The sequence below is a fragment of the Sceloporus undulatus genome, chromosome 1 (assembly GCF_019175285.1).
Source record: "Sceloporus undulatus isolate JIND9_A2432 ecotype Alabama chromosome 1, SceUnd_v1.1, whole genome shotgun sequence".
NCBI lineage: Eukaryota > Metazoa > Chordata > Lepidosauria > Squamata > Phrynosomatidae > Sceloporus > Sceloporus undulatus.
The window spans coordinates 146,955,418-147,086,202 of NC_056522.1; the positions used below are offsets into that span (position 1 = coordinate 146,955,418).

At 40.1% G+C, this 130,785-nt stretch overlaps 1 protein-coding gene across 3 annotated transcripts; it reads left to right on the forward strand.

The window, feature by feature from the left end:
• The first annotated feature begins 24,213 nt into the window (after positions 1-24,213).
• Positions 24,214-120,759, forward strand: HPCAL1 (hippocalcin like 1). 3 transcript variants are annotated; one of them, XM_042445994.1, is made up of 4 exons: positions 24,214-24,558; positions 113,463-113,865; positions 115,783-115,888; positions 119,585-120,759. In XM_042445994.1, the coding sequence occupies exons 2-4, from the start codon at positions 113,488-113,490 to the stop codon at positions 119,680-119,682; spliced, it is 582 nt and encodes a 193-aa protein (XP_042301928.1). In that variant the 5' UTR covers positions 24,214-24,558; positions 113,463-113,487; the 3' UTR covers positions 119,683-120,759. The 3 variants fall into 3 exon arrangements, with proteins under 3 accessions (XP_042301928.1, XP_042301927.1, XP_042301926.1); XM_042445993.1 differs by having other exon boundaries at positions 24,392-24,521; XM_042445992.1 differs by lacking the exon at positions 24,214-24,558 and adding an exon at positions 39,775-39,843.
• The last annotated feature ends 10,026 nt before the right edge of the window (positions 120,760-130,785 follow it).

Here is a 130,785-nt window from a genome sequence, read left to right on the forward strand (position 1 = left end):
CCGATCGACATGTGGTCGGCACCACCCAAAGGCGGATGCTCCACCTACAGGCGGGATATGGCATCCCTACTACAGGACGCTCAACGTATAGCACCCACTTTGAAGAAGTTAGGCAATACAAATCCCTTTTGTACTGTTTATAGAACCACACATTTCTATATCCGCAACAGCTGCAAACAAGATAGAACTGCTTACTACCTTTGTCCTCATCAATTGCATTTTAATAAATCAAAAATTTCTTCTAGTAGTTTTTTCTCCAGGCACGAAGCCGCATTTCTTCAAGTTCTGAGCCTGAGCCATCAAACTGCAAGTGAAGCAATATTTACCTCTGATGACCAATCAAAACAAAAAACCAGGCTAATCAACATGCAGAGTGGACAAATTTGTACTAAGATAAACGATGTCTTATGTCTCTTCAGGTAACTCTGATTCTAATGAGGTGCCATCTGTATCATGAAGTTTCGGCTCACTTACTTCATAAATACTCTAGCTTTATTGCAGGATCTATGTAAGCAGTGGACTCAAACTTTTTACCCTTGGGACCCTCCCCCCCCCCTTTAAAACTACATGTGGATGTCGGACCTCCACACCATAGTTTATGAATACAATATTTTGCCTTCTCCATCTTATATTAATTTAACATTTATAAGGAAATATATCATTCAACTAAACAGTTGTAGTTATTGACTCTTTGTGCCCTCTTGGGTCCCACCCCCACGTTTGAGACCACTGAGTAAAGCAATGCCTATGTATGGTGTAGCAGTATCAGGCAAAAACAGTCCACAGTTGGCATAACTATGACTGAAAAATAGCTTCAGATGTTATTTCAGATCCTGGTATGTCAGCATCAAACAAACCAAATCTCAGATATTGTTTAGGCCACAACACACAACTATGGTTAAGCTGAATAACACCATGTTGTGAGCTACTTTACTTAAAATGTTAGCTTCAGTGCTTGGGATTCCTTAAAATGTCTAATTCCCAAGCTATGGAGAAAATACAAAAGCATGGTGTCAGAAGAAGTTGCTAATATAGCTTCTTGCTGTCACCGCTAGTCTTGGAACGTATATATAAACAATTATTACTATTATGATAGAGTAACAGAAGGAATGTAAGACATTCCAAAGAAATGGGAGCAGAGATGCAAGAAACACAAAGAAGCCGTAACTAAGTTGGTCAATACTACAGCAACACAGAACAGCAGCTTTATGGCTATTATGAGCATGGTGGATATATTTTTAGAGCTAAAATGAAGCTACCCTCCTGAGCAAGTGAGAAATGGTGAGACCAGAAGAATGTATAATTATTTTGGCACTGATGGCTTATTCACCAACTTTTCTTTCCTTTCTTTCTTTTCTTTCTTCTCTTTCTTTCTTTCCAGCTCCTAAAGAACTGAAGCTTGGATATAAAGCACTGTGTATCCTCACTCATATTAAAATGATGCAACATCGAATCAGTCAGCCCGCACCAAAAGATCTGTTTGAAAACAAGCAAAGATACTCTTCCTGCCAGATGTTTGCTTCATGGACTCTTATCTCTTTTGACTCTCTCTCTCTCTCTCTTCTCTGTGTAAGTTTTGATAATAAATAGGAAATTAATTTTGCTATCAGGAAAGGGGATCAGTTCAGCAGAGCTCTATGGCAACTAGAAATTGATTGAATATGGACACTGGCCTACAGAGCTTAATGGAATCTGATCATGTCAAAATATTACAGGGCGGATAAAGGTTACAGTTATGGCTGGAATAAAACGCAAAAACAACAACAACCAGTAATTGCAACATGTAGCTTTCTATTTAGGCTCTCTTGCCACAGAATAGCAAATATTTGGGACTGATTTCCTAGAATGTCTTGAGTCAGCTTTTATTTTGTAATGTCCTACATTTTCTTTATTTTGTATGTCCTACATTTTTGAATGTCCACATTTTGCAGTGTCTTGTCCGCCTTTGCAGTTATGACATCTATCACCTGTTTTGCTCACAAAATATTTTACCAGAACAAAGTGAAAATGCCATCCATAATTTTTCATTTCCCCCCCACTTCTGTCCCTGAGCTTGAGAGAGAAGGAAACACGCATTGCTTTTGTGTTACCATTTTTCATCCAAAACCACCCAAAACACTGAACTTGATTTTCCTTTCTTCCTCCGTAATCTATTTCTTTATCTTCCAACTTTCTTTTTTTACTGATTCCCATGTGAATTCAGTAGGAACGGATGTGGAACATATATGGACCACCTGGATATGAAGAAGACAAACTATCACTTCAAGCTGCCCTTACTTGGTTTAAAAACTTTTAACATTGGAATTAACAAGATATCTATTGGGTCAAGAACAAAAATAAAGATGTTTTCTAGCTATTTGAGTGCATTAAAATGTCAGATAGGGATTAATAATTAGACAACATGCTTATGTGATTTCTTAACGGATTATATATTTTAATTAACAACACATAGTATTTTTAATCCCCTTTGGACAGAATAGGCTAGTTTTACAATATGATCTGGTAAAACTCTCCATAAATGGATGTGTGTAGAAAAATTCTTCCTTGAAGAAAATACTTATTTACATATTTCTTCTTCTTTTACCACAGTTTTTCTCTGTGAGTTCAGGTGGCATTCATGGCTCCCTCCTTTCCACTTTATCTGAATTGTTGAGTAGATCAAACTGACAATATGGTCACATCAGTGATATTGTGACTATGAGACTTCAAACTGGATTCCTAAATTTCATAGGATCATAGATTTGAAGGGACAGCAGGGCCATTTAATCCCCACCCTCTTCCCGCCATGCAGGAATTTACAACTCAGTACACTATTCTGCAATAATAAATAAATAAATAATATTTAATTAACACATTTCAAATCAATTAGTAGTAACCAATTTCTATTTTCTATTCATAACCACTGTCTTATAGTTTAATGAGTCAGATTCACATTGACTCGTCATTGAATTTTGCTGGATAAGTAAAATTAATCAGACCTTACTATGTTGATACCATAGTATATGAATATTTCCAAGGTTTTGGGAAACGATCAACATGGTGATGGTACCAATGGTACAATGTGTATATTTGTAGAAACTGATGTTAATGGCTTAGGTGTTGGATAGTGCATATTTGAGTCAAAAATTGTTGTAACGTAAAGGGATTTTTTAAATATTCCTCTTAGGTATTACTTAAGGTGACCAGTGTGGTGAATTGGTTTGTGTGTTGGACTACAATTTTGGGGGACCAGGGTTCAGTTCCCAGCTCAGCCATTAAACCCACTGGGTGACCTTGGGAAGTCACACTCCTCAGCCTCAGGAAAGGCCTGGCAAACCTCTTCTGAACAAATCTTGCCAAGTATCCCCCAGATAGGTTCACCTAGAGTTGCCAAACTTGAAAGCATCTTGAAGGCATATCACCACCAACATTTACTTTAGCTACTTATTCTTTACTTTGATCTTTAAATACTGGCCTTACTTACTTTACTTTATCTAAACTGTGACCAGCTCAAAGTCTTCTCCCAGAAAAGAGTGGTTCAGATTTCAGCCTGAGGATCTGTTATCCTAGTGTCACCACTACTAATGGTCAAGAAAGCTGGTAGTCTGAAAGGAAAGACAGACTGAAGCAGTATCCATTTCTTACAAAAACTAATTTTTATTTTCCATTTTAATTTTTATAATTGGTTTTCTCTCTTGCTTTGGCTGATTCTTGCCAAATGCAGCAAATGGTTTTCTGCGATTATTACTTGCAGTGGAAAGATACAAGCCCTTCCCTTATTTGGGACTTTGGCATAATATCAAAGGAACTAAAATGTATAAATGGACCAGAACAAGAGTCACCCAGTGCTTGAATGAAGAAGTAATACATCTGGGATTTGGGAGATACACTCTAGTCACTTTTATTATCTTTATCCATCCCTATCAGCCAACACAAACAGAGAGATCTATTATGTACCCAAAGGAGCTTATTCTGCATCAGACTGATAATATGTACTGGAGAGAGGTGAGCTGGGGAGAATCTGGTTTGTGAATGTTATTTGTAAATTGTTTAGTTAATAGATAGCTTAGCAGACTGTTGACATGATGGGATCTATTAGCAGATTTGCATTTCGCAAGGAGCAGCTATAAGACCTGCTCTTAAATTGCTGATTGTTTTTAATATTGCATGATACACTGTAGCAAGTCAGCCATGAATATAGCTGTCAGCTGACTGCCTGATCTCCTGTGAGGAAGCCAGCTTGAGAGAGGATGCAACAACATTTGGCAAGGATTATATTAATTTGGGATGTCTAAGGTGGTATTCTTAAGTTATCTAAACAGTTTATCAAAACATGAAATATTTCTTGCTATAGAGAAAAAGAGCCACCCAGGGATGAGGAAACTAGCTTATGTATTGAAAAATAAGACAATTAATTCACTTTGCAAACAGAACAATATAATATGCTCCGTCCACCACAATATAGGGAATTCTAGAGTGGTTTATTTTTTGAAGCTTAATCAGTACTTCCAATAGACTGTCTGCAAGCAAGCTCCAAGGACCCACAAGACATGCAGAACAAGATACGTAATTGAGGCCATTTGGACATTATGTTGTGTATGTTTACTTTAGTTACACTATATGTTTGTTACCTGTATGTTATAATATCATTAAAAGAGGAAAAAACCTCTCTCTCCTTGTCAAACACTAGCAGCTTATGACATGCACTCTTAAACCACAATTAAAGTGAAAATTGTGCCTTTGGTGAGACTTACATGTCATGTCTGACTTGTTCCTGTTGCGCCGTTGAAGCATGGTTGGACACAGAAACCCATCAATAAGCTCCAGTCGCACTATTGTTGTTGTGTTATTGTTGTGTGCCTTCAAGTCATTTCTGACTTATGGTGAGCCTAAGGTGAACATTCATGGGGTTTCTTGGCAGGATTTGTTTAGGGAGATTTGCCATTGCCTTTCCCTGAGACTGAGAGCATGGACTTGCCTAAGGTCACCTAGGGGTTTTATGGCTGAGCTGGGAATCGAATCCTAATCTCCAGGTTTGTAGTCCAACTCTCAAACTACATGCCACACTGCCCCAATTGCGCTGCTGAGCCATTAGTTCTCAGGCATGATAATTCTTCTCACTTTTGAAAGTGATAAGAGACATGAAACAGCATTTTGAACTTCTCACATGCTGCCGATGTGTTGGTTTTAGACAGGACCAGGTCACATGTTGTCCATGGGCAGCTTACAACCTCTAGCCCATTTTTGTGCACAGACATATAGATACACTCATTTTTTACTGCTTCCAGGTCCAAACTGGGGGGTCCTCGTGATTTAAGAAATACAACATTGAGAAAATACTATCTTTCATTATTCATCTGTATGGGGGAAAGCAAACACAGAATTTCCCAATCTTCTGCACAATGAAGGAGTGCCAAAATTGTTGAATTTCAGTCTCTTGCTGACTGTCTCCAGAAGATACTGCCTTACATACATTTTCCTAAGTCATCTGACTTGGTGAGCCCAGGTTTTCCTAAATTATGTCACTCCTCGGAGTTTGTTTTATCCAGCTGGCTTTGAGTGATTTACTAACATGAATAAAAATGACTATCTACGTATATGAGCTATGACTAGTTGTGTATTAAAGAGAACAATAACTTTTGTAAAAGAAGGCCCTAGAGTGAGAGCAACTGAACAAATGGGAACTATAAAGACAATGCAAGTTCTAAGACTTTGTTATGAAAAACTGTGGTACTGTTAAAACAAGTGTCGAGAGATCTGCAGGAATGTAAAGCTATTTCTGGTAAACATACTTGTCAAAGTTCATTTTGGAGAGATCCCCTTTCTTTTAACCATTTTGGAAAATTAAGGTATCAGGGATGAAGTATCTCCAAGAAATCCCAGGTAGGTTTAGGTCAAACTGAAATTATTTCACTTGTCCCATGTTCCTCCCATTTTTATTCGTTTTCACCATCTATACAAATATATTCTATTTTTCAGCATCATTTTCCTGATTTTCTATTCTTCTTGTGTTATTGACTTTACGGCACCATTTCAGTCTGTTGATTTTGCTAACAGTGTCACAATGCCTGGCCTGATGTGATGATATCATGGATATGGAAAGTGGTAAACAAAAATACATGGATCACAATGGCCTCAACAGCATGTGCAGGTGAGGCTGGTGACAACATGGGCAAAGAAGTAAAACAACCCAGAGCTGGAATATATATATTCAGGTAAACTAAAGGATAACTCAGCCACTGATAAGTCAGAAACAATGCTAATGGCTGGGGCTTCAGTCTTTTTTTTAGAAATTGTTTATATGTCACTACTGAAGTTAGTAGTCCAAATAATATTGGTGCAGTTTACGCCAAACAGCTCTTAAAAGCTATCCGATTCCATTTCCTGATCTTTGACTATTTGTCTATTTTCTTATATATTGTATTCTTCACATATTCAGCCTTTTATGTTAGTCAACACACCACTGTAAAGATAAGGGGTCAAGTAAATCTTGGCAGTCTATAGACACACGACCGAGGAACTAGGCTGGAAAATCTCCAACCTTGACCACTTAGCATCTTAAAAACCAATGCTAGCAGGTAAGAATGTTGCCCTCCCTCCCCATCCTCACATGATTTTTAGAAAATTTAGTAATTCTTGCCTTCCAGTTTTTGAGTTCTTGTTTGTCTGGTTTAACAGAACTCCTGCTAATGCCAGTATATGTGTATTGTGTGTGTGTGTGTGTGTGTGTGTGTGGTGTCCTTTTTTTCTTTTTTATTTCATTGGTGTCAAATTTTCGAAGCGTTCAAAGAGAAGAAATAGGACATCTCTGCCACTATTGGTCCAGTAAGAGCCTCTCCAACCTGCTCAGCCCCTACCATGAAAAGAAAATGGCTGCTGTCACCTCTTTGTCACCAGTTTTGTCACCTATTTAGGGGCGTTGAAATGGAGCAGCGTTTCAGATGACCTACAAAGTGGCACTTGGAATGTCACTTTGTGTTCCTCAGCTCAGCTAATGAGTGAACTGGCACAGCAACATTGACTCCACACTTACTTAACACTGATGGTTTTATCAGAATGTGTTTGTCGTGTTATCCTACCAAAGCCCTAGGATTACCTAGCTTCTTCTAGATAATGTTATTGCACCCTTCACTGGTTTGAAAAGCATGCATCCATTGTGTGAGCAGCTTTATAGGTCTGATTTGTGAGTATGCATACTTGTGCGTGACAGTGTCATTCTACGCTACGATCCTCAGCAAGGCACTCTCACGCAAAAGTCAGGGATGAAATGCAGCCTATTTTCTTCTCAAGCTGTGCAGCTTTGTTCTTGTGTTTTTCACACTGTCTTCAAGAAAACACACGCTACTGTGTGGCTCTGCAAACTCTGGGAGGGAGAAAAGGCAGGCAAGCAGACATTCCCAGGCCTAGGAAGGCATTCCTATCCTGAAAGGGGATGCTGTTAATATATCATAAAATAATGCCCTGTGGCTATCTAGAAGTTATCCAAATAGTAGTGTTAACTAAAAAAAAAAAAAACCACTCATCTTAACACTGATTTTTTTAATAATTGGTGATTCCCAGGTGATCTGTTAACTGAAGTTTGAAGAGATGTGCTTCAGTTCTGATCCAATAATAAGAAACATGGAAGTTCTACTACTAACTAATTCACTTATATACAAATATAACTTACTGTGAGAATCAACAGACCTTTGGGGAGAAAGGTAGAAATACCATATATACGTGACTATAAGTCGACCTCATGTATAAGTCACGGGCCAGTTTTGGGGCCAAAATTATGGATTTTGCCATGGCCCTAGATAATCATGGGTAAACTTGGAGGCTGCTTCATTGTGTTTATGTGAGCACACAGCAAGGGGGACTCTAAGGCGGGATACAAACCGCCGCTTTGCGGCACTTCCCGCCGCCACCGTTTGCTCCGCGCGGGAGCCGCAGCAGCCAAACGCGCGACTCCCGCGCGGAGCAAAAAAGAAGCTCCATTTCGAGCTTCTTCTTGCGGCACACTGATGATGTCGCGAAGCACCGCGGCGCATTCGCGACTCTAGGCGCCTGAACGTCTGGACCTATGCGTCCAGTACGTAAAGATGACGGCGCCCATGTAGAAGGGGCACCGCCATCTTGTACGTATAGGATACGTACTAGGGTAGGGGGGTGCGGAAGCACCGCCCCTTCCTAACCCTAGTACGTATCCTATACTACTATATGCGTTGGTTATTCCCGCCACACTGAGGCTTTTTGTTTTGCGTTTAACTTTGGTTTCATCCTTGACTCCCCAGACAGCAGCAGCCAACTTGGGCAGGAGGGGACTCTGCTTTTTAACATCAATCAATCAATCACCCAGGACTCTTTCTGCTGGCTCAAGAGGAAGAAAACTCTATCCTGAACCACATGGGAAATCTGAAGAGCTCTATCACATTACCTACTCACTTGTAAATAAGTTGACCTGGGATCTTGAGGTCAATTTTTGGGCTTAAATTCTTAGATATAGATGAGGTATGGGTTAAACAAGGCATGTCCTCTGCTGACATATACTTATTAAGTAACTGGCAGCATGGAGTAGTCATTTGAGCATTGCACTATGGCTGGAGACCAGAGTTTGAATCCCTGCTCAGCAATGGAAACCCACTGAGTGGCCTTGGGCAAGTCATACTCTCTCAGCCTCAGGGAAAGGCAAAGGCAAAATCCCCTCTGATCAAATCTTGCCAAGAAAACCATGTGATAGATTCATCTTAGGGTTGCCATAAGTCAGAAATGAGTTGAAGACACACAACAACTATCATTAATTTAAGTGAATTTTACTTTCACAAAACATACTAAAAAGAGCGTTGTAAGGAAAAGAGTAATAACAGTCTCAGTACCAGTTTTTCTCATATGAATAACTGGCAAAAATTAATCCCAGGTTCTTTTAACCAGTAGTCTATAGGTTAACATGAATTCTTTTGCTCTGATTCTTTTTATTGCACCCAAAATTCTATTAGTCTCCCTAGATTCTTGAACATCATTTAATCATATCTTTCTGCCCGTGTTAGCAATCCAGAGGGATAAGAAAGAGTTGAACTGAAATGAGCAAAAGCTCAAACGTCAGTGTCTGTTTAGAACAAATGCCAATCCTCATTGCAATTTACGGTGAATAGTCAATTATGCTTATTTCATGGAACAAAACAACAGTTTTAGGTGAGGCTTTCTTGAGATTTCCCAAAACACCAGTATTAAAGATGACTTCATTATCCCAAACTGAATTGGTTGCCTCCTTTGGTGATGAATAGTATGCACTTGAAATCCCTTGATGTCTCTTTCTGTGAGGAGTTTACATGAGGAATCTGAAACTAGGTAGAAGGATAACTGCAGGATTTGACTGACTCCATTAGTAAAAATGTAGTTAAAAAGAGACATTTCCACATAGACTTAAGGGCCAGTTCACACTTTATAGAACTTATTCAGGGTTGCTGCTGGCAGAAAGATTAAAAGAAAACCACAGATGTCAAATATATTTACAATATACAGCTTGCAACATGTGCATTTTTTAAAGATATATTCTTTTCTTTTAAAAACCCAAATACAAATAGATGAATAACTTATAACAAACTAAATGAAGCACATATATTACAACCTCAATTTTGATGAACATTTCAATCAACATAGAATCAATCTGTTCACATGCCTTGGACTAGTTCACATAAGTTTACAGACTCGATGAAAACACATAGACACCTCCAGCTCAACACATAGCATAACCAATGAAGATCAGTGGGAACCTATTTATTTATTTATGGGATTTGAAGTAAAGCTCCCATACACATTATGCTGGTGTCTTGCACAATAGCAGTGATGTCATCTGGAAGTGCTTAAATGAAATCTGGGCTCTTGCTCTTCTGTTCTTCATGTCTGATGTCTCTCTGTGAACTCTAACAGAACAATCTCATCCAGGTTAAGGAAATACACATTTCCAGGTGTGCATTCCAGTATGTACAATGAGACCTAATTCTAAGTAAGTGTCTATAGAATTTATGGAGTATAAAGTTAGCCTGTAAATAAATGAGAATATCCACTTTCCCTTCATACATACATACATACATACATACTGTTTATTATAGAAAACTATTACTCATTTGGCATGTTATCCAGACAAGGTGCTTCCAAACAACATGCTTCCCTGTAGGAGATGTTTTCACAAAATACCCATATTGTGCCATATCCTTCCCTCATTCATGGAATTTTCCATGGGTTTCATCCGTATGATGTCAGTATCCATTTGTAATACTTTTGTCTTCTCCCACCTCTTTTGCCATCTTTCTTTCTTTCTTTCTTTCTTTCTTTCTTTCCTTTCTTTTCTCTCATAGAAAACCTATTAAGGAGGAAAAGACAGAATAGCTACTGTATATAAAGTCTTAGGATTGATAGTGCTAGGAGTTATGACCTGAAAGTACCCATAACATCAAGGAGCAACCATCACAGCCTGAAAGTAATAACTTTCAAGTAATGAGGCAAATCTCTGGTGCATTACTTCTGGGTCCTGAGGACATAACAATATTATTTAAAACAGCAGCAATGTAATGACTAATAATGTTTTTAAAATGTGTATGTGTATAACAGTTAATGTTTGTTGTTGCAGAAAGGTTGTTTTGGAGATGGGACCTTTTTAAAGGGGAAGGCAGGGGACAATTCTCCCAGGCCTCCACATATGGAGAGGGTCACATCTAAAAAGGCATTGCTATATTGTTGTCCACTTTCAAACTCCTATTAACTTGAGCTTCATGAGCCTAATTGGAAAAAAAAATAACCACACAAATTCTGCTTGGTGGAAATGTCCTTTTATTATGAGAGCATGAGCAAGACAGTTGCAGCCACAGGCAGTGCTAATAGTAACAACCCAGCCCAAACTGTACTTAGACATGTATTTATAGTTATCCCTTTCCCCTCCAAAAAGCCCCAGGCAGCTTACAGGGGTTCATTGCCATAATGTCATCACATGAACACTGTGATGAAGGTTAAGTTCAGAATCAGTGCCTGGCCCCAAAGTCACATAGGACTGATACAGACAGGCCAAAATAAAGCTGCTTCAGGTCACTTTGGAGGTATGCTGTTTAAATGATACATGCGTCCTAAGAGTCCAGAAGCCACAGCAAAGCCATGCTCCATTCCTAAGCACTGGAGTGCAGCTTTTAGTGCGACTTCTGGACTCTTAGGACGCATGCATCATTGAAACACCATACCTCCAAAGAGACCCGAAGCAGCTTTATTTTGGCAGTCTGTAACAGGCCTTAGTGAGCTTCATGGCTGAGTGGGGACTGGAACCACTACACAAATTATAGTGCCGTGATTCCACTTTAACTGCCATGGCTGCATCCTATGGGATCCTGGGGTTTGTAGTTTGCTCAGAGCTCTCATGTCTGTGTGTGTGTGTGTGTGTGTGTGCCTTCAATTTACCTGTCAACTTGTGGTGACCCCAAGAATTTCATAGGGTGTTCCTAAGAAAGGAATACTCAGAGGTGGTTTTGCCAGTTCCTTTGCCAGCTAGTAGTCATTGGCGATCTCTCATCCAGTACTAAGTACCCATCCCCAAACTGCCAATCCCAGAATTCCACAGGACAGAACCACAGCAGTTAAAGCAGAATCATAGCACTGTAACTATGTAGTGTGAATGGTCCCCTGGATCTCCTTGATCTCAGTCCAGCACTCTGACCACTGTACTACGCTGACCCTTGGGACGAGACCTCAAATAAACATTCTGTCCCTGGCCTCTCAGTGTCTTTAAAAGGCTGTACTTTGGGTGAGTGGGGCATTGAGGGGATTGTTTGCTGTTTTAATATTAATTCATCCTTGCATTCATTCACTTCATTCATATATTAATTCACCCCATTTTCCCCTTCAGAACTGGAATGGAAGATAGCTTAATATTTTAAGTGCATTTTTAATAAAAGTAACATGATAGTAACACGTTACTCTTTAAATAATAAATAGCATTATCAAGCCACTTTCTAGAAAGAAGAGCGATGACTAATGAAACGCTCTTTAAAAAACAATAGCAATGTTCCAGGCTCTGCCTGTCCTGTGCTAAAGAAGCTCTGTTTGAGAAAGAAAGTGCAGGACTGAATGGTTCCATTAAGAAAGGGGGGGGGGAATCATAAGGTTTTATTTATTGGAATGTTTTATCTTTCTGTTCCAACTTTGCACAATTTTAAAATAATTGTATATATGTATATTGTGTTATGTGTTTAATTTTTTTTATTTTTTTATTATTTTTTTTAGTGACTCTTGGGTCCCACTTTGGGAGAAAGGTGACATGCTTTTTGGATCACTGATGACAGAAAGTCGTAGCAAGGAGAGTACCAGCAGGCATAAGTTTTTAGAGTCTAAATCTTCCATTGCTTATGCAAGAAAAGGCTTATACCAATATGTTATTTGTGAACCTGGAAAACACCAGAGCAAACAGACATTCCTAAAGAGGTCCCCTGCTGGTTAATTTATCAGATGATGTCCTGGATTGCAGCAGGTTTGGCTCACTGATTCACTTCACCCCACCACACCTCACCTCAGTTCATCCACCCATCTCACACAAGTATACCAAGGCTTCAAAGAACACTATGTAGAGGAAGGGTGCCCAGTGGTATGTATACAGCTGTTTTCTTCTTTTTGACAAAAGGGCTACTTAAACCTTTCATTTGGAAAGAAGGGTGACTAGCACAGATCAAAACTGCAGCTACCAATTCAAAAATTACTGCAGGGAAAATTCCCTTAGGGTGGGTGGATGGGTAGGGCATGTGCGGCAAGTGCTATAATAGCCATTAACCAGAAGCCTTAATATTAACAGATGCATCTATTATTAACAGATCATAATGGATCTAACTGAAATGAATGACTATAATAGATATTCTGTTCCTATTTAGAGTTATGTTCAGATTCCCAGGTTTGTAGCAGAAGTTCATTCCAAGAAAAGGCTCTGTAGTTAGGTAGAAATATACCTGAACTCCAAACCCATGCACAAAACATCTGTCGTGAATAATACTCTCTCATTAGGAGTTGCTTTCGATTTTCGAATAAACAGTAGAAAGAGAATGGATATGTCCAAATATTAGGACAGTGGGGTTCTAACGTTTTCTCATTTCATTGTGGTGTATCTCATTTACTTCTATCATTTTAGCTATTGCTTCCTATCTTCTAGATTAACTCCCATAAATGCAACATAGGTGCAGATCTTTCTGTGGACCAAGTGACCCATCCTTGTTTTGTCTTTGATATTAACATTGGTACATTGTAAGAGAGACCGTATGTTTAAATAGCCAGATGCCACTCATAACGGATGTATTAATTAATGTATTATATTTATACCCTGATATTTAGAAATGCTCTCAGAGTGGCTTACAAATTGTTAATTAGACAGTTCCCTGCCCTCAGTCTAAAAAGACATGACACAAAAGGAGAAGGAAATGGCAGTGAGGAAAGAGATGAAGTCCAGCAGTTCTTCTCTCCCCCTGAGGCCAGGGCGATTGCAGATGGAATGGAGAGAAGGCCTTTCTTCTGACTCTGGGCTAAATGAACCACTAGGGTTGCCATTTCAGGATCATCCCAGGATCGGACTTTTAAGAGCCAAAACCTAAGTCCCAAATGATGTCATTACTGTATATATTCATGTAGAAGTCTAGAAATTTTAGTCAAAAAATTGACCCCCAAAAAACTGAATCAACTTATCTACAGGTCAATGTAAGTACTGTACTTTAACTCTTATCAAAAATGAAACTATCCCCTGGTGAAAGGCAAAAATATAATCTGTCCTGGAAGCACTGACCTCTACTCTCTCTCATCCATCCAGCCTTTAGTATGCCCACAAACAATTATAACTGCTGAAGTTTTGTAAGTTCTTTGACTTTGGGGTGAAGCAAATCACCCCGAAGGGGTGGCTGCAAGCCACCCCTGACAAAGCTGGATTGGGGCCACAGCACCTGCATGTTGCAGCCTCTATCTCACCAGAATCTGGCCAAAATAGGAGTGGCAAAGAGCTGCTCCTATCTGATGTGGATTGAAGCTGCCCCATTGCAGCTTCAGCTGGCTTACAGCCAGCTTGGGGATGTGTGGCATCTAAACACCATGCCCCCAAGTCACCCCAAAGCTGCCCAGCATGTAATTGCGGGTGCGACTTCTGCACGACCTGGGGGTATGGTATGTGTAAACACCATGCCCCCAAGCCGGCTTGAAGCCAGCTGAAGCTGCCAGTCTGTTGCGGCCCATTGTTTCTCTTTGTTTCATCCTCTACATCTTTTGTTAGATGACCCTAATTTTTACCCTCAATTTATCCACAGGTCATATCAAAATTATGATTTTGGCCCCAAAATCTGCCCTCGACTTATATATGAGGTCAACTTGTAGTAGAGTATATACAGTAAATGCTATGCATTAAGTACCAACTACAGTTGGTCATCTGCCTAGAGAGATGGGATAAGGAACATTTCATCTAGCCTACTTGTTTCTGGCAACAGTTGGGCGTAGAGCAGAAAGTGAGCCCTGGCATCACAACAATGGAGAGAAGAAGGAAGCTAAGTAAATATGTAGATCTCCTGTAGACTCTTGGCAAGTTGCTCTCAAAAATCAATTAAGTTTTGTAAACTGTAAAAAGTTGCTGCCCTACTTGCTGAGCTGGAAATTTGTGCACAGCCCTTTCCTCTTTCCTGGAGCTAAGCCCACCAAAACTGGAGAATCTGCAACCTTGGGGCCATTCAGACTACGATATACCCCGGTTTGTGAACCGGGTTAAAAGTGGGGAGTTCATACTGGCGCTGATTTATTCACAATCGAATCCGTGTTTTGTACACCCAGTCTGGCACAAATCCCCCTCAGCCCGGGTTTTCAAAAAGTGGGGTATTTACTGCTTCTTTTCAGAAAACCTGGTGCAATTGAATCTGAACTTGGCTGTGATCATGATCGGGTCAAGTTCAGGGGAGGGGTAAAGGCCAGCGGGCAGAACATGCCTCCCCTCCCCGCAAAAACGTCTTTGATCCGATGCTTTGGGTTTTTACAGCTCCTTTCCCTCCTCCTCCATATAAGGAAGCTAACTATTCATATATGGACTGGGGTTCCCTCTCTCTTCATTTAAAGAGCCCCATCCATATTGAGCATTTAAACAGAGGGAGAAGGAACTCCAGTCCATATATGGAAGTCAACTATCCATATTTGGACTGGGGGTTCCCTCTCCTGTTTAAAGAGCCCCATGTAGCATGCACATAAGCTGTCAAATTGTAAAAATATAATAAAAAATTCTGAAGTGCCCAATGAAGCACTCCTGCTACTGAAAAAAACTAATGGAGGAAGAGGAGGAGGATGGAAAAGGAGCCCCACAAGCTGCTCCACTCCCAACCCCATGCTCCATGTGCATAAGCTGTCAAATGTAAAAAATAATTTTAAAAAAGCCAAAGCTCTGGATGAAGCACTCGCTCTGTTAATGGCGGCATTCGACGTCACCATTGACATCATTTGATTGAAAGAAGAGGCTCCATTTTAACCTAGTAATTTGGTGAGTATGAACTTTAGCAGGGCAAATTGCCCGATTGGAGCAAAGGGTAGTAGGCACTTCTGACTGGGCAGATTCGGTACCAGCTCAATGAGTCCGGACCGGATCTACCCAGGGCAAATGAGCTAGTGGGAATGGGGTCTTAGTCTCCTGCCTAGCGATAAGCGGGAAACTCAGGGTCAGGCCCTGAGATCTGGCAACCTTGGAACCACACATATATTTTGAGCATGACTATTCAGAAAACAGAATGTTTAGCCTAACATATACTACCTTTCATTGGGTCAGGCTACTGATCCAGCTAATTTGTCTGTGTTGTTATTGTTGTATCAGCGTAGACAATTCTTTTAATGGAAAATGCCATAAACAGAAAAGTGGGATTTTTTAATGCAAAATATATGTTCTTCAACTGAGCTATAAATTGCTAACATACACAGCCCTTCCTGGTTCTCTGATTGTAGACATTCTGTCAGCAGAATCAGCATGAGGCATGTCCCCGAGATCATATCTGTTCCACTAATACTGGGATAATAACAGGTTTAGCCTCTTTGTTTTGTTACAAGCCATTACTAAAACACCCTATTAACATAATTAAATGCCATGTATTTAATACAATGATATCATTTAAATTATATATAAAATAGTCTGAGCAAATTAAAAGGGTCCATCCCTGCTAGGCTACTATAATTGTTCATTAGAATCCTCTGATTGGCTTTCTAGATAATGAAAGTGAAAATTTATTAAATAATAATATACCTTTCTTTGAAAGACATGATTTTAATATTCATTAGCATGATGTTGTGCATGTTTTCTCAAAAACAAGTGACGCCATGTTCAATATGTTCAGTGTTCACATAGCTGTCCACACAATCGTGTTGCATATGTGGCACTGTTTTTCCTCTAATAGACAACCACACATTTTGAAACATTTTTCTAATGCTTGAATTTGTAAAGAAGCCAAAAAACTCATAATAATCAAACCATGCTTCATGGTCTCAATTTGCTCTTTCTGTCCTAAGTTTCCTGATGGTTCAAAAACTAATAAATATTTCCATCTTTCAGGCATAATACCTTCCATTAGCCCTTATTCATGGATGCTTGTGCCAAATAAACAAAATATTAGTACTGAGAACTCTTGATTATCTTTACTGTACACGCCAGCCTCATGATTTGTTTAGATCACCTCTATTTTCAGAAAACAAGGAATGGTAGAGATGTCTCAACTGAGTACTTTTCTTTCTCATTATTATTTAAATAATCACATAACAGTCACTTTTAGTATACGTTCTTGACTGATAATTAATTGGGTAGCCAGTTCTCTAATGAAACACTGGCAAAGAAAAATTATGTTTTTTAAAAAATTAATGAGTCTATTCAGATCCTCTGCAACTGTTCTGAAGATGTGTGTATGTGAAGGGCAATCACCATCAGCCAGCTAGTTATTATTTTGCCTACTTGAAAGCAGTGGCGTCGCTAAGATTGGTGTCAGCCGGTGTGGTAACTCATGGTGCACCCCACCTTGATCTCCTCCCATTTCACACCATATAGAATCCTTAGTAATGCTTTTTTGCACTAATGTTACTCGTCAATCATCATTCCCATATACCACTGAAAACAATGCTAATAGTTCTGACATAAACAACTAGCAACGTTAAAATTATACCTTCAAATTACAGTATCATACACACAACCTAAATGTATTTACATATACACAGTGAAGATTTGGTTAAAATGTTATGTTGTTAAAAAAAATTTAAAAATTAAAATTTTGAAATTTGAATTTTAAAAAATTCTGGGGACGCTCCTTTCTCCTCCCACTGAGCTCCCCCCCAGTCCCACCATCTCCTAAAGCATTTTAAAGGGAAGCAGATGAATGCCACAGCCTGTTTTTGCCCAAATGTAGGTGTTTGAGAAGAAGTGGTGTCACCCCCTTTTAGGGTGTCACCTGGTGTGGTCTGCACCCTCCGCACCCTCGCAGTGACGCCACTGCTTGAATGAGGAAGGCCAATTACTTTGTTTATCCATTATCACTGAAAGATTGCTAAAGGTAAAGATGTTTACATGCACAGTGTATGCATAGAAGTACCCCCCCCCCAATATATTGCAAAGCATGCATAGGACAGAACACAGGTAGCCTTTATTTTTCCTGGGATGACTCCACATCAGTTCCTGTCTTAATATTTGATAGTGATTGACCATTTAATAAATCATTCCAGAGGAAGCTCAACTACATGAGGACCTCAGTGGTTTGATTTTGACAGATCATGTCAGGAAGCCCTCTGAGGGTGAGCTCAAGTCCATTGTTCTGGGGTCCATGAGTCCGGTGCAGGGTGCTTTCTCAGGTGGAGGACACTGAGTTGTGTGTATATTTCTGGAGGCAAGCATCCCCTCTTAAGAAATGCTGCTAGGTTTAATATAAAAATGGGATGGGGGGGGACCCATCCCATTTCCATGGTTTCTGACAGCTATTTCACAGAGTGCTTAGCAATATGAAAATCTATCAGCTTCTTGTTCCTTTTGCACTTCTCAGATTCTCATCAATATCCTTGCTTTGTCTTGGTTCTCTGTCAAATTGTAAGATTTCTTCCTTCCTCAGTGTGTCTTTTTACTGTTAACACATTTGATACACATTTTTCTAATGCATTTTTAGATGTTTGCTCCCCCCTCCATGTATGCCTGGTTTTGTTGGCATTCCTCCCCCCAAGATGTGCCTCAAGCCTCAGATATGTATGGGTTTTTTGAGACAGCAGAGCAAAGCTGCTGTTATAAAGGTACTGAAACAAGATTCCCCACCCCCTTTGAGTTGGTAAGTATAGGGTTTGTATGCTGAGATCTGGCCTCAGGGTCTCAGCCTGTGGGTGAACTATTCTTAATCACTGGTTACCTACATGTTACATAATCCCTCTGGAGGCCTTGCAGCAATCTTTTCCCACTAAAGTTGCTGCATTTTCTTCATGATTAGGCTCCTGTGCCTTTTACAACTCAGGGCAGGAATAAATTCAACAGGTGAAACTTTTCACATCACCTCCTGTTTTCAATTCCTAGACATGTATGACTGCTCTTAGTTTAAGAGTGTAGGAGAGAGAAATAGACTGCATTTTGGAATCTTACCATCATGATAGCTTTCTCTGTGGTTGGAAATACCTCCAGTTAGAGGGAGTCCAATGTGTTTTCTTTGGCCAGAGCATGCTAATTTTATCTTAAGTGAAATTGTTCATGTAGCTTGATTTCATATGCCTACTGATTCCATCCAGTGAGAATTCAGTAAGAGATATTTACGAGTAAGTGTGCACAGGACTGAAACTATTGGATCACTGTTAGGGAATTTAAAGAGAAAACAGTTTGTTCCACTAGAAAAATGCTCAGACATACATTTAGCTGAAATCCTCCCTTCTTTAAGCATTTATTTATTTACTAAATTACCCCCTGCCTTTATGCTAAAAAGACACTTAAGGTACACAGCAATATTTTAAAAACAGAACTAATAAACAGTCTTGGATTGAAACATAAAATTTAAAAGACAATAATAAAACTGAGAGCTAATACTCAAGCAGTTAAGTCTCTTTTTCCTCCTCTTCGTATCACAATAGTGTCTCCATCTAGCAGAAAACTCATGTACTATACCTTATAAATTTGTAATTTTTGTCACATCACATCCCATAATCATAAATTATATTCGTAATGTCAAGAGACAGACTTAACATCATGGGCAAGTTCTGCTAGCTGGAAGCAAGCCTGCATCAGTCTAAAGAAGAACAGCTGAAAAATTCCATGAAGCAAAAAGCAATCGGCACAGCACAGGTCTGGAGCATGCAGCCACACTGTTGTAAGTAAATATGGCAGAGCAAATGTTTAAAACTAGTTATCTCACTTTAACCTTGCAATTTTATGCAGACTTAATTGGGAGAAAGTCCTGTTAAATTCTACAGAATTTATATCTGAGTAAATAGTAATACAGTCAGGATACAAAAGGGAGAATGCCCACCTAAATAATTAATTTTGGAGTGACAATGTTCAAGGCTCACTTCTGGAAAAGGTTCATTGTTCATGATTTAGCAAATCTTGTATTGGCTGAACTACACAGCTGCAAGATGACAAGACAGATTTTAAAAGAGATACCCAAGGTGCTGCATCCTGTCACCAAAATAACTCCAGCATCTTGGATAGGTCCTTATATGGTTTTTTTAAAAATTCATACTAAACCCCAGTGAAAAATTCCCCCAGAACAGATTCATGGGCATTACCAGCTCTCACTGCTTAATTCTAAGTTAGACATATGCAGGACTGTATTGCTGGAGCCAATTCTTGTGATAATTTTGCAATAACTTCCCAAGATTATTCCAAGTCAAAATCACAGTGAGAATTGTGATGCATTTTACATATCCACAAGCAGTGCCTTATACATGAAACTAATGCAAGGCTGCTGCTGCTGCTTATGATGATAATGATGGTGCTGCCTTATTTTGTTTTCCATTTAAAGAACTTAAAATAATATTTTGGATATTTACATTTTTCTCTTTTATTTTCCATGCAGCTGACATGGGCTCTCACTTGCTCAGCACTGCCATCTTCATCTTTACTTAGAATTTGAAGACTTGTTTTCAGTGGTATTTTCCACATAGTAAGCAATAAGACTGTATAGCAGGACTGTTCTGATAACATCCGGAGCAAGCCTGGGAAAGAAGCAGGGCTGAGAACATGATGCTGCAGTGCCAAACAATCAGCTTGGCTAAGCAAATACCTGACCCTACATAATCATATGGAAAGGGATCTTGTAGCACCTTTGAGGCTAAGGGGGGATACAGATGGGCAGAAAAGGGCGGCCAGACGCCGCCCCTTTCTGCCCCAGATGGAGACCATGCCAACCAAATGGCGTGGCCTCTCTGAAGCTTAAAAAGAACCCGCTCCTGGTAGGTTCTTTTTCCACCACACGCAGGGTGCCATTAGCGCGCTCACGTGCAAGTATGACATCTTGCAGCACAGTGCGTTTGAGTACTGCACCGTGAAGCCGTCATCACTGCACGCCCCGTGTGGACAGGCGCTTGCAACCATAGCGCCCCGTGCGGTGATTGTAGGGCTGGGCGTATGCAGACACACAGCCCTACAAAACCCTAAAATCAGCAAACGCCGGTATGTACTGGGCCTTACTGAAAGAAAGAAGCTAGTAGCATGAGCTTTCAAAAACTTGTGCTTACTTCCTCATCCTTTACAAACATGCATCCGAGGAAGTAAGCTGAAGTCTCTGAAAGCTCATGTTGCCAACTTCTTTCTTTCAGTTAGATTCAAAGATGCTACAAGATCTCTTTCTATACTGATTTTACAGACTAATACAGCAATATCTTTGAAATCTATCTACATAATCACAGTCCTTCTTAATCATGACAGTTGAGACCAGGGAGATATCTATGCTGAAGAATTAAAGCATTTTTACCACTTTAAGTGCCATGATTTTATCCTGAGGAATCCTGGTATTTATAGCTTGGTAAGGCATTCAGCCTGGTCTGTCAGAGAGCTGTAGTGCCCCACCAAACTACAAATCCTAAAATTCTGTAAAATAAAGTCATGACAGTTAATGTCAAACTGCTTTAATCCTGCATTCCAGAACACTCTATGCTTTCTAGTACTGTATACACTTTAAGGGGATGTCTCAATACCTTTTTTGCATCTGTGGTGTCACCATTATTTTCTTGTTTGGGATATTTAACATATTGAGAAAGTTGGAGACAAACAAAGTGAAATACAATTGACAGGAAAGAAGAGAGAAGGAGGAAAAGAGTGAAGGGGAGACTAGGAAAAGGAAACAAATGTAAGAAGTAAAGGTGTAAGGGTGTTAGATATAGAAAAAGATAATTTTGGGCCTGAACAGACAAGCCAAAATAAGGCTGCTTTGGGTCACTTTGGAGGTATGCTGTTTAAATGATGCATGCGTCCTAAGAGGCCAGAAGCTGCACCAAAGCTGTACTCCACTGCTTAGGACTGGAGTGTGGCTTTGGCATGGCTTCCAGCCTCTTAGGACGTATGCAGCATTTAAATAGCATACCTCCAAAGTGACCCAAAGCAACCTTAATTTGGCCTGTCTGTTTGGGCCCTTAGATATGTTTTGAATGTGTAGATTTTTCAAACAGAAGTGACTGCTTAATGTTAAATGGATGTATTATTGTGCAGAAAATGAATAAAATTTCTATTAAAAAAGTGAAACACTGTTGACTGTAACTAATTTTCAGTGTGTCCGCTCCAACATTAAACTGAGTGAGGCAGCTGCCTCAGGCTCTACATCTGTGTGTCATTAAAGGGCACTAAATTATTCATTATTCATGTACTTTAAATATATATATACATTTCTTGGGATGGAAAGAGCTGCTTGTGGGATTTTCTCCCTCCTGGGCCAAAATAAGGTGGCTAGCTTGGGGCACGATCCACCATGATTTGGAAGGCACACACCCTTGCCCTCTCTGCTTCAGGCAGCATGATGTCTTGCGCTTTCCCTGTGGATTTTGTTTTGGAGATTATAGGTGCGTATTAAGAGCCAGTATGGTGTAGTGGTTTGGGTGTTTGACTCCGGAGACCAGGGTTCCATTCCCTATGCTTGAGCATAAAAACCAATGGATGACCTTGGGCAAGTCACACTCTCTCTGCTTCAGAGAATGGCAATGGCAAACCTCCTCTGAATAAATCTTGCCAAGAAATCCCTATGATAGTTTTGCTTAGGGTTGCCATAAATCAAAAGTGACTTGGAGGCACACAACAACCAGCAACAAAAAGGTGGGTATTGGGTTTTAAAAGGTGATGCCTATTGCCAGTGTGATGTAGTGGTTTGAGTGTTGGACTATGACTCTGGAGACCAGGGTTCAGTTCCCCAATGGAACATGAAAACCCACTGGGTGACCTTGGGCAGGTTACACTCTCTCAGCCTCAGATAATGGCAATGGGAAAGTTGCCAAGAAAACCTTAAGGTCGTCATAAGTCAAACATGACTTGGAGGCACACAACAACAACAACCCTATGGCTCTGTGCACCCCCGTGTGGGAAAGGCTACATGCCAATGGTTGTTGTGTGTATGGAAGAGGGGAAAAAGGAGTGGAACAGATATTCATCAAAGTATCATGAAAACAGGCAGACATTTTGAAACCAAAGATAGCATAGGTGGTGATGGTGGTAGGACACCGCAAGAGTACCACTGGTGGCTGGGAGAAAGTACCCAGGGCATGTACAGAGTGCCTTTCTCTGTCATCAACAAGGAATGAGCAGGTGTCCTCACTGCAAAGGAAAACAAGGAGGTCCTTCAAGAAAAATGGGGCCATTTATTTATTTATTTAATTTATAGTATGTATACCCCACTCACTCTTCAGCCACAAAGGCTCTCAGAGCGGCTTACAAATAATTTTTTGTGGGTTTTTCAGGCTATGTGGCCATGTTCTATCAGAGTTTCTTCCTGACGTTTCGCCAGCATCTGTGGCTGGCATCTTCAGAGAATGTTTGCTTGGAAAGGACTTGGCTATATATATTGTGTGACCTGGAAAGGCAGGAGAGATTTGCATGTATATTGCTTGTTGCTAATGGCAGTCCTCAGGGTCAAGCAGACATTAGTCCTCTTGTGCAGACCCTCACACCCTGAGGACTGCCATTAGCAACAAGCAATATACATGCAAATCACTTCGGCCTTTCCAGGTCACACAATATATATAGCCAAGTCCTTTCCAGGCAAACATTCTCTGAAGATGCCAGCCACAGATGCTGGTGAAACATCAGGAAGAAACTCTGATAGAACATGGCCACATAGCCCCAAAAACCCACAAAAAACTATGGATGCTGGCCATGAAAGCCTTCAACTTCACACGGCTTACAAATGGTTACCGTCTATACTCGACCAAAAGTCGACCTTAACTTGAGAGCAGGTTTTGGGCCAAAGTTATGGATGTTTATGTAGCCCGTGTATAAGTTGGGAGTAAAACCTGGGAGCATGTAGCAAAGGATGAAGGAAAGGAAAATGATGCCAAAGCACATCCAGACATTCAAAAAGACCAGGAGTGACACTGCAATGGAGAAAATAGACAAGGGTGGTGCTTCTTTTAGTTTCTTCCAGGATGGACTAAGCTCTTGCCTTCCTGGAGGGAAGGTGGGGATGGAGGGCAGGCTCTGGGAAAAGAGGACATTTGGTCCCCTGCTGCTCTTTCTTTCTTTTTTTCTTTCTTTTTCTTTTTCCTTCCTTCCTTCCTGAGGCAGCCTCTCAGCCAGAGTTTGCTGAGGAGGACTTCCTCCTAGCTCCCTGCCTGGCTGCCTCAGGCCAGCTGAGGGAAAGTGTGTGTGAGTGTGAGGAGGAGAGCAGCACCCAGTGTGACCCTGTGGCTGTGGGTGTGTTTGTGGGTGTGGAGGGCCATACCAAGAGCCCCAGGAAGGCGGGAGGCGCCCTGCGCAAAGGCGCACGAAGGCTCCCTTTCCGTGCGTAAAAAGGCGCCCAAAAGGTGCCCAAAGCGCAAAAGGAGGAGAGAGGGGCGCAAAGGGAGGGAAAGGGGGGAAAAGGGGAGCTTTAGGGGGGCCTTCTTCTTCTTGGGACTCATCTCCTCCTGCTGCTCCTGCTCCTCCTCCCCCCAGACTCCCGCCCCTTGGCCCAGCTGGGTCCTCCCCTTCGAATCCCCTCTGCGCTGCTGCTGGGCTTCTATCTTCTTCTTCTTCTTCCTGGCAAAGGGCAGGAGGAGTTGGTTGCTGAGCAGGAGGAGTTTGGGGATGGGGCGCTGAGGGGAGCCCTCTTCTCGCCTTGGCCAGCTGCAGGAGAGAGACCTCGCTTCCTTTTCCTCCCTTTCTCTCTCTCTCTCTAGTCTTTTCTGCCTCCCCTTCCTCTGCTTTGGGTGCTGCTTGCCTGCCTGCCAGCCCTTGGGGGGAAGTGGAGCTCCTGCTGCTGCTGCTGCTTCTGGCCCAGGAGGAGAGAGGGTGAGTGGGGCGGAGCTGAGGGTTGCCTTGGCCGGCCCTGAGCAGCCCCCGAGAAAGCGGGAAGAAGGAGAAGAGCAGCTGCCAAGCAAGCAAAGAAAGAAGGAAAGAAAGAAGCCTGGTAAGGGGACTTCAGGGCAAGCCCCAAAGTGTGTGGGGTGAGTTTCTGGGAGGAGGAGGACGAGGAGGAAGAAGAAGAGGAAGGGATGTTGGGGTTTCTTTTTCGTCCCTTTCCCTTTCCTTTCCCCCTTTTGCCCTCCCTACGCTTTCTCTTCCTAATTTGGTTCCTTCCCTTCCTTCCTTCCTTCCTTTCCCTTTTTGTGATTTATTGGTTATTGTTTTATATCTATGTAAGCCGCCTCGATCCTCGATGGGAGAGGCGGAGTAAAAATATTTTTATTATTATAAATTTATTATTATTATTATTAGCATTCTTTTTCTCCTTCCACTCCCAGACTGGAGGGACGATTCGCTGCCACCCCGCTTTCACCGCTGTGGCTCCATGCTGTGGAATTCTGGGAACGGTAGTCGGTCATGGCACCTTGGCATGGAGCCGTGGCAGGGAAAGTGGGGTCCGCACCGGGTTGTTTCTGCTGTGTGGACGCAGCCCAAGCGTGGCTCTGCAACTTGCCACAGTGTCCCTCGTAACCTCGAGCCAGGAGCTTTTTTAAAAGAAGGGGCTGGGAGAAAATACCTAACTTTATATATATATATATATATATAGAGAGAGAGAGAGAGAGAGAGAGAGAGAGAGAGAGATCTTGTAGCACCTTTGAGACTAACCAAAAGAAAGAAATTGGCAGCAGGAGCTTTCCTAAACTTCAGCCTCAGATACATCTGAGGAAGTAGACTGGAGTCTAGGAAAGCGCATGTTGCCAACTTCTTTCAGTGCTACAAGATCTCTCTGTGTACTGATTCTACAGGCTAACATGGCTATAATCTTTGAATACACACAGACACAAGGAACCAGCTGGTGTAGTGTTTTGAGCCTTGGGCTATGACTCTGGAGACCAGGGTTCAAATACCCACTCCAGCATAAAAACCCACTGGGTGACTTTAGGCAAGTTACACTCTCTCAGCCTCTGGGGAAGGCAATGGCAAACCCCCTCTGAAGAAACTTGCCAAGAAAAGCCCATGACAGGGTTGCCATAGATAGGCAAACATGGAAGCACCCAACAAGGGCTGGCACAGATACACACATGTATCCGTATGTATGTATTTTGTTGTGGCGGTGTGCCTTCAAGTCGTTTCTGACTTATGGCGATCCTATCATGGGGCTACCTTGGCAATTTTCTTCAGAAAGGGTTTTTCCATTGCCATCCTCTGAGGCTGAGAGAGTGTAACTTGCCCAAGGTCACCAAGTGGGTTTCATGGCTGAGTTGGAGTTCGAACCCAGCTCTCCCTAATCATACTCCAATGCTCAAACCACTACACCACACTGGCTCCCTATGTATATATTCAGTTAGGTCACACTCTTTCAGCCTCAGAGGATTTTTTCTCTAACTACAGTCTTTAAAAAAGCTCCTAGCCTGAGTGATGAGTTGTGACAGACCGCTGTTGTGAGAGTTTTGTCCCTTTCACTGTATTTATGTGGCAGGTTCCTATAGGGAAGGGCTGACCCACATCAGGCTGCCTTTCCAACAGAGTCATCTTATTTAAAAACAAAGACACTCAAAAACCTTTCCCTCTCAACTTGGGACAATGCTGTTCTGTGTCTTCCTGGTGTGTTCAGTTGCTACTTGTCATTTGTGGTGGTTATGCACAAGCTGTGGCTGACTGGCTTGTTGGAGAGACTGGTCTAGCTAGAGGCAAACATATCTTCCCACGACCCTTTTCTGTCTAAATCCCCTCCCTCTTCCTCCCCACACTTTATATATGAAAGCAGACCCTCCTTTGCAAATAAGGGTTCTCAGTACCACAACCACCTAAATCTAAGCCTGGCTGTTGGCTGTTTTATTCAGACAGTCTAGTGCAATGCAAGAATGTCATGGTGAAAGTTCCTCAGAGTTCACAAGGTTGGTCTTAAGGGTAGTTAATATTTGACTGGCCAGATGTACAAATCTATTATTAAGCTGCTACCAGCTTTAAAAGGAAAGTTCCCAGTGGCTTTACTCCAAAGTTAAAACTCTACTTTTTTCATTCTAGTTCCTGCATCTCTCCTTAATGCAGGAGAGCATGTTTTCTAGGTATAGATAAACTAATAAAAAGGAAACACTCTTAGAAATATACAAATTGCTGGGAAAATGTGATTTGGAGAATTTTGCTAGACGGTTGAGTTTCTTCATATCGTACTTGGGTTTCTTCAAGGATCTCTGACATTTGGAGTTTCTTGGGCAATGCCTTGTAAGATAATCCACTTGTCCTTTTCAAATACCTTTCTGTACAAACAAATTTAACTACAGCATAAGCAGCAGAACTTAACCCTGTCAGCTTTTGATATAGCACACATTGGGTGTTTCCACACAAAGCTTTTGTTGTGCAATCTCTTGGCCTCTTCCACAGAGTTTTAAAGGGTCCAGATGTTGTGTGTCACCAACACATTTGTACTTTTTTGTCTTTGTTTTTAAAAAAAGATCACAGAAAACCTGTTAAGGAGGAAAAATGGAATAGCCACACAATGGTTTTTGTGTGGGAACAGTAGGAGCTACACTGTCTTGTTTTCCTTACCACTAGATAATTTGATATGTCTTCTTCATGGCTGCATTAGGCAGTTTACACCTTCATCTTGGCCCCATTTATTACATGCAAGTAATTTGATTTTAGCGTAATTTGTTGTTGTGTGCTTTCTAGTAGTTTCTGACTTACAATGACCCTAAGGCAAAGCTATCCTGGGATCTTCTTGGCAAGATTTGTTCAGAGGGGGTTTTGCCTGTGGCTTCCTCTGAGGCTATTAGAGTGTGATTTGCACAAGTAAGTTTTCATGGTTGCACTGGGATTTGAAGCCTGGTCATAGTCCAATGCTCAGACCAACAGAGTCTACATTTGAGTAGTTGTACTTAAGATCACAGCCCGGAAACTTGTTTGTGCTCTGATCAGATGGAGTTTGCTCCCAAATAAGGGGTGGATATGACAGTAACATTAATGAGTGATTTGATCAAGATTTCTTAGCCAAATAAAATTAAGGAAAGCCTTAGAGGAAGACCTCCTGAATAAATCTTGCCAAGAAAACCCCATGATATGTTTGCCTTAGGGATGCCATAAGTCACACATGACTTGAAGGCACACAGCAGCAACAAAAACAATGGTTATGTGAGACATGGCAATTGCTTCTTGAAATTAAGAAGACTGGTGAAAAGCTATATTTCTCTCACCTCAAGGCTAACCCTTTCTTCAAGTGTAGTAGCCATCTTGGGTGGAAACCCTATATAGTATATCAAGCTGTAGTGAGAGCGCAGAGAAATGTTCTGTCAGCCATCATTGCAAGGAAGCTTGTCTGGTGTGGATTCCTGCCAATGTCTCTTCAGTACTTCCTGCTGTCGCTAAAGAGAAAAGCTGTGGCAACTGATAATCTGCTATGACTTTGAAGTAGCCTGCCCAGTTTTTCTCTGAGAACTGCTTCCTCCAGTAGATGTGGCCCTGCATGACTAGCCTGTGCTTTTTTTTTTTTGCTTTTCTGTGTTGTTTGTGCACATTCCAATCTGCCTAGGTAAATGCCAATCAGAAAAAAAGTAGCCAATTTCTTTCTTGCCCAAGAAATACCACCATCAGCTCCCAGAATCCTAAGGATACCTGCTGCTCCCTTGCCATGATGCTTCCTTCCTTTGTCCCTCCTTTGCTTCATACATTCTTAGTCTTTGACCAGTTTTGGTTTTCATGGGCCAGTATGGAATGTAAAGCCTTCTAGGAAGGGGCTCTGAGACATGTAAATTCTGTACACCATCATTGCTGCTAGAATGGCAAAGCGTTTTGTGGCACCATGAAGACTAACAGCTTTGTACAGTATTAGGGTAGAAACTTCTATGGGCTGCAGGGCGGCTTGCATGACTTGTTGCTTTGGTTGGCAGATGATGATATCCATACAGCGTGGGTGGGACGGGGAGGCAGTTGGAACTAAAGTACAAAACAAAAAGCAAGCAATGGGAATTGCCTTAACAGTGGCCGTGAAAGCTTCTAGCATGTAATTGTGCATTTTGCTTGGCACGATAAAGGTATCATTGTTGGGATGTTATTGGACTTAACAGTGGTGATTAGCTTTAACAGTAGTTGTTCCTGGGACTGATGATCTGAAATAAGTCATTCAGTGTGATTAGTCCATGCAGCCACAACAGATTGAGTTGAACCTCCTGGCAGAGTCCTTCTTCAGGCATTTCCTGTTGGAATCTCCCCTTTTCAGCCGTTTCCTGTTTGAATTTGTCTTTGCTGCTGTTTTGTTCAAGAATGGCCCCTTTGAGGTCAGGGGAAGAGTGTTGTGAGAGCCTGTTTTCCTACCATTACTATTTCAGGTGGCATATTTGTGTCCATTTATTCTTTTGTTTAGTGCAGGGGGGAGTGAGCATTGTGGTGCCAGGGACCACTTTTCATGTTCACCAAGTGCTCATGGGTCAGGTGTGTGTGTGTGTGTGTTGTTTTATGTAACATGGATTCAAAAGTGGATGAAATGAATTATTAAATATTTTTAAATTCATTAAAATTCCCTCCATCTTTATTAACAAATTCCTCCCGCTCATACTTAATTGATTATTTAAATTAAATTAATCTTAAATGTACTTAAATTCACTACATTTAATATGTGAAGTAGAATACTAACAATTGCTTCTGGACCAAATGAAAGTAATTTGGCTACGATATCAAATATGACATGTACAATCCTGTCAATTATTTATTGTGTTTCCCATTGTTTCCAATTCATTTAGCAGTCCCCTGGCAAATTAGGTGGCACACTCTGTTGTCAATTTGAATTTAAAATAAAAATTCTGGGGAAATTTGATGGGTGAGGCTCAGAAAAGTACTTGGAGCTACATGTGGGTCATGAGCCGTGTTTTGCTCACTTGTGGTTTAGAACCTGTCATGTTTTTGCTATGTACAGAACAGTGGGACTTTGTTGGCAAATGTTAGCATAGATCACATTTTATGCTAAGCATGTCTATGAACCACTGATGCGTCAGATGATATTATTGTCCTGTTGTCATAGTGCCAGAGTAGACATGGGAGTGGAGTTGTCTTGTGGCTCAGCCATGGAACTTGATTCCTACACTTTCTCACTGTTGCAAGTTTTGTTGCTGTCACTGAGGTCCAAAACACTGCAGAAATAATCCAATTTGAGACAGCTTTAACTGCCCTGGCTCAATACTAGGGAATTCTCATAACTATAATTTTGTGAGACATTTAGCCTTCTCTGTCAGAGAGCTCTGGTGCCACAATAAACTACAATTCCCAGGATTCCCTAGCACTGAGCCAGGGCAGTCAAAGCAGTCTCAAACTGGATTATTTCTGCAGTGAGTTGCCTTTAAAAGCTGTTGTTTGTCTGTTGACAAGTGCAAGTTACCATTTTTGGCTTCAGAGAAAATATGTTAGTGTCCAGTATAGTGTTGTCAGGATTTCAAAACAGCAGTAAGGGACCAATGAAATTCATGATATGCAGGGCTGAAAATCAGGGAACAGCTGTTGATAAGGTTGTGTTCTACCTAGATACCAAATGAAAGCATTGTTTTAAATTCACCATGGCATCTGTTGCTTTGTAAAGTTAACATGTTGTCCACACTCATAAATTCCACAATGAGCACAATTCTCTTTTTATGAAGGGCCGAAAACTCCAAAACCAGGATCCCCCCACTTTCCAACGCTCAAACAGGGAAAAGCTGTCATAATAACGGACATCTGCCAGTCTGATAAGAGATATGCTTTCCAGGCCTCAAATAGGGGACATCCCTTATAACAAGGGACACCTGGAAACCCTAGTCCAGAATGGGTTATAGATCACTGAAGCTATGTTTGAGAGGTTTTAACAGGGAGTTTTATATGGGGTTCTGTTGTTTTCTCTTCTGGATTTGTAATGTAGAAGATTGTTCCTAGGTACCAGTCTGGCCACATTGGTCTCTTTTTACTTCACTGGATGGTTATTGCCAGAGGAAACCCTGATTTAACCACCAAATTCCTGAAGCTGGAAGGATGTGTTACTACTCAACAAATGTTTAGATAATGGCCACTGTTAGGATTGTGGTTATAGATCATAAAAGCTTATGACATAATGATTTTTCTTATGGTATATCTACATTATAAAAATAATGTAGTTTGACATCAGTTTAAGTGCTGCAGTTCCATCCTATGCGATCCTGGAATTTATAGTAATAAATAAATAATAAAAGCTTTATTTATATACCGCCCTTCTACAACATTTCACAAATACAACACAATACAATAATATACACTTATAAAATATACATTCAATTAAAATAACAATAAAATAACTCCAGCCAGCTTGCCATGCTGACGAAGAGAAGAGGGTGAGGTTGTTCGGGGCGCACATCAGGGGTGTGCCTGCTTGAATAAAAAAGTCTTCAGCCCCTTTTTAAACTGGGCCAGGGAGGTGGCTGAGCGGAGCTCAATGGGCAGAGAGTTCCAGAGGTTGGGGGCCAAGGTAGTAAAGGCCCTCCTAGAGGTGGAGACTAATCTGGCCCCTGGAACCCTTAACAGTTGCTGCCCAGATGTTCTGAGTGTGCGGGGCGGATTGTATGGAGAGAGGCGGTCCTCAAGGTACCCTGGTTTCACAAGGTTTTAGCCTTCCCTGCCATAGAGAGCTAGTACCTCACAAAACTATAAATCCCAGGATTCTGTAGGATGGAGTCTTGGCAGTTAAAGTGATATCAGACTGCATTTATTTTTACAGTGTAGATGTACCCATAGTCCTCATAGTTTTCGTTGCAACAGACTTAAATACAGCCCCCTCCCCGTTAAATTTGTGGTGAATAAATCTTTAAAAGAAATATAAAGAGGGATTTAAAAGGCCCTGACCTGCCCTGGTTTAGAATATTAACGTTGATTTTTTCCTATTTTTAATTTTCGAGGCAAACATGCTGGTAGAAATATTTGTGACCTGGGCTTCAGTCTAGTAGCAATGTGATATTTTGCAATATTTTTATTTTCCAAATGTAACAAAAATCTTTGGCATTTAATGAAACAGAAGATACTGACTGTTACTCATAGATTTGTGATTTGCTGACATAAAATATTATTGGTTACTAAGGCACTTTAAAAGTTTTGATCATTAAAAAAGATGGTAATGCATTGTCTGTATGTTTATCAGGGGAAACATTTGCTGATTGCAGTACAACAAAGAGCAGTTTTCAAGAACTGTGGTTGCTTTGCCTCATTTCTTTTTATTAACTTAATTTCAAGTTACCTAGATTCAGGGTACTTTGAAAACCTCATCTTGGACCGCATTCTGTAGTCAATAGTTTTAAAAGTAGTAGCCATGTTAGTCTCTGGCAGCATAAAAAGGAGAAAGGGATGGGACGGAAGGAACGTGGCAGCATCTTTAAGATGAACTGGCTTTTATTTTAGCATGAGGCTTTTGTGCCGATAAACCCACTTCCTTAGATGCAGTACAGAGTGATATTAAAGCCTCAGGTATAAAGCATATTTATAAAGTTGAGGAAGTGGGATAGAATGTAATAGTTTCCATAAAGGCTCAAACCATGTCCCTTGCCCTAAATTTTCAAAGGGCTGGACCAATAACATCACACACAACATAAAAGATCCATTTACTTGTTCTTCTTCCAATATGTTATGTGTCATTCTGTGCCAGCAATGCCCCTCTACAGTCTACATTGGACAAACAGAATAGTCTCTATGCAAGAGGACTAATGGACAAAAATCTAACATTAGAAATGACAATACACAAAAAACCAGTTGCAGAACATTTCAACGTTTCTGGTCATACAGTAAGGGATTTACAGGTCGTGGTCCTTGAACAAGACTATTACAAAGGAAGACTGGAAGGAGAAACAGCTGAATTGAATTATATTCACAAATTCCAGTCCATGAGCAGCGTATGATGACTAAAGATAATGGCTTTATGGCACACTACATATATTAATTCAAGAATCCTTGCTACTGCACGTATAATAAAAAGCATCTTCTCAGAGGGAATTTTAAACCCAAGGAAACTGACTTTTGGTAAGCAGATTTATTCCTTTCACACATCAACAGTAACTGACCCACTGTAAAGATCTGAATGACCTGTAACATCTTGCCCAGCCCTTTGAAAATTAAAGCCAAGGGACATTCCAGCAGGCCTTTCGAGACTAGGTCCACCTCTATTTTCCTGCCCCCTCCCCCTTCACTTCTCTCCTCTTTTCTCCATCCTTTTTTCTATCTGGTCCACGCTATACATTTCTTTTTTTACAAATCTTCCATTGATTTTAACTGTGATTTTATAGTACAGTCGGTCCTTGGTTTACGCGGGGGATCCGTTCCGGACCCCCCCCCCACGTATACCAAAATCCGCGTATGCTCAAGTCTCGTTGTCCCCAATGCGCGCCGCCATTGAGGACAATTTCCCTCCCTCCCCTCTCCTCTCCCCAACTCTTTCCTTCCCTCCCTCCCTCCCTCCCTCCCTCCTCCTTACTTACCTTTTCTCCCCGGTGCTGTGTTGCTGCTGCCGCCGCCGCCCCCGCCGCCACTGCCTCAGCTGTAGCGGGGGGAAGGCCGGGTGGGGGTTTTGGAGGCAAAGAAGCCCCAGCTTGCCACCCGGCCCTTCTGTGGCGGCGGCGGCGGCAGCGGAGGACCAGAGCCAGAGGCCTCTTCGGCCTCCTCTCCGCCGCCGCTGCCGCCAGCACCTCTGTGCAAGGGCCGGAGGCCTTTGGCCTCCAGTCACCACTCGGCCCCTGCATCAAGGTGCTGGCGCCGGCGGCGGAGAGGAGGCCGAAGAGGCCCCAGGCGCTCAGCCTCCTCCTCCTCCTCTCCACCGCATTGCCGGGGGAAAGGCCGGGTGCTGCTCCTGAGGCCAGGAGTAGCGCCCGGCCTCCCTGGAGGAGCTGCTGAGAGAGCCTCTGCGCTGGAGGACTACGCCAGAGGCCCTCCGCACCACGCTGCCGGGGAAAGCGGTGCTGCTCCGGAGGCTCAGGAGCAGCACCCGGCCTTTCCCTGGCAATGGCGGGGAGAGGAGGAGGAGGCCGAGTGCCTGGGGCCTCTCGCCTCCTCTCCACCGCCGGCGCCAGCACCTTGATGCAGGGACCGAGTAGCGGACTGGAGGCCAAGAGGCCTCCAGCCCACCACCCGGCCCTTGCACAGAGGTGCTGGCGGCAGCGGCGGAGAGGAGGCCGAAGAGGCCTCTGGCGCTGGTCCTCCGCTGCCGCCGCAGCCACCACAGAAGGGCCGGTGGCAAGCTGGAGGCTCTTTGCCTCCAAACCCCAACCTGGCCTTCCCCCTGCTTGCCTGAGCGGCGGCGGCGGCAGCAGCGACGCGGCACCGAGGAGGAAAAGGTAAGTAAGAGGGAGGGAGGGGAGGAAGGGAGGGAGGGGAAGGAAAGAGTTGGGGGGAGAGGGGGAGGGAGGGAAGTTGTCCCCAATGGCGGCGCGCGTGCACATGCACCGCCATTGGGGACAAAATCCCCGGATTTGCCATGCGCGTATGCTCAAATCCGCGCATGGCAAATCCGCGTATAAGGAGGGCCAACTGTACTGTTTTAATATCTGTCTGGTTTAACTCTTTTTAGTATTACTATGTTTTTATACTGGAGGGGGGGAAGGGATAGGTTTTTTTTAGAATTTTAACTGTATTCTCTTTATTGTTGTAATCCGCTCGGATTCCAAGTGATAAGTGGAATATAATTTATTATTATTATTATTATTATTATTATTATAGTATTATTAGTATTCTGGATCCTATTAGATACTAACCCACTCCTGCACCTGTATACATATGCTTTATAACCTGAAGCTTTAATATTACTCCGCACTTCATCTGAATTTACAGCGCTTTATAAATAAAGGTTAATAATAATAATAATAAGAAGAAGTGGAGTTATGTCTTTGAAAGCTCATAATAAAATGAAAATCATTTAGTGCTGCCACATTTCTTTCCCCCCTTCCTTCCTCCTATTTACTCTATATTTATTTACATCTGTATACCTTCATTAAATCCAGTTGGATTTACATTTGCGTAGGTGTTCATAGAATTTAGTCCATGAAAGTTTATGCTAGAATGAATTTGTTAGTCTTCAAGGTATCAAAGTATTCTTTTACTATTTTACTATTAATGTGCTTTTTATTACTTTTCTATTTTAAATGTTACTATTGACATGCTTTTATATTCCTTTGATCTTTTACTGATCTCTGTGCACTTGTGTGTGTCTATGTGTCATCAAGTTGCCTGTCGACTTCTGACAACCCCATGAATTTCATAGGGTTTTCTAGTGCAAGGAGAATCGTGGTGTCCATGGTTTTGCCGGTTCTATCCTCTGAAATATAGTCTACTAGGTATTCATTGGCGGTCCCCCATCCAATTTCTAAGCAGGGCTGATGCTGCTTAGTTTCCAAGATTACACAGGATCTGGTGCCTTACTCCCACAGAAGCTAACATGTTTTATAGGATATAATTGAAAATGAAATTCCCTCTACAATCTAGCTTGTAGAATCTATTTATAGATTACAGCATTTTAAAAGAAATGTTTGGAGAAGTTGTCACTCTTTCTGTATTCTGCACCAAAAGTGGAACCTGGGAGTAGTACTTGGTTTTGCAGTGGATGGGGCTGAGAAAAAAAATTGTTTTGTTGTTAGCTTTATAATACATGTTAGAAAATATATACTGTTTTAGGGCACATGAGGCAATGAGACATGAGGGAGCTTAACTTGCAGCGGAGTTAATTTCTGCTGGCAAGGAGTCATTTATCTCTTGCTCAGGTTGACCGTATTAGTAAGGTAATGCTGGCTACCCTTGGTGTCTGTGCTATAAATTCTTTGAGTCTAACTGATGCTTCATGCAGTTCACTGCTTACCCGGTTTGTTTATCTTTGCGTGGGTTTCTGAATGCTGAAGTCTTTTTTTAAAAGAAGAGTTTACTAAGCGTTATATATTTTAAATAAGTTTAACTACCTCTGTATTTTGCTTTTCTGAAACTGTATGATGATGAATTAGTCGAGCATTTATTGCTAAAGAAAAATGCATGCTCATGTTGATTTCCCTGTATGCCCCAGTTGTTTTCCATTATTCTGTAGAGCAAAAGAAAGAAAGAAAGAAATTTTAAAAATATAAAAGAAGATTATAGTGTAAAATGCTGTCCCTCTCACCATCACTTAAAAAGCACACTCTAAAATTCTTTGTTTTTGGAATTGATACACTTTCAGTATATGTGTTGCCTAAGTGTTTTTGGAAGTGATATGCTTTCATGTACAGTTGGCCCTTCTTATACACTGATTTTTTATACATTGATTCAAGCATCCACGATCTTCAAAAAAGTATAAATTTCAAATATCAAACCTTGATCTTCCATTTTTGTATAAGGGACACCATTTTGCTATGTCATTATATTTAATGGGACTTGAGCATACATGGTTTTTGTTATCCACGGGGGATCTTGGAACCAAACCCTAGTGTATAACAAGGGTCCACTGTATTATAAATTGTGATAGAGAGCCAGTGTGGTATAGTGGTTTGAGCATTGGACTATGACTCTGGAGATCAGAATTTAATGCCTGAGAAACCCATTGGATGACCTTGGATGAGTCTCACACTCTCAGCCCAAGAAACATGCTGTGATTGGGTCACTGGAAACTACTTTTGTGTTGTGACAAGTATTTGAAATCATTATTTGTTATCTAAGTATTTAATGGCAGTCAGGATTTAATTTCACACTTATCAAAAACCCTATATATAGCTACTCAGAAGAGCATACCATTGATTACAGAGGGCTTACTCTCAGATAAGTGGGTATTCATTTGAAAGCTGATCCCTTTTTGTTTCCACTTGAAATTTTCTTTCAGAGTAATCATACTGAGAAAAATATCACCACTATTAACCATAAATAAATTTCACATCATTAGAAACAATTCTAGATAATAAAGGAAGTTATCAGTTATAGAAACTCACTTGATAACTTCCAAACACACACACACACACACACACACACACACACACCAATGTAAGATAGCCAGACCTAAGGCTCCTCTACACTGGCTACTTAATCCAGAGCCAGTCTGGAACATTATGTCTCAGAATAACCACACATATGACCAAATCTGGTGTGGCATTGCATTGTTGTGCACATGGGCCAGCTGGGCCAACACTGCATCAGTCCCACTGGTTCATGCCTTTGCTCCCAGTGCTGCTGCTGCAACCTTGCCAGCTAACTACCCCCTACAAGAAGCTAGCTGTTACCATCACATTCACATCTGAAATCATAAAGGGAAACCCCACCATGTAATCAACAAGATATTGATCTCACAGGCACCCAGTTTTGACCTCAGCAGAAGGCCTCAGTGATAGGCTATATCTTTCTGTGAGCTAAAGTCCTCTCCTTCATCACATGTGTAATCAGTATGTACTGTTTTTTCATGATGTCATGTGCTGCATGGCTACATACATAAATAATGAGAGCACAATACATGGCCAAGGCCAACTGCATGTGTCTTTTTCTTTCCCGGCAGTCACCACAGTCACTCCACTGCAGGAAAGGAGTGGTCCAACTGGGTGGGAAAGACCTATGTGATAGTCAGTGCTCAGTGGCATGCTGTTTGTGTTTTCAGCCTTACAGTGTGGAATCACAACATGCAGAAGCAGATCCTGTTGGCTCCACAGGCAAAGCAGGGATGTAAATCTTGACATATTTCAACATAATGTGCAAGAGTAAACAATTTCTATAGTTTCTTCCTCCATCACACAAGAACATAAAAATGTCTGTGTGGTTCCTGATCATTATTGACAAATGATGTGATCTTTCAGAGATTCTGGGTTGGGAGTTGCATAGGAAAACATGGATCCCCACCCCCACAAAGCCAAATATTTTTTGCTTAGTAAACACCATTCAGGAACTAGTATTTTTTTTGTACAAAATGCAGAAATTATGTTTTCTATGCCAAAATGTGTTTATCCACAAAACTCATGTGCATTTCAGTGTACATTATCACACACATACCCCCACACACAAGCTTTATATTGTATGTAAAATCTCACAGTTTTTCTGTAATGTTGGAAAACCTTTTTTTCCAAAGTGGAAATAAAAATAAAATAAAATATTCTTTCCATTTTTTCTTTGAAGTGGACCTGAAAGTCTGACATTTTCCCTGAGGGAGGTTTGTTATGACTCATAAGAGTTTAGTATTTTGTGTCTCAGTACGTACAAATGATTGGTCAACATACAACACTGTAAACATTATATGGAGAGAATGGCAGACTAGAGAAATCTTTGAGTTGTAGGTAGCAAACTGAGAGTATGGACTAAGAACAAAGGAAAATTCTTTTGTGTATATGTGCTTAATGAGGGAAAGTCAGAGGCGATGAACCTGCATGATTTATAGCACATATTAGAGTCTAAATTTGTTTTTAGTTCTTATCTAAATGATAAACATCCCGGGGAAGCCATGTTGGCCATTTAGCAAATCCAATCAAAAATCCACCAAACAGTGATACCTTTATTGGCCAACCAAAGTGCATTGTGCATTTTGTGCGTTATGTAGTTTGGTGGATTTTTAATAGGATTTTCTAAATCGTAGTTCTTCATTTGTGTTGAATTGTTTACTCCTCCTGTATAAACATGATGGAACTTGACAGTGGGAGATTTCTTGCACTTCCAGTGTTGTATGTGTGAGTGAGCGTATGTGTGCACACACATTTAAATTGCCTGTCAATTAATGGAAATACCATGAATTTCATAGGGATACTCAGAAGTGGTTTTACCAGTTCCTACCTCTGAAATATAGCCTACAGCACCTGGTATTCATTGGTAGTCTGCCATCCAAGTACTAACCAGGGTTGACTGTGCTTAGCTTCCTAGATCAGATGGAACCTAGTGCCTTTAGGGTATTTAGACATTTCCATTATGATTCCTTGGTGCTAAATTTGAGCTATTGAAAAAAATAATATTGAAGATTGGAAGCATGTTTTGAACTATACAAGATATATTTTCCTGCTTCGATCCACTGGGAGAAGCGGGAAAATATAAATAAAACGTATTATTATTATTATTATTATTATTAACAAATTTACTGAGAGTTTGGCCACCTGAGCTATCCTTCTATTCCTTTAGGCTTTTGTATGGACTAGAAAAGGCAGATTTTGTAAGATACACACAATCCATATCTCAGAAGTCTTGCTGAATGCTGTGCTACATGAGGAGTAGTTTGTAGCCCCTGCTTCTAGTAAACAAAAATCCTTTGTAGCGAGTCATCTCTACGTGTTGTTAAGTTACCACATAGACAGCTATAATTCTTTCAAAAAATTTCCTTAAAGAAACACAACTAGAGATTAATGGAATAGCTGGGATAAAGAAATGCATTTTGCTAATGCCTTAGATGTTTGGCTTGTGTGCAGTGTGAACTCAATTGAGAATTGTTAGTAGGGAATGGAGAGAGAGCAGGAGGAGAATATCATTTTGAGCCAAAAATCAGGTATGTGTGTGGGTGTAAAGCAAGCTGTCTTTTGGATGGTTTTTATTTTTGTTCACTTCAGGGATGAATATACTGCTTTACTTCCAGATGCCATTCTCTTGCAGTTCTATGCTTGTTCCCACCCTGATTTTGCAAACATTTGTAACATAGAACTCCTCTACATATGGTAGAGGTCCCATGTGCATTTGGGAAAGAACATGGATAGTTTCCAGTACAATTGGTCTTAATTTTGCTTAGCTGTCCATTATTTATTTTCTGTTCTTTATCTTTTCAGTAAGTAATTAACAGCATTTTCTAAAAGAAACTTCCATCACTTGCTGGTAACTTTGAACTTTATAGTAGCATACTGAGGGAAAAATCAGTTCTCATTCTTCTGCTTTGCCATGCCCTACTTGGAAAGAGGTTCAGCTCATGAACTTATGCTTATACAGTTTGCCCCCACCACACGCAGGCGTGCCATGCACAGCTTTAACTTTACGCGGAAGGTTAAGCCGCGGCAGATATAATGGCGCGTATGCTGCACCGCACACAAGAGTGCTCCCCCATTTAAAAAATGGGGTTTGAGTGTACGGGTTTTTCCTTAAACGCGGGGTGTGTATGTCTGGACCAGATCCTCTGCACATGGGGAGGGATCACTGTATGTTAGAAACCCATAATCTCACTCTGCTATGCTCTTTATTAATCTTCTGTCACATTTTGCCACGGCTGCATTGTGGCTGAAGAAGAACCAAAGAAAAGCCCATGTGAAGTGCCTATGATGCTTTCCTAAGACTAGCATTGTTCAAAATATGAGGCTGTTCCCTTAATAAATCTGTGGTTGTTTTCTTCATAGATTTGAGGGAATAATAGACCCTCAAGAAGATATTTGCTGAAACACATTGGACTTAATAAAATACTACAGGTATTTGAGATTGTTCTTTCTGTGGTTTCTCTTCTGTTATTTGTGCCTTTCTTTTTTGTGCTATATTGTGACTGCGTCTCTTACACTCTTGGGAGTAATGTATATTAATGTATTGTAAATGCACGCTAGAATACATACTGAATTGGTCTAAGCATGTTATAGTATATATGTGTGGGGAAAGCTGAAGTATGTTAAATATAGTAATTCAAGTTACTTTCTCATTTAGAATTCCTTAGTATTAGGAAACCTTGGCACGTATGAATGCAGAATAGAAGGGATAGGATGAGATTTGTTTGTGGATGTATCAGGGAGGCGGGAACAGACTGCAGCTACCACACAGGACTATCTGTATTTGTTGATGATGGTTCTATTTACATTTGCTCAGAAATATGTATCCCGTTGTGTTCAGTGTTGCTTTCTCCTAGAGCAGTATGCATAGGATTGCAGCTTTAACAGATGAAAGTTTGAGTGTTGGACAACAACTCTGGAGACATGTTCTCAGTCTCAGATGAAGGCAATGGTAAACCACCTCTGTACAAATCTTGCCAAGAAAACCCTGTGATAGGGTCACCATAAATTGGAAACAACTTGAAGGCACACAACACACACAACAAGCAAAAGTATTTTGCATTTTAATTTTAGCTCTTTCCACAGTTAGTTGTAAATGTGTGTACTTCTTAAACAGGAAGATGTTGACACATGATTTTCTTTAAATATGGAAACATTTTTTTAGAAGGTATACAGAATGCAGATTTGATGGTGAAATGAAGATAACAGTAATTCCTCATTCTAAACCATTCCTCTCTTCTGTCCACCCCTCCTCCAAACATGTAGTGGTAAAAACCCTCCATGAATGGGGTGAAAACCACTTCCAATCAGTTGCACATCAGTTTTTGTTGTTCCATTGAAAATGCACAGGTTGAAAGCTCTGAAGTTTGTATACTGCAACTTCAACAGCATAATCATGTCTCACTCATATAATATTCTGGGTCCCCTCCCCCCTTCTAAAATGTGTAAGCATGTAAAGTCTTGCTAATCTTTGCACTAGATTGCTTGCTTATTGAAGCAATATTTTCTGAAGGAAATGGGCCAAGAACAGGCAGACTGGTTGGCTGTGTCCCAAATGTTACATAGAGCATCTCCCAATTTAGCTAGTTGTCTCTACTACTTAGAATGCATATGACTACTACTGAAGGTGCCTATGACAAATAATGGTTTTACGTTTATCTACCACTACAATCTTCCATGGCCCACTGGAAGGCCATAATTGAGAACTAAGGTTGGCCTTATTCACTTGTCTTGTCTGCCCTCTCATTTGCCACAGATCCTCCAGATGGAAAAAGACTTAACTGTTGCTCACCACCATGCTTGTACATGAACACACTTTTTACACCAGAAACAATGGCGGGGTACAGACCGCCGCTTTGCAGCGGTCTGGCGCTGCCGCCAGAAGGTCCGCGGGGGAGCCGGAGCCTTCAAACGGCCCGACTCCCGCGCGGACCGAAAAAAGAAGCTCCAAAATGGAGCTTCTTTTTGCGTCGCGTTTGCGACGTAGCGAGGCGCCAGGGGCGCGCTCGCTACGTCAGCAGCGGCGCGACGCGTCTGGACGCTGTGCGTCCGATACGTAAAGATGGCGCCGGCCATGTAGAAAGGCCGGCGCCATCTTGTACGGACGGAGTCCGTACGAGGCCCAGGGGCGTCTAAAAGAGACGCCCCTTTTTTAAAATGGGACGTCCTCCGGACGTCCCAAAGGGCCGTCTAGAAAGCCCCAATGACTCTGGTTCTGGTTAGCTGCTGCAAAATATTTGTCCATGAACAGGACTCTGTCTCCTAACCCTGCTTGTTTTTCTCCTCTCCTGTAATATTATGCCTTTCTCTTTCTATGTGATTTCATGCACAGTACAGAAAATAATAGTTTCCTTTACTCCCTCTAACATTTGAAGGGGAGATATTTGCATGCAGCTATGCAGTATTTACATGTTGTCTGGCTGAGGGGCAGTAAAAATCCATCTGGGAATCTAAGCCAGTTGCAACCAGTGGGTCAGTGGTAGGTACAAACCTTGTTTATTGGCACTGCTTGCCCAATGTTTAGTTTACCCTAGGAAAAAAAGACCAGTTTCAAAATTAGTTTCAGATATTTTTTAATGTGTCATTTTAAGATGAGAAGGATCTCCTTAACTAAGGGCTTAAATGACATTGTGCAGTTCTGAATGGAAGAGAAGATTGTACCACGTTCTTACTGATTAAACTGAAAACATACTAACAAATTGTTTAATCTTGCTCCAGTGTTAAGGAAAAGGTAAATAAGGGTGAAAGTTACTTTTTGCACATGGTTCACTTTCAAGAAGAAACTATCTTGGTGGCCTGGAACATTTTGCAGCAGCTGACCAGAGTGAGTTACGTGATGTGTAAATATTTCAGCATGAGAAAAGCTGGAAAACAACTTGACCCAGTTCATGGCTGTTTTGGGAAAGTTTGGAAGTTGTCAGAATCTCAGTGTCTAATCTTATGTGTTTTGGAAAGAGACTTGTTATAAATGGGAGTTTCGCCTGAGCAAGAAAGTGTGCTCTGGATTACAGCCTTAGCACAAATGCTACAGGGGGGAAATGCAAGGCACATGGAAGCTTTTACACAAAGAACAGTGCCAGAGTCATTGTTTCTGGTGTCAAAAGTGTGGTCATGTACTGTACAGTATTTCAACTGTGCTGCCAGATAATAGTAAATCACCAGAGCTTGGGAAATAATAAGAACAGTTGTTCTAACCAAAGATAATTTATGGTATTTGTATCTTAAACTGGGACTGATTATTTCCTGCCTCCCTCCAACTTGGAATGATTTTTTACTAGCTTTTAAGAAAAAAATCTTGCAAATTTTGTAACAGGCCTGCTTCTTCATTTTATATCAGTTGGCATATAGCTCTGTAGACAGGGCACTACATGTTAAAAGTAGTCTTGTCTCATTTTGTGAGTTTGGGGTGTGGCATCCCTGTGTATTGTGCTTCTCTTGTTCTTGTGCCTCTTACTTTGCTTTATATATTAATCACGTTAAGGGTGAAATATAATCCCTGTAACAAACATAACTCAGGGGCTCGACAGATGGGCAGCATTGAGCTGCCCCTTTAATGGCTGGATTGGTGCCGCAGCAACTTCATGCTGTGGCACTGATCTGGCCTCTAGGGAGCACAAAAAAGAGCTGGAAAAAATGGTTCCTTTTTGTGCCCTCTAAAGGGCATCACAACTTTGTGATGCCCTTTTCACGCTGCATCATCTAGATGCAGTGCCAGGGCCACACCATGAAGCTGCGCACCATCTAGAAGCGTACAGGGTGTCATGGCACGAAGGGGCAGAGTCATGGCGTTGAGCATGTGGACGCTCCACTATGACTCTGCACATAGGCTAGCACTTTGTGCCAGTCCATACCCAACACTGAATGTCTGTTTCTCTAGCCCTTGTTTACCATCATGCCAATTCCAGTGCTGCTCCTAGGCCCAGGAGAGGCCTTCTTTCAACCCAGGAAGCAACCAGAAGCCACTTATGGTTTACCTCTGGTATTTTGTTGTTGTTGTTGTTGTTTTTGTTTTAAAAAAGGCCTTTCCTGGGCCTAAAATGCCTGGCAAGGTGGAGGGGATGTTGAGAGAATGCCCTCTGCACCCACTTTGGGGCAAGTTTTTTTTAAAAAATGTAAATCCCTGTGGGGCCCTGAAGGCCACAAAAACGGCCCTGCAGTTGCATGCAATCTCCAAACCACACTTTGCTCAGCCTTGCCCCAGAGTTTAGTTGGTATTGGGAGTAATTTATGTCCACTACAGGAAAAAAATCCAATTTTCGACCACTTTAACTGTCCTGGTTGAGTGCTAGGGAATCTCTTCATTATCTCAAGAAGTAAATTTTAATGTATCACGCGATGAGTGAAACTCATATAAACGACTTGACAATGAAAATATAGTTCGGTTAAGTGCAAATATTTGCCAAGAAGCTTAGTTTTATTTAAAGCAAGTCACACTCTCCCAGCCTCATTGTTTTAGTTTTAGTTTTTTGGTGGTAGCAGCTTAGATGTTGAAATGATATCTAGTGGATGGCCAAACTTTGCAAGCTGCATAAAATGTTATATCCCTGCAGACAACTGGGAACAGTATTTCACCAAACTATATGACCAAGATCAGGGTTGTCTTGGGCCCTCTTACATTAATGCCGAAAAGCTTCTGGAATGGCCACCAGCTTAGATGTTAGCATGAAATACTGTTGGAAGCCCAAATCACATTGCTCTGTGTCTGGGCCTTTTAGAGATCAGCAGTTAGAAGGCATATTCTATGCCTTCTAACTGCTGGTGAGATGAATTAAGTTGCAGGTGCAAGGGGTAGAATCTTCTTGGCAGTGACCCAGACCTGTGCAATTCTCTTTCACTTAAAGTACATATGGCTCCACTGACTGAAAGCCTTTAAACCTCCATTTGTTTAGAACTTTTGAACTTCTAAAAGGGATGCTATCAAGTTACCGATTTGTTTCAGTCTCAACTGTTGATATTATTCCTTTGTGTTACATTGGTTTTGTTGATACTGCTGACTTTATTGCTATTGTTTTATCACTGCTGTTTGTCTTGTGGTTAAATATTGGCTATTCATTGCTGCTTTTTAAATATGTTAGAAGATACCTTGTCAGGGACTGGCCACAAAAGATAAATTACGCAGCATCTCTAGCAACCCAAAGTCATAGTTGGCTTAATTATCAAAATGTGGAATAGCCTGGTGGTGTTGGCAGGGCTGGATAAAATCTTCCTGCTTTGTCCAACAGCTCTTTACATAATTATTTGTTGTTGTTGTGTCTTCTAGTGGTTCCTGATGTATGGTGACCCAAAGGTAAACTATTCAGGGGGGTTTCTTGGCAAGATTTATTCAGAGGAGGTTTGCCTTTGCCTTACTCTGAAGCTGAGAGAGTGTGACTTGCTCAAGATCACTAATCAGTTTCTATGAACCCTTATCTCCCAGTCTCCTAGCCCAGCACTCAAACCACTACACCACGCTGGCTCTTGTAGATACTTATATACACAAGAATATAGTAGGAAACTCTGCTGTGGGTCTTAACAGTGAGTGCAGATATATTGAGGTCAGGGGATTGGAAGCAGCTGGGGCTATTCTGCTGCTACTCTGTGTGTTCAAATTAGTGAGGAAAAAGAACAATGTGAGAACAGGACTCTTAGTTCACTCGTATGCATGGACAAACTATTTAAAAACATATCCACAATAACCTAGAAGGCAATGATACAAGAAAGAGGGAGGAATACTTAGTGACTGTGTCTTAAAATTGTTCTGTGTGCTAAATTCTTCAAACAATTTCTCACCACTGGCAGCAGATCTAATGTGGTTCAACCTAATAGGATAGAGACATGACAAGGCAGCTCAGCCAAATAAATGTCTCAAAGCAAGTGATATGAATCATAGATGTTTATCACACTATACTCTTATAGTGCTACTATTCCACTTTGACTGCTCTAGCTGCCTCCTGTTGCATTCTGGGATTTGCAGTTTTAAGGAGGGGTATTTAGAATTCTCAAACTGCAAATCCCAGAATGCAACAGGAGGCAGCTAGAGCAGTCAAAGTGGAATAGTAGCACTATAAGAGTATAGTGTGATAAACATCTATAGAATTATAGAGTTGGAAGAAATCGCAAGGGCCATCCCGTCCAACCCCCTGCCATGCAGAAACTCTCAATCAAAGCATACCAAACAGATGGCCATCCAACCTCTGTTTAAAGACCTCTAAGGAGGGAGACTCCAATACACTCCGAGGGAGTTTGTTCCACTGTTGAACAGCCCTTACTGTCAGGAAATTCCTCCTAATGTTGAGGTGGAATCTCTTTCCTGTAGTTTGAATCCATTGCTCTGAGGTCCTGTTCTCAGTAGCAGCACAAGACAAGGTTGCACCATCCTCAATATGACATCCTAGCACATCTCTTGTCAAGGGACAGTAGCTGTTTGTCGCAGGAACAGACCTGTCTAAGCAGGTTGTGTGTGAGAAAGGCAATAGAAATAGTATAATGTGTGTGTGTGTCTGTCTGTCTATCTATATACAAGAAGGCAAGAGAAGCAGGGTTGAGGCCTTTCTTTTTGGGAGAAATGTGGGACAGAAATCCATGAAGGGGAGCAAAATGAGGAATCAAAGAAAGAAAGAAAATATCTGAGTAGTAATGTTATATATATTGAACATAAAGAAAACAAAAATAATGACCACAGAGAATCTACACCATTTCAACCTAAATGATGAATAAATAGAAATAGTAAAAGTTTTGTCTCTTTCATATCTATGCTGAACAAGAAGGGAGATGCAATGTGAGATTACAAATGTTGAATGAGAATGCTCTGGAAAGGTCAAGCCCCAAACAGGAGAAATTATGGAAACCTCCTTTGACAGAGACTGACCTTTCCTTCCCTTCCTTGTGTTCTTAGATTTAACTCCCCCACAGAATAGGCGAGGACCCTGGTTCTGAAGATGTTTCACAGGAGCCAAGGGAGAGGCTGGATCAGCGGAGCCACCCCATTCTCTTATGTACTGAGTAATTTTGATGTCCTCTTACTATGGGTCTGTCAGAATTCAAAGACATAGCTATGTTAGTTGGAAAAATCAGTGTGCAAAAGGATCTTGTAGTACCTTTGAGACTAACTGAAAGAAAGAAGCTGGTAGCATGAGCTTTCACAAACTGCAGTCTATGTCTTCAGATGCATGGAGTGGAGGGTCCAGCAACAGACCTGTCTAAGCAGGTTGTGTGTGAGAAAGGCAATAGAAATGCTCTTGGAAATGCTTTTTTTTTTTTTTAGAGAAGTCAAGATCAAGATAAAATCAATGGGCATGTCTGCACAGGCCAAATGAACCAGTTTCCCCTTGCCCTCATGGCACCCTGTCTTCACAACACAGGGCAAAACATGACTGTGGACTTGAGGCCATTTCCACGTCGTATTTGGACCATCCCTCCCTTAAGCTGATTAAAAAGACTTACTGTATCTTTTGCTCTGAATTTTCCAGGAAAATCTGGCACACTCCACAGGGATGCCAGGTAGCTGTTTTCGCGTGCATCTTGCAGTGCTGCTTGGTGCTGCATCAAGTTGCCCCCTCTGAGGTCACAATAAGGTGCCCAGAGATTTGATCTACACAGAGCACCACATCTTCTGCCTCAGAGGGAGCGGCTCATGCCAGCAGTGCTGGTGCTGGGTGGCACAGTCGGATGTGTATGTATACAACCACTTGGCATTGCTTCAGAAAGTAGAGGCCAGAATACTCCAGGAGCAAACTAGAATATTTGTAAAGAACAAATACTCTGCAGAATTATGATAGCAGAGCTGAGAAATGGACTAAAATTGGTTCACAAATGTGCACATATACAGTTGTGTGGTTATTTTCTTAAAACTTGCTTCTGTTCATCTCTCATTTCTCTGGTAATTTTTTTAATCTTCTTTCCAGATGTTTGCGGCTATGAAATTACTTGCTTTTATGAGTTTCCTACTTATGTTAATAGAGATTAACATATATATTCCAATCTAATTTTACAAATGTTGTTTTTAATTGAGAGCCTACTTGGAAAAAAATTTACAGTGGAAGATTAATTTCCTCCTTGCCTTGTTTTCCCTCTCCCTCCCTTCTTCACTCCCCATGAAGCTGTTATTACATTTTCTGTACAGAAAAAAAGAACTGTAGCAACTAGCTTCCTGGACTATTGGGAAGTGCGGTTGGTGGGGAATTATAAACTTCCTGAGCAATTAATGTGTATAACTATAATTGTGTTAAGCTTACTGGAAACAGTTTAGCATTAAAGAGGGAAATGAACTCAAGTAATGGGCACAATTCTGCCTGGTGCAATCTGTACACTTATTACTTTCAGTCTTCCTTGGTGGACATGGCAAATCACAATATGTTGTAGGCAAAATTGCCACCAACAAATACAGTATGTTATAATCTTGCTAGGGAAAGAAGGAAAAAAGCTCATTTATTTTATGTGTGACCTAAAAATGACAATATTTGACTAAATAACTAAATGAGTTATTTTGTTTCATGCCGAAAATTATTAAAAATATGTATAATATTACCTTTAAGTTATATTTACATATGAGGGGTGTGTGCGCGCACACAATATGCCTTCAAGTCATTTTGGACTTATGGACAACCCTATCATGGGTTTTTCTTGGCAAGATGTTTTCAAAGGAGGTTAGCCTTTGCCTTCCCCTGAGGCTGAGAGCATGTGACTAATAATAATAATAATAATAATAATAATAATAATAATAAATAATTTATTTATAGCTTGCCCAATCACAGGGAATCCGGGCAGGTTACAACAGTAAAAATACATTAGAACTACAGTAAAATTCAAAATTAATCCCTTCCCACCCACCATCCCAGATCTAAAACTACAGTTAAATAATCACAATTTAAAACAATAAGATACGATGGACTAAAATTGGGGGAAGATTTGAGCGGACAGAGAGACGTGAATCACCGTTGAAATGTATTCATATTCGGGGAGAGGAAGCTAGGTTGGGAAGGCCTGCTAGATTTGGGTCCCATTGGAAACCGCTTTGATTGTCCACGGAAAAGCGGTATACAAATAAAGCTTATTATTATTATTATTATTATTATTATTATTATTATTATTATCTCCAAGATAAATCCTTATGTTTATGAAAATATTCCAAAATCCCCCCCAAAAAATCTTCAAATCCAAAGCACTTCTGGTCCCAAGCATTTTAGATAAGGGAGATTAAACCTATATATGCAAATACAGGCGTTCTAGAATCGAAAAATATCCAAAACACTTCTGGTCCCATGGATTTTGTACCATTGTGTTTAGCAATTTCAGCCGCTGGAATGTATAGTGCAGCTTTACAAAGCTTGTATGTAATGCATTTTGCTGGCTCAAAGTGCCAATCCTGATGCTAGTGCAACATCATTACAACAACTTTGTTACAAATTATTGCTATTTTAAAATACTGTGCCTATTTAGAGTATATGGCAGTTGAGAGTAACACTGGTCTCCACCCTGGAGGTGCTAACAGACAATTAGCAAACAGCAGGGGAAGAGAGACAGACAAGGACAGGGAGGAGGGAAAGTGAGCGGATTCCATTACAGGTACTTAGAGCTTGTATACAGTTGAATCAGGCATTGAGATTAAAGGGATAAGCCAAAAAGGCACACAGAAAAGGTGGCTCTGAAGAAAGGCAGGTGGTAACTAGTTCATCTCTCTGTGCAGGGGCCAGCAAGAGAGCAGTGGGTAGAGTTGCTTAATTCTGGATCTCCTGTATATTTTGTCTTTCAGTTCAGATGAACAGAGCAGTGTAGAGTCTTACTTACTTCATGATACAGTAATCTGACAACTAGACTGCTTTCCCAAGGCACAAACAATTAAAACCTCATGGCTGCTGTCCTGGTATGCCCATTAATAATAATATCTGTGTATTTGCCTTTCTGTCACAAAGGCATGTGTTATGTTGTAGTTTTTATTTATGCTTTCCTAAATTCACAAGGTTATTGTTTATGCTTTCCTAAATCCACATGGAGAGAAAGGCTACTGTTTCTTTTACTATAATTTATTGCAGTTGTAAACCTATGTATGCATTCAAAAGAAAGACTATTGAAACCATGAGGGAGAGATCCAGATAAATGTATTTGATCATGCAGTTTTTATTTTCAGTAAAAAAAAGAAAATAATGTAGTTTGATTCTTTTTAAAGATGCAGATCTGTCCCTTTTGTTTATACTGTGTTTCTTAGAAATACCACGAATATTTTCATCATGTCCAAGCTCCATACTGAGTTATAACCTTTTTTCCCCCTTTCACACAGAAATGAGTGTACATTTTGGTATGCTTCCTTAAATGTACACATTTTCCTTATTATGTACATGTTTAGGTATTTTCCCCATAGGCTAAGGCATGTTTTTTAATCACAGATATTTTTAGTCATGTTGTGTTTAACTGCATATAATTTTTTTTAAAAAAAAATAAGCAAGGGAAAGAATTTCTAGTATGCAGTTTCCTCCTGCAGTTTCCTTTAGTTCTGGAAACTAAATCATGCACTCTCATTAACAGTCTGGATCATAATGCAAGTCTGTAAGACTTTATGTGTGTGTAGGGACACACAAACATGTACCATATTTGATAACATGAAACCTGACATACATAGAGTTTATTTTAGGTTTTGATTTACTTCACTGTTTATCTTTAATTAATTAAAAACTGACATACTTGCAAATTCTCCTGGTGCCATTGAGCCACTGAATGGCATACACCAGGCTCTTCAGACTAGAGGATGCCTTTGAAATAAGTGGCCTACACATGAGTAAGTGGTTCCTGCAAAATTAGGAAGCTCTGAGGATTGTTCAAATGGTGGCAGCTGGTTTGGGGTGAGGCCCGAACTTTCATTTCTGGTCCTTGTAGTGTTGAAACAATGGATGCATAACCAACCCTCTGTGTCTCAACTATATCTATATATATTATGCTTGCATGTATCTGAAGAAGAATGCCAGTCTCCTTGTACAATATGACACACACACACACACACACACACACACCTACCTGTTGGAATTTCACTTTCTTGAGCATTGCTAGAAACTCAGGAAAGTGGGAGAGATTGTTTAATCTCACTAGCAGAGCAAACACAGCGGAATATGGGTGAGCAGGAAAACTAGGTCCACTATATCTCCCAGCACCATGTGTCACCAATCAAAGAACAAAGTTTTGGTTAAAGTGAAAAATAAACAAGTTTACTTACAAAATCATGTGTATGAAGATACACATGGCTAGCTTCATGTTGCAAAAGATGAGGTAGAAAAAAGTAGACTACATGCATTTTAGGAAAGTTTCCCTCAGCATACCTGTAGCTGCAGAACTGGTAACTGTGGTTTCAAGTACCCAGATCTGGGGAAAAAAGGTTTCTCTATGTCTTCCATCGTGACTCTATAGTCAACCTCCAGTGGAAATACAGGTATAGGGTTTGCAATCATCTGCAGTTTTTGCTATCCATGTTCAGGCAGGGAACATATCCCCCACAGATACAAGGAGTGTACTGTACATGCTTCAGTCAGCTTTTCCATGGCTGGATGGCACCTGTTAGTTCATTTATCATAATCACTTCAAAGTCCTGGATTGGTAGATGTATCATAAAGTTCTACACAGGTAGAACTGTGACATGTCTGTCCCTCATCCCTCAAGCCTACCTTTTAAAAGGCTGCATCCTCCAGGTCCTCCCAGAAGTCCTGGAGAATAATGTAATTGCTAATGTCTAGCTATAGGAGGACAGGTGGATGCTTCTTCCTGAGCATTATCGCATGAGCCCTGTTCTCACCATGATTAATGAAAGGAACCAGAGAAATACCAGGGAAGTGCTTATTGCAAGTATCTTAAATCATGGGGCTGAGGTTGTGAACTTGTCAAAAATGATGGCAGTTCTTAGAACATTTTCCTCATCTAATATTATTTAGGAAGCACAATTAAAAATTGAACCCTATATATTATAATACTGCTAATGTTCAGAACAACGTTTGGTTTAAAATAGGCTGATGTTTAAACTCCAGATATAGTACAGCTCTCTTTTGTGGTTTTCCTTAGCCATGCCACACATAAACATATCACGTTGAAGGCATCCTAGCCTGACTTCTTGCACATGAATACTAAAGATGTGGTGGTTATCTGAAGAAGCCCTATGGACAGTTCACTAATGTTTTTCAGATGCTTTGGCTTTAGTGGGCAATTTCAAGAGCATGAATAGTCAATGCAGGCCATATGGACTATAATATAATACACAATATATTTTGGAAAGATTTTATTTTAATGGTTGTGGGACTGAAATACCATACGAACCATATTGTTGACAGTTCTTTTTTTAGTGTACATAAAATAATAGGACATGCTTTCCCATTCAGATCAGGTTAAGCTGAGCAAACACAAACAAACTGGAAAGAATTGTGACTGAAATTGCAGCTGGGAAAGTGGAAGCTTCATTACTTTGTCTGTGCATAACATTTCCTCCTGTCAGCTGCAGAGTCATTGGTTTAGATTTATGGGAGGGAAGGACTGATATGTCTTGTTTCCAGGGCCAAGTAATCCATGCACTGTTAGAGATGATGGGGAAGGGAAAGGAGGAAAAAAGAGGAAGCAGAAATTTTTGAACTTCAGATCTGCAGCTTGGCTTGTTAAACTTGGGAAAGCCCTCAGACTTCCTCCCTTCCCATTGTTCCTTTAGTTTACAAAAAGCGCTTTGAGAGTTCTTTTTGTTGTCAGTCAGGACTAGTTAGTACTTGGATGCAGGACCAGCAATGCATAGCAGGTGGTGTAGCTGTGTTTCAGAAGAAGGCAATGGCAAACCACTTCTGCCTTGCCTATATGGAAACCTAATGAAATTAATGGGATCTCCATAAGCAGAGAGAGCCAGTGTGGTGTAGTGCTTTGAGTGTTGGACTACGACCCTGGAGGCCAGGTTTCGATTCCCAGCTCAGCCATCAAATCCACTGGGTGACCTTCAGCAAATCACATTCTCTCAGGCTCAGGGGAAGGAAAGGGTAAACTTCCTCTGAACAAATCCCGTGATAGGGTAGCCATAAGTTGGAAACAACTTGAAGACGCACAACAGCAACCACAAGACAGGTGACTTTTAGGCACAGATAGACACAAGGAGAAATTGAAACTGCATCCAGTGAAATTCTTAATACTTCACTGGTCTGTAAATGTGACTGGCTGTTGCTGTGGTAGCTCTGCCATACTCTTCTGAAAATAAGAGTCAGGAAAAAAGAAAGTTTGTAAAAATATATGTTGTAAGGATTGGTCAGTATATGGGTCAACTCCTGGTGTGGGTTTTCTGGGGTGGGGATATAAAGCCCTAAATCAATTGGAATTTCTGATTTAGACTGCTTGGATTATGTGCACTCCAGTTTTACCCCCTCCGTCTGTTCTAAATAAACAGCAGAACTATTCGGAGGATGTGAGTTATTATATAAAATAAAGTTTAAAAATTCCTCCTGGGGATAGTTACTGTGAAAAAAATAATTACAGCATGCTGTAACTGCTATTGTGCCCAGTGTTAATATTGCTGTTTAATTTGGTAGAAGAATGCATTTGTAGAAAAGAGGCAGTTTCCATAGGAAAATATAATGGTGGAAGATGTTCCAGAAATTTTTTCACCATCTTCCTTTCTGGTATGACCATAGAGGTGTGATGTCAGGCACTGGTTACTTTATTAGCAAAGTAGGTGATGTCATAGTTAGTCTTTTAGGAACAGAGGCCTGGAATCATTAGAAAGAGCTATTATTATTATTTTTATTATTCACCAGGTTGCACACTTTTTGTGTTGTCCTGTATTTCAATAGAGTTTAAAATGGCCAAACAGAATAGGTATTTGATCATCTATTTAGTTTCAGCCACCAAAATGTGGGGACAAATAAGAGTGGGTTGTGTTTTGGTACTGCTAATAAAAGAGTCCCTAACTTGCATGGTTTTATATTGGAGATCAGTACACCAATCTATAGCCAGTTCATATCATTTTTGTAGGCATTCAGTTCAAGTGTTCACTTCCATAAGTGGGCTCAGCATTGTATACTTCTGTTTTTCGGCAAGGTCAAGTAGGTAATGGTACTTTGATGTAGAAGGACCTTTCTCCTCTGTTGGAACAGAACCCCCACGTTGTTTCTTCTCTCCCCACCACCCTCCCCCATGTGTGATGGTTTTAATATTAGTTCCTTTAATCTTCCACAAAAGTATGAGAGAAGCTAAAATAAATCAATAGTGGTTTGGGGATATGTAGCACATGTGATTTCTGCTAATGTCACACTGGGTTTTGTAGTTTGTTGTGGCACCAGACCTTTCTGATGGAGAGGACTATTTCTCAAAAATACAAAACCCAGAATTCCATTGCATTGAGACTTGGCAGTTAAAACGATGTCAAACTGCATTAATCCTACAGTGTAGATGCAGTCTTGGATTCAGAGGAAAGGCTCAAAGTTTTCAAATTTTGAATTGACCATTCTTACCATGCCCCCCAAATTGTAGTTGTCAGCCCTACCTCACTTTTGCTCATCTTTTCCTCAGAAATGGTTGAGTTTCTATTAACTATATTGCAATCCCTTTCCGCCTCCTATCTTTTACTGGTGTGAAAAGCTTAGGTAAGGGTTGCAGTTAATAGTCAGTCAGAAAATTATGTTTTGAAGTCATTGAGGTCAATCTGTATTGATTGATATACTGGTTATTAGCAGAAGTGGGTGGAAGTAAGATGGTGGTGTACCTGAAATTGCCTCAATAACTGCTATATATAAAAGCCAATTCTGGAGGCTTTATTTCCTTTCTGAAGAAAGGCCACGTGTTTGAAGTTTTATCCACTGAAGATAATTAAGGCTGGATATGTGGTTACTTTGAGTGTAGTTTTACATTCAGCTGTTGTTAAAATATATCCAAATATTCAGAATAATCAAACTCTTACATTGCGTGTGTGTTTTGCATTTGTGTTTTTAGTCTGTAAAAAAGTGTATTTTAATATCATTACGATTCTTCCCTCCCTTCTGCAAGTATATTACTGTATTACTTAACATCAAATCACATGAAAACAGCAATCCTATACAGTGTAGGTGTAGGAACACCTGCTCTTAACACTATTGACTTTCCGTCAATGATTTTACTTTTTTAAAAAAAAATCCATACCTATAATTTGCAGACCCCTATTAAGGAAAATATTATTTTCTGTGTCAACGTGGTATCTTCTTTATGAATATGAAGATGACCCAGTATTCTTAACCCACATGGGGGAGACGATTGACGTTGCTATGGAATGTGGTTTCTCCAAAAGAAATATTGTAAGGGAATGTTCTCTGAGACTGAAAAACAATTTCATATTCTCAGGCTGCAGAATCAATCTACCCAGCATTTGCCAGTGGTGATGCGGCTGAATGATAAGCTGCTTGCAGCTCAGACTGCTGTTTAATGCCTTCATAGTTAACAAGTGTTCGCTTTTACAGACTATGAATAATCTCAGCCACCATTTCAGATATATCCAGCTGAAATTTAATGTTTGAGAACTGTAATGAAATGGTGGTTATGGGAAATATTTAAGATTTTGTAGAGCCTTGCATTTCCTGTGGAAACGTCTAGTACTAACTCTCTCAGACTGTTACAGTATTGCCTTTCCTGTTGTGGAGGATGTAATGTAGATTAAATTACTAATATGAGGTCACACGAAAGTCTGTGCTTCAAATTAACTCCATTACTCCTCACCCACATTTTTAAATATGCCTATGTTCCGATATCGAAAGAAAATCAACAATCACAAATTTCAGGTGTTCTGATGATTATGATGGTGATGAAGATGATGATGATTCTACCTTTTCCCAAATTTGGGACTCAAGGATGCTTACAACAGATTTTTTTAAATAGTTAAAAATTCACATAATACAAAAGCTGTAATCTAAATGGGATGCAATGAAGGCATGTGTAACATAGCTAGATCTGACTTCTCAAGGAATGGACACAGCTGGCACATATGTTTAACCTCAGCAAATGCTGAAACTTAGGCATCCAGGCAGAAGTCTAAGACTGGGAGTATGCCCAAGGATCCTGTGTGTAAGCACACATGCAACTCATCATTGGCCGTCAAAAAAATTGTACTTGATTCATCAATATTTATATAAAAGTTGCTGGGTTAACTAATTGAACATTTATTCAATATATTCAATTTCCAGGCAATAAAGGGTGTTCATAGGATACATTTCCTGTAAGATTCATGGGTTAGTAGAGGCAGTAGCAGGATGAAACTGTTAATTTAACGTTGTTGTAATTGACAATAAGATGACATGAGACAACCTTAGGGAATTTTAACAAGATTAATTACATCTTGTTGGAACTATTTCTGTTTTACATCATTGCTCCTGACAAACTGGTAGTGGTCTACATTACTGCATTTGAAAAATAATGCCTAATTGAACTTTTGTGGCTCTTTCCTCTTGGAAGAGCTACCCATTTTATTTATGGATTTTCCTCAGCCATGTTGCCCTTTGTAGATGGGTATAAGTAGAAGGTGAAATTAGAGTGTGCCTTCTGGGTATTTGTTTTCTTTTTTTCAGTGAAGGATTTTGTAGTGTCATTCACACAAGTGGCGCATAACAATATACAGTCTTTGCAGCTAGCAGATGTGAAGTGTTGTGAATAGACTGGGATGAGAAGAAGTAATGGGAAGCAGGATGTGTAACATAACATAATGGTAAAAACTAGTACTGTATATGTTAACACAGCCTACTTAATTCAGTTGTCATTTAGATGAGAGGCAAGCATCAAGATTGATTTTAATCTGTTTAAGCTTCTAGGTAGTTTGACACTCAGCTGTTGAAATAGTTTATCTGAGACTATCAGTGGCAGGATGGAGGCGTGGGATGACAAGCAAGATGGGAATAAAAATTAGGTAAGGAACTTGAAATGCAAGAAGAATCTTGAGGAGCTGGAAATAAGATATGAGCAAAGATAAAGAATTGTAAAGAAGCATAGAATGGTAAAATCATAGAGTTGGAAAGGGCCTCATGGGCTGTCCTGTCCAACCCCCTGCTCAATGCAGAATCTCCAGCTAAACCATCCCCAGCAGTAGATGCCCAGCTCTTTTGAAGACATCAAGGGAAGGAGATTCCACCACCTCTCTAGGCAATAGGTTCCACTTACAAACTGCTCTTTCTGCCAAGAAGTTCTTAACAGTGTTTGAATGAAATCTACCCTGTCTTCTGATTTCTTGACTATAGTCTTGACCAGAGTTCAAATCCCTGCTCAGCCATAGAAAGCCACTGGGTGGCCTTGGGAAAGTCATACTCTCTCAGCCTCAGAGGAAGACAATGGTAAACCTCTTTGAATTATATTTTTTTTTGCCAAAAACCCCACATGATAGGTTTGTCTTAGGTCTCCATAAGTTGAAAACAACATAACATAAACACGCATTTGGGCACTATGGTTAAACTAATATAATTTATCATTATTTTTATTTTAAGTTTTAAACATTAGCAGGTCATGCTCCGTACCACGTTCTGCCCTTGTTTTTGAAGACAGAATGGAATTTCTTCTACCTTCTGCTTCCAATTATGTTACCTATTAATTTCTTTATGGAGCAACCAGTGACATCCATATATATAGTCATCTCTTTGGTTGTCTGAACAATGTGTTTGCAATAAGCAAACTGTTGACCTCACAAAATTTTGTAAGTCATGCTCTTGCATTGCTTCTCAGTTCTAGGATAAATTCTCCAACAATATTTGGTTCTTCTCTGTTTCCTGCTTTTGCATTCTAGTTATCTGTAATGATTAACACGTCCTTTTTTGTGTGTGATCCATTTCCTCCTGGATACCATTATAGAATCCTTAAATTTCTTCCTTTTCTACCTCGTTGTTCGCACATAAACCTGGATTATGGTTATATTTATAGATTTTCCATGCAGTCTTTTGATTTTACTCAGTCAGACATTATAGTCCCTGACTGCTTTTGCTACATCTTGCCTTAATATTATTGCTACCCCATTTCTTCTTAAATTATCGTTTCCAGAGTAAAACTTATGTAATCAGATTTCAGTTACACATTTCCATCTCCTTTACTTCGCTCTAGTATCAAAATTATCATGTTGCTTTTCTTGTTTTACTAACATTTCTAGCCTCCCTGATTCATACTTCTCATATCAGTGTTCCCGTTAAATGTGTTGTGCAGCTTCACATTTTTGTATCTGACCCTATCAGCAGCTGAAAATCCCGTGAGTCTGTTCACACCATTAAACTCTGTTCTATTTGCATTTGTCATTTGCTCTTCCTTTTGTGGCAGATTAAGTGTCTTCTGACTGAGGGGTGGATCTCAGATGCTTTAAAAATGTAGCTGCAGAAAATGGAACACTATTTCTTGCTTCTTATTGGATTGTCTCATGATAGGGTTTTCAAGGCAAATGAAATTCAGGAGTAGTTTATATTATTATTTTTTCTTTTGCACTGTACTAATAATAGTTAAAGTGCCACCATTGTGCTCTCTGAGGGGTCCTTCACCCAGTTTTATCTGCACCTTTAAACATTCTTTCCTGGATCTGACACTTATATTGGACAAATGGGTATGTTTATTGATGGCTTCAGTTTGGCAGAATGTGACCCAGTATAGAATAATAGAATCTTAGAGTAGGAAGTAGCCACAAGGAACAGTCCAGTCCTTTGCCATGAAGGACAATACACTCAAAGAACTCCTGAAAGATGCCCATTTAGCCTTTGTTTAAAGACCTCAATGGATAGAAAGTCCACCACTTTCCTAGACGATCTCTCATTATCTATTAGGATGCACAGTGTATAGTTCCCCAAGGCATAAATTCCTTGCCTACATCCTCTGCCCGCTGGCAAACAAATCCCCCCTGGAAACAGATCTGTATATTGCTAGGAGGAAACATTTTATTATTATTATTATTTTCTGTACAGATGGCTCATTTTGCCTTGCTTGGTAGAAATCTTTTAAGAGCTAAGCACCAAAATAATTTAGTGGGGTAAACAAGGTGCTGCATGCCTTTTTAAATCCATTATTAAGTGAGAAACAAAATACATCCAGATACAGAGGTAAACAACAAAATAGGAAATGCTTGTTGTATAAAACACAAATTAAAATGTAGCATTATGCTGGCTCCACAAACACTTGAATATAATTTTTAAACAAAATAACTGTTTTTTTCTTAATTCTTTAATTCATTTTTTTTTTAATTAAAGATTATTCTACACTCTCAGCCCCTAAAATTTCTATCTATTCCGCATCATCCCATCTCTCTTTCTGACTGGCTCTATCTGACAGTTTTACAGATAGGTCTCTGGTTGTATATTCTTTCTGCCATAGCCCTGCTCCCCAAGGAATCTGAAGACTGTGGTTGGCATTTTTTTTCCTTAGGCTGTGGAGGCTAATAATTCAACTTTTCATCAAATCCTCTTACTCATCTTGAGTAAGAGTTGACCATAAGGGATAATCACTGTACAGTATAAGCAATGGAACTGATTCATCCAATTTCATTCATTCAGCCATAAGGAATTGATTCCTTCATATTTAACTCTTTATAATTATATATTGTTTCTCTGTTTGCTCTAAATCTAAAGAAAAATTTTGTTGTTGATTGTTGTTTTAAAAAGCTCAGCTATTATTCTTGTTCATTAATCACTCTTTCTGAACTAAACTTAATAGAAGAAGAATGGGAGTAACCAAAATATTGTGATACCTTCAGTAACTTTTATATCCCATACCTTTTAACTTCCAGAACTGCCTCTCCCTCACTAATGGTCAAGTTGACCCTTGCTGTTCTTCAATATGTGTTATTAATAATACATTATACTGACCCAGCATTATCGTGTCCAATCACTACAATTCTCCCTAAACCATCGCTGGACGCTGATGACTCCCAAATAGTGTCTTCCCTAAAGTAGGGAACTCTATGTCCAGGAACTGTAGCTCTTCTGTTTCCTGGATCTTACCCAGCACACTGTTGATGGTGGAGGGACTGATTTGGAGTACTGAAGGTGACTTGCTAAGGCAAAATGTGCAAGATTTGCTTCTCATGTGACTTCCTTCCAAGTTCTTGTTCCCTACGCTTTAGTTTGTCTATCATTTCTGTACAATTTTAGTGGTGTATTTTTATGTCTTCAGAGTGGTTTGGTAGTGTTATTAATTATTTTTATGCTAGGAGCATTGACTGCATAATACTTCTTAAAATAAATCTGTATAAATTACCAACCAGAACAGAATTATGGAAACTTAAAATATTCTGTATAAATTACCTACCAAAACAGAATTCTGGAAGCTGGAATATCTTTTTCATTTAACCCTAGCTAGTGAAAGCTAGTTTCCTTTCCCAAAATAGTTTATAAAATAAAATAAATAAAATAGTTTCCATCATTCCTGTCTCCTTTTGTATCTTTTTAGATTGTAAGCCTCAGGGCAGGGAACCGCCTAATTAATAATAATAGTAAGCTGCTCTGAGAGCCTTTAGGGCTGAAGGGTGGGGTATAAATACTGTACATAAATAAAATGCTTATGTTTGGTTATCTCTATGTGGAATGGGTTCCATAACTACATATACTGTACGTACATGAATATTAAGAAGTGGCTTCTGGAAGATCATGGAAAAACCAAGCAGCAGAGGGGATAACAGTCTCTTAGAAATAATTGTTCTAAGTTATTTAGACTGCTTGTAGATCAGAAACCGCATCTTATCCAGGGGTTTGTGTCTAATATTCTCACTGATATCCTGTAATAAGGACCAACTAAGGGCCGAAACAGACAGCCCTTTTGCACCACTGTCTGGGCTGCTTCGGAGTGTGTTGTTTACATGCCATGTGTCCTGAAGCCACCTGGAAGCTGCCCAGCCATTTACATAGGGGCAGCTTCATCATGCTCTGGTGTCGCAGTGTTTACATACTGCATGCCACTGGAGTGTCATGTAGCCAGCTTCTGGCCACAGCACGGAAGCAAAGCTGGCTTTTTGCCACCTGAAAAAGGAGCAGTTGTTTGCCGCTCCTTTTTTGGGCAGCTTCAAGGCGGATTGGGACTACAATGTACGGTTGCTATGGCCCCAAACCACCTTCAGAAGGGCATGCTTCAAGCCGTCCCTTCTACTGGTCTATTTCAGCCCTAGGTTTTTAATGCATTAATATATTGACACTTCTTTGTTGCAAGCATGAGTTGCAGTTACTTCCATCATAAGTTCTTAATAACTTATGAGGACCTCAAATAAAGGAATGTAATATAATACAGAGTAAACCAACTGATTTCCATTATATTACCAATTTCATACTTAGGCAGCTTGCTTTATTTTAATGTGACTTTTCTCTGTATTTATTGTCCAATATAATTTTGTGCAAGATGGGCCTCAAACAGACAGCCCAAAATTGCTGCCATTGGGCCGATTCAGGGGCGGGGTGTGCATATGACGGACGCCACTCTGGATCACTTAGTGGCTGCACCAGGCCACCAAACACAAGCCAAAACCTTACCACTCCTTTTCACAGCCCTTTGAGGACTATGGCAGCAGGCACCCTTGGGACCACAGCATCTGGATGCAGTCCTGGGCAATTGAGGCAGAGTGGCCACTCCTACTGCTCCATCTGCTTGAGCCCATGGCTAGTTCTATAGCAATCATTTCAGTATGTTGCCAAGAATTCTGATATGTTTTGTCAAGACAGTTTGCCTTTTTTAAAAAAAAAAATAGGAACATAAAACCATTTGTCTAACACTTTCAAACAGATGAAACTTTTTTTTTTTTACCAGAACTAAAAGTTGCAACCCCCCCCCCCCCAAAAAAAAACCCGTTACAGCAAACAATTGCAGAGCAGATAAACTAGCTCCACAGTAAATAAACTAGGAATTATTGCTTGTAAAGAAAGCTTGGGATGCAATGGGAGAGAGATATATCCATTATGAAATATAGAAGTGACACATTTTAAAATATTGTTAATAGGCAATTTAGATTGCTGTAAATTTTTATTGAAAGATCGAAATAGACTAATAACATGGACAATAAAGATGATGGTAGTGATGATGGCAGCAATAGTATCACTGCTTAAGTTTGATTGGACTGCTAAACATTTAATGTATTTGGGACTGGCTCTTAGAAAAAAACACTTCTGGATGTTGTAGAATGTACAAAATCATTAAGTGCAGAAGTATAACCTTGAGGTCTGCCAACATACTGAGTCTGCAATGTGCGAGTAAGGCCTTTGTGTAACAGAAGGAACTCTGGTTTCTCTAGCTTATATATTTTCCTCAGATCTTGACCCCTACTTCAAGTAAAATAAAAGCAAGGAAGGGAGCTGTGTTAGGTTGGCTGCAGCAGAAACAACAAATGGTTCTGTGGCACTTCAAATAGGAAACAAATTACTTGTGGCCTGCAGCCTGTTATTTTCAAGGATATATTATATTGGTGTGCAATAGAATATAATACAATGAATACTTGTGGATTCAGGACAATATATTATCTTTGATTATAGTATAAAGATATGCTATTGAAGAGTTTGTTATAAAGTCTGACTATCCTAATTTCATCCTTGTACCATCCTTTAATCAGATGGCCAGGATACAGAGCTACCTTAAACAAACCCAAGTGACTTTGAATATTCAATATGATTTGTTATTTGAACAGTAGACATTAATCTCCCCTTAAAAGTAAAGGTAGTCCCTTGACACGAGTGCCTAGTCATAACCGACTGTAGGGAGCAGTGCTCATCTCCATTACTAAGCCAAAGAGCCAGCCTTGTCTGAGGACTGCTCTGGTGGTCATGTGGCCAGCATGACTGTACTGAATGCTGTTACCTTCCCATTTCAGTGGTACCTACTTATCTACTTGCATTTGCATGCTTTCAAACTGCTAGGTTGGCAGAAGCTGGGACTAATGACAAGAGCTCATCTCATCATGCGGCACTTGTCAGAATTGGCATCTTAACCACTAAGTCACCACATCCCACATCATCTCCCCCTACTGTTCAGATAATTTTGAAAAGTGTCTCTTTTTCAAAAGCAGTTTGCCATGCATTAAAAGAATCTGTAGTTGGAGAGGAAAGAGTCTAAAATCTTTCTGGAGGCACAGAACTGGCATGGTTCTTTGGCATCTTGCCACTACAAGGCTGTTCATCAGTAAACAAAACAATTATTGCATGCTTGATGCAATTTATATTTTTCTAGTTCCTGTGCCTTGTGCCACTTCCCCCAGCATTTCTGTTTTCCTCCTATTTTAATTATTTATTTTAGGGCAACTTTTCCATAGCTTGAATACTTTCTAGGAAATCTTACATCTCTACTTCATTGTCATAATATACTTAATACAAAATGCTCACCAGTGGAGTAAGCAATTCAGTGAATGAGAGAACAGATTTGTGTACAGAATGTGTAGCTTCTACCTTAACAAGGCGATAAAATTTATCAAAACACTTTTAATTATTGTAGGGACTTCTTTTAAAAGAAGGAGATGCTGAGAGCATAACATCTGTTGGATTTGTTACTTGTGCTCTGAGCTGAGTGGGAGTTTGATAAAAATAAGTTTGCCACATACTGAAATCTATACTCCAAGTTGCTCTCTGGTCATTTTCTTTCATAACTGATCAAATGAGAGAGAAGAAAAGAATGTCCTCCTGCATGGCTTTGCCGCTGTTTCACTGCTATCCCAATGCTCATCCTTTAATAGCATGGGATTACACAGCATTATCATCTTCAGATTGACTCAGGTGGCACTATTTTTATTTAATCTGTATTAAGGTATCATTGTGCATCTTCGGTCCTGCAGTGTAGTGGTAATGCGATTTGCTATTTTTATAAAAATCAACATGGCTGAATAAATCCTGTCACTACCAAGAACTGAAAAGATTCCTCATGAGCTCCACTTCCTTCCCTTTCTCTTTGATCATAATACAAAGCTGGTTTTTAAAATTTTTATTTTTAATCTTACTTTTTAATATTGAAATGGTTTAAAATTACACTTAAAAAGATAAAATATAATTAAACAGTAACAAGCTATTAAAACAGTTCAATCTCTTATGAGTAGATGGAATACATGCATATAGTGGGTGTATCATTATGTGGGTGTATGTAATATATGTAATATATGAGGCACATGGTACATCCTGTGTGGCAAGTGACTAGGCATACTTGGTTGAATTTTTGACCTTGAATTTCCTTTGAACAGCCATACCTCTTTTTTTGGAACAGTTTCTATTGATATTTCTCAAATATGTATCATATGAACTAGTTGTTCTTGTTATTTCCACTGTGTAAACCTCTTAATGGCTACTGTTAAGAACATCCCCTGGATAGGAAGTGTGTTTCTTATCATTCTGGTTAAACTAGTTTTCACAAAAGATATTGAGAGCAATAGTTCTGACCATTTTGTAGCATCAATAATTAATGTATGCAGTAGCTTGAATTTTAATTAAACACAAAAGCAGCAAGGCATTCCTTAACATTTAGTCTGCTTAGTCACTGAAATGTTGAACATCTCTTCTTGAGCATATTTTCTTGTAGTGGGGAGATGATTTACAAAACAGCCTGTATTAGTGTGATTCAACAAATTCCCAAGGATTTGCCAGCTGGTGGGGATGGAGGAACAGCTAGGAAGTTAGAAAAAGGACAGATAAAAATGTATAAAATGGGTGAATGCATTAAAAATTTACAAGATAATAAGAAAATATACCAGCAAGTTAAAAATACAGTACCCACCCAATTTCTGCAGCAAGCAAGGTTAGCTGGGTCAGACCTGCCTTAAGTTTGACAGCTGAAGAATTAAAGAAGCCAGCTAAGACTTCCTAGATGAGGAGCCTTTTGTTAACAAGGAGGAATAAAATCTACATACTTAGATCCCAGTATTAGGTTCTCACACTCATGATATATATTGAACAGATAGCTGAAACAAGTATAATAATATAGTCAAGTGACCTGTGACTAAAACAGGTCTCCTGAGATACAGTGATTACATTACTGAATGATAAGAGCTATGATCCACAATATTTAGAAAATCTGAAACTGTTGCCATTTAAAAAATGGATGTTTAAACTAATGACAGTCCTAAAATATTATGGAGTGAAATGTTTTCCTGATATGTGAGGTCTAGTGTTGCTTCATAAAAAAAATACTTCAGTTCATGAGTGGTTCTGAATCAAGTGAAAATTCTGAATTCTTAAAGAAGCATTTAAAGATTGGGAAATAATACTTTGAAATTAATCAGTTTATTTTACTGCCACTTGGATTACTTAACTTTACGGCTGAGCTGGAACAGCTTCGGAAAGGTGTGTTTCGGTAACAGTTTCAGCATGTAAAATTCCCTCGGTGGCATTTTCAGTCCTTTATGAAAAGCTGCAATAGTGTATGCAAGTGGGCAAGTGTCAAGGGAACACAGTGGTAACTTGGTAGATCTTACTTGACTTTGAATCAGTTGTACATAGTTGCCAAAATCCAACAGGAATTTGAAAAACTTTATCCTAGGTAAAGTGTATCTGCCAGGTTTTTTTTCCTCCACTGTGTGCAGTTGGCTTTGCTCATCCTAAATGGCATAAAGTTCACAATGTGGTCCCTAATTGGTTGGGATCACACAGTCAAGAAGCTCCCTTCAAACAAATAGAAGCAACCAAATAGAGACAGGTGCTAAAGAGTTGAAGGGAAAGATTTTCACAGACCTTTTTGCCATCCACAAACAGCACTTCTTGAATTGAAAATAGAACGTCATGAAAATTAGCACAATACTACTTTTGACTGTCATTTCCAGGTGATCTGAGAATGGTTGTGTTGCTTTTTTCACAGTTCTAACAGAGCTGTATGTATGTGTTATGTCATGCCAATAAATGCATTCAAGTATGGAGCATACTAATGTTTAAATTGCCTTTTATCATTGATTCTTCTATTTTTCTACATTTTTGGAGTGATACTGGAGTCTAGAGCAGATGATTCCAAGCTACAATTATACAACACTTGGACATAAAAAAGGGAGAATTCAAAGATATAGCCATGTTAGTCCATAGTCCATGTACAGAGATCTTGTAGCACCTTTGAGACTAACTAAAGAAAGAATTTGGCAGCATGAGCTTTTGTAAACTTAAGTCTACTTACTCAGATGCTCAGAGGGAGAATGTTTGTGCAGTTTGACAGTGCTCTTACCTCATTTCCATACTGAAACATAGTACAGGAAGGGATAAGTCTAAGAGAGGCATCAGTATGCCAGTATTCTCAATCATTCTTCTACCCAATAAGTGCTACCCAAGGGGTTGTTGATTTGAGAGGCTTTATTATATGCTGGAAAGGTTTCAACAAGCTGAAGTTCATTAAACAAAATCTATCAGAGCTAAGTGGAAGGAGTACTTCACAAGATTTTGCAAGATACTTACACATTCTTTACCAGTTACACTGAACCAGGCTCTGCCAAACTATCTGCCTTTGCACCTAAGAATTCATGAATGTTGTTCTTCCATTATATGTTAGCGTGAACAGCAATGCCAACTATATGTTAATGTGCTTTTGACTTCCAAATGTGCTGTCATGCTTTGCCTCCCCTCCCAGACTGTTATGTGTATGTTAAATAAAAATGCTACAGATTTTTCTACTGTTAAATAACACATGATAGCATTGCCCAGTTGAGGTTTTTTTAAATGCCTTTGGAATTTGGCAGACCAAATAGTTCTTGGAAAAGGAAAGTGAGATTTGATTTGAGGAGCAGAAAGTCTGGGCTGCTTTTATATCATCCAGTCTCATTACAGTGGGCACTTGGTATCTGCTGGAATTTGGTTCCAGGACCCCCATGGGTACTAAAATCTGTGAATGCTAATGTCCCATTATATACAATGGCAAAATCAAAGTTTGCTTTTTGGAAATTTTATGTGTGAATGTTTTCAAACCGTAGTTGGTTTAATCTTTGGATGCAGAATCCGTGGATACAGAGGGCCAACTGTACTCCTGAGCAGCACTTAACAGAAGAAAGACATGCTTGGGGAAAACTACAGAAAGGTTCAGAAATGTGCATTACTTGTAACACTGGACTATATCACACGGGGGGGGGGGGGGAGATAGGAACATAGTGGGATGCTTCTGTCAATATAGTGCAGTAACATGACGATTATCACATGATGTTGCATGATTTTGCTATTATCCCATGATTATTGTGTGAATAAAGAAGAATTCTAGTGCCGCTTTTTATTCATGGGGAAATCTCGTGCAGTATCCTGCAACGTCGTGTGATAATCACGTTATTGCACGATATTGACGGGAGCATCTCGCTGTGCTCCCATAGTTATTGGAGGGTCCAGCATGGGAAGACTAGTGGAAGGCAAAAGGTGCTCCAGAAGTTTCCACAGATGAAAGCAGTTTCACCATTAGTATCTCTGCCCCAAACACCTCCAGATGTCATTGGAGTGCAGCTCCCAACAGCCCAATAGAAAATGGTGAGGAGTGGTTGGATTTGCATTCTAACTGTGGAGAGCCAAACAGTGCCCTCCTCTGATGCAGGTGCTTCTGAAGGAGCTTAATACTGCTGACATTGGTGGTAATTAGAGAGTATGGTTATGAAGATGGAATTTGAGTTTCCCAGGGTGTTAATCCTTTTAAAGGGAAACAAAAATGAGCAAGCATGATAGTCAAACTTGTCAGAGTCTAGCTTTCACTAGCAGTAAAGCAGAAGTGTGGGTCAGATTATATTTTAATATGCTTTCCTGTCTATATAATGAGAGGAAAGAGAGTGCTTAATTTTTTCCAACACTAAGATAAATTTATACTGCTGACATTGAAGGTAATTAGAGGGCATGATTTTGAAGATGGAGAATGTATGACTGTGGACACTATCCCAGCTATTCATTTCTACATATGATTAGTTTTCCAGAAGGGAATATAAGCTGCCCTCACCCCCACAGGGACATAGCCGGGGGGGGGGGTCCTGGGGTCCGGACCCGCCCCCTTCCATTAGAAAAATGAATGGTGTGTGCTGCTGTGCCCCCGCGCCCAAGCCCCATTATAATGGTGGCACTTAGTCTGGACCCCCCCTTCCTAAAATCCTGGCTACGTCCCTGACCCCCATTTTAGAAATCTGTATAATGAATGCACCACTTGAATTAATGCATGTTGTTGATAGGTGCTGATATCCATTGAATACCAGGAATCTTTTGCTTTGAATCCTGAACGGGCAAAAATGTGGCATATACTGTAAATATCATCCTCAGAATCATTATCACCTCACAAATGTTCCTGGAACAAATATCCCAGATGTTGTTGAACTTCAGCTCCCAGGATTCCTGACCTGTTGGCTTGATCTTCTGGAAGCTGTAGTCCAGCAGTGTCTTGGGACATAGAAACTCCCTCCTATAAAACAACACTTCTGTTACAAAGGATCTTTATTCAGTATGTAAACAGCAACAGTGTATTTTACTTTAATCTTTGTGCTGTAGAAGATTATAAGAAGAGATCAGGACTTTCTAGGCAGGATTCATCCATGAGTAAAGATACAGTAATGTGATCTCTTTCTATATTAGAGAAACTTCCTGCTTGCTACTCAGGTCCACTTTCATAATATGCATTTAGATAATTCTGGTGCTGCACTTGAAAACTCATGGAGGTGATGTTCCTCATGTACTGACCAAGAAGAAATGGGATTTGAATACTTCAGTTTATGATCATGTTTTCTGTTTATTCACCAACAGGAACCTAAAAAGAATTGGCACTTAAAGAGAAATAGAAATATTAAGTTTGCATCATACGTTAGCTTTCATTTCATTTAGAGTATTTATACCCGACTCTCCTGCCACAAAGCTCTCAGAACATCTTAAAAACTGTTAATTAGACAGTTCCCTGCCCTCGGGCTTTCAATCTAAAAACAACGACACAAAAAGAGAAGGGAATGGCATTGGGGAAGGGGATCAAATCCAACAGATACTGCTGGTTCTTCTTTCCCTCCAAGTCCAGGGTGATGGCAGTTGGAATGGAGGGAAGGCCCTTCATCTGTCTCTGGGTCTAGGCATTTGACTTTGAAGCACTTGGGGTTTTTTAGATCTGAGATCTTGAATGTATAGTTCAGGGGTGGGACCATGGGAATTGTGCAGCTCTCCAGATGTTGTTGAACTGGTAAGTCCCAGCAGCCCCAGCTTGCATAGCTAATAGTGAGGAATGCTGGAAGTTGCACTATTAGAGCATCTGGAGAGACACACAATTCCCATCTCTGATGTGCTTCAAAGCTTTTCATACTGCCTCTTCATAGTCATCCAGTTTTGATACAAACTTTTGGTCCTTTACTAAAATCCCTGAACACTTAAGGTAGTAATAAATTACACAACATTCCTCACTTCTTTGCATGAATATTCACTTAATTTTTTAAAATCCCTTTTGAACTTATTTTCTGTGCCCTTCAAAGAATTCTCTTTGCAAAGACAAAAATATAATATGCTGTGTTACTTTGAGAGGAGAAAAGGTACCAGGTTTTCTGTTCTGCATCAAAAAGAGTTGAGTTCTTCTATAAATTCAGTGTATATATATATATTAAAATCCTATATTTTAATTTCTTTGCTTTGTATAATTAACACACTCACATTCACACACACTTATAGCATAATTCTACTTGTTAGGCACTATTAAGTATAATTCTGCTTCTGCTATAGTCCTCTCTTCCTTCCTCCAAAGAGCAGACATCCTGCTCAATCTCAGCTCTGGCTCCCATGTATTTTAAAGCCTGGCTTTGTACTCATGAAGGCTAAGACAATTTAACATCTGCTTACTGTCAGACATCATGCCTCTGTAGTACAGGACACAGCTGTGGAAAAGGCTTTCAGCATGCTGTGCCAGAGCTCTGTGAAGGGTCCACACAACTGCTTTTTGTCAGGCTGGCAGTTCCGTCCATCTAGCACTGGTTACATAATTCACATATCCTACATGAAATACTGAAATTCACATATCCTATCCATGTTGTCCCTGCAGTTCCAGTCCTTGGGCTTTTCTTGCTCACCTTGCCCTTTTCTAAAATCTCTCCCTGCACCTGGTAGTCAGGCCTAAAAGGGATCACTACACTTGGACAAGTGGCTGTGTTTATAAGTGGAGCCAGTCTGGTAAGGTGTAACCAGTTTTCCTTGTTAATTATTAAATTAAAAAATTCAGGCAGAGCTATAGAAAGTAAAAACAATAAAAAGTTACTGTATAAAATCAGGTCTAGCTTTACACTGGTTCCACGCACAGTACACAATAACATCTCGGTTTCAGATTAAGTTCTGTACTTCTCTCTGAATTCTGTCCACATTCTCAGTTCCCATCAAACTCTGTTCAGATCTTCCTAACTGACCCTGTCTTTATTTCTAACTGGCCCTACCTCTGTTTCTCCTGGCCATAGCTAACTCTTTTATGGCCAAGCCTTTGGTTTGTACATTTGTGTGTCCCCCCTGCCGCTGCCATAGCCCCCCTGCAGCAGCCCAGAAGATGTGATTGATGAGCTTTACCCAGGCTTGTCCAGCTTCTTGTTTCATGCAAAGTATAAACTTGTAGAAGAGGGTAGCTTATTTACTACCTCTTAAAAAGCCCACTCAGAGGCTAATCCCACCCTTTGGAACTCCCTCCCACAAGAGGCTAGACTGGCCCTCTCTCTGGCTCTTTTCACCAACAGGCAAAACTTTTCTCTTCAAACAGGCATTTAATATATAACTGCATCTAGGGAGGCCTCTTAGTGGAGTGTTTCCTTTTGTATGCCACCTGTCCAGCTTTTAAAGATTTCATATTTTTGACCTCTTACATTAATGTATTATTTTTAATTGTGTTTTTAAAAGTGTCCTTTAAAATATATTTTGTGAGCCACCAATTTAATCCAATTTAAGAGAAAGATAGCATATTAATATTATAAATGTGCAGAACGTGTGACAACCCCAGAACTAAACTTTTTTTAAAAAAGCACAAAATGCTGATTGTAAGGTCTGCCAGGGTTTCATCAGTTGCTGTAATTGTGGGTTCTAGTGATCACGCTGGACATTGCTTTTAAATAAAGTGCTTATTCCCTCTCCTAAAACAGCATAGGTAGGAAAAGGCGGAAGCAATCTGTTGCCATTCGTGAGGTTACAGATGTTAGTTAGGAAGTGCCCATGGTAACAGTGCAGTCACATTAGCTTACTTGCTAATTAGCTTACTTGCTGTTCACCGCTATGATCTTTGGAATAGCGGTATATAAATAAAACAAATTATTATTAATTAAATTATTATACAATAAACCTCACTTTTCCACTGCTAGAATACTGTGGTTTGAATACTGGGAAATTTTGATACTGTCAGAACAAGAGGAGATACCTTTAGGAAATGCTGTTTGAATGCCCCTTCATGAATGACTAACTGCTGCACATTTATTTCACAGCAGAAAAAAGTTGACAGGAATATTTCAACAGATGGTTGATCTTTTGTGTTAAAACTGTAATTCAGATTTAGCATCTTGGAGGATGGCTGAGGCATGATAGCAATGGGGGAGGAAAACTGGTCATCAGTCTCATTGACTGCCAACATTCTGCTCTTTTTAAGGACCTTTTCTAGGTGCCTCTGTTGCCTTCCAAATTTTGACTGGAAAAAAAGCCCAGCATAACTATGTGAAAAACTCTTCAGTTTTTATTTTGTTTTCAGTTTTTATTCATGGCCCTGTTTAGAGATAGATTGATACAAATCACCAAAAATTGTGTTCAAATCCCCCATGTATGAAAATGCCAAACAAACAAAAAACTTTCCCATGCCCCCTATAACCACCCAGATACTGTCAGACCCTGCACCTTTTCAAAGTTCAGTAATCCAGTTTCCAAAATAGTGAACAGAAGTGGTGCACAATCATGTGCCATTGGATGGGAAATGGAGGAAAAATAAAGTGAGTTCTGGGGGGGGGGGGGTTACAGCCAACAGAAGGGCAGAAGAAATTGTCTACCAGCTCCTGCCCAATGTCATCCCCATCTAAAGAAACCACATCCACTCACAAAAGAGAGGGAGTTGCTATTGCCACTTAAGCCTATCTCTTAACTGTGTGATGTTATTTAGAAATGAACTTGCCAAAAGTTTTTGGTGTGCAGCCTCTGTTTTCTCCTGGTAAACACATTCCAAGATCAGAAATAGTCATGTAAAGGCTGTTTCTACTCAAGGAAGGGGTTTGAAAAGAATCGTAATTTCCATTCTTCCACTCTGATAAAAAGCACAAGTAGAGATCTAAAGCTTTCAAAATGCAATAGATTCAAGAAGCAAAAATGCAGCATCATACTGTAATAAAAAGATGGACCCAAGAGGAAAAAAGGAGCATTGAATCCACCATCCTTCTCTGTGTGAGTGATAACATGGAAACCTATTTTTGGCCATAATCACAAAATACAGAGTAGAAAAAGAATCATACCTAAGATAATTAATGGATACACGCAAGTGAATTCTCCAGTTGTCATCCCCCCCCCCCCCCCCATTCCTCACAGAACCACACATTCAGAATTTTAAGAACCTCAGATCTTAATGAAGATGGACTGGGGTTTTAAAATATTTATGTATTTGTTTATAGTCCTTGAGACTCTGGTGATAGAATAGGAGTACAGTACAGTACTGTAGTTGGCAATGTTCTGAGAAATTTTGGAAGGGAAAAATAGAATGCCCTCTCCCATCCCGTAATGAGAAGAAGCAAGATAAATTATGTATGTCAAATTTGCCTCCTTTTGCCTGAAGTCAAAAACCTGTGATTTTTCTGAAGAAAGTGGTGTTTCCCTCTTCTAAAGCATAGAGTGCATGAACATGCTTACATCATATGGGGAGTGTGTATTGGAGACATTCTGAAGACATGTGCAGATCAGTATGACCCACTGTGTTCAAACAGGCTGAACAGGTGGGAACTTTCTAAACTTCTAATTCCTACAGTGAAGGAAGTTTACATATATAATGGAAAACACCCAGTTTCCAGAGTACCAAGAGTTATTCACATGTTTATCTGGTTCAAGTTCCAAGGCTCAACTGTAGTGTTATTAGAAGCACTTAATGCATTAAAAATAAATTTTGTACATACTACCTCTGTTCTTAATATACAAAGAATACAATACTAATTTGTTTACATTCTTTCTCAGCCAAGACGTGAGTTAATGTATAACCATTTAAATAGCTACCTATTAACATCAGGTTTGCTAAAGGAGTCAACTGTCCGGTTGTGTACAGTAGCTCTCTATAAATTACATTAACAGACAGCAACAAGAATTTTTAAAAAGTGATTATACACACAACAATAAATTTTATCTGATTTTTATCAACCTCTATTACACATAGGCAGAGAAACAAAATGGTAGGTTGAAATTAATGCCACAAAGAAAAAATACTCAACTAACCTGTATTTATGCTGGATGGTTTGTTCAACATGGATGTTTAATCTTAAACTCAGCGAAGATAAATAAATGTACAGAGGTACAGTTCCCAGCAATTGTAGACAGGTGTTAATGGAAGAATTGTTGTTGTTTTTTGTGATACTGAACTTCAAAAAAAATTAAATGAAACTTTATTATTGAAACCAAAAATAAATACACAACACAGAGAAGATAAAAAACCCATCCAATTATTACTTATACCTATAGGTATTAATAAACATATTAACACACACACATACTAATAGTAAACACAATTTAAAAACTTTCAAACTTCATCTGCTACAGTTCAGCAATACTGAACTTTGACACTAGGTTCCCCTCATGATGGGTTAAAACCATTTTTATTTCAGGTAAATCTGAAGTTGAACATTGGCTGAAGTTGACTGCAGAACAAATAAAACCAAATGGAGATTTAGCTATGTTTGGTTGCCATAGGTTTAATAAATGATTCTGCTAACTGGCTGAAAAGTGTGCATGTCTGAATTTCCAGGCTCTTAGACAAGCTGGTGATTTGCCATATTGGATTAGAAGTGAGCATTTGGAACACAAGCTCCAAATATTGCTGAGTGGCCTCTGACTGGTGGAAAGGGGCTCTCTGTTTGGATCCAGACACACAGAGACATTATTTTCTAGATGCTCTAGAGTCTAGAATGATTATGCCTCCTGTTTCTAAATCCATGCCAGCTAGCTGTGTTCATACTTTTGTGGATAGGTTTTTTTTCCTTTTAAGTTGTGCACAAGCATTAGAACAAAACTGGGATTTCAGGAAAGGTACAAAGAGCCAGTGTGACCTAGTGGTTTGAGTGTTGGACTCTGGAGATCAGGGTTCAATCCCTAGCTCGGCCTTGGGCAAGTCACATTCTCTCAGCCTTGGGAGGGCAATGACAAAGCTTCTCTGAACAAATCTTGCTAGGAAAACCCCATGATAGACTCAGCTCACCTTAGGGTTGCCATAAGTCACAGAGGAGAGCTGGAAAAATTTTGAATAAATATTACCAAGAAAACCATTAAGTTGGTGTTGACTTGAAAGCACATAACAACAACAGATGGGAGATTTATTACCATAGTTCACCTTTTGTGATTTATGGAAGGAAAATCATACCTAGTGCCAGCAAGACATCGATTGAAGTGGGAGCTGTGTTTACTCAGTGGTTAAATGAAAACCATAACGAAGGGGAAATGCAGTCTTTAAAAAAGTGATGGGCATGATTGCCAAGTGAGGATTCATTTGGCATTGGTTTTCTTAGCTTCCTTCCTTGCTACTGTTTTAAGAGCATATAACAAATAAAACTCCTACATTAAAGGACTACAGAGTCCTTTATTCCACAAGTTTAGAGAGAATTTAAATAGAATCAGTAGCAGATGCGAATAGCACTCCATCTAAGAGGTGACCTTTATCTCATGAAATATTGTTTCAGCATTTGCCAGGGCGGGGAAAACAAGTTGAAACAGCTGGATCTACAAAGCAGTTATTTTCCACTGAAAGGAAGATGCTAAATCTTATTTCTCCTTGCATTATGTATACTTTTAGCTTGCAGGTGGGTTACAAGAGTGCGCAGAATCTTTGACATTCTTGAAAGCGGGATGTGTCATAGCATACTGGTGTTTAGATTATCCTTACCCTCTTTCCATAATTTAGGTTAAAAGAGAATGTGCTTAAAAGAAGTACCAAGTATTGAATGAAATGTTTCAAATAAATAACATGAAATACATTTTTATGAAAAAGTATCTGAAATTCCAGAATTACATCCTCAGAAATCTCATGGGAACAAGGGACAACGACAGTAAATTCTAAGCCTGCTCCATTACTCCAACTTGGATCTTGGCAAAGACCTCCTTTCCAGATGGTTTTGAGTCTTCCTTCTTCCCCAGTGATTCTGGAGCGCACTCTCTCGCTCCCTCTCTGTTTATATGTGGTACAGAGCATTCAGCTGTGTAGTTGGAACACAAAACCTTTGGCTGCAACACACTGTACTTAAACCTGCCATTTCTCACCCTCTATCTTTGGCATAAGTGAAAAATGGGGGAGGCGGTACTGTAAAAGATGTTAGAGGCCACACTTACCTCCCTCACCAGAAAGAATCGTATGACAAGATAGAATCCTTCTGAACTAACATCAGAGACTATTTAGAGGTAAAATATTGAGAAGTTGTGCCACAGCATTATTGCAAGGAAGGCAGGGAAGCAAGAATTATCTAGTTCTACCTAGATTACCAGCTGCCTCTGGCCAAGACTGAGACCTTCAGAAATTTCTAGCTGTAGTCTGAATTATCTCTTCATCCACTCACTTGCTCTCCAGAATGCTATTCCATACTGAAACACATTTGATAGTCTTGCCAGCCTGAACATATCTGGAATCTAAACCCACTGGTCAAAACTACCAAAAGTCATTGCATGCCACATTCCCCCTCACTTCAGCAAAACTCTAAAATCCATGTTCCTTGAACATTTTGCTAACTAACTGAGAAGATAGCACACTAATGTGAACAGATTGTCTCAAGCCATATATTGGCGGGCCATCACCACCAAGAGTTTAGTAAGGCTGCTTGGTAGGCTTAACTTCTATTCTTGTTTTTTGGGTCTAAAGGGAGCATCAAGAATTTTAGCTGCTTCTTAAACATTATAAATGACAACACTGAGAAAAGTGACATGATTTGTGGGAAGATTAGTGTCAAGTACCAAACAAACTAACCCAATAACTTTGAGGAAGAGGATTACTGAGACCACTTAGGCAGTGGATAAGACTTTCTTGTAGAATAATAGAGATAATGGGAATCTCTGAAGGGAAGTTAATTGTATTCAGTCTTTTCCAGTGTGTATGTTGTATAGATAACTTCCTTGAACAGCTCAGGCTTCTGTTCTCAAACTGGATTTGAGTGAATGCCATTATGCCTCAGTGCAAAAGCTAGGGCTGGAGGCTAGTTTCAGCCATATGGGAACAGAAGCTGTTATAATTCATGGACACCGGCAAACAAACCCTGAATCCTACTGTCCCGTGATGAAGGTGGGTGGGGAGCAGATATAAGTCTGAAGAGGTTGTGCTGCTTCTCTAACTTGCAAGAACAGAAGAACTTATTGTTTCCGTACAGTAGGCTGCTGTCTAGGTGAGGCCTCACCCTTTCATGCTATCGTTTATTGTGCTTGTTTGGTTTCTTATACACATTGGTGTCAGTAGAATCCTTTCTTGCTTTTCTTTATTTTGGCCATTTTGTTGGTTTGGCTTTCCAAGAGACTAAATTCTCATAATTTACAAGTATTTGTTATGTCAGTTGTCACAAAAGGGGAAACTGAAAGGCATATAAATGGCAAGCCAGTCTTCTGTCTTCCCTGAAGAGAGGCCACCCTGAAATCTACTGTAGCTGGTTCAGGCTACCTAACAAATCCTATTAGGTGTGAAGCATCTGTAATACAATGTGTATAAAACTTTAGTTCAGATGGGTCTATTTTTAGATCCATTCTAAGAGTATTCCAGACACATGGCTTTCCCCTTACCTAAACCCAGAGGATTGAGAATATTTTTCTTTTAACATTTCAGATGTCTAGATCTGTCTAAATTAATTTGTGAAGTACAATGAAGGTTGTAAGCATTCTGTGTCACAAAGAAGGGGGGGAGTATTTGTATTAATTTGAGACTTCTAAATGTGTGAGGAGAATTAATTTTAAAGCACTATCATATGTGGATTTTCAAATAAATTGCAAAATTGAGAATATTCTGTCATATTTAAAAGACCTAACCCCTATAATGTACACAATTTCCGTACAGACTATCCATGTATTTGCCAACACACAAACACTCCTCCACATGCATATGACCTCCCAGCTTTCTTAAAAAACTGAACAGAGTATCCAAATGAGCCGTGAACCTGATACCAGATTGTATGATTGAACACCAAACTTACAGATGAATTCATGACACATATATAAGAGTTGTTCATAAGTAATTAATTTTTAAAAAATTGTAATAGAAAGGTTGCTTCCAAGATATCTGACATAAAGCAAGTGGACTTCTGCAATGGAACTCAGCCTTCCCTTCCTCACCTTGGCACCTCTCTCTCTCTCTGGCTTTCACCACTGAGCTAATTAATTATCAGAACCTGGAAAAGCTGCCTTCCTTGAACTTCATCTCCCAGACTTCCTCAATCAGCATGGCCATGGGAGCTGTAGTCTAAAGAAGGCACTTTTCCTAGCTGTAAATGTGCTCTAAATGGTTCTTCACCTCTTTAGAGCAGTTTGGAAGGTTGTACAGAGGGAGAGTACAGGAAGGAGAGGGACTTCAATCTCTTGGCCCCAAGACACATGGACCAAAAGAAGCAACTTCTGGCCACTTTGCAGGTGTGGCATATACATGATGCATGCCCCCCAAAGTGGCCAGAAGCCAGTCCAAGGCCACCAAAGGGATATGCAGTTGCCGTGGTCCCAGTTCGATCACAGCCAGAGGCCGCACCTTCTGGTTCTCTGCTTTGCCCCTTAGTGACATCTGGCAGGCAGAGCTACAAGATACATCCTTTCATTTTTCTGTTTAGTATGAAGTCAGGGAAGAGAATTTCTCGAATAGAACATCTATAGACAGCTAGAGATAGCTTCTTGACTGAAGAACTACAAGATCTCTTCTTGCCTGGCCTCCGTTGTTGTTGTTGTTGTTGTTGTTGTTTTTGTTGTTGTTAACTGCCCCTGAGTCGACCTCGACTCATGGCGACCCTGTGGATGAGACACTTCCAAAAACCCCTATTTTCCATTGAACTGCTTTGTTTCTGCAATCCCATGCCCATACTCTCCCCCCCCCCCCGATTGAGTCACTTGAGTCAATCCATTTGGCATGTGGTCTTCCTCTGCTTCTTTTGTCCCCTACCTTTCCTAACATTATTGTCTTTTCCAGTGATCCATGCCTTCTCATTATATGGCCAAAGTACATCAATCTCAATTTGATCATCTTGGCTTCTAATGAAATCTCTGGCTTTATCTGTTCCAAGACCCATCTGTTTGTCTTTTTTCCCCTTCTGTCTGCTTCCTTTACTGTACAGCTCTCACATCCATATTGTAATGGGGAATACAATAGCTTGGACAGTTCTAAATTTTATGCTCAGTTGTATATCTTTACTCTTCTGTAGTTTTTTTTTTTTTTTAGTTCTTCCATAGCTGCCCTTCCCATTCCCAATCTTCTTATTTCCTGACTTAAGTCACCATTCCTATCTATATTTGATCCCAGATGTGGGAATTCTTTAACTATTTTGATTTCTTCATTGTCTATATTGAATTTCTGTATCTCTTCTGTGGTCATAATTTTTGTTTTCTTTATGTTTGCCTGGAGTCTCTACTAACTGGCAATTCATTCTAATAATTGTGGTAGGACCTTTGCAGAATAATGTGACATCCAAGTATTTCAGACCTACTTTGGGGCAAACTCATATGGAATAGGAGAGAGCAGTATCTCTTGCCTCCACTGAGTATGCCCATGATTCCTCCTTCATGAAAAATCACCCCCATCCTTCCTTTTCATCTGAAGTGCTTGCCTGTATGTAACATTCTTGTACTAGTCCTTGTCTTCTTGTTGAATGACAGTATTATCTTTCAAGTGCCAGCTCTCTTCTCTATCATACAATGGACTTTATTGAAGGTTTTGAATCCCATTGTAATTGGTCTTCACAAAAACACAGTACCCATCTCTATAGCAGCATCTGACAATTCAGGTAAAACTTGGCCTTATTTGTCAAGCTAGGCCAGCAGTGAGGAACCCATGTTCCAAATGTTCCATGTTCCAAATTAAATTGGAATCCAATCCAATTGTTGATGGAACTGGTCAGGGTGGCTGGGACTGCTGGGAATTGTAGTCCAACAAGATCTAGGTAGTCAAGGGTTTACATGGCCCAGATCCGTATCATGCTTCATAATCTGCTCACTACAGTCACAGAGTCGATACAGAAGAGCATCCAGATGATGCTACTTCTGCTTCCCTTGTTTCATTTACATTAAAATGCGATAGTTTCAATACATTGCACCACTATATCTAAAGAGGGCATAAGACAAAAAGATAGTACTCTGAAGGCCACTGTTTTCCAGTCTTCTCACTCCCCAGCCCCACACAGAGTGCAACGTGGGAACAAGATATGTGTAAGCTTCCTGCTTCTTCAGAATTTGCAGCACGCAGATAACATGTACACTTCCTGTGTCTCTAGTTTAAATTCTGAAAGTCATGCTCGCTTTCTTTTTCCTTAATTTTTATAGTCAGTTCTACATTGCAGCCCATTACAGCAATTGTCTTCTTCCAAGGAATTCAGTCTTAGGACAGTTGTGTGGCTCGTGTGGCCAAGAGCTTGTTCACACTGTTTTAAAAAAATAAATAAAACAACAACAACCCTCATTCACTTTGAATTGGTTGCAATCCAAGGAGGTGACATTGTGACTAATTTGTTGTGGGTGTGGAGTTTTCAGGTGCCTGAGGGCTTTAATCTGCAGAAGAAACAGTTTTGATCTTCTCTTGATTTTCCTAGAAAGTTCCAGTGAGCAGATGTGTGACCAGCAGGTTCACACTGGCAGGAGAGGGAGGAACTTGTGGAGAATAGGATGGGACAGACTGAGACTTGAGATCACATTATTGTTCCTGCCAAGAAGTGACAATTCTCAAGAGATGGTAAATTTGAGCGGCTCGTTTACCATTTTTTAAAAGGGTGCGGCATTTAATGGCAAACCTCCTCTGAACAAATCTTACCAAGAAAACCCCACAATAGGTTCACCTTAGGGTCACCATAAGTCAGGAACGACTTGAAGGAACACAACAACAAACAACAAGTTGCATTTGTGTGCATATCTTGGTATCAGTATATCTGTACACCTCTGATTGACTGCAGTGACCAAAGGCCAATCCTCCCATGCTAAAAAAGGAGGCAGAAGAGTGTCCTGGACCAGGACAGAAACAGTGACAATGCAAGAGAAAAATCATGTTTCCATGCTAGATGGATAGGAAAAACAAAATAAAGTGGAGTGGCCACAAATATGTGGCTGAAAATTATTTGGTAAAACTAGCTTGTGGGCTGCCATTTTTCTTGGGGCCGCTAAGCCAAATTTGTCATGTGAAGCCGTGATATCTGTAGCAATATTGTAGAAACCCAGGTTTGCTGTGAATCTGGAAAACGCAGGGCTCACCTGGATTTTATGGTAAGTGCCATGCTGAGCTGGACCCCTCCTGTGTTGAATTTGGAAGGGAAGAGAGGAAATAAGTAAAACTGGGGGGAGAAGAACCCAGGGGTGGATAAAGGGACAAAAAGGGGAGTGCCTGCAATTGGGGCAGATACAGGTCACCTCACCATAGCACAGAGCCATCATAATTAAAGTGGTGCCAAACTGCATTAATTCTGTAGTGTAGATTCAACCTATGAGAAGTAGGAAGCCTGAAGTGTTTACACTTTCTTTTGGTGGATGTGCCAAGTCAAAATACTGAAGTCAAGAAATACTTTATTACAAAGTGTGCAGGTTATGTCCGTCCATATGTTGTTTGAAACTCCATCATTCCTAGCCGATGCCTCTTGCTAAGACTGATAACAGTGGTAATGCAGCAATATCTGAAGGACCATGGGTTGCTTATTCCTGCTTTATAGAGTATACCACTTCAGTCTAGCAATAGCAATAACAAGTACATTTCTATACCACTTAGCAGTGCACTAAAGCACTCTCACCTTAGATCCTGTACTGCATGAAAGATGGGATATAAATAAAATAAAATAAATTGAGAAATGTCTAGTGGAGGTGAGGAGGACATAGGAATAGGCTGGAATTCAGAATAATCTGTTTCTTTCCTATTCTTTAACTTCTCATAAGAGAATGGTCAAGAACTGTGGTCATGAACTCTTTGAAGAAGCATGTCTTTATCCTTTAATATTTCACTGTCGAAAATTGTCCCTTTTGCTGACTATGTTGCATGCAGTGGGAAATACTGTTAAGCTTTTTTGACACTGACTTGCTGTGTCACCTTTGGCAAGTTTTTTTTTTTTTTCATTTACAGAGATAATAAAGACCTCCTCTGCAGAATATCTGAAGGGAAAGCATGCAAAGACTTGAGGGAGCAAAATTTAGATGTGAAAGTATTGCTTTTACTTTGAACACCTTTTTTTTAAAATATTCTCTTACCTACAGTAGTCCCTGACTGAGTTTGGTGAATCGTGTTTTTCTGTTATGTGGTTATTTTTTTTTCCGTGTAGGTTCAACCAGGTGTAATTTGGGTTGCAATCCTAAATATGTTAATCTAGAAACTAGTCTCTCTAAAATTAGTGGGATCAATTTCATTTTGTTTGTTTATTCCTTTTTTATTGCATGCCTTCCAATCACATAAAGTATTTGAGCGCCTTACAAAACAAAACACACACAAACAAATATACACACATACAAAACTGTAAAATCAAAAGCAACATCAAATGCAACAAGAAAAGAAATCATGTGGCACCCCAAAATACTTTGTATGAACATAGGATCAGTGTGTAAATGAATTAGTTTATTTACCTGTATGCAGAGTGTGAACATTGAGAAGATATTTACCAAGGCATTTTTCTGCTTGACATTCCTACCAAAAAACAGAACAAAACAAAACAAAAATGCTGAGAGGTGTGTGGTGTGGTACCAGTTATTCCTCCTTAAATGGCATTTTATGCTTCTGCTGCTCCGTGTGTTCATTACAAAATGTAGATAGTGTCCTGCTGTTACAAAATTTGCCTCTGGGGCAATGATGTTCTTGGATGGCTAAAAATATACATAAAAGCCGAACAGTTCTTTGAAGAGTTTGATTAGATGTAGTTTATATACAGTTAACTGTTACAATTTGTTACATGTCCCCCCCACCCCTTTGGGGATAGTTTTGAGTCCATGCAGAAACCTGGTTGGCTGATACATATCACTTAGCATGAAATGAATAGCTCTGAAGGCCTGAAGCATCTTCCCACACCCACATAACATAAATAGGCGTATGATCTGATTTACGCCTCTCCAAGCTCATGTGTAGTAAAAGTCAAATGAACTTGCAAATTTCAAAATATTGCAATACCATTTTAAAAAAAATATGTTTTTAATGTATGCTATGGCCATTGTATTCAACCATGCAGAAAAAAATATTCTGAGGAGAAACTCTCTTATGTCCAATTCACCTGTGTCCAATATGTTCAAGCATTTGTACATTGCATTAGTAGGTTTTCTGTTTATTAATTAGGAGTATGATTTAGAAAAGTTAACAAATGAGGGGAAAGGACAGGTTGTGGCTTCAAAAGAAACATCCTCTTACTGTAATCAGTTTTGATACCTTTGTCAGTCTTGCTCTAGGTGCTTTTTATCACTGCATGTTGTATTTAATTGTTTAAAATCAGCATCTACCTTTTACTTTGTGGTGTTATTTTATTTTATTTCCTGGCTGAAAATACAGGTTAGATGGTACAGCAGGAAAATAACCATATATTGTGATAGCTCTCCATTTTGAGGCAGAGTTTATTATTGTAATGCAAGGGGAAACTTCTGGTCTTCCTGAGGGCCACATGCCTTCTGGGGGAAATGGTGCAAGGCTGCATATCAATGGTATGTTGAGCCAAAGGCAAAAGTGGAGAAGAATCTCCTTTTATCTCTTTGTTGCACTCTTTCCTCTCCCTTTCTTTCTTCACTCAACCCATCTCTCTCACACCCACATATACACACTCATACCCACATCCATCCATTTTCTTCCTTCTATCTCATTCATGCATATATCCAGTGGCATCACCCAGTGTGGTAACTCCCAGTGTCACTTCGCCTCATTAACTCATACCACAACCATACGGAATCCTTAGTAATGTTTTATGTACTAACGTTATTAATAAACCATAATTCCCCTATATCACTGAATGTAATGGTAATAGTTGTGACCTAAAACAACTAGTGAAATAAAAATTATAACTTTAAATTGCAATCTCATATGCACAGTCTAAATGTATGTACATATACAGAATTTCATAAAGTGAAAATTTGGAAAGGTTAAAGTGAAATTTGGTTAAACTGAAACTTTGGTAAGATTTGGTGTTTTTAAAGAAATTAAAAAACAAAACAAAACACAAAATCCTGAGGCCTCTCATTTCTTCTCCCTCTGAGCCTTGCCCCACTCATACCATCTCTTGGAATTTTAAAAGGACATGAGTGAAACTCGCAGTCTAAAGGCAGATTTTTGAAGGTAGTAATGTCACCCCCCCCCTTTTAGGGTGTCATCTACTGTGGCCTGCACTGCCTGTATCACACGTAGTGATGCTCCTGCATATGTCAATCCATATATGCCTTGCTTACACTTGCACATCTCACATGCACACAGATACCTCCCTGGCACCCAGGTAGTCAAATGAACTTTCACAGTATGCCTGAGCAGTGCAGTTTGGGTGCCTCCTTCACATACCCTGCTCAAATGAACAATGAAAAATAGCTGAGCACAAGGAACTGGGCACCTAGGAGGAGGGAGCATGTTATACCAAATAGAGAGACCCCATAGACCAAATAGAGAGACCCCATAGACCACATGTGTGCTGGATGTTCTCCACTATACTTGATTTTAATGACCAAAGTTCAGAAAAGAACACATTCAGAAAGACTAAAATACTGGTTCTTTTGAACTCTTCCTGGCCAGTATACTATCATTCACAGGGCCAGTACAAGTGTGGGGATGTTTCTGCCCAGATTATAAAATGTCATTGAAGTAGCTTGTGTTCTTCAGTGGTTCACATGCTGCAAAGACAAGTGGGAACAGATCATCAAGTACATTGTAAAGATATTATGTGGTTTGCACCATTACTCTGAAGGACTTATTATCATAAGGAATCTCCGGATGTAGTTTAGTAATATGGATGATTGCTGCTGGTATTTCATAATCTATGAAAGTAGAAATACATTGACTTGGATGCTACAGTTAACTTTCTTTCCTTTGTCAAGTGAAGTAACAAGGAATGCACATAATGTGAAACAAATGTACTCATAATTAAGGGCCCAAAGAGACAGGCCAAACAAAGCAGCTTCCAGCCACTTTGGAGCCATGCTGTTTAAACGACACATACCTTTAAAGCAGCCAGAAGCCATGCCAAAGCTGTGCCCAATCCTTAGGACTGAAGCAAAAAGGAGTTGGGATAGTCCGACTCCTGGCGGCACCAGTTGGCCCCTAAGTCCACAGTCTGCCCTGGGAGCATGCCGTGAGGACAGTGGGGTTCCAACCCACTTCCAGCCAGAGCAGACTCAGGCTGCTATTTTGTGTCCATCCGTCCCACCCCCTAAAATAGGCTGTGAGTGGAAACCACCTTTGTCCAGATGGAAAGGGAAAATGTGTCTTTTTAAGAATGAAGAGCAATCAATCAAGATATGTCAAGAACCAGCAACTGCAGACTGTTCATGCTCCCATTCAGCATATTGGCTAATTAAGTGCCTCTTCCATATCAAACACAGGACTAGGAATCCTGTGGCTCTCCAGATATTGCTGAATTGCACTTCCCATCTTCCTTGATCTTTGGTTTTGCTGGTTTGTGTTAGTGAGAATAGAACTCAAACATCAGGAGGACTATAGGGATACAACCTTCTATCCCTTCTCCATGCAATGTATTATTTCAAATTAGAGTTTAAAGACTGGTGAATCTCTTTTTCAAAATTTGCCACTTTTTTTAAAGGCAATATTATGCATTGGTGCATTGCCTAGTATCTTTCTCCAACTTTGTCTCAGCACGACACCCTCAGATTCCATAATCCATGCTTCTCTGACACAGATTTCCTGCATGGCAGGAGTGGTCCCTTCCAACTCTATGATTCAATGATATAACCACATGAAGTTGCCACTGGTTGTGATTTTAAAATTTATAGGTATGATTTCATCCTTGGCATACTAGACAAATCCATCTTCCTAACTGTCACTATTTAAGAGAAGAGGGTTATAGTGGCAGGTACTGAAACTTGATATTTACTGGCAGTTGGCGGGGAGGGGAGAGCAAAATCTACACTGGGAGTTATTAGGACAAGGGTTGATAATAAAACTGCCAGGTTCATAAATCCTATGCATAATCTTGGCAGAGCTTGACAAAGTTAGTTTTTGGACTACATTGGCCATGCTGACTGAGGTTTTTTTTGGGTTCTGTAGTACACAAAGCTTTGAAAATAAGTTGGAGCAAATAAATTTAATAAATACTAGATACAGTCTATCTAGATAAAATGCTACATACTTTTCTGATTTGTCTGGAAAAGGATATCCTGGCCCTGAAAATATATAGAAAACGATCTATTAAGAATATCTTCTTTGTAAGGAATATCTTCCTTGCAAGTAAAAGGTCTGGGTGAACATGATGGAGTTTCATAAAATTATTAGCAGTATGGAGTAGATAGATCATTTTATTCTTCTGCCATTATGTTACCTAGTAACGATATTTGGAATTAGACTAAAGACAGCTACAACTACTTATTCACACAATTAATATTATAGAATTTACTGTCACAAGGTGGATCAGTGGTAATGTTTATTGGTGATGCTTCCTGGACACATCTGGAATGCTGTGTATCACTACACCTTTTAAAATGATATCTATCTGAAAAAGATGCAGAATGCAACCAAAGTGAATAAAAAAACCTGAACCTGTTCCCCTGTTAAAAAAAGTTACTGTACACTGTGTTGGCTTAGTCTAGAAAAAAGAAGAGTAAAGGCTGGAACAGACCACCTCAAAAGGGCGGATTGGGCCGGCCCAGAGCTGCTTGCTCTGAAGCCACGGCAAACGCACACTGTGGCCCCAATCTGCCCCAGAGCTGGCCCAGATAGGAGTGGAAAAGATCTGTTCCTATTTGAACAGCCCCTGATGCAGCCCCAAGCCAGTTTTCCCACAGTAATGGTTGCCAAGTTGAATACTTTAAGAAGAGAATTTGATAAAGTCATGGGGGATGGGACCATCGGTAGCTGCTAGCAATGATGGCTCTGTATCACCTTCAGTGTGATAGGCAGTATACCTCTGAATATCAATTGTTGGGAAGCATGAGGTGTAAGGTACAATTGCACTTGTGTCCTGCTAGCAGGTTTCCCCATAATCAACTGTGACCGCCTGTGACAGCAAAACATTGAGTTTTGGTTTTTTTCCAACATGGTCTTTCTTATATTCTTATGATATGGAACAAGACAGTATGATGCTGAGAGAGGGCTTTGTATTCCCTGGTAGCATAAGAGGATGTCTTATGTCATGGCAGACTCCTGATTATTTTAGGTGAATATTGTCTGACTCACAGATGAGGTACATATGGTTCTCCAGATACTGCTAAACTATAGCTCCCAGCATTCATTGGCCTTACTGATTAGGGTTGATGGGAGCTGCTATCTAACAAAATGTGGAGGGCTGCATGTTCTCCATGCTTTGTCTACATTTAACTAGTGATGCCTTGTAAAGGTTTCAGATAAAAGCAGCTGTACTAAGAGATGTCACAGATTGAATGTGGGGCCTTTTCATTTGCAAAACATATGCTCTCCTGCTGAGTTACAGCCCTACTTGCCAGAATGAGCAGAATGAGAAAGAATAAAGACTCTCCAACTGTTATTAGGTCTCTCTCTTTGTGTGTGTATGTATGTGTGTACACACACATGCGCATGTGTGCTTTCAAGGGCCACCAGTCTCATGCATACAGGTATCAAAAGTCTTACTGACATTCCAGCTTTTGTTTCTCAGGACTTGTTCACATACTTTGGCCAACATACTTTAATATGTGTGTCATTAAAATCCTGCAGAATGTACCAGCATGCATATTGAACTAAGTTGCGTGTATTAGAGAAGAGATGTTAACTGCATCCTGACACTACTGCTATGAGGACTGACTGCTATGACTACTTGCAGCCCTCCACAACAGTGGTTAAGCTTAGTGTCACAGTCTGTTAATAGCCAAGCTTGATCTTTTCTGAGCTGACTGTTTTACTAAAGGAAACTGTTACCTCTAGCAAGAATTGGATGAAAGTTTCCAAATCTCCCCACCGCCTGTTGAAACAGAAGAGTAATGTGAGCCTGAAAGTCTGCAGGCTGGCTCCTGCTGTTCCATTTTATCTCTTCTGCATATCTGTGCCATGTATCTTGTTTTTTCTTTCCCTTTTAGGCCTAAAGGTGTTTCAGGCAGTCATACTCTACTAAGAGGGCAAATTAGTCAGCTGCGAGAGGTCATGAGAACTGCTCCTCTCATCATTACTGCATACCTTTTCTAGACGGAAACCAAGTGATAGCTATAGAAAGTGACAGCTCAGTTGCCCCAATATTAATCTCATTCAGGATAGTGAAAAGATACCATGATAAGATCCTGGTGACCAGTTTGAATAATCTTTGTGGCTTTCCAGTTCCTGCCTCCCAGGGCTGATTCACTCACTTGTCCAACACTGTTGAATGTTTGTGTCAGTTAAAGCTTGAAGAATACAACATTGGTGTAGGCACACAAGTGTTTAGATGCATATTAGGAAACAGATGCTGGTTGGCTTATTTACAGCTGGTAGAAAAACTGAAATACCTGCTTGCAATCATGGACTGAAATCTTGCTTATAGAGGCAGGGGAAATATGGTAATATTTGTACCACATCATTCAGCTATGCAGGAATAGGGTTTTTAATGTATAATTTCCTATCCTATAATGTGCCCTTCCAACTGAGATTAGGAATGTGCCTTTGCCAATTCATTTTTGGTCTTTTCTGAAGACTTTTCCTTGCAGATAAGCATTTTCAGATTTTTATCAATATTTTTGTTAACCTTAATTTATTGTACACTACTCTGAAATCTTTGATATGGAGCAGTTTATGAATTCTGTAAAGAAGTATTAGATCTAATTTATGGAATGCATCCCCAATAGTGATAATGAGGGAGGGAAAAAGTTAACTGAATTGGGCACAACTATGTTAGATTCAATCAGTACACTTTAATTATTGCTTGGAATAAAAGTGGAAGGAGGCAGCTTCCAAATCTCAAATGTCAATCTCTCCCAGGTCAATAAACATGGTGAAAATTGCAACGTTCTTGGGATGCTAACTTTCCATGATTGCCATCAGGGACATCTAGTGGTTCCCATGTCAGCTGGCTGGTGAGTCCACTCTGGGTTTCAGCCTGCTCTTTAAAAAAAAATTACCCAAGGTGATAGACCTACTTTGAGTACAGTTGTTTGCTCCATCACAGTCCAGGATGAATTAGTGGCTTCACCACCTCACCATGGTGGAAGCCAACAGCTATAGGCTGCCACCTTCTCTCCATAGAATGCCTGAGATGTTGAGAATTTGGCTGCCTTCTGTCCAAGTCAAAAGGGATCTGCAGTGTTGAGCTGCCCTTCAAGGCCCCACTGTTTTCCTGACAAAATCAGTAACCTCTGAGAAAGGTCAATTGAAAGTGTGCACTTCACACATTAGCACACTTCTGCCTGATCAAAAAGTAAATTATGGTTGGAAAATCTGTCTTGGCCAGGATCACTGGAAAAGCTGATTTGTATTGTGGTTCATGCTGCTTCACTCCTCCATGTTGTGTTCCTGTCTATATATTTATGATGTTTCTCACTGAAGTTTAAACACCCAATCTGGCAGAGCAATACAGCAGCTCCACAGAAGCAAATGGTGGATTGTGGACCCCTTCATTTTCAGATTGAAAACAGACTAATCATTTGGTGTTTCAGGCACAGTTCTTTGTGGGGGGAGAATGTCCTCTTTCCTTGTCTGTACACTGGGTGATTTAACACTATGTTTTGCTATATGAATTACTGTTGATGCTGCAGAATTTGGCAGCTGGCCTCTCAGGAACAGATGGGCTCGGTGCGATGTGCATAATTAACACGACAAAGTAAAATTTTAGCCAGGGAATCAAACTGAATGTTGATTAAAGAGAGGACCAACTTACATTTTCACCCTGTATGTCTCCAATTAGAACCATTATTGTGGAGTCTTAGTTGAATGCAAACTAGAGGGACGCCTAACCATCCCCCCAGCAAAACTGACCATTCAGAATTAGGGGTTTGCCCCAAATATTCTGGCGTGATTGAACTGCTGGCTCTAATTCAAAATGAATCACGGACTCACCAAGCATCTGGGAAAAGATTTAATTTCTTTTAATTTACAGTAAAGTTTTTATTAGTTTTACCTATTTTTAAAATTTTACCTTTTTTAAAAAAAATACAGGAGAAGCAATTGGTAACTCAGAAAGGGTAGAAATTGAAGTCACTATTGTCTGGCCCTCCCATAAATAGTCATCAATGCAGGCAGTGCAATTACACAGTAAAAAGCCCTGCCTGGGCTCTTTTTGCAGAGAAGAGATTAGGCTTTCAGAGTGCAGAAGGAACCTCTCCAGTATTCAAAGGTAAGAACCTGTAGAAGGTTAGGGAAAGAGATTCAGACAGAAGCAAGTTGTATGGGTGGATGTCTAAGAGATGTGCTCTTTTAAAAATTTTGCTCTTTCACCATCATGTACTTTTTCAGCATCAGATTTAAATTTAATCCAAACTGTTCATGGCCCAATGAACAGAGTGACAGCAGCAGCCCTTACTGGCTTCTCAGCAAAATTTTCTCTGGAAAAAGTCACAGTATTTCCAGGCACAACAACAGAATGCTTAACATTTATATTAGGGGAGTTCAGAGTGCATCATACTGTATGGTGGATCAGTAGTGTAACTGGGAATCTGGCGCAGAGTATAGTAGCTTTCTTCTGAACTTCATGGCAAGATTTCAACCAGGTGCTTCTGGCTTCACGCTTTGGGCTGTGTCTGCACTGCAGAAATAATCCAGGTTGACAATACTTTAACTGTCATAGCTCAGTCCTATGGAATTCTGGAAATTGTAGCACCAGAGCTGTCTGAGAAAGTTAAATATCTCACAAAACTACAAATCCCAGAATTTCATAGGATTGAGTCATGTCAGTTAAAGTGATGTCAACCTGGATTATTTCTGCAGTGTGGATGCTGCCTCAGGCTCATTATTTTATCTTTTTTTTTTTTTTTTGGGAAAAAGTTTATTAAGTTTTTTTTTAAAAAAACCATAAAACAATACAAACTTTACAAACATTACATAAAATTACAAATCTACAAACAGTGTTAAAGTACAGTACAGTTAAAGACCTGTGGATAAGTCGACTCAGATTTTCCAAGTCGATTTTTTGACTAAAATATACTCATGACTTATACATGAGTATATACAGTATACCACAAAAACATTCTTGGTTCAAGATACTGAGGTGATATGTCTATAATAAATGAATGATGATAAATAATGAGTATTTTTCATTGTGTCTTTCTGGTTATAGTGTTGAAAACATTGAGGTAGATGGCTTAATTATTCTTTTACTTTTCTCTCCTGCCTCAAAAACACTGGTATTGGGCGTATTTAAAATTAGCTTCTTTGTCTCTTAGGGAGCCTAATGACCTCTGCATAAATGTGCTGCAAAGATTTTTAATTGGCTCAAATATGAAATAAAGTTCATAAGCCACAACCTCAATTACAGTGTGGCTCCAGAACTAACAAAAGAAATCTTTCTCTAATTAGTTGTTAAAGTTCAGCCAGCAGTTATTTTTACTTACCCGCATGATCAAGGATATTTTCTGTGGATATGGCCAGATTACTAAAAGGCAGCTTTATAGTTAAAGGTGGGAACAAAGTTCTCTCAGCTCCATTTCATGTGCTATTCTTTCTGCTTTCACAGTTCAGTCCCTGTTTAACTGTTTAAAAAATTGTAATGTGAGGTTGCAGTATGTACAAGATTTGTTCACTCTCATTACTGTTGTATCAGTAAACCACAATGGTAGCTATTAGGATTGGAAGCAGGCAGAACTATAAGGAAAGAGAGATCAGTAACATAACAAGAGGGTGTAGGGGGGAATTTCCAAGTACAGTGACCATGCAAGTATATAGTATAAAGCACACCTTTAACAAAGTGCTACTATAAATAGTTAATTATTTTTAGCATGATTAACTTTTGCCTATGGAAATAATGGTTCACATTCGAAAGTAAGGAATAACAAAGCTGGTCCAAAAACTGGTGTACAGTACATAGAACACCCCAATGCCATGCCTGCATAAGGATTGAGCATTTTGAATGAACATAGAACTCTAGTTCCGGTGGCTCGGAGTAGTGCTGTCTGTGTGAGAAGCTAAGCCATAGCCTCCTTTGGATGCTCCATTATTTAAGACATTAATGTGCCCTTCGTGCATTTGCTGGAAACCTGATCTCCCTGCTGCACATGATTACAGCAAGATCCTAACTGCCAGACACACTGTGAGTGTGGCTTCGCTTTCAGGCTTATTCTTACAAGACTCCTCTGGTTCCAGTAAAAGCTCTTTATGAGCTTTTCAAAGCTCACACTTTAGCTGCTACTGCTGCTCAGATATGTACTGAGTGTGGATCTCCTGCCCTTTTATCCTACAGCTCTTGCATTACATAAGTGACTTAACCAGTGCATTACATCATGCACTCGATTTCTTTATTTTCATCATTGTTATTGATTTTGTTCTTGCATTAATGTAATTAAAAATATTTGTCTGTAGACCCAATATTTGTAATTAATTAATTAATGTAATTAAAAATATTTGGGTAGACCCAAGGAATCTATGGGAGCTTGTTTAATCAACTCTTACATAAGTTCCATTTATTCAGTACGTCTTCTCTAACTGGGAACTAACAGGTGGCTTTAGGCCATTTCTTACCAGCACCTGCACTTTTAAAAGACAATGCATCAACTGGTAGTGTCATTACTATTTTTGGTATAACAAGGAATATTTGCTCATTCTTAAAATGCTGGTTTTTTCAGGGATGGGTCTGTTTATTGGGTTTGAGGCCATTTATGCATTTTAAAGTAAATTTTAAAAATACCCTGATTTTTCTCTTAAAACAACATGTTGCTTTGGAACAAGTAGCACCTGACACATTATTTCTTTAAAATGATGAGCCGAACTCTGAGTCTGAGAAGAGAAGCCTGCTGTACTCCTGTGGACCTCTTGTACGAGTTAGTATACTGATGGTGCAGGCTTTGAAATCATAGGGGGAACCCACCCTCCATTCTGTGAAGCTGGCTTCCCTCTTCAGACCGTCCCCCTGGCCTTCAGTAGATGCATGGTGGTGGAATCAAGCCAGCAGGCTTGTTTTGGCCAGAGAGCATGACCCCACTCATCCCTTCATGTGAGAGGTGATGCCACATAGGGCCCTAATTGTCCAAAGTGCCTTTTCTAAGCAACACAGAGCCTTACCTGCACCAGTGGTTTTCAGTTTAACTTGACAATGGTGCTTTTTAAGAACATGTACATAAGGATTTAAAGCCTTTTTTTAAAAAAAGTGCAAGCTCTTTACCTGTAGGCTAACTACCCAAATGTCAGACCCTGAAGCATTAATCTTAAATCAGTGAGTACATGCTGGATTGTAGTCCTGTTTCAGAGATGTCTTTGTTGTAGCCAGTTGTTTCCTATTGATTGTTTTTGTTACTGTTTTATAACTCCTGTGTATAATACTTAACACAGATGTATTTGTGCTTTGTACTTTTTATACCTACTTACATGGTGGATCACACTGAAAAGATGAGGTATATATAAGGAATGTACTTTCAGAGAACTTTGTGAAACAGCCACATATATACATACTCAGTAAACGCTATAACAGCAAATTAAAAAAAAATATATTTGTCTGTGGTAGGGGCTTTTAACCTGCTGTCTATGGACCCCTGGATGAATGCCTATGGATGGACTTTGGCCAAGAAAGGGTTTATCACCTTTTACTTGGGAAATGGTGTACTTGTGAGGGAGTCCATAGCTTTCAACAGAACATCAAAAGGAGCCATGACTCTGAAATGGTTGAGAACCATTGCTGTATGGCAGGAATTCCCAAAGTGCGCAGTCCCCCTCCAAGGTGGTGGAAAGATCTGGGGGGACAGTGGAGGAAAAGGCGGTGGCAGGGGAGGCCTTCAGTCAAAATGGAGATGAGGAGTGGTGAGAAGTAGCAGCAAAAAGGAACTTTCAGATTTGGGACTCTGCTTAAGCTTTGTGAGTTTTACCAAGCATTGGCTGGCAGGTTGGAGCTGTGCTAGTGCTCCTGTTCTCTTTCATTGCACAGACTGAGAGAAGAAATAAAAGAAGTAGCAATGTTTGCAATCAGGGGAGGGATGAACCTTTGCTGGAAAGGCTTGTCTCTGGGGAAGGGGTATATAGGGGTCAGTTCTTTGAAAAAGTCCTTTGGCTCTGTCCAGTTGAGAGTGCTTGCTTGCTGGGGAGAAAAGTGGGAACCTGGCTGCACCCCTCTCCATCCCAGCAAAGAAGGCTTGAGAGTCCTTCTCCTTTTATATGCAGTCACTTTGGGAACAGCAACCAAACAGGCAATTGATCTGTGACCAAAAAGGCATGAGACTTTTCCTCCTTTTTATGGGAATGAAATTCAGGCTGCAGCTCTGGGTGTGTTTACTTGGAGATTATGGATGTATCAGCACAGCAGAAATAATCCAGTTTGACACCATTTTAACTGTCATGGTTCAGTGCTTTGGAATTCTGGAAATTGTAGTTTTGTGAACCATTTAGCCTTCTCTGTCAGAGAGCTCTGGTGACATTTGTTGTTTTTGTTGTTTGCTGCCCTCGAGTCAAAGTCAACTCATGGCAACCCTATGAGTGGCATGGTAATCCATAGCATTGAGCCATGGCAGTTAAGGTGGTGTCAAACTGGATTATCTCTGCAGTGCAGATGCAGGCTGTGTCCTATAGAGTCCTGTGGGAGGATTCCCCCCAGAATAAACATGCATAGGGTTGTGTAACCAGTTTGTAGTAAACTATTGTATGAAGACAATGAGATTGCAATTGTTTAAAAATGATTACTGGTTGGTTCTGAATGTTGGTGCCTGCAAAACTGAATTGGTAGAAGCAGATGTGTCTGCCTCCTTTTCTGCACAACAGCCTATACAGACATACAGGGGACTCTGCAGAATGGGGTGGGCTCAAATTCAGGAAAAACCTACAGCAAAGGCTCCTTCTTTGAGCAGAGTCTTGCTCAAAGAAGACAAGTTTTAGATTCAGTTCTGTTCATGTCTCTGATTGTCCATATTTACTAGAAGTTGTCCTTTATCAAATATTTCCATTAAAGGGAAAGATTGCATCTTAAAATAAAATGGGATTCAAATTAACTGTTGTTGTTGTTGTTGTTGTTGTTGTTGTTGTGCTTTCAAATCAGTTCCGACCTATGGCGACCCTGAGGTGAACTTATCATGGGTGTCTTAACTAAAACCATTAATGCATTACTTGTTCTGAGTACATTTCTGCTTCAGCAGTTTCTGAATTTGTTAATCCCTCATTCTGTAAATCTTCAGAGAACTCTGTTGAGCATTGAAAAGCTGTGTAAGTATTGTGGTGCTACTAGAGTTTAGTAAGTGGAATGTGTGCAGATCTTGGTACAGTACTGAAGTTCTGCGTAAGGGTATTAATAAAAGGGAGTGGGACTCGTAGGGGATAATCACAAGATGGGAGGAGTGTTTAGCCCTTTCCCTAAATGTCAGGTTTCCACTGCCTCCTGGCCACAATAAATCTTTTTCTCCAGCTGAGTTGCCAAATCCCAGTTGTGTTCCCCAGCAACTAGGGAACACATCCTGCCTAAGTTAATATATTCCTGTCGTGACTAGTAGCTACTGAGGACAATTTCTTCCAGTCCTCTTTAAAAGCCATCCAGATGGGCATCAGTACCTGTTCTGAATTCCACAGTTGAACTGTGTGCTGTGTGAAGGTCTTCCTCTCATCTGTCTTAAACCTCCCACTATTCAGGATCTGTAGATGAAGCCAGGCAGAGCCAGCACTGGTCCTAGGCTAAGATATATGATCATCAGGCTCACTTCCCTAAATTTAGCAGCAGGCGTGATAGTTGCTATAGTTTGTTGAGGTACCAGAATTTATTTTCTAATGTATTCTGGGAGGGGGGCTTCACTAACAAAGCCCCAAGAAACCAACCATGGACTGGATCTGAGGGATTTTGCTCCCTTTCTTCCGTTCTGAATCCATGTTCCAGTGTCTTCCTATCTACACTCTCTACACCAGACATACAGTCGGCCCTTGGTATCAGCTGGGGTTTGGTTCCAGGGCTGCCGCCACCCTCCTATGGATACCAAAATCTGTAGATGCTCAAGTCCCATTAAATACAATGGCTTTAAAATGACCTTGTTTGTTATGTGCCTTCAAGTTGTCTCCAACTTAAGGTGACCTATGGTTGGTTTTCTTGACAAGTTTCTTCAGATAACAGTTGCCATTGTCCTCCTCTGAGGCTGAGAGAGTGTGATTTGTCCAAGGTCACCCAATCGGTTTCCATAGCTGATATTTGAAGCCTGGTCCCCAGAGTCCAAGTCCAATGCTCAAACCACTATACCACTCTGGCTCTAAATTGGTAATAAAATGGTAACCCTAATATAAGATGGCAAAATCTAGTTTTGGTTTTTACAACACACACATAATATTTTCAAGCCATGGACGGTTGAATCCATGAATAAATAATCGGTGAATACAGAGGGCCCACTGTATATAATATAAAGGAACTTCTTTTATGATCCCATGACTGTTAATTTATTTTTGAGCCTTTGATGAGGTATTTTGTCAAAAGCCTTTTAGCCTTTAAGTCCAAGTCAACAGTGCTTAGTGAATCACCCCACCCATATGTTTGACAGTCTGAAAGGTTAGTGAGACAAAACAATTCTTCTGCAAAACTTGCACTCATTCTTTGCTAGCAGGGCTTGTATTTCTATAGGCTTGGTAGTTTTTCTCTTTAATAACTACTTTTGGTCTTTAAAAGTGGTGTTACATTGACCATTCTCCGTTTCTCTGTTATGGAGGTTGATTGTAGGGATACGTTAGAGCTTTATAAAAACAGTAGTGTCATATTTGAGTTCTATGAGAATTCTCAGAGGTTACCCTCTGGGAAACTGTTATTTGTTTGTTCACAATTAATAAAACCTATAATTTCATTTATTGTCAACAATATTCTCAGATTTCCTTCTTGTAAATATCAGTTCAGGCAGAGGTATCTACCTACATTTTCTTCGGTGAAGTGCGTTCTTTTCAGCCTCTTTATTCTCTGTTAATGCATTAACTCTCTTCTCCAGAAAGTCCCTGTGCCAGATATATTTAAATTTTTAAAAGGGATCTTGTAACACCTTTGAGAATTTACATTCTCACACACAGCTGGCTTATATAGGCTGTCTCTGGATTCTCCACACCAAATTTGCATCTGAGGAAGTGGGCTCAAGTCTACGAAAGCTCATGCTACCAATTTATTTCTTTCAGTTAATCTCAAAGGTGTGACAACATCCCTTTGCATGCTGATTTCCCAGATTAATATGGGTATGTTTTTAAAAACTGTTGCTCTTGACACTGTTAGCAACACATTTCTCTGGGGTGGGGGCAGGAATCTGTCTCCCTTAACCCTTGCTTCATTTCCTTTGTCTTCCTTTTTTCCCTTGTTTCTGAAAGACTTCCACTTTCAGAAGAAACACCTGAAGAAAGCCTAATAGCTTTCTTGACATTGTTTGTTAACTGTCTGGTGACCACTTCAATTTACACTGCCTGTCCTAACATGTGGTATATATTCTAGGTGAGCCTTTTTATTTTGGTTTTGAGTAACTGCCATGGATTTTGAGCCACCTCCCATTTTACTAGTTCCCTTGTTTTAGAGGTTTCCTCTTCTAAAGTAAAATATGACATGTTGGCATTCCCTGACAGTTCTCCTTTTTTCATATAAATTAATTTGATAGTATTGTGATTACTGAGTCCTGTTGGTTCAGTAACACTCATATATCCTACTACCCCCTGGGTGGCACATTTTAGTACCCAGAATTGGCTCCCATCTGGCCAGTTCCATAACCACCTGTTCTGGGATACATTTATTGATGCCATCTAAATGTTTAACTTTCTTTTAAAACCAGGGCATGGATTTTTCCAGTCTTAGGGAAAAGTATTGGTCACATTACTTCAGCAGTTCACCGTCTTTGGATGCTTCACTGATATTTCTCTGCATCACCCTGGGCACTTTGGCCAGGAGGACAGTAATATATCACCAGTATTCAATTTGCCCTCTGTCTTTGTTTCCCATAAATGAATTAGTTTTCCAGTTCCATTTGCTCCTACGTTATGCCAAGGAAACGTTTTGAATCTGAATCCATACCTTTGAGTCTGGTTAAAGACTTTTTATGGTTTATGCCATCCTGAATTCATTGTTTGAAAACTTTCCAGGGAGTTGTGTGAGTGTTCTACAGTATTCCAGGTTGATGTGACTGGCAAAGGTTAATAAAAAGACGGTCAGTATAATCTGCCCCAGAACAGCTATCTGCAAATCAGCTAGATCTCCCACTGTCAGTAATATCACAAATTACTAGTCCTGGACATATTTAAATACTGAGGTACCCTCTAGATATATTTACCTCCATGTTATACCAACATTTCTGCCATCACCCACAATGCCTGTTGCACTAAAATCTGTGTTTCTACCTTGGCTAACTAAAGTGAGCGGCTGTTCCATCTCATTCTAAGTGTTATCTTGTTGTAAGTCTTTTCCAATGATGTGTTTAGTAATCCCCCCCTCTCTCTCTCCCCTTCTCCCTTTTCCTCTCTCCCTTCCCCCCCCCCCCCCCCATATCTTTTTTTAAAAGCTAGCAGATGGTTGTCTTATTTAATATTGTTTACTATTGAAGCCATTACTCTAATGCTGCAAAGATCTTTTGTTCTTCCCATCTCCTCTCTCTTTCATTGGCTTTAGAACAAATTAACTATCAGCACACACATGCCAGTTTTCAATATTTTGTGACTACATAAACAACTCTGATCTTCAACAGGATTTGTACATGTTAGATGAACTCCACCAACTTTGTGGTTCAGGTTGTGTTTATCTATTATAAATTTATTACATGGTGTGTAAATCCTCTTGGCCATATCTGCTCTACATTAGGTTTTGGATGACTGCAGGTTATTGCGAGACACTTGACTGAAGAAGGTGGTGAGCATAGCTAAGATTTCTTATGGATCAGGTATGCCCATACAATCCTGATGGTGCACAACAGGCTTTTTGTTGCTTCAAATTTCAGTTGTTTCTCAGACCTCTTTAATCTCAGTGTTTCAAAGTAAGAAATCAGGGCCACCCTGTGGATGTCTGAGCTATTGCTAGGCAAGAGTCAAGCCCTGTCATCTCAAATTACTGTACCTCCAAAGTCTTTGTGGGGTTGTTTTATTTTAGAGATGATGGTTGGGGAAGATACACTGGGTGAAAAGAAGTTAGCAATCCCTTTGGAGAGAATTCATCTCCCTTTGCACATATTCAGAGGTACTATTTTGGGAGCCTCTGAATTAGCAGAATCACTGTGGCTGAATAGTGAAAAATGTTTGAGGCGTTTAAGGGTTTTGCTTTTTCAAAAAAGTTTGAGGGTTCTTGGCAAAATACAAACAAACCCCAAAGCCTTCAAACTTTTTTTTTCAGTGCAGAGTTCTCATCAATGCCTGAGGAAATAGTGAGTAGCAGTTACTTCTCTCTTTTTGGAATGACGCAGAGAAAGCATGAGGTAGATCAGGGGTAGGCAATCTTTTTGAGCCGGGGGCCGGGTTGCTGTCCCTCAGACAACTGGGGGTCCGAAGCCAAAAATTAAATAATGTTTTTTTAAATTAAATATATAAATAAACCAGAACAAATGTAGGACAAAATTTTCAAATGGAAGACACTTTTTTAAAAAAAATGGAGGACACGCAAAAAAAATTGCTGATTTTTTTAAAAAATGTTAAGATAAATGCATGTTTCTGAGGCTTCTATAGACAATCGCCCCCCAAAGGCCCCGGCGGCAATCGGTGGCAGGACTGGGCTGGGGCCGGTCCCAAGGCCTCGCCGGGCCGCATCCGGCCCGTGGGCCGCAGGTTGCCTACCCCTGAGGTAGATCAAACACCAGGGTCTTCTTGGCAGTGTTAATGTAGAAACAAATTATAAGTCTAGAAATGTTGGTCATAAATTGACCCCCAAAATCCCTAAGTTCACTTATCGACAGTTCAGTGTAAGTACTGTGCTTATCTCTTATTTTAAAAAGGAACCATCTCCTGGTGAAAGGCAAGAGGGTAATCTGTCCTGGAAGCACTGACCCTCTAGTCTCTCATCCAGCCAGCATTTAGGGTGAACACAAATAGTTGTGCCTTCTGGAATTTAAGTTCTTTGGCATAATTTTCCTTTGTTACATGTTTTGCCCTCGACTCCATCCATGGGGTCATATCAAAATCCATAATTTTTGGACCCAAAACCTGCTCTCGACTTATGCATGAGGTTGACTTATAGTTGAGTATATATGATATGTGAATATGTGTGATTAGACAATATAACATAAGTACTGTTCAAGGGAATGAGCATAATCAGTGCCTGTGGATACATTCATATCCTTGTTTTGTTGTTACCACTACAGCTGGTGTGATGTCTTTTAGATAGAAAAAGGGAAAATTCAGTACAGAACACACTTATAGTAGTTCATCCTGTAGAGAACAAATGTCATCTGCATGGGAGAAGAAGCAGTTCTGAATCCAAATCTACTGTACCCACCCAGTAGTCTCTGCTTTTTGTTTCAATAAACTTCACTCTTACTGCTCACTGATCCCTGATTAGTATGCTACCTAACCTTTCATAAGGTCAAAGGAGCAAGCTACCATAAATGTATGTGTAATAAAAGTCATTGTGGTAATGGTGGTGATGGCGAAGGAGGGCGCATGGGTTGAAATGAGAGCTAGGAATTATACCATGCCTTGAATATTTTGATCTGCTTCTAGGAAGATTGTTGGTTGCCAGTAGAAAAAGAAAATGTCTATTGTAAATTATTTTTCTGTTTTATGTTCAGTGTTACTTTTGTACAGAATCAGCATTGGTTTGTGCCTGTCTCTGCAGAACTGGGTTGGAAAATATTACAGAAAAATGTCTTGAGTTTATTTATCCAGGTCAAAGACACAACGGCTAATTAAGAAAAGACCTTGTTTTAGCAGCTATCAGGCTTTTGGGGCTGTCTTTAGCATTCTTTCTAGTAATAAAGGATGAGAGAAGTCACATGTGTTGGGATATAGTTATGTCTGACTTTTTTCAAGAGACCTAGATTTAAGTGAAGCAGCTTTCTTGACTTATCTTTTCATGACAAAGGAGATAGAGATCTATTCCTTTGTGAAATGGCATCTGTGTGCATTTAATGGTCAGCTGTGCAGTTTATCCCTTCCTGTATCATTAGGACTGAACAAATTCTGCATTTAACATGAGGTGAATATAATACCAATAGTCTTGTATATTATTTTTATCCTAAACATTTTAAATGAGAGATTTTTGTGTGATTCAAAAACTTATGCATTGCAGATTAGATCACCATATGCATTAAATTAAAGGAAATGATTGGCTCAATAAAAGAAGCCACCGACCTAAATTTGCAAAACTGGAGCAGGGGATGTCTTCTGGAGAGGTCCTTCACTCATAGGATCATCTTGGGTTCAAGTCAGTTTGATGTAACATAGCAACAGTTGTGTCAATTGGCCTGTGATGTGACCAACAAGGTATAAAAATCTGTTGCTTCTGTTATGGTAGTAGAAGAAATAAATGGGAAGTGTTTGAACCATAGACTAAATCAAATGTTAGAATTACGAAGGGTAGATCCATTGAAATCAATGTGACTGATTTGACATAGTCACAGCTATGTGGAGATATAGGTACTGCCAGTTCATTGGGGTGGGGGTTGTGGGATTTTTGTTTGTTTGTATTTATTCTGTTGCATTTGAATCCCAATTCAAAAACACTGGTGGTCATTCCAAATACACCATGTTTTCAGTTTCTATTCCTATGACTTTTTTGCTTCCTTGCTGTGAATTTAATTAATACTATCTGATTCTAGCTATTTTGTGGATGGGTGAAAGTGTACACCTCAAGCAATAAATATGGAACTATCCCACTTTAAATGAAAAATAGTCAATGCTGAATTAATTGAAATTGAAACTGGAAAACAAAATATTTTGTGGATATCTACCGTTTTGGAAACAGGCCTGAACAAAACTATTATTGTGGATTAATGTGTCCACAAAAGAGGGTACAGAAAGATGGGGAGTTAAAGACATAATAAGATTATTTTGCATACGTGGTGTATACAATAGGTCTTTTTATCCCACCCTATTTAGAGGTGTATCATTCAGCATTCTTCATTTAGCATATTATTCTCCTTCTTTGTACAAAGCTGGTATTTCCAGTAGGAAACCTCTGCAAGCTAAATGTGCCTGTTAGATTTGTTGTGAATACAAGATGGAGAGGTTTTGCAAAAAAAAATTGTAAGCCCTTGATTTATATATGAAGGCTTTCTTCTGCATATGGCTAGTAATACTAGAAATTAACTTTTTAAAAAAATCATCTTGTGCTTTTCAAGGCAGAAATATAGGGGAGCATAGTAATGTGGGCCTACTGTTCAGCCAAAGCAGTACGTTTGTCGCCAGTATTGAAGACAGAAGATTTATTTAAAACTTTTTCAGCTGAAGTCAAAAGGACTATTTCCTCCCAGTAGATATTCTGCCTAAATTCCATTGACGTATTTCTGTGTTGCCTTGCTTCCTCCTTCCCAACTGGAAATTGTCCAAACCTGGCTGCCTAAAGAAGCCCTGTGGTTCCACTGTGTCAGTGACTTGTCCAAAGATGTATGTCTTTGCCTGTCTAAAACAGAACGCTACCAAAATGCCTTTTCAACCATTAGCTGAGCTATTTTGAACTATCTAATCCTCCCATCCTGAACCCAAATCCTCACCTCCCCTTTCCTAATTGAGGAGTGCTACTTATTTGGAATTTCTCTGCATCATTACTTTGTAATGATTGGAATGGTGCCACTCTTAAAAGAAAATGTTTAGCTTCCATACATTCATTTTTTCTGGCTCTTTATTTTCTTTGTGTATTTCTGTGACATAATAATCATGATGCACATTACTGTAAGTGGGAAGTAATATCTAGAGTAGTACTGTTTTCATGCTGGATTTTTCCTTATCAAGAAATCAGTATTTTCTGAGCTTGTGGAATGCTTTTGGGTTCCATAGTGATACCTCCAGGCTTGCATTTTTATACAGAAATTTTAAGTTGACAATATTTCTCATTTGATCTTATTGAGGAGGCTGAGAAAACATCCAGGGGTAGCCATGCTGACCATTTAGAAATCCAATCAAAAATCTATCCAATCAAAAATCTATCAAACAGTGATACCTTTATTGGCCAACCAAAATGCACAATATATATGTTGCTCAACAAAGGTTGAGATCAATTTCGTTGTGTTTTTTTCTTCACTTTTTAAAAAAATGAATGAATGACTTTATTAGAGAGCTTCTAAGTCTTTCTCATGTATCCGGTCACCAAGTGTGGAACTGAACACAGTTGAACTGGCTGCAGCCAATATCCATATATCTTCTGACAAAAGCCAACTGTTCGGAATTGACATTTGAATATAAAAATTTACCTTTTTTGATGCTACTTTTGCTGTAACAATATAGAATTAAGACTGTCCAATAGGAATACACTAAAATTTTGGGCAGATTAGCGCAAGAAATGAGGGGGGATAGTATCAATCAGTTTTGATATCAGAACAACAGAGATATCAGTAGAGGAGGGAGGCAAGTCTAATGGAAACTTAGTCTGGAAAGGCCAAATTCAAAGGTTGCACTCTGGAATTTATATATATTTTTGAATATTTTCAAGCCATGGATGCTTGAATCCGTGGATAAAGAATCCATGGATAAGGTGGACTGACTATAGTTTAGTTTCCCAGCTTACCCTCTTACTTCTTTTTTATTATTATTAAAATTATACAAAAAATAAAACAATAAAAGATGGCTAAAACACCACAAAATATTACAATTATAAAAATTGACATTCAGAAACGCCACACATATATAATCCTATATAGATTGAATTGTTAGAAAAACATCAGACCATATTGACAACAGGCAAGGTGGTGTGTGGAGAGTTATATGATTTGTGTTAACAAAATCAATAAAAGGAAGCCATTTTTCATAAAAAGATTGTTGATTGATTTTATCATAACCCAAAGCACTTGGAAGTTTTGAATTATACAACACATTTCTTAGAATAAACTATAGGGGGAATGAGAATGTATGTGGGCTCCCTTTATATTCCAGAGTGCTAGATGGTGCAACACACTAAAATTGTTTGCTAATTGTTTGCCCCTCAGGGCGCCATTCTGTCTGCCATACTGTTTAACATTTACATGAAGCCGCTGGGCAAGATCATCCAGAGACATGGTGCACAATGTTATCAGTACGCTGATGACACCCAAATCTACTTCTCTATGTCTCCAACTGCTACAGTGACTAAGGATGGCATCTCCCCTCTGGATGCCTGTCTTGGGTCAGTAATGGGCTGGATGAGGGAAAACAAACTCAAGTTCAGTCCAGGAAAAACGGAGCTACTTGCGATAGGTACTCCAAATCCGGGGAAGGAGATTTGTCAACCACTCCTGGATGGAGGTCACATTTCCCCTAAAGGATGAAGTTCGCAGTTTGGGAGTACTTCTGGACTCATCGTTACAGTTGTCATCTCAAGTAGATGTGATGGCCAGGAGTGCTTGGTACCAGCTTCGGTTGATACGCCAACTGCATCCCTACCTGGAGCAAAAGGACCTTGAAACAGTGGTACACGCACTGGTAATCTATCGTTTAGATTTCTGTAATGCGCTCTACTTGGGGCTACCCTTGTATCAAGTTCAGAAGCTTCAATTGGTTCAAAATGCTGCAGCCAGATTGGTCACCGGTACATCTAGGTTTGACCATGTAACACCAGTGCTAAAATCTCTTCACTGGCTACCAATCAGCTTCTGGGCGCAATACAATGTGTTCATTATTACCTTTAAAGCCCTACATGGCTCAGGCCCGAGTTACTTGCGGGAACGTCTCTCCCTACATAATCCGCCCCACACAGTAAGAACATCTGGGAAGAATTAGTTGGAATACTGTAATACTCAATTAACCACAACTTCTCATAGAGCATTTACTAAATTGTGGAATAGTCTACCGGAAGAGATCCGTCTTATTACCACCTTAGATGCTTTTTAGAAGGCACTCAAGATGAATCTTGTCCAGCAGGCTTATCCACTGGATTTGATATGGAGACTGTGTCTAAGGCTCCACCCTGATTATGATGATATAATGATTTGACAATTGGATATTTTAAAGAACTAATAGGGATGTATAATTCAGTATTAGCATTTTATTGATTGTTTGGATTCTATTGTATGTTTTAATTATGTAATTCTGTTTCGATTCTTGGAAGAGGCAGGATATATAAATAAATATTATTATTATTATTACTATTGCACAGTGTATTTTGATGTATTTTGCTGGCAACTCCTAGCTACAGTATCCATGATGAGCAGAGTTGTTTCACTAACTCTGCACACAAAGAATGCTAAGCCCTAAAGAAGTGTTGATGCTGACAGTTAAAAGGCGTCTGGTGTGGAAAAGGTATGAGTGCTACCATGATCTAAATCGGATGGACAACCTGTAAGCTTTTATGAGATTATTGGACTACAACTCCCATTGACCCTTAGCATTGGACATGCTGGCTAAGGTAGGTGGATGTTGCAGTCCAGCATTATCTGGAGGGCCTCAAAGTGCACTCTTTTGATCTAAAGAGTAACTTATATTGAATTTTTGAAAAACAACAGAACTTTATTTCTAGTTCACCTCTTTTTTTACTGTACATTTACTGAGCTCCTTTCTCTTTTTCTTACCCTGTTTAAATCATTTTGAGAGCAAAAGATAGACAGGACAAATGATGCCCTGTTCATACTCCAAGCCTTTTACTTTTGTGAAGTTTTATGTAGTGGTTTTTCAGTTTTTCAAATAACCACTGATATCCTACATTATCGAACTAGTTACGCATTCATAGCTAAGTAACATCTCCTGGACTGACCCCCCCCCAACCTACCTTAACAGCCAGCAGTCACATCAAGCAATTGTGTTGGTGAGTTGGTGATCAGGGCACAACAGGATGACTTTTTCAGTACCCTCCCACTAGCAAGGCACAGGAAGGAATTGCAGAATTGCAATACAAGTCCTGCTACTAATTGTAGCCTCATTTACTGGCAGGAAAGGGCTGGAAATTTCATTCTCCTATGATGGTGAACCTTTTAGAGGCTGAGTGCCCAAATTGCAACCCAGAACCCACTTATTTATTGCAAAGTGCCGTGTCCCTCTGACTTTCTAGTAACAAACTCTGGCAAACTCTGAGCTGGGGCGACGGCACATGTGCCCACAGAGAGGGCTCTGAGTGCCACCTCTGGCATGCGTCCCATAGGTTTGCCATCACTGTAAAATGCCACAAACAGCTGAACAGATGTTATTTGATGTGCCTGGTGGTTGTTGGGGGGGGAGCATTTACAATCATAGCAATAATGCCACAGTCATGAATATGTGATATTACTGAATACAGAGCAGTTACTGAATACAGAGCAGATCCATAACCCTAGGGTACTAATCCGTAACTGCAATGCAAGATGCCAGACAATGCTTTACTTAAAATTCAAAACCAGTTTTTAAAGAAGAAAAAAGATTATCTGTCCATGGCCTCAATGACTCTGTCCTAATGGACATATATCCACACAAGCTGTTTTTAGAGCATGAGGTGCACTTGGCATGTTTCCTGCATGGGTCCTATGATTGGAGCAGAGCACCAGCAACCATTTTAATTGGGTCATCTCTACTGAGGTTCTTCTGTATAACTTATGTTTAGTCTTTCAATTGATGATGGCATGCAAATGCTCTGTATGTGTAACTCCCCCCCCCCCCACCTCTGTTTTTTAATAATGTGGCTCCTGGCTCATAACAAATGTTCTGTGTAGCTTCTTTGCTAGAAACAGGAGCTGACATTTTGCAGACTACATTTTACAGACTTAACTGCATGGAAGAATAAAGTGGACACTATCATATTGGCATAGCATTTGCTGTGTCTCTGCAGTTTCTCTTTCTTCTTCTACACTTGCATAAATTGGTGTCTTTGAAACTGATGAAGTGGGAGAGATTATAGGCTTACATGTTTTTCTTTTAGTACATTTGAGTCTAAATATAATCCAACTGGAGTAGAAGCACCAAATCAGTGGGATTTTACATAAATGTTAACCTTTTAGGCATTGTTTCAGTGGGTATCAGACTAGTAACTAGATTTACACCAGAACTGAGAATTTTGTGATCCTCCTGATGTTGGACTGCATCTCCCATCAGCCCTAGCCAGCACAGCTATTGGCAAGGAATGCTAGGAGTTAACAATATCTGGAGTGATACATCTACATGATGTGCCTTCAAGACGCTTGCCAACTTATGTCCCATTGTACTTGACTTGTCTTCTACCCAGGCCCAGGCAGGTGTTTCTTTATCTCTTGGTAATTCCAAGCATCTTACAAACTAAAAGCAGGAAAATATTCCTTATTATAGGTAAATGCAGTACATGAAAAGTGTACATAGCTTAGTGAGGCAGTATGCATGTTTGTCCACTGAACGCTTGAGTAAGTTAGGTTTGGAAGCGAGGACAGGTGAGTGCATTCTTCCAAGAGTTTCCATGACAAATTCCATGGCATAAAGTGATTTGACAAAAGAGAGATTGAGTGGAATGTTGTTTGGATTACCATCAGCAAGACATCTTCCCTTTGTCATGATTAATGAGATAATTGGGCATTTAATTTTGTGAAACTAACTGAAGCACAAGTCTTGTCTAAAGGCTGTTCCATTAGATATGCCTTAATAAATTAACATAAATGTCAGTTACTTAAATAAATTGATTGCACAAGATTTATACTGAAGCCTAACACATTCAGAAATCCATTTTTAAAAAAGAAGCAGAATGCCTTGTGGGAAATAGAACTACAATCAAATATTTCAGGGATATTTTTTTTTAAATCTAAATACTGAAAAAGTAGACCTAGTGTAGTTTTTCTGGTTTTTTAGAATGCAGAAGCATTGGAGGAAAAACACTGCCTATCTCTCTTTTAATAGGAAAGTATAGTCTCCAGTACTGTACTAACAAGTATCAGTACATCTGACAAATGCATAGGTAGCCATTTATAAACACTGTCTAAGGGTCAAAAACTCTAGAAACTGGAGAAAAGGAAGGAAGTATAATTCCAAGTGTCTGAACCCTGCTAAAATTGCAATGTACTCATAAAACCAATGCAGACTATTGCTACTACTTTTTAACATGACTGGCTATTTTAGTATCTCCTATGGGGGAAAGATATTTTAAATTCATCTTATCACCCCTGCCTCTCTGGTGAATTGATTTAAATGATCCCATACTTGTTTTCATTGTATGAACAGCTATGATTTTTGCTAATCTATACAGGAGATAAAGCATTGAATCTGCCTTTGTGGGAACATGAGTTCTCCCCAGGGAAAAATATGATATCTACATAGGTACAAACATTTCACCTTCACAATATGTTGCTCTTGTTTTTGATGCACTTTTGTTCAATTGGACAGATGCACTGTACAGCAGCTGTTACAGAAGAACTGAACAAAAAAAGGGTGAAAGCTAACTTTGGAAAGAGTGGCAAACTATCCATATGTAATATCTAGGAGGGATCACTCAGCCACTTAAACTAGGGTACCTTAGGTAAGAAAATATAGGAAGAAGTAAACAACATAAGGATACTGACAAACTGGAATATGTCCAGAGAGTGACCAGGATAGTAAAGGGCCCATAAAGCAAGACCTAAGAGGAATGGTTGAGAAAGTTGGGTGTAGAGAAGACTTGGGAGGTGATATAGCCATCTTCAAATATCTGAAGGGCTGTCATATGGAAGATGGAGTAGGTTTGTTCTCTGCTGCTTGGGAGGATAGGGCCTAAACCAATTGATTCCAATTACAAGAAGAAAGATCCATGATGATGAAATTCCTGGTGCTGTTTGGAAGTCAAATACACTGTCTCAGAACATGGTGGAGTAGTTGGAGGGGGTTAAATGGAGGATGGGTGGCCGTCTCTTAGGGATGCTTTTTGCTGTGGATTCCTGTACTGGCAGGGGTTGGACTAGAATGGTGATGCTTCAGGTCATTTCCAGATCTACTGTTCTATAATCCGATAACAAATTTCATCCATTTATATGCCCTGCTCTCCTTCTCCTTCAGAATGGTTTAAGAGAGAGAGGGAGGGAGAGCAAGCCCAGTTATTAAAGCCCACAAAAGGGTAAAAGCAGCTGTAAAGACAAAAAGAAAAAGAACTAAAGCTGGCAGTCAGTAATAATGACAGATTGTTCTGGCAGGATACTTAGGAGGACATGCTGGCTGTCATCCCCCTTCCCTACACACATACACCAGTTTCCCAGTGTAGTCCCTTCAGAGCTCAGTTGCTGCCCCAGAGATTTATTTTATAGAAGGGAAGGCTCAAAAGAAAATGGCAGCTATCTTTCAAACAAGGGTTTGGTCTCTTTGGCCCTCCAGATGTTTTGAACTACAACTTCCTGAACCCCTTGCTCTTGGCTGTGCTGGCTGAGTCTTCTGGGAGTTGAAGTCCAAACTTCCTGGAGGACCAGAACTTCCCAACTTCTTCTTTGGAGAGTGAAAAAGAAACAAACCAGACCTATAAGGTACAAGTTGCTTAACATTTAAAATTATTCTGTGACGATTCTGTTCATGCAGAGCCTGCTTGTGTTTCTTGTTGCCTTTCTTTTTAAGTGAGAACAAAAGTGATTTTGTTTCTTTCTTCTCCTTTCTTCCCCTCCGCGCCCCATTCTTTGGTGCAAGCCACATATTTTGAGTGCTATTTTTGAAGGCAAGGATGGAGGGGAAGCATTTGCCTAGCTGTCGACGTGCGCAGTTAGCTGGAGCGTTCCCCTGTGCTCTTTGCAAGGCGTACGGCTCTATCAGCTGGGAGCCTCGTTTTGACATTTCAACATTTTGGAACCAAGCAGGGCTCCATTGGAGCAAACAGTGAATAGCAATAAAGCTGGGAGGTTGGAAATGTTTACAGTTTTCCTCCAGCACAGAAGTAGCTAATGATATAAACACAGGTTTCTGCATAAACCTGATGCGTTTTATTAAGGAGCAGCTGGGGTTTTTATTCGGAGCCTGACAAGGATTTCATAGTGTCAAGTATGGAGGGAAAAGTAAACAGAGTGGAGAGAGCAGTGGAGAGTGCCATTTCTGGTAGCCCTCTCCCAGTTAGAGCCTTGTTTCTTCCCAGCACTCCACCCCACTGCCTCCAAAGCATAGATCAGAGTGGGAATTATGCTGCACTTCAGAAATTGTTAGATCACAAGTCCCAGCATTCTTCATCACAAGGTGTGCTGGCCACATGACACCCACCCAACTGAGAAATTGCTGGCATGACAATCTTGGATTGGCTTGTGCTCTTTGCCCATGTGTAGTGTTTTCAGGCAGCAGTGTGTTATCAAGCCCTCCGTTGGTACATGGGAAGGCAGGGGGGGAGGTTGTTTCTACATACCTGGAAGATCACTGAGGCATGCAGAAAAAACCCTGTAGTGTAGTGTGTGTTTGTTTTTCATTTTAACAAAATTTCCCCCCTCCACACACACCCTCGAATCCCAGGAGAAGCTACACACAACAGTACTGCCAAAAAAAATGCTTCCTCTAAGTGTTGGCAGCAAAGGAGCACGCAGGTGCACACTCTTCGTACACTCAAAGCTGGGAATCAGATTGGAAAGAAGCTTGTGTCTTGTAGCCAGCTTCTTTTCTCTTTGCCTGGGGCTAGGTGTGGGGAAGGAACTGGGCTTGGAGTACATGTGCCCCTCATGTATATGTTCCCCAAGCTGAGTCTCCACTGACCTGAAACTTTAGATGGTGAGGGGGAAGGGCCCTCTGATTCAGGCTGTCATTTCCCAACCTCAGAATTAGGGAGATGTGCCACAGCTTCTTTATTCAAGGTAGATGTAGGCCAGAATTCATTTCAAGGCATATACGTGTGTAATTCGCACTATGCGTGCAGAGCCAAAAAGTCGTCATTTCATCTGTGCCTTATCTATGGGGTCAAGCAGACCGCCAGCTTGGAGCAACCTCTGGCTGCTCCAGTGCTGCTCAGTCCCCATTTGATGCGGGACCATGGTTTCAAGGCTTGCCACTTCCATGGTGCGCAATGAACCGCCATGGGGTGCTTTTTGTGTGCTCTTTTTTGGTGCTCTTTTTGCAGCTGGGTTTGGGTTGCCTTACGCAGCCACAGCACACCTTTAGCTCAGTCCTTGAGTTTCATATAGAAAAGCCAGGAAAAAGAGGGAGGGAGGGAGGGAGGGAGGGATGAACAAACCTGGGGAAGTTGTTTTCTTCCAATAATTCTTTTTGTTATCACTTCCATTACTTTTTGTCATAAAACAGAAATAGTATTATCATCATATAATAACTAAAACAGTCTACCTCATGGGCAAAGTAGCCCATTGCTCCAAGAGCCATTTAAATAAAAGGTCATATTTTGATTGCAAGCTTGTTAAAATTATTTTTGCATGTGTGTCAGGTCTGCTAACATTCAGTTTCCATGTCATTGGTTGTTGCTAATGTTACATAAATTTCTTAGGTAATATAGTATATTATACCATTTTTGTTTGTATAAACTGTAAATCCAGAGGATTAAATCCAGTGTTAAACTTTCCTAGAGTAGACCCACTGAAAGAGGTGTGTTTCAGAGAGAGCATAATTAGTTACTAATTATTAATTCATTCTTCCAGTAATTAAGTATTCTCCTACAGTATAATACCGAGAAAAAGATTCACTTCTTTTCAGATATAATGTAATTTCTTATGTAATAACAAAGAATCCTTTGGCAATTGAAAGTCTAACAAGCTTTATATGGCAAAAGCTCGCATAGGACTTTATCACGTGGGGAAAATGCATTTCCAGTTCTGCCATGGGATCCTGTCCTCCCTGTGCATTCACATACTGATGTGATGAGTTCATTTGCATTTGCACTGCTTTTTCTTTCAGATGGGCGTTGTGTTCGTCTGTGCGTGTGATAAGCTACAACATAATTTCTTGCATTTTTGGATTCCCCCTCCCCTTCTTCTTCTTTTGGGATGGTGATACATTCCTCCGTGTGAAAAAGTCCATGGAGACTTTAGTTTATTTGCATGTGACAAACTGGGGTGTAATCCATCTAAAGCCTGTTAGTCTTTAACATGTCACAAGACTTTTGTTTGATTTCTAGTGGTGTTTGTTTGTTTGTTTGTTTGTTTTTGCAGACTAACATGGCTATCATTGCAGAAATTTTTGGATCATTTTCATTATTGCTATAGTCACAGGAATGTGGTTGCATTAAAATGGTAGTGAAGACTTCAAGGGCTGGCTCACGCTGGGCCTCCTGCTGCTGACTCCTGCTCTTTTGAGGTTGCTGAGGCAACAATGAGGTGGACAGGAAGAGAGAGCGCTTTTGTACCACAGATCACGCAGTTGTGGGATTTCCTCATTCGTTTAAAACGTTAACTGAATGGTAGCTATATTAGCTACTTTTGAGAAACAAGAAACTAGAGTCACTTTTATAAAAACGTAATCAGAAAGGTAATTAGTTTTGCAGGCCTCGGGAGCAAAAGCTAACTTGTCTCTTTTAAAAAGAGCCTCAGGGCAGGGATGGGTAACATCAGATCTTTCAGAGGTGGGTTAGACTGTAGCTCCCATCATCCTTCACAATTAGCTATGTTAGCTAGGGTTGGTGGGAGCCAAAATAAAGCCATGCCGGGAGGGTCAAATGTTGCCCGTCCCTACTGCAGAATATCTTTGTGTAACAAGATTCTTGGAACTGGATAAACTAAGAAAGATTCTGAGCACATATATCTGATGCAGACATTTTACACTCTAAGTCAGGAGTGGGCCTCTGTGGCCTGCTAGATGTTTGTGGCTTACAGTTTCTAATGGTCCTAACCAAGTATAGTCAGTAGTGAAAGTTTAAGACAGTTGTAGTCACTGAACAACAGGAGAACCACAGTCACCCACCCTTGGTTTATGTGAGATAGCAAAGCATCATCATAGTCTTGCACTCTGCTGTTGTTTGTGCAGGATTTCTCTACTGAAGTGACTGTGTGTGAACTGGCTGGTTTGGGGTGTTGTTGTTGTTGTTGTTGTTTTAAAAAGACCAATTGGGAAAATCTTGGTCAATTGTCATTTGTCTTTTGGCTGAAAAGGCATTTAGAAACGATAAAACATTCCAAAGAGAGTGGGCAGCTATTTTAAAAAAGTTTCCGAGAAGTGACAGTGCACAAAGACTGAACAAATTGTTAGACGTGTACCATCATTCTTCCTCGCAAATGCTTCTACCAAGACTACAGAACAGGGCTCTTTGGATCTTAATTATAAATGTTTTTTTCTCTTTTCAAGCTGTGGCCTTTGCAAACCATTTAAGATGCATGCTGAATCAGCTGTATTGCTTGACTGCTTACAAATACTTTCCCCTAAGTAACATATTTCTGCTTGCGCTAGTAAGTGAGAGGGGAAAGGTCCTTCGGGGTGATTCTGTTAATGGGTGGAGCTCCCAGTTTATTTTTCATGTTTTCTTCTGTGCTTCCTGTTGCACTTGCTTATTTGGCTTGAAGCTGCTGAATCATAGAATCATAGAATCGTAGAGTTGGAAGAGACCGCAAGGGCCAATCTTCTCTATGCAGCTGTGTATATTTTGCTAGAACAGAAAACTGAGAAAAATGAACGCACTACATTTATAGTCCATGTTCTACACAATCTGAATAAAGCAAGGAACATTGGGGGAAACCAGAGTGATAACATGTGAAATGCATCTAGACAACACCTTGCCCCTTTAGATGGTGGAAAATGTTAGTCAGTGTTAGTTTATACAACTAAGAAAAACATTCTTATAAAATGTTAGTGTTTGGAAATTGTGCTCCTATATAAACCTGACAATATTTTGGAAATGATTTGGAGACATTGCTGGAGTACCTGCAATAAATATGTCTTGAAATATTATATTGGGAAGGACTATTAAAAGCAATTACAAAAATAGGGCACAAATTCTCTTTGATTTATTGGCCTGAATCCTTTTGGTTAATGTCATCCAGAATAGACCTTGTTAACAGCAATAAACATGAAGGAAGGTACAGAGAGAAGTGCAGGGAATTTCTTCTCAAGGAATTGTTTATCAAATCTTGGCACTAATCTTTTGTGTTCAATCCATAAATCCATGCCACTCCTTCTGCCAATCTGTATGTTTAATATCTCTAGTCAGGGGTGTCACTAGGTTTGGGGTCACCCATTGCAATAACCTATGGTGTCATACCCTTTTGACCTCCTCCCATATCACACAATACAGAATCCTTAATATGTTACTCATACTAACATTAGTCATGTTACTCATAAATCATAATTCCCATATGTTCCTGAATGTAATGGCAATAGTTGTGACATCAACAATTAGAAAAATTAAAATGATGCCTTTAAATTACATTACCATACACACAGCCTAAATGTATTTACATGTACGTAGATTTTTATGGTTAAAGTGAAAATTTAGTAAGATGTGAAGTTTTTAAAGAAAATCTTAATACAAAAATATTTTTAATTAAAATATTTATTAATTAAATTTTTAAATTTTATTTTATTTTATCTTTTTAAAAAACTGGGGCCTCTCCTTTCTCCTCCCAATGAGCCGTGCTTCACTTATGTCATCTCTTCAGCATTTTAAAGGGAGGCAAGGAAATGCCATAGTCTGTTTCTGAAGAAAGGCAGATATTAAGGGAGCATTCTGGTGTTAATCCCCCTCCCTTTAAGGTTCACCAGGTACAGTCTGCATTCCTTTCATCCTCTAGTGACACCCCTGTCTCTAGTGTCAACAGCAGCTGTAAGAATGACCTGTTTTTTGTTGTTGTTTGCAGAACTTGGACACCAACCAAGAGTAGAATGGGGAAACAGAACAGTAAATTAAGACCTGAAGTTCTCCAGGATCTCCGAGAGAATACTGAATTCACAGACCACGAGCTTCAAGAGTGGTATAAAGGCTTCTTAAAAGATTGCCCAACTGGCCATTTGACTGTTGAAGAATTCAAAAAGATATATGCTAATTTCTTCCCCTATGGTGATGCCTCGAAGTTTGCAGAGCACGTGTTCCGTACATTCGATACCAATGGCGATGGGACGATTGACTTTCGGGAATTTATCATTGCGCTGAGTGTCACTTCCCGAGGAAAGTTGGAACAGAAGCTGAAATGGGCATTTAGCATGTATGACCTTGATGGCAATGGCTACATCAGCCGTGCTGAAATGCTTGAGATAGTGCAGGTGAGAAAATTAATGGCAGAAGTGTGCATTAAAACCATCTATTCCAGTTCCTTTAGTACTTACTCAGCACCTCCATGGCATACAGTATTTAACATACAAGGTATATTGTCCTGATTTCTATCCTGTGAACCTGGAGCAGATTGCAGGAAAAAGTGCTTGCTAGCTAAGTACAAAGCCGCTGAACAACAACTGAGTATTTATCTTCTATTTTATATGGTTGGGTGCAGGGTTTGTCTTTCATATGTGAAAAGGGCTCCTATTCCCAGAAGCTTTCTCAACCTTATTTTATCCTCCTCCCATCAGCAGGGGGCTCATCTACCTTTCTCAGAGTATATGCTGTGGGAAGCAGTGGGAGATTTGCCAGCCCAGTCTGGATATAATTCATGTTATATCTTATTTAGTTATAAATATAGTGGGTTTTTTTAGAGCTATATGTATGTGTTACAGTGTGTGGCTGGCATCCTGTTAGGGGCATACACATGCTTTAGTTTCTCTTATGCATTCATATGCCATTTTTTGAATGTTAAAGGAATTGGTATTGCTGCTGTTTCCATTGCACCCCTCCACTAGCTTCTGAAACTCCCTTTGTGGCCATTCCCTGCATCATGGGGAGTGGACAGAAGTCATTTCTGCATAGTCAGGTGTGAAATGATGATACTGGTGCCAAGATCTGCTAGTGTCCTCTGGAGGTCCCATTGGTGTTGTAATCATTTTGCATCTGGCTGCAGGGACACGCTTCTGCTTATCCTGCTGCTCCTCACATAGCAGGAGATGGATATGTATGACAATTTAGGGGGAGATATATGGCTCAACCTACTATACTATACTGAGTCATACAGGATTGCAGCCTGTGTGTGTGTGTGTGTGTGTGTGTGTGTGTGCGCGTGCACGCGCGCACTCACACAAGTTTGCCCGCCCATATTATACACACACAACACTCTTAGCCTCAATCACAATAGTTTCCCAAGGGACACAGCATTTTCCTTTCCCTTGTTCTTTTTTTGAAGAGAGAGCAAGGCAATCTCTGTCTATGCAAAACCCAGGAAAATACAGCACCTTACAATTTGTAAACAAGCCAAACACGCACATATGCAAGCACATAGAAAGATGGCTAAGGCTCTGTGCAGACCGTCCATTAAAGCTGGCCTGGGGGCGGAGTTGGGGCGTGGCGTCCACATGATGCATGCCCCAATTCTGCCCCCAGGGCGCCGTAATGCGGTGTGGTGCATGATGCATGGCATCACAGCACTCCTCTGGTTCTGCATCTACACAATGCAGCGCCAAAGGAACGTCTTAAAGCTATGGTGCCACAGCTATTGCACCCTTCCCAGGGCGCAAAAAGGAGCAATTTTTGTGGCTCCTTTTTGAATCCTGGAAAGGGCAGACCAGGGCCATGGTGTGCGGTTACCGCAGTCCCAATATGGCGCAGCTGACCGCAGGCTGCCCCTTAGAGGCAGTTTGCACAACCCCTAAAACAGGCAGATAATTAATTTGAGTTTGGACCTTTCAGTTGACTTGTAGCAGCTCACCATGATTTCAGGAAAGAATATATCCCATCCCTAATTTCCAGAACCCACCTGCTTATGAAGCATGTACTGTGCTACTGAGCTTGGTGCTTCATAGGCATACAAAGATAAATTATAATATGGACATCACAATGGGGATATCATAAATAGGGATATCATAAATAGGGGTTTGTTGTGCTATTAACTCAAGCTTGAATATCACCTTACAGATATAATATGTGGGGGATACATTGTATGCTGATTTTGCTTTTTAAAAATGTAGAAAGAGCTGGTAGTTTGCATATCATTTCTTTTCCATAGTCTTTTTCAGTATAGTTTCCTAAAATTCTGCTAGATGTTTGGTGTACAGACCTAACAAAGTCTATTAACATTTATTTTCGTCCTTGTGTAGGCAATCTACAAAATGGTGTCTTCTGTAATGAAAATGCCAGAGGATGAATCTACTCCAGAGAAACGAACAGACAAAATATTCAGACAGATGGACACAAACAATGATGGTATGATTTCTGCAGCAAATCTCTGTGACAGATGTAACAGACATCTTGATGCATGTGTATTCTTAGCTTTTTCTCCCAGGGTCAAGAAATTTAAATGGTCAAGATTTTTCTTTATGCTTGAAAATCTTATCTTTCCCTTTACTTTAAATAAAATAAAGTTGCAACTTCCCTAGTGTTAGGAAAAATATGACCTCCTGATGTTCTTGCTGTACACCACCTGAATGTGTACATACCTTTCTTGCTCCTTCTTCTTATCTTTTTCATGCAGGGAAGAAAGGAAGGTAGTGAAGGTGACCACACAGCACTTGCAACAGTTAGTCCAGATCTCAAGATGAGGATTTTTGTCAGCTACCACATTTGCAGGCTGAACATAGATTAAGCCCCCAGCCATAGGCCAGGTTGAAGGAGGTCCCTGCCTGACACAGTCAGTGGCATTGTCACTTAGCTAGTAGAGCGCTATGGTGAACAGTTAAGGCACTGTAGCTCTTGTTAAAAAAAATAACCTCTTACTTGAATCTGAATGTGTCCCCAATCATTGACTGGGACAATCCAAATATGTGTGTGTATTTGGATTCAAGCCTGCAGTATGACTCCAGATATGTACATATGGCTAATTTGGTTTTTAGCAAATGATATCTTTGCAAGAGTGATAAGAATTCTTTGGAGTGAAACACTAGTCCTCTCATGATGAGAGAATGCACACAAATTTAATTGTTGAAATGGGAAGTAACAGTGACGAGAAGAAGGCAGGAAGAACATAACCCAATAGGTGTGATTATATGTAATGAAAATCTCCCCACAAGGGGTAGCCAATCAAAATATCCCTGCTTCATAAGCATTCAGCTTCTCTACTGAGGATAATGGCATTCTCAGAGTATGCATGCTCCCTCTTCAGACTTTTATGAGATGTAAAGTACTACATGTGTCCAAGGTGAATAACCTTCCCTCTGGCAAAATTAACATGAAGGAAATTTTTCTCATAATAGGAATTGAAATTGGGTTAAGAATTATCTTGGAATGTGTTTCTTAGGTCTCTTAAGAGCAGCAAATGTAAATGAGTATCAGTGCTCCAAAAGGAGTATTCTTTATCAGTGTTTCATGCTAATAAGTTTTCTGTCAGAAGAGCAGGACACTAACTAATGCAGTAAATAGCCAGTGTCTCTGAAGAGTTGCACCTGAGAAAGGAGTAAGAAATTGGAACTGGGTCACTCAAATATGCAAGCATCCCAACACAAAATTAGCCTCACTTCTGCTTGCACCTCAGCCCTCCATGGACTGCTCTCCATCTAAGGACAAAGCCTTCCACTTTGTTCACAGGAAAGAGAGGAGTCTAGAAGCTGATGGAGGATTTCAATAAATACTGCAAAATCTTTGCATGCTGCCCATTCACATAGTAATGATGTGCAGGATGTCTTTTCCTTTGTCCTGGCAGAGACCTTTGAGGAGGACTACAGATCTTCTGGTTTTGTAGGAGGAAAGGATATTCTGTGTATAATTTGCCAACCCTCCAGGCTTCACTTGAAGCCCTCTGCTGGCTGCTACTCCATCCTCTCTCCCCAAAGAAGGAGTAGCAGCAGCTGATGGAGGGCAAGTATTTTGGCTCTTGGAGAATTATTGAATGCTCGGTGAATATATACAAGCATTTGGCTTAACACTTGGAGTGCAGATTGCTTTTGTTGTTGTTGTTGTTGTGTGCCTTCAAATTGTTTCCAACTATGGCGACTCTTAGGCAAACTTATCATGAGCTTTTCTTGGCAAGTTTCTTCAGAGAAGATTTGCCATTGCCATAGTTTACACAGCCATAATTGCATCTCTTATGGAAGAACTTAAAACCAGAAGGGTCACTGGTATAAGCTTCTTGAACTGGGTGGCAGCTCTGCAGTTGCCACTTTGCATTAATGGCCTTGAAGTGGCTATAAAGGGGTTACACAGAGAAAATAAAACATGTCCCAGCTGTTGCTTTTCCAACCTTGCCATGTTCCTGGAATTCCTGGGATGTTTTAATCAAGCACAAATGAGGCCTGAACCATGGAAGTTATCTATGCTTGACCAAATCATCCTTTTTAATACATGTGTCGCTTTTCTTTATAGCAGGGTGGATCAGGTGCTGTTGTGGGCAAGCTATCTCTGACCCCACTCAGATTCCCCCAAACCATCCTTTTACTGGCAAAAAGTGGGGGAGGTTAATGGCTTCTCCTGGAAACATCCAGGAATGACAGTTATTTAAGTACAGGTTGATTCTCCCTTATCCAGAATTCCAAAATCTTAAATACTCCAAACACTTCTGTTGTTCCAAGAAGGGAGACTCAACCTGTAGTTTGCAGGAAATCTCCCATACTAACACACACTTTACCTTTGTAAAAAAACTGTTGCTTGAGAACATGGCTTAGTCCCTCTCACTTTCTTTGCTGATCCAAGAAGTATGGTTACAGGGAAGATCCTTGAGCTAAGCACATAAGCAGATAGCTTGTTTTGATAATACTTCAAAGGTGAAGCTAGAATTTATAGACGGTATAAGACATCTGCTTGCTAAAAGTTGTCTCCTCCCTGCCAGGAGCAACCAGTGATTTCAAAATTAGGACAGAGAAGGTCACAACATAGCAATATTGTGTCTAGGGAAATCTTTAAACTACCTTTTATCTAGGAAATGGTGGAGAGGGCTGGGGAGAACTCAAGGATTTTAATTTCAGTATCTGATCCATTATGTTTCTCATAATAGGTAAGCCAGTCCTCATTTGAAAGTAATAAGAGCCAGAACATGATTATACAGTGTTCTATGGAGATATTTTGGCATTGATTCTGATTGCAAGGTCCAGAAACCAGTTTTGAAGAAAAGCTGTATTTAACATCCATCTTACAGCATATCCAGGCTGACTAAAAAACCCAAAAAGTTCCAAATTTTGTTCCTATTCTTACCGATTTTATTTTGGAGAGCCATACACATTTTGTTTCTCCCAGAATATTTTCTGACAGCTCCTCATATCATCAGAGAGTTTTTAATACCAGCTCCTCAGGTCAGTTTATTTTAATCCAGTATAATATTAGAAAGAACAGGAAGAAAATCTGAAACTTTTCAGTCTGGATGCACTCCAGTTTCAAATATTTTGGCACCCTTGGTTTGTATGTCATAACACTGTGTAGGGAGGACATTTGTACAGTATTTGCTTCAAAAGTATATCTCCCTAGGATTCAGTTGTCTGGGTTTATGTAGCTTCACACCTCAGCCTAGCTGTCAGTTCAAGAAAGCAATGGATCAGTGCTCGATTTTTTGATAGGAATTCTGTGAAATGTTTTTGCATTTATCTTGAACATTTTGGATTTGTAACAGGATATGAGAATCTGGTCTGGTTCTTACTCTGGTTGTTGTTCTGAAGTCTGGGTTAATCAAGATTCCCTTTGACAGCCCTTCCAAAAAAAACTGTCTGCCAACTTCTTTTGAATAAAAATTATTGAGAGTAGCTGAAGACATTGTTAGTACCATTTTATTTAATTTGGAGTGCAAATTTCTTTGCATTTTATCCAAACACTCCCCGATCTGGAAGACGTTAGAACGGTCATAAAAATTGTTTGGCAACAGAATAGTTTTTTTAATCTTCATATCATTAGGGTTTATTTTATTTTTACAAGTTACATTTGGCTGCCAGTTTTGGGCAAAAATATTGTTTTTAATTGTCTCCTTTTCCATTTCCCTTCAAGGTAAACTATCTCTTGAAGAGTTTATTAAAGGTGCCAAGAGTGATCCTTCTATCGTGCGGTTGTTACAGTGTGATCCAAGCAGTGCAAGTCAGTTTTAATTAAACTCTGGACAGTTTGCAAAGAAAATGACTGGCTTGTTCAAGCTTTGCTCGTAAATGGATGCCTTCTTAACCATTCCTCAGTGGTTAGAGGATGAGACTCTGCTGCCAGATATCTGTGTGTCCAAGTGAAAGACAGCCTCACTCCTCGCACCAACATTGATGCAACTCCTCCTCCAACTTCCACAAGTTCATCTTTTCCCTCCCTTTCTGTCCATGATATTTTCACTTCCTCTACACATCTAGCATAACTCAAGGATATGTTTACATTGCAGGTTAAAGGGGAGTTATTCCACATCACTTGGTTAATATGAACAGATGACTTTGACGTATCCCCCTAAACGAAATACTGTGCCCAGCACAGCAATGGCAAACGAAAGGCAAATTATTTGCTTCCCAGAAAACAGCTATGAAATGTGGAATAGATTAAGTAAAAATATAATAAAATTTAAAAGCATGATACCGGTTTCCTTTCTATAAGGAAAATTGCTTGCACTTAATGTAATGGTCTTTCCATTCTATTAAATATATAAATATATATATATATAAACTATATATATATGGTGAAGTAAAATTTTAATATTTAGGTCATATTTAATATATCAAGTAGAACTCATGCTTTATTTCTTGTTGTATGTGATTATTTCAGTCTTTTTTTTAAAGAGAGCGAGAGCGAGAGAGAATTGTTATATTTATGCATAGCAAAGTTGCCTATAAGGCATTGCATGACTAACTGTTTGTGAATATAACATTGTTTTAATTACCAATTGCAACACTTTGTTTATTTTTACTGTTGATTGATTGAGCATTTTATTATGTTAAAATGAAATTATGTTATGAAATCTAAAAGGAATAAAATTGTACTTCTGTGTTTCTCAGTGAAGTGCCACTCCTTGTGGCGGCAGCAGCATTTGACATGGCTTTTGAGTGAGGTGAGGTGATTTGACATGCGCTTACTATGGCCCTCCTTCTTTGTTGATGTCCATCTCTGTTAATAGTCCTGTGCATTCCAGTGTTATTTAATATCTGCCTAAAACCAAGAAACGTCAGTTGAAATAAAGACTCATTTTCTTGTCAGTCTGCGTCATATTTTAATCACCTGCAGGTTTGCACACAAGACATTTGCTATCTTTAAAGCAATGGTCAGTGACTCTCACCGAAACAGGATTTTTTAGTTTTCACAGATCTTGGGAACTGGTAACAGCAAGTGAATGAACCAAGGCTGACCTCTTTCCTTATACCTTGGAGAGGAGCTGAGTGGTGTGCCTAAACACACCGAGCAGAGAAGAAATTGAGAAAAGTAACTCAAGGCACAGTTGCTGCTATAGTACTGGAGGGGAGCATCTTTGCCATGATGGCCACTTAAGGCAAATATTGTAGGTTCTACAAGTCAGCAGGTAAGATCCTCAAGATCACTGAATACTAGTCAGCATCATCCATTCCATACTATTTCCACTTTTTATGTATGTATGTGAAAGCCAGACAGTGAAGAAAGCTGATGGAGGGTGGATGGAATTTAATGTTCAAAATGTGGTGCTGGAGGAATTTTGTAGTTCTAATTCAACTCTGAATAGTTGTGGGCCTCACAAAAGACAAATACATAGATTCTAGAAGAAATCCAAACCTGAATTCTCAATAGAAGTCAAAATGACTAAAGTAAAGCTACTTTGGACATAACCTGAGAAGTCATGACTCTCTGAAAAATATTATAAAGCTGGGGGGAAAACGTGGAAGGCAGTAGGAAAAGGGGAAGGTTGCATTACAAGTGGATTGATTGAGTCAAGAAAGCCACAGCCCTCTGTTTGCAAGACATGAGCAACGTTATCAATAGCAGGATGTCTTGGAGGTCTCATTTATAGGGCCACCATAAGACAAAGCTGACTTGACAGCAAATACCAGCAGCAAACAGAATAGTAATGATTTGGAGTGTTCATTCATATTTGAACTTGGATTCATCACACCAGCTCCATTGCATTAAGTCTCTGCCCTCCTCGCACTGCCACCTGCTAGGACCTATCTACAATTCAGACAAATTGCTTACACTACCATCAGTGAAATGTAGCTTCCCTTCTGCATTACTGAGTTGTGTCCACATGGCCGTGGCTACTGAACTAAATAAACCTGCTGTCTGTTCAAATACTGGTGGAAATCTATGTCCATATTGCATGACCATCATGGTTGGGAAAAATAAAGGGGCAATTGAAAAATGCTATTTCCTGTAGTTTTCCATATGTATGGTACAATAAGGGGGGGTGAAATAAAAATTACTAGAAGCCCCTTCTTTAAGAACAGAAAATAGCCACAGCAAGGGTGAAACAGGTGAACAATATTTTGGGGGGGATAGAGAGATGCATAAAGAGTAAGTTAAATTTTCATCATGGGTTTACAATATGGATGAAGAATGGACCAGTGGAAACTAAAGGTGAGTAGTGTGGAGATAGTGGAGCAACTGCTGTCCTGCAAGACCACATTTCACTTGTAAAAATGTCCCACGTGGATGCATTCTAAAGCATGTTAAGGCTGCCATACCAAACGTTAGCTTGGAAGCAAATGCTACTACCTTTATTTTAGTCCAAAAGCATCTGAGGAAGTAGAGTGAAGCCTACAAAAGCTCATGCTGCCAACTGCTTTCTTTCAGTTAATCTCAAAGGTGCTACAAGATCTCTACATACCTTTATTTTATTTGGTTTATGGGTGGGTGGTATCTAGATTGTAATAGAGGTTTCCCCCCGCAACAAAATCCAACAGAACAGATGAGAGACAAGGATTAATAAATATAAAATCTAGTGGTCTTCTGTGTTTTAAGTGAGGCAAACTGAGCACAGGTTCAGGCTTAGGAAGACACTAGGAATATTGCATTAAAAGTTAAATACCAATCTTCTAATAAAACTAAATCCAGTTTTGATTTCAGCAGTAGATCCATTGAAATAAATGTGGCTTATTAGACAACTCTAATGTTCATCTCACATTGATGGGTCCAGAGTTTTATTTTGATGGCAGCCACCCTCAGATTGGGTTCTCCAGCTAACACTGAAAAAGGAGACACATTTTTTTCTCCTAATCCCACCTTCCCTCTGCAGCCTCTGGCACCACCTCTCTTACTGCTCCAGAGGGTTCTTCCCCCTTTCCCAATAATCTCTGAAATGTTATTTTTTAGGGGACTGCAATGAAGATTGCCTTCCTCTCTGTTCAACCAATGGAATAATGAACCCAAAATCATTCCACAGACAGAAAGAGTCCATCCATCTTCAGGAGCCCTTATGCTAGATCCAGAGCTCTGGCTTGAATTAGAATGCCACTCACATAGCACTACATAAAACAATGACAGTTGAGTTCAATGAAGAAAAAAGTACCTTACAAGGAACTCTAAGAACGTTGCTTCTGTAGACAAGAACCCGCTTACTTTTGCTTGCTTTTGCAGCCCAAGGGCATACAAGAATAAAACGTAAGCACTCCAGGTCTCAAGGCTGAACATGAAAGGATGCAGATAAACATTGGAGAGATCTAAAAGCAGAAGTCGAAGCACCAGGAAATGACTTTATTGCTTTGCACAGTATTGTTTACAATTTGTTGTAAGACACCTTTGGGGGGAGTGATTGAGTCAAAAAAACAGTACTGTTATCTATAGAAATTTCAGTTGGAAAACTGCAACATCCTTCTGCATGGTGCCAAACTGGTAAACAACTTCAAAGAGCCAAAGGTGAACTAGGAATCCTTGTTGTCTTTCTCTCAAAACTTCTCACCTAATGCCAATGAAAATGACTAATTTTGAAGAGCCTTACAGCGGCTGAAGCCACATCAATTTTTTTTAAAAATCAAATATTCTATAAAAATGGTTGCAACTTTACAAATGCCACAGGCAGAAAAAATTAATAGTTGGCAGATTTGTGTAAGTAACGCAAGTATATAGGAATCCCCTCTGTACTTGCTACAACAGAAGACATCAGTTTTTCTCAGTGTTGAAGGGGAGTCGTATATAAATATGACATAAAACAGCACCATTTGTTGATAAATGTCTTTGGTTGCAATTAAAAGGTCACAAAAAGTGCAATGCACTCTATTTGTATAAAACGACACAGCCTAATACATATCGGCAAGTAAGGGGATTTAATCAGGCGTCCATCAGTGGGTTTGCACCTGGACATGATAAAGTGCAGTCTAATCCTTGCTCTACTATGCTCTGGGTACAGAACTAATACAATATGGCCCAAATGAACTCCTGCAGTCATGCAAGAACTTAAGGAGTGAAGGCAGGGGCGAACATCAATGCTCACTAGAGTCTGGCTACTGCATACTCCAGTTGTGTCTCAATCATTCTATTATTTACTATGATGGTCCTAGGATCTAAAGGAGTATTAAGTATTTTACTACTTTTCTTGCAAAACAATCTCCCGCTAAATAGGGAAGTTGAAATGACAATTGACTGGCTTTTCCCAACCTGCTGCCTCAACATCTGTGAATATCTTTCCCCTAACAGCAATCTACAAAGAATCTAAGCTTGAAAAGCACTTGAGAAATCGTGAAGACTGCTAGACTCATGATTGCAAAGTAGGTCATGAAAGCCCAGCTGGTTTCCCTATACAGTGGGCCCTTGTTATCCACTGGGGTTTGGTTCCAGGATCCCCCGTGGATAACAAAAATCCATGGATGCTCAAGTCCCATTAAATATAGTGAAAAAGGGAAATTGTGTCTCTAATATAAAATGGAAAATCCAGGTTTGCTATTTGAAATTTATACTTTTTTTGAATATTTTAAATAAGTGGATGCTTGAATTCATGGGTCAAAAATCCGTGGATGAGGAGGGCTGACTGTATATGCTGTCATCCTTTGTTGACTGCCTCATTGTGGTACCTTGTATGTATACATGAGCCAACCTGAAACAGCCAGTACACACAGAACCTTCCTTTCCCTTTGCAACTGAGTCAGGTCGCACAGCTGTGAGGCATCAAGTGTGAGTCAATCCGCAGTCATAGATAAATAGATATGCTTGCAATATAATAAATAGTCCAAAAGGCACGCTATGTTTGAGAACAACCAGAATCTACTAGCACAGTCTGTACAATGACATGGCTCTCTCTAAACGCACTGCTTTTTACCACAGAGGGTCTCAATTACATAAGGAACAGCGCAATAAAACCGACAATTCTTTCCCAATTAAAATAGTGTCTGCCTACAGCCAGCCCTTGGCCTCATCCAATAAAATCGGTAACAAACTTGTGCTTTATTGCTTGATGTGTTTGCACAAGCATGATTTCAACAGGGAAATTTGGGCTGGAAATGAGAACGGATAACATTTGCAAATTATGTCCTAATGACAGAATCTGATTTTGCAGCAATTTAGTGGAGTGTACCTCTGTCAGACTGGAAGGAATCCAGAGTCCATCTCAGAAGAATAAGCAGGAAGGGCCCTCAAATACAGAAGAGGTGGTTTGCCACATTTCAAAGTACAGTCATCCCTCCATATTTGCGGCTTTGATATTTGCGGCTTTGATTATTCACGGATTTCATTAATATGTTCTCTCTAGGACTGTCTAGGTCCTCCAGTACAACTCTGTGGTCAACTTTAACTAAAAGTTGCACTGAAATACCATTTGTAGCTACTCCAGTGCCATTCTATGGTTGGTGTATGTTGGACATTGACCACAGAGTTGCACGGAGGACCTAGAGATCTCTAGAGAGGTGTCCTCTCAGGTAAAAACAGTGTTTTTGTTATTTGCGGTTTTTCCATATTCACAGGGATCTTGTTCCCCTAACCCTAGTGAATATGGAGGGACAACTGTAATTCACATTACATTCTAAATAGTGTAGGTAGGGGGAAAGGCCCTATAAAACCATTGCGTTTAGAGGCTAACATTGCCAAATTGTATAATGGAACTGGTTCAGTTTGGTAGAAAAATGAATAAACCAAAAAGCAGTCTGCTGAAGTAACTCCACTTGCAACTATGTGGCAAATTTCCTCCCTGAATATGTGTTTGCTGCCCTCTCACTCTCTCTTCTGGTCCTCAAAATCCATCTCTTTCATATAGCCTTTGCTTTATTCCCTTAATTTCATCCCTAACTATAACCAAGAACAGAGGTTTCATTAACAGCATTTTCCCACATCCTTCCCTCTTTATCTTTGTATCTTCCATCTTTGTTTTGCAGCCTTCCCACTGTCCATTTCAGTTTGTGTGTTTGTTGGGAACAGAGACCTTTCTGTTTTGCCTTTGTTGGGCACTGTAAGGTACTATGTCTTCTAATGGTGTATTGTAAATAATTATGGAAGAGGGAAGAGGGAAGAGTAACTAATCTCTTGAATTCTCTGGCTGAATTCTTGAACACAGCTGCTGGAACATCTGCTCCATTTACACCAATGGGATTAATATATGCAAGTGTGTCAGGATGCAGCCAACACTGGATGATCCATTAAGTTATATAAAATGCCCATTATGCAAAATCTGACGGCGCTAAAAGTAATCCAATGAAAGTGACTAGCCTATTAAATGTTTACTAGCATCCCTGGGCCATACCAGCATGAAGGAAAACCATAAAGAAAAACAAACAGCAGACACTCCTAATTTGCAAAGGCTTCTCAGTCTTTTGTCTTAATGCCCACAGGTCACCAGGCAAGTAACTGTTTATATCTGTAACTAGATGGAATAGCCATTAATTTTACTTATTATAAGGCAGTTTTCTTTGTTACCCTTCTTTGAAAACTCTTCTCTCTTATTTAGGGAGAAGGAATAAGGAACATTTAATGGCAACTACTTGCTTCTAGGAGAGTAGAGGGTGAGCTACAAGTGGGAGCGATGAAAGAAGCTAATTAGACCAACCAACCGACTGACCTTTCTGGAGGCTTTGCACATTACTGCAACAAATCAAGCCTTGCAAAATGTGGAGATATGCACACAACCATTTCCTCTTGCCTGAAGCTGAGCTCACCAAAACTGAAGAATGTGCAAATTTGTCTCTCACCTGGAGGTGACCCATGAAAACCAGAGACTCCGGCCTTGGGCCGAAGATCTCGCAACTCTAGCCATGACTATCAATTCTACATTTTGTTTGACAAATCATAATAACAATAATATTCAATTAAGGTAGCCAAGTCAAGCCACCAGGAGAGATTTCCCTCTAGTTTAAAATTAGCAACAGTTAAACCGTTGCTCAAGAAACCCTCCCTGGACCCCCTGGTAAGAAATAACTACAGACCGGTCTCATTATTGCCATTTTTAGGTAAGGTGATCGAGAGAGCTTTCGCCTTCCAACTCCAAGAAGTTTTGGATGAAACTGATTATCTGGACCCATTTCAAACTGGCTTCAGAGCGGGATACGGAGTTGAGTCTGCCATGGTCGCCTTAGTCGATGATCTCCGTCTGGGCATCAACCGGGGAAGTATGACCCTATTGGTGCTCTTGAACATCTCAGCAGCTTTCTATACCATTGACCACGGTATCCTTCTGGAACGCCTGAGGGAATTGGGTATCGGGGGCACTGCGCTCCAGTGGTTCCGATCCTATCTCTCGGGCAGATTCAAGATGGTGCAGTTGGGGAACACTTGCTCCTCTAAGAGGGAACTGACATCTGGTGTCCCTCAGGGAGCGATTCTGTCCCCCACTTTGTTTAACATTTACATGAAACCGCTGGGAGAGATCATCCGGAGACACGGGGCGCGGTGTTATCAGTACGCTGATGACAACAAAATATGTTTCTCTGTGTCTCCGACTGATGCAGTGTCTAAGGATGGTGTCTCTCCTCTGAATGCCTGCTTGGAGTCGGTAATGGGCTGGATGAGGGGAAACAAACTCAGTCTGAATCCAGAAAAAACGGAAGTACTGGTGATAGGTTCCCCAGGACCGGGGAAGGAAATTTACCCACCTGTCCTGGACAGGGTCACACTTCCCCTGAAGGACGAAGTTCGCAGTCTAGGAGTACTTCTGGACTCGTCCCTGCAGTTGACATCTCAAGTAGATGCGATGGTCAGAAGTGCTTGCTATCAAAGTCGGTTGATACGCCAACTGCGACCTTACCTGGGCCAAAGGGAGCTTGAAATGGTGGTACATGCTCTGGTAACCTCTCGCTTAGATTTCTGTAATGCGCTCTACATGGGGCTACCCTTGTATCAAGCCCGGAAGCTTCAATTAGTACAAAATATGGCAGCCAGATTGGTCACCAGTGCATCTAGGTTTGACCATATATCACCTATTTTGAAAGATCTTCACTGGCTGCCTATTCGCTTCCGAGCACAATACAAGGTGTTGGTTATTACCTATAAAGCCCTATATGGTTTGGGCCCGAGTTACTTGAGGGACCGCATCTCCCCATATGATCCGCCCCACATACTCAGAACATCCGGGAAGAATCTGTTGGAAATTCCATCTTCCAAGTACGTTGCCACATCCCAGATGGCCTTTTCATTAGCAGCCCTGAGGATCTGGAATAGTCTTGCCAATGAGCTCCGTCTTATGACCCCCTGGAATCATTTAAAAAGAGCCTTAAAACCTTTCTCTTTTGTCAAGCCTCCCCCCCCTCCCCCGCGAAGAATGAAGCTTGTATTTCTGATGCCACTGTTTCTCTGCTTACCCTGAATATGTATGTTGTATGACTGTTATTAGAGTTTTTGTACTATTGAATTTTATCTATGAGATTGTTTGTAATGTTTTTTAATTAGTCTGTAACCCCGCTTTGATCCTATGGGAGAGGCAGGGAAACGTTGTTGTTGTTGTTGTTGTTATTATTATTATTATTATTATTATTATTATTATTATTATTATTATATCTTGTGCCTTTAAGATCCTCATAGATGAAAATCCCAGCTGATAGCCTTTCTGCCATCACTGTAGTGGGGAAAGGTGCAGGCAGCACTGAAAGCAAAAATGAAAGGATAGCTTATAGGTCACAGGTGAAAGAGGCTGCATGAATTATTCAACAGAGTAGCCTCATGTCTTTTCTCACGCATGTGGGAAAAATGAACTTTAAAATATTCATTACATGCCTATAAAATAAACTATGCATAATGTATCATTTAGATTGTGCTTCTGGGTTCTTCCAACTATGAAGATGATCACATTAGGGCTTAGTGTCTGTCCATCATCCCTAGATCATTGGGGAAGCGTGCATGTATGAACACCTGGTGCGCTTCCTTAGCATCATGGAAACATCAGCTCCCTCTAGCATCAGGGAATCATTCAGGGAGAGTGACTTTCCTATTAATGCAAAGTTTTCGTTAATAGGAAAGTCACTCTCCTTGAACAATCCCTTGACACTGAAGCAGTGGTTTTCAACCTTCCTAATGCTGCGACCCTTTGATACAGTTCCTCAAGTTGTGGTGACCTCCAACCATAAAATTGTGGTGTCTCGGTTCCTAAGACTATTGGATGTATGTGTTTTCCAATGGTCTTAGGTGACCCCTGTGAAAGAGTCTTTCGACCCCCAAAGAGGTGGCGACCCACAGGTTGAGAACCACTGGTCTAGAGGAAGGGCAGGTGGGCAGTCAGGCAAGCACTGAAGGTGGACTTAATTGCTCGCTGCTGTGTATCATCTTTGTTTCCTTCATCAATTACCAAAATTGCTTCTGGGAGATTCTATGAGATCTCTGGCAAAGCAGTGGGCACCAAGGTGAGGCAACATCCATGGCTGGCTCCCCAGGAGGTTTCCGAGAAGGTGGTCAAGGTGCCACTACCACCCAAGGGCACATTAAGGATATTTTTTAAATAAACAGCTATAGAGTTTATCACACAGAGGGCAAGTTGGTAAAATCCCATGCAGAAATGGGATTTTTAAATCTGGGTGTTGTCTGTCAGATGCGTTGGCATGAAAGAGAAATAACACAAAAGTAATCCAAATGGAAAGTTCCTTGGTACTTTTAGAATTTAGTGAAGGTAAAAAGGAGCTGGTTTTGCTGATTTTGCCTTCGGGTTATTTTAGCATCGTTTCTCTTTCACGCAAACGTCGTCTGAAAAACAACCTGCAAATGCAGGTTGTTTCCAGTTTAAATTTATTTCTGCATGGATTCATCCCATATGACAAACTCATATGAAACCATCTTTTCCACTGTCACGACTGGAATAACTATTTTGATAAGGAAGCAGGGAAATTGGAAGAGCTGCTGCCTGGAGAGTCACATCATGGGCTTTTCAGTTTCCAGCTCCAGGGATCCCCACAACAAGGACATCCATTTGCCCAGCCCTCTGCCTAAATATTGTTAACCTGGGGCCATGAGGGTGCTGAATTTTTTTTCCCCACTGGATTCATCCACTGGAGCGATCCTCAGCAGGCAAGAAGAATAGTCCATTGGATGGAGCCATGCAATTGCCATGGAATCCTAGTGTTGTAACTGTGTAGTGTGAAAGGGCTCCAGGTGAGGGGATTAAATACCTCAACTATGCTCATCTACAGGTTTTTATCTAGGAATGGCTGCCTTGGAATTAAAAAAAAAATTAACAGATGGAGAGCCCTATGGTTTCTGAAGTGACAGAAAATTTCACCTAAATCGAGAGCAAATGTTGTTCTCTCTGATACTCCAAGAGAAGCACAACCAACTGTATCTGTAAACTCAAAAATGAAGACACAAAAGATAAAGAAACAGAACTATTTCCAAGGTTCTGATTTTTATTAATTTTGCATTATGGTTGTTATGTCTATTTGCCAAGTTTGGTTTGGCAAGTTTTAAAATCATAAGTTTAATTCGATTCCTATGAGTCTCCTGAACAACCTAACAGGTGGCCCCTGCCGGATGCCCAGAGGAAGGCGAAAAACCTCCAGGGTCTCAGGCCAATCTGCCCTGGAGGAAAATTCCTTCCCAGCCCCAAAAGTGGCGACCAGTGCTACCCTGGGCATGTCGACAAGAGCCTTCCTTACAAGCAAAGGGTGAAGCTCCCTCCTTCCATCTCTCCATGGAGAAGACATGCTGGCATCTTCAGAGTCCATCGTCATCATCAAAGAAAAGCCATCCTGTCTGGACAGCGTCATGTTTCTTCTGGATTTTATTTTAAATTTAGTAAACAGTGCTGCTGTTGTATCTAATGATGTTTTAGGAAGCAGGGTTTTTAAAAAATGGATCAGCAAATTCTTACTGGACTATCATTTTGCAGTGAGTAATATCTGACTTCTTGCTATACCCCTTTT

What these genes read in the sequence shown, in the direction of transcription:
- HPCAL1 (XM_042445994.1), top strand. Translation starts at nt 113,488, where the DNA reads ATGGGGAAACAGAACAGTAAATTAAGACCTGAAGTTCTCCAGGATCTC. An exon ending in AAATGCTTGAGATAGTGCAG is followed by an intron (nt 113,866 to 115,782) that starts GTGAGAAAATTA and finishes GTCCTTGTGTAG; the next exon opens with GCAATCTACAAAATGGTGTC. An exon ending in GATGGACACAAACAATGATG is followed by an intron (nt 115,889 to 119,584) that starts GTATGATTTCTG and finishes TTTCCCTTCAAG; the next exon opens with GTAAACTATCTCTTGAAGAG.